This window comes from Heteronotia binoei, chromosome 1, assembly GCF_032191835.1.
Source record: "Heteronotia binoei isolate CCM8104 ecotype False Entrance Well chromosome 1, APGP_CSIRO_Hbin_v1, whole genome shotgun sequence".
Classification (NCBI taxonomy): Eukaryota; Metazoa; Chordata; class Lepidosauria; order Squamata; family Gekkonidae; genus Heteronotia; species Heteronotia binoei.
Window position 1 is genome coordinate 152,511,788 of NC_083223.1, and position 144,179 is coordinate 152,655,966.

At 42.8% G+C, this 144,179-nt stretch overlaps 1 protein-coding gene across 2 annotated transcripts; it reads left to right on the plus strand.

Annotated features, from left to right (window-relative positions):
- The first annotated feature begins 9,612 nt into the window (after positions 1-9,612).
- Positions 9,613-94,428, plus strand: FAM120B (family with sequence similarity 120 member B). 2 transcript variants are annotated; one of them, XM_060242632.1, is made up of 11 exons: positions 9,613-9,974; positions 15,189-16,244; positions 18,129-18,309; positions 28,795-28,890; positions 37,086-37,258; positions 41,611-41,703; positions 73,655-73,861; positions 77,358-77,466; positions 78,514-78,651; positions 93,277-93,337; positions 94,287-94,428. In XM_060242632.1, exons 2-11 carry the CDS (start codon positions 15,225-15,227, stop codon positions 94,297-94,299), a joined length of 2,091 nt encoding a protein of 696 aa, XP_060098615.1. In that variant the 5' UTR covers positions 9,613-9,974; positions 15,189-15,224; the 3' UTR covers positions 94,300-94,428. The 2 variants fall into 2 exon arrangements, with proteins under 2 accessions (XP_060098615.1, XP_060098625.1); XM_060242642.1 differs by lacking the exon at positions 41,611-41,703 and having other exon boundaries at positions 9,876-9,974.
- Positions 94,429-144,179: the final 49,751 nt, after the last annotated feature.

Below are 144,179 nucleotides of genomic sequence, written 5' to 3' on the forward strand. Positions count from 1 at the left end.
AATTTAGCCAAATCTTCCCCTATAAACATAGCTACAGGGGTGTGGTCATACAAGGCAACCTTCCACAATCCACTCCAGCCTTCATAGCTGATTGGTAGCTGGGCCACAGGGAGCATGATCCCTTCTGCTTCATGAAGACGCCTCACCCACCTCTCTTCTCCTGGGAGGAGGTACTTTGGATCAATTAGAGAGCAATGCACAGTGGTCAAGAGGGAACTGGTATCTCGCCAGGCAGCTACTTCTTGACCATCCACTAGGACCTTCTTCCTGTGACACTGGGGAATATACTCTGGATCAGATTCTGGAGGAGCAGCTTAGTTGGTTTCTGGCATCATGTGGTGCATGCTGGTCCCATCTTTAGGGCACTGCTTCCGGATATGGCCTAGTTGGTTGCAGGCAAAACACCGGGGCACTTTCCTCTCTTTTCGTGGTGACTTCAGGATTGGAGATAACATTCCGCTGCAATTGTGGCAGCTCTCCTTTCACCTCTGACGGCTTACTGGACTGAAGTGGGGACTTAGGAGACTTCCTCTTACCCCAGTCACGATGAGCACTGTACCTCTGCCCTCCGTAGGCTTCAGCCAGTCGTTCGGCCCACTGTCCGGCTTCCTGGAGAGTGGAAGGACTCTTGTCCATCAGGGGGCATCTAATATGCTCTGGCAGAAGAGTCAGGAACTGATTGATGCACATCAGGGCCTTGATGTCATCCATGGTCTTGGCCTTCGCAACCTCTACCCATAAGTCATAAGCTCTTCCCAGCCTATACATCAACTGTAGGTAGGGCTTTTTACCCTCCAGCCTGATCTCCCTAAAGCGCTTCCGGGCCCCTTCTTTGGTGAACCCCACTCTCTTATGCACTCTTTGTTTGAAGAGTTTGTAATTGGTCCTCTCTTCACCTACCATCTGGCCAGACATGGAAGCCAGGACTCCACACAGCTGTGGTCTCAGCTGCTCCATGTACTGTTTTTCAAGAACCTTATAGTCTATACAGACCTGTTCAAAGTTCTGCAGGAAAGTCTTGAGGTCATCCCCTTCCTTGTAGAGAGGATATTTTCTTCTATCCCCTTGGACAGCAGCATCTGGAGGAAGTGAAGGTGGTTCATTTCCCAACTTGGGCATTTCAAGCTCATGCACTATCCTCATTCTCTCCAGCTCTCTCTGGGCTACCTTGTCTCTCTCTTTCTCTTCTGCTTGAATTTTGGCCATCTGTAGCTGGTGTTCTCTCTCCGCCTGTCTCTCTTCCAGCTCCCTCTTGGCTGCATTCTCTCTCTCCTCTTTCTCAAGTTCCATCTGCTTAATTTGCAGCTGGAGACGCAAGACCTCTCCACTTGGGGTTGCCATTCCTCCATCTGATGCCTTCTCCTCAGACATCTGACCAGCAACTCCTGCTCAGCTCTTGCTTCTAAGCACAGGGGTGTCCTCCGGCTTCTGTCTCCCAAAACGGAGGAACATGCACTGCCTAACTCTAGCCTCTCTGTCCAGTTGACTCGATAGCTAGAAATAAATAAAACCCCTTTACCACACTGTTATTAGACCCTTTTTCTGGCACCTTAAAAAAATGTGGCTTCCTTAAGCCAGACAAAGGAGAGAGAAATTTTTTCCCCCAGAAAAATAGATCAATTATGCTGTGCTTCTCCAGGTCAAATCTGGCACATTCCACCACTAAAAGCCACCATGTCATGACCCAGATGGGGGTGCCACCTGATGCTGCCACCACTCTGGATTTATGGTCCCTTGGGAAGGACCAGAGTACCCTCCCAAGCCCAACCAAAAATGCCCTTTAGCCGAGAAACACAGGTGTGATGACCCAGCAGAGAACATTCAAAAGAGTAGGGACACAGCCAGGATTTTTAGGGTGCAGGCTTTTGAAAAATTCAGGGGGCACACAAATTTTTTTAAAGCCCCCTGACCTAAAAAGGTGGGGCCTGCAGGCTGAGTCTTCCTGCTTTCACAGCTGGCTGGCTGTGAGAAACATAAAGACCTATAACCTCTTGCTCTCCTGTTCTGTTTGGCTGAACAGGAGGGGAGAGAGAGAGGTGGTGCCAGCATGAAGACCCGCCACAGTAACCTCTTGCCCTTCCTTTCTGTTACATCAGGTTGGGGGTCTTGAGTTTAGAGTCTTCACAATTAGTCAGGGCAGGGGTCCCAGAGGTCCCCTAGTAGCTACAGGCCTGCCTGTGGGCCTTTGCACTTGTGTCTTGTCCAGGGCTTTTTTAGTAGAAAAGGCACAGCAAGGACTCATTGGCATATTAGGCCACACCCTCTGACATCACCATTGTTTCACATAGGGATTTTTTGTAGAAAAAGCCCAGCAGGAACTCATTTGCATATTTGGCCACGCCTCCTGTGTATTCCTGTTATTATTATTATTTTTTTAAAAAGCCCTGGTGGTGTCAACTGGGCACGAAGCAACTCTATGCATTTAGTTAGCAAGCCAGTACAACTTCCAGTTGGCTACCAGTCTGGATTGCAAACAAAGTATCTTCAGTTGTTTGGCACAATTGGCACTCCAATCCACACGAGACATTGTGAGTGTGCGTTGGGCCATGGGTGAGTTCTATTGCCTCACCAGAGTTAGGGTTGCCAACTTCCTGGATAAAAAAATCCTGCTCCCTTAATAGAGGCTTAACAAGATGTTGTTTATTGTTATTTATTTACATCATTTATAGTCTGCCTTTCTCACTGAAACTCAAAGTGGATTACATAGTGTACATCAAGTACAATCAACAGGATGGGATATCAAATAAAGAAAACAACAGGATTTGGACTACTGAAATCTGAAAATAAGCTGAAATCCAAAACAGAGCTGAAAAAAGGCTTAAACAAAATATAAGCATTTAAATGTAACACTTTAAATAGTGTAGTACTACAGCAGATGTTATTTATCTCTTTGCCATGGAAAGCTTCACCTCCCCCTTTCCACACATTACCTCTCAGGCACAGGGCAATTTTCCCCTCAATGTTGTTGGCAATCTTATCAGTGTTACATTTAAACCAAGCCTTACTTCCAACTAGGTGTACATAAGTCTGCAGTCTTAACTTCCAAGTAAAAGTGTTTAGGACAGGGATGTCAAACATATGGCCTGTGACATGGATTCAGCCCACGCAGGGCTCAAATCCATCCCCTGAGCAACTTTCTTCTCCTGCTTCCTTTTCCAGGACTGCTACTGCAGCCACACCATAGCTTGCTTCCCCCAACCCCCGGCTCTCTCAGTGGTTCTTTGCTTCCTACCTCTTGTTTCCCTTCCATCTCTCTCCCTCTCTTTCACATACACAAACACAAACCTCTGTGGCTGCTTCCTGCTTTCTGAGGGAGAGACACCTAAACAAGCTCCCCCCCACCACACACACAGCTTCTGCCTTCTTCTGTGAGGCTGCTCCTCCTGTTTGGGGGATAAAGAGAGAAGGAGGAAAGAGAGAGAGAGAGAAAGTTGGAGTCCCACGGCAAGACCAGCAACATTTTCACCAGGTATAAACTTTTGTGTGCAAGTACACTTCTTGGAAGGGACAGAGGGTTGGTGGATTCTTCTGACAAGCACAATGTGAAGAAATTATTTTGGCTTATTCTGAAAAGTTGTTGTGTTTTTTTAAAAAAAAGATTAGACTAATTTTCCACTAACCTTACACCGCTCTCACGTTCCTCTTCTCACTGAGGCTTCCTTCTGATTTCACACTATCTGTCCCGGGACTGCAAATAATGTTGGTGTTTTCATGCAGTAAACAGAAACCTCTAAAAACCAGTTTGTTTGCTGTGCAAAAATGCTGTTACTTGCAGCCCCAGGGCAGATAGTATGAAATCGGAAGGAAGCCCCGCTGAGAAGAGGAACAGAGCGACATAAGGTGAGTACGAAATCGGTCTTAGACTTCTCAGTCCCGAACTGAGCCACCTGGTGGGAAGGGCGGGATACAAATTACAAATAAATAAATAAATTTATTTCCTTTAAAAAAGACTGTAATTAAAACACTTGGATTGGTCCTTATATCTTGAAATGATTTCAGATTGTAAATGATAATAACACACATTGGTAATGAGACAGGAAACCAAGGTCTCAATTTAGTCCTGGAGGAGGCATTGTCTTGAGCTTTGTTATCAATTGTGATTCAGCAGTCTCTCTAATCTCTCTTTGAAATTCCTTTGTAAGAGCACTGCTACTCTTAGGTCAGCAACTGAATATTATGGTTTCTAATAGTAGACATGTCCATTGATTCTTTGCATCCTCCTGGACTGAATCCTCCTGGATGGGATTGAGACCTATGTTTCATGTCTCATTACTCATGCTGGTATCTCCATGCCTACTATCCCTCTGAATTCACATCTAATACAATCAAGCCAACTATTGCCATTCAACATCTGAAATAACCTTTATAAAGTTTATACCCCTGGTACCTCGTGTTACATTTTATGGCATGCATGGCCCAGTCCAACAAAGTAACATTTATGTCAGATCTGACCCTCATAACAAATGAGTTTGACACCTCTGTTTTAGGCTATTTGCCAACAATATTCAGGCCCAACAACATAGGATAAAATTGAACCAACAAGGAAGGCATGCAGCCTGATCCTACACTTGTTTCCATTTGGGAATAAATCCCATTTACTTTGTTGAAGCATGCACAGGCTTTTAGCTCTGGAATCTGCAAGGGCTGAACACCTGGACTGAGCCACAAAAATGTGCAAGTAAATAAGTTTATCTGATCATACGCAGAGTGTCTTTCCTCCAATACTGAGGAGAAATCCTAAGCATGTCTACTCAGATGTAAGTAACATTTTAATCAGTGAGGCTTCCTCTCAGGAAACTGTTCTCTGAATCACTTTCACTAATCTTCATGCATCCGAGTTAGTACCTGTAGATTAGGGTATCTGGCTAGCAACTGGGCACCAGATAGTAATCCATATCCTAAACTAAAATGAGTGAGGCAAAGGTCATTTAAAAAAAACCAAACTTGTTATTCAACCTTTGTCAATTATTTTATGGCAAATCATAATTGCTGTGAATTTTCTCATTTAAGAATTTAAAAAACACAGTAGAGAAAAATAAATGTCCTTGTTTCTACTCTGAATCATACTTCAAGGCAGCTTAGTAAGCAGTAAGAATGTCATTCTTAACTATGCTTACAGCATTAATATGCTTAAGCAATAATCTTATCCCACATATTCATTTCAGTGTATATAGTATAATCTGTTTCATGAATTTAACCTGTTGTCCCAAACTTCTCTATCCTGCATGCATTTATTCAAAAGTAAGTCCCACAAAATCCAGTATAGTTACTTTCAAAAAAGTGTACTTAGAAAGAGCTACATTTTGCTGTTTGTTTTCTACCTTTGCTCTTGAAAATTTGTCGAACCTCCAAACCTTTTTTAAAAAAAATCTTCTGAAACAAAATTTTAAAAGCCACTTCTTTGCAGAAGGTGATTATGGAAAGAAGGATTTGGGGATGAGGCGGATCACCTCTTTTGGAGCAGGCGCTCCTTTTTTCTGTGAGCATCTGCCTGGGGGAGAACAGATGTGGGCACCTGCGGTGACAGGCCGCATATGTTCCATCCTATTCACAGGCATTCAGACGTGGCTACAATGGTAAGCCTTTGTGTACGCAAAGTCACTAAATATATTAATCTGTGTTCCCCAGAGCATTGCTCTGTTTAATTTTTTCGCAAGCAATAACATTTGATCTAATCCTCCAATTGGCTCCCCATCGTGCTGCCTTCCCACCCCCCACGCCCAAATATGTGAAGTTATTCAGGCTTCCACCTGTTGCCTATGGGACTGAAGGAGGTTATGTGATCATCAGGCAGCTTCAAAGAGGAACGCATCCCTTAAGTGTGGTGCCTGTGAGAGCAATGACCCAAAGAAGGTATTTTTAAAACGTGGTTATCATATGTAATCCATTGTGGAAGAAAAAGCTTCCCAAAGAAGGCACCATGCCCTTCTTTACACAACTACCGCAAGGCCAGGAGGACAATGGTAAGGGAACAAAGCACAGCCATGGCTGCACCTTTTCTGCCTTTTGCAAATGATCACGAAAGTTCCCATGTGAGGCTTTGTTTATTAAACTCTAGTGCTTATTAGAAACACCGGTCAATAGGCCAAGCAGCCAAAAGGTAACATAAATCTCAGATGTAAGACTTCGATTTTGGGGACAATTTTGTTGCAGGACTCTTTTCTCTTATCATCGCTTCTTCTGTTTTGATTTGTTTTCAGTCACAATACATCCTTTAGTCCCATTGTAGCAGGCACAATGCCCATGGATATCAGTCTGTGAATGAAGACAGAAGCAGTTTAAACAAACCAGCCTCTTTCTTTCCTCTCTGCCCATTGTAATATGAATGAGTCTTCTGCATTCTGCTGCTAGGAAACCATCTTTTTAAAGCCCAGCTCCAAGAAAGGGACACAGAAAAAAGAACACCAATAAAAAAGCAAAAATAGAAGGGGAGCATGTTGGAAAGGTGGGGATTATTTAAACAAATATTTTTAAAGGCAAGTTTAAATTTGCAACGATTGGAAAGCTTGTTTGGCTTCAGAATATGATCCCTTGATATTGCTCTTTGTGAATAACTATAAACACAAGAATTTTTTTTAAAAGAAACTAGTTTCATACATTTTATGCATAAAATTATGTAGTATTTATAGGCCTTAAGCGAAGCGAAGTGTAATTGCACGCAATATTCCTTTTAAGTAGGGATGAAAAGACAAATCTTTCCAATGGGACTATAATCTAGTCACCCTGGTTTACGGAATCAAAACGAAGACAAAAAACCACTGGAAAACACTGATATGAAACGTATTGAGAAGAAAATTGTAAGGGAAAGAACAAGAAGCAGAGCAGGCTCGATAGCAAAACAAGAACCTCGTTTTGTTGTTGTACGCAAAAAGAGATGTTTATGCTAATCAACGTTACTCTCAGAGGAGGAGGTCTAAACTAAAATTCGTATGTGCTACACGTAGAATGCGTCCAAGGGCGGCTGTGTTTGCTTGTCTCTGCCTTGTGCAATTTATCTGTCGTATCTGCACTGTCGCCCCGCTCTGAGAGCTTGGAAGGCGCCGGGAAGGATGCTCCGCCAGCTGGTGGAATGATCACGTGACTAAGTCGGTACTTGCCTAGTCCGTGAAAAAAGTGAGGTCGTGAAACACCTCATGAGCAGACAGCGCACGCGCAATGTCACGTTCCGTCAGCGCCCCTCCCTTAAATAAAGAGATATTTTTAAAAAGCTTCCATACAGACTTTTCACTTCCGGTTCTAATTGCACTATTCAATGCGCGAAGGAACAAGGGTGGGAATATATATGACAGTGTAAAGCTTTAGATAAAATAGGAGGATTAGAGGCTTCTTTTAGCTGTAGTGTTTGAAATGAAAAATTCCACTCGAAAAAGTGTAGTAATGGATTTAAAATATCGCTATCCCACATTTCTGTATGCCAGACAATCCGATTCAAAACACCACAATTTCTCCAAGAAAAACAAAAACCATATTAATCTACTGCCAACGTTAGCTCATTCTCCACCCTCATTGTATTCCTATGATCCATCCTTCCTCCCAGGAATCAGGGTTTTCTTCCCGGCCCAGCTTTATCCTGGCGACAACCCTGTGAGGTAGGGAAGGTAGAGAGAGGGCTACTCGGAAAACTAGCGTTTGAATCCGAGTCTCCCTAATTCTAGTCTGATAGAGTAGCCATTGCGCCACACAAATTCTGTCACTGGCTTTTTGAATAAAATCCTGGGGATTTGAAGAAGGAAAACGTTGTAAAGGCTGCTAGTGAAACAAAGTAGGAGTCCAGAAGCACCTTTAAGACCAACAAAGTTTTATTCAGAATGCAAGCTTTCGTATGCCTGCATACTTCTTCAGATGAGGGGATGGAGTACTGTTAGTGAGTGAGAAGACACCAAAATCAAATCTCTTATTCAGTAGATGCCTTTTTTAAACTCACAATAAATATTACCAAGCCATTTTAGAAAAAATCCAGTTTCTTAGAATTTAAAACATTTGTTTCAAGTTTTACTTCCCCCAGTAGGGAACCCAAGCCTTTGACAACAAAGTTCTCCTCTTCCTCCAATTTATCGTTGCAAAAAAGAACAGCACAAAGTAGGATGGACTGAGAGATGGTCCATGCAGCTTCCCTGGAGATCAAATTGGGGATTTGAACCTAAAACTCCCTGATTCTAGTCCATCTGGCCCCTGAACCATGTGGACACTCTCTTCTTTCCGTTGGTGTGATTGGACAAAGAGGTAAATAAAAGTAGAATTTGTAGAAAGGAAAGGTCCCCTGTGCAAGCACCAGTTGTTTCTGACTCTGTAACCAGGCAGCTAAAAGACACAGGGAAAGAGGACATATTTGGGGTCAGAAAATGGAAAGGGCTTGTTGACTGTTAACAGTTCCGAGACCTGCCAGAACTGAAGTGAATGTAGCCAAAAACAACTGCATCAAAGAAAACAACCACTTATAACAAAAATTGCAAAATTTCTATATTAAAGATGTAAATGCGTCTTCAGATTCATTCATAAGCAATAACATAGATCAAGAACAAAGTCCCGTGCGGAAAGGTAATATTTCATACGATGACTCCAAGACAATTTCAAAGTCTTTGCAGAGTGGTCCTACTCCAAAACAAATCACAAACAGTGTCCTTCCTTGTCCACTTCAGAAGGAAAAAATTCTGCCTTCACGCAATCACCGACTTAAATTGCGTTCCGCTGCGTTGCTGCTTCTTCAAGAGCCAACTTGCAAAGTCCTCAGACTGTCTTCTCTTGCAAGCCCATCTTGAATACTTTGGCTAAGAGAAGACAGTCTGAGGTCTTTGCAAGTTGGCTCTTGAAGAAGCTGCTATGCAGCGGAACGCTATTTAAGTCGGTGATTGCGTGAAGGCAAAACTTTCTCGCCATTGATTTTTCTATCAGAACTGATGTGAAGGCTTGATTTCTTTTGCAGAAGTGCTGACCAAGATGAAGAAGACTGCAGCTTTATACCCTGCCCTTTTCTCTGAATCAGAGACTCAGAGCGGTCACCTTCCCACCCCCCAACAGACACCATGTGAAGTAGATGGGGCTGAGAGGGCTCTTACAGCAGCTGCTCTTTCCAGAACAACTGCAATAGCTATGGCTAACCCAAGGTCATTCCAGCAGCTGTAAGTGAGGAGTGGGGAATCAAACCTGGTTCTCACAGATAAGAGTCTGCACACTTAACAACTACACCAAACTCCAAGGGTTTATTGGAATATGCTTTGACAGTTTGGAGAAGTCTCCTTACTTTTAAAGGGAAAGCTGGTGAAATAGAAATTTCACACAGCTGAGTCTCCAAGGTGTGAGGGACCTGTTGAATTTCATTAAAGGCCTGGATTTAAGATCGCCTTGGGAAATACCTGGAGATTTGGGAGCAGTGCTAGGGAAGGGTTTGGGGAGAAGGACATCTGATGCCACAGAGTCCATCCTCTGAAACTGCTGTTTCCTTTAGGGAAACGGATCTCCCTAAAAATCAATTGTAATTAATTGCAGGAGAACACCAGGTTCCATCTGGAGGTTGGCAATCTTGAATAAACAACGTACCTTTGCTTTCTGCTGTTCCGGCTAGAGGCTCTGGTACTTTCCGAGCCCTGCTACAAAAAACTGAGGCTGCACCGCTGGGCCTTAAACACCTAGCTGTCAGTCAGATAGAGTGACGTTCAACAAGTAAAAACTCATAATTGCATCGCCATGTTCTATGCCTCAGTTAAATTAAAAGCGTTGCCTTTAGTGTCACCGTTATCTAGCTTCTTTTTTAAAATGTAAAAGCCATGGTTATTTTAAGCCTTTGCCACGAAATGGAGACCCTAATCTCGTTTTCTTTTTCGGGTTTTCGTATTCATTCCCATGCATTCATTGCTTGCCCCGCACATGAATATCATGAACTGCAGCTGGGAGCCGGAAGTTTAACTAGAAAACCAAGACGACCGTGCCTCCGTATGACGTTATGCCAAGCGAAACCGGAGCGGCCGTTCGAGCGGGTTAGTGATTGTATTGTACAGAGGGTGGCAGGGTGTCTTCTGGGCCTGGCGTAGCTCCTTAAGCAAACAGACGGCGAGCCACAGCCAGCAAGGCCAGGCTCAGTTTAATGCTGCTTCTCCCCTTCACGCTCTGCGCCGCATAGAGGAGGGAAGTGGGTCGCAAACAGTCTGAATCTGCCTAGTGGTAGAAGGCCCAATTTCTTCCCTACCAAAGCCGGAAGACGCTGAGGAGCGATCGCTTCTACTCCTTAAACGGGTTCTGTGTACCAGACGCCAGTCATAGGCTTGGCGACAAGCAGGGCTGCTTAACAGGCCTGGAAGTGGCCTTTCCCTTGAATGGACACGCTAAGTGAGCGGCAGCGGAAACTTTACATAGCAGAGGTGTAAATAACATCCCACTAAGCCTCTGTGGAAGGGTTAGGGCGTTTTTACTGCAGGTGGATTTACCTCATACTCAATTTTCTGGGTTATTGCTCCCCTCCCCCTCAATTTTCCCATTTCCCTGCAAATACTTTATTCCTCTTATTTCCCTACATGGCATTAAAATGTAAGGAGGTTGATAATACTGTAGATATTGGCTGATGATTTATTTTTCAGTCCTTCAACAGGCCATATGCAAATATATGATATGTCATTTCTGCGGAATGGAATACTGCCATTGGAGTGTTATTTGTTTAGGCTCTTTCTGTATTGCCTCATCAGAGCCATGCTTGAGGTGGCTTAGAATTAAAATGTGACAATATAAAGAAACCATTAAATAAAGCCTATGGGCATAAATAGCATTAACAGTTTCTATAAAACAGAAGCTGACCATGTAAAAGCTAGTAAAAAGAAGAGATTGGATTTATACCCCACCCTTCCAGGCCCATATCCACAGGGGATCTGTGGGGGCACTGCCCTCCAACTCCCAGGGGGCCCTCTGGGGTGCAGTCTGCTTCCCCCCTCCTTTTTTTTGCCATGGCTGAGCTGGCAAAGCAGCAGCAGCAGCAGCAACGAGCTGGGAGAGCTGAACAGGGCACAGTGCACTGCAGCAGCAAAAGCAGCAGGCCAAGAGGATGCAGGCAGATGAGCGGGAGGTGGAGGAAGTTGCATGGAATGGGCAGGGGGGGGGGAGACAGCTGGAGGTGCTGGCTGCAAAATGCCAGGGTGGGGAAGAGCGTGGAAGGAAACCCCCCCCCCCCGCTTGCATGCAAGGTGCAGTCCCTTCTTGATTCCAAAGTTTTAGGGTTAGCTGTTCCAACTTGGCCGCTTTCAGAGCCTCCAGCTTTTGCCCGTACTCCAGAAAGCTGAGAAGTGGCAAGCCCTGCTGTGGATGGGAAAGAGTGCCCCCAGGCCCCAACTTTTAAAAAAGTCCCCAACTTCTAAAATCCTGGCTACAGCCCTGCACCCTCCACTTGGAGTCTCAGAGCTGCTTACAATCTCCTTTCCTTTCCCCGCCCCACAACAGACACCCTGTAAGGTAGGTGGGGCTGAGAGAGCTCTGAGAGAACTACTCTTGAGAGAGTAGCTCTTTTAAAAATAGTGACTGACCCAAGGTCATTCAACAGGTGCATATGGAGGAGTGGGGAATCAAATCTGGTTCTCCCAGAAAAGAGTCCATGCACTTAACACTACACCAAACTCCAAATTAAAAGCCTGGGTAAAAATATGTGTTTTGGCCTGGTACCTAAAGAAAGTAAAGTAGGCACCAAGTAAGCCTCAAGGTAAAGGGCATTCCAGAGGCAGCTTTTATTTAGGTTATTCCAGACCACCAAGGAACTGGAACAAAAATGGGGCACCCATTGCCATTCTAAGAACACTTTCCTGGGAGTACGGCCCATTGAGTAGACTTCAGCAGGAGTTTTAAGTAGATCTGCTAAGGATGGCATTGTATTTCTTCTTATTCCACCATCTAAGCTCAAATTTATTGAATGGTACTGAAGTTTGATATGATAACTAATAGTGACTAACAAGTGGAGACCATCAAGAACCTTTCGGGAGTGGCTATTTCCCCCATCGTTGCTTGCTTCCCTCTCCCTCTATTACTCTCACACTCTTTTTTTCTCCTGCCACCCTTTTCTTACTGTCTCTCTCCTCCTTGCCTGCCTCTTGTTCTCTTTCTGCCCCCATCATTCTCCCAGCCATCCACCTGCTTCCTGCCCTCTCTGCAGCAGTGGTGGCAGCAGCTTTCCAGAAATCGCAACAGATCTCCCAAGCACAGAGATCAGTTCACCTTAGCAGTGCCAGCTCCAGGTTGGGAAATTCCTGGAGATTTGGTGGTCGAGCCTTGGGATGATGAGGTTTAGGGAGGGAAGCAACCTCAGCAGGGTAAAGTGCCATAGTGTTCACCCTCTAAAGCAGCAGTTTTCTTCAGGAAAACTGAACTCTGTCATCTGGAGATCAATTGTAATTACAGGTAATCTTCAGCCACTATCTGGAGGTTGGTAATGTTAGTTCTCTTGGAGGAAATGGATGCTTTGGAAGGTGAAGTCTGTTACATTATACCTGTCTGAGGTCCCACCCCTCCTAAAATGCCTTCCTCCCCAGACTCCATCCTTCAAACCTTCAGGAATTTCCCAACCTGGAGTTGACAACTCTTATCTCCTTGCCACCCAACACCCTACCTTTATCTGCCCTTCTGTCTTCAGTTTTCTGTAGTTCCCTGCTCCACTGCAGCCTTTATCAAGAAAAACCATGGTCTTTCTCCACAGTGGGAACCAAATCAGTTTACATTTGCTCTTTTGTATCCACACAATAACTTAGTGGAGTAGGTTGGTCTGAAAGTATGTGAGTGGTCCAAAATCACCCAGTGAGTTTCCATGGCAAGATGAGGATTCAGACACTTTTCCATATCTTTCTCTGAAGCACTAATGGTTACACCACACTGACTTTCACACAGTGATTGCTGTTGAACAAGTAGCTGGCATCCAGGCCTAGTGGAGTCTAACTTTGTGTTAGAAATTAGGAAAGTTTTTTTTTTATGTAAAGCTTGGGATCTTGGACAAAAAAGTAATCTTTGGGGGTTTTGCCCAAAATAGATTTTTTTTAAAGTTTTTTTTTTTAAAAAAAATATGCAAAATGATAATGAACAAAGTGGCATTTAACAAAAGACAGTAGAAAATTTGGTGGGACATACTGAAAACAGATTACTGTGTGTTAATAAATTATTGTCCTTAGACTCCCCACTTCAAAAGAATGATGCATGTTAATATCCAAATAAATCTGCAAATTCAGACTAAATATTCAAGATAGTTCACATTTTCTTCTTGTCTGTAGAAGGTAATTCTGTATTTAACTGCAAAGTCTAGTGTTGCTTCAATCTGTATTTCATTGTGTAGTGTAACTTGTTTTCTGCTTTTAAACAATTATTTTTATAGCTGTTTTTGTGATTTATAAAATCCAGGGCTTTAGTCATTTTGAGAAGTTCCAAAGAGGAAGGAATATACCTCTATACTGAGGGATGTGTCATTTGTAGTGTGCATATTGGGTCAGTTATTTGTGGACTAAACCAATTCTGTTCAAGGACTTCACATCTAGCAATAAGAACAAATGCAGAGCAAGCATTCCTTTGGTAAAAAGATAACGGTAGTCCCCTGTGCAAGCACCAGTTGTTTCCGACTCTGGGGTGACGTTGCTTTCACAACGTTTTCACGGCAGATTTTTTACAGGGTGGTTTGCCATTGCCTTCCCCAGTCATCTACACTTTCCCCCCAGCAAGCTGGGTACTCATTTTACCGACCTCAGAAGGATAAAAGGCTGAGTCGAGCCAGCTATCTGAACCAGCTTCCGCTGGGATCGAACTTAGGTCATGAGCAGAGGGCACCGATTGCAGTACTGCAGCTTTACCACTCTGCGCCATGGGGCCACATATTCCTTTGGTAGCTACCATTATAATAACCAGGAGTTGATTTTGTGTTTTGAAAAATCTGGGATTACTTTAAAATGTTGCTTGCTTGAAATATTAAGTACTCTGTTTCCCCATATTTTTTGAAAGTATAATTATTTTTCTCCATTACATTTAAGCAATAAATGTATCTGTGAAAATGTGTTGCACATCTCTGCAGAATTCACAAGACTTGTCATTATCTAATGCTGTAACCTGTTTTACAATAGACACTTTCCTGGCATATTTTCAAGTGACTATAATCTTGTCTTAAATAGCATTTTAGTCATCTCAAAAGAGAAACTATTTCTTAGGAGTTCTTTTCCAATCCTCCTCAAAATTTTCATTTTTCCTAAAGGCACAATTGAAAAGGATGTTATGAGGGGAATAATCCATTTTCCCTCCAGTTTTTCCCCTCCAAACCAGAGTTTCATATCTCGATGCTTAGCAATTGTATGCTTCAGACATTTTCCTGAAAGAAAGATGTTTCTGTTATGCATGAAATAAAAAATACAGGTTCCCCCCTTTCTTTCTTGTGGCCTATGTACTCTCCTCTCCATCCCTATTGTGTAAATAAAAATGGGGGGGAGATTCTTGGTGATGTTCCATGTTTATGAATTTAAAAGAGAGGAGGGAAAACTACATCTCCTCCCCAGCCATCCTTCACTTCCCCCTTACTGGCGTTGTGATCAAGCTGAGGTCTGATCTCATGTTGTGTTCAGGGATTTGGTTTGAGAGGTTAATGCTTTCTGCCAAGCATTGAGTGGCCTGCTTTCAGGATCACGTAAACTTTTTAAAAATTAAATGTTAGAAAAAATGGGTTTGTTTGTTTGTTTAAATTATTTGTAAAATAGCTCACTACATTGAACTCTCTTGCACAAAATGTGCAGTGGCAGAATATAAAGTTTCCAGCGAAGCAACTAAAAAACCCTCAATGTTTGACCAGATAACAGAATAATAATCTGTGGATGGGAATGGGGTAGTGGGCCTATGTCACTTGTTGCTAGTTACCTGCAATAATTTGCCCATGATTGCTTGCAAACCACTTTGCAACTGAGCTGCATTGGGGCGGGCATTGTGGTTCCTAAGGTACAATATATAGTGCCTTGTCAAACAGCAAAGTTTGACAAGGCACTATAGAAAACTTTAGTCTTCATAGAAAACTTTCAGACCATAGCATATATTTAAAAAAAATTCAAATTTGCTCCTACTGCACAAAACTTTTAAAAGTTGGAAAACAGTTTCAAAATCGGAAGGGGTGTGTTCAAGTCTGCTCCAAGTTCTCTTACCATCCTCTTCCTTACTGGTTCTCAGAATGGTTTATTATTTTGGGTTTATTTGTTTGTTTTTAGATTGCTGAAGGAACTAAGCTTACATAGAGATCAAGTATGGGTGTTAAAGGCTTGCAGTGGTTTGTGACCAGTGCCTGTCCAGATGCATATACAGTGGTAAATCTGAAAGAAATGGCAGAAAATCAGCGCAGCAGTTATCCTGGATCTTCTCCTGTTATTGTGGTGGATGCCATGTCTTGTCTTCGACAGTGGTACACACCAGAATCCTGGGTGTGTGGCGGCCAGTGGCGAGAATATCTTTCTAACCTGGATAAGTTTATAAATACCTTTATTGCAGCAGGTATCAAGCTGGTGTTCTACTTTGATGGAATGGTGGAACAGAAGAAACGAGAGGAATGGGTAAAACGGAGACTGAAAAATAACAAAGAAATAGCCAGGATCTTTCAGTTCATCAAGACTAATAAGCAGCAACCTGGCAGGCAAATGTTCTTTATTCCTTCTGGTTTGGCTACTTTTACACGCTTTGCCTTGAAGTCCCTTGGTCAAGAGGTTATATGTTCATTGCAAGAGGCAGATTATGAAGTGGCCACTTATGGACTCCAAAACAATTGCATGGGAATTCTTGGAGAAGATACAGACTATCTGATTTATGACACATCCCCATATTTTTCCATTAATAAATTGTGCTTGGATAAGCTGGAAACAGTTATGTTCTCAAGGCAAAATCTCTGCAGCAGGTTGGGCTTGCACGTAACTGACCTTCCACTGTTTGCCTGCCTCCTTGGAACAGATATTGTTCCAGAAAGTGCTGTGGAAGGTATCCAGAATCATTGTGTAGCTTCATTCTGTGCTAAAAGCTATAGGTCTGATAAAAGGACTAACACAATTCTGGCTGTAGCAAAGTATATTTCCACAATTCCACATTCATATAATAGTTTGATGGTTTTGGAAGAAATGTTACCTTTGGGATCAGACAAGTCTATACTTGTCAAAGGAATAGAGTCTTATCTTCTGCCTGGTCAGCAGTCTCCTTGGCTTCCCTGTAACTTTTCAGATTCTCCAGCAGCATCAGTCAAGCAAGTAATGCCTTTGTCTCTAGATCAGGAGATCTTTCAGGTAACTAATCTCTTAAAGTTTCTCTTCATATCATGTTCCATAGTCTCTTTGTAACATTGATCTTTTTGTCCTTTTCCTTCTAACTGCTTAAATAAGTCCTGAAATCCCAGAAAAATGTAACTGTGGTAGCATATAGTAGAATTGCAGACTCCAGGTTGAAATATTCTTTTAGCAGTAAGTGGTGATAATTCAGAGTTTGGTTAATACATTCTTGGAGATGTTTGCCTTAAACCTTCAGAGTTTTAGTACCTCTTGAAAGACTTGGAAACAGTAATAAGAATACAAGACCTGCTCAGTTCAGGGGAATTTGTTTCTGGTGAGAATGTTTAGGATTGCAGACTTTGGCCTAAGGATTTCTGTGTGATTTGAGCAGTTAAATTTTAAATGCCTTCAGCCCAAGATTTACAGTACAGCTTTGTGTAAGGTTGCTACCACCTGTCTGCACTATTTATGTTGATAACTTGAAAGCTCTATCTGTAATAGAAAATATACTATGGACAGGGATTGTCCACTGACAAACTGCAGTGGGTGCTGCCCTCAGTTTCAAAAAGCAACAGCAATTATATTTTTAAAAAGAATGAATGGGGTTAGCTTTTGATAGAATACACTGTTTATTATCCTGCCTTTGAAAATTGAAATTGCTATATATGTAATATAAAGGTACTATAGTGACCATTAGCCATTACTGTGAACCATTGCCTTTTTAATAATATGAACATAAAATGATTTTATTGTTACAATGCAGCTATAGTAAGCATCTTTGCTTTTTTTTGCTCCATTGACACAATGAATAGTTGGACTCTCCATAATTCACAAGGTTAATTATGGGTAGCTCTGTTGGCCTGAAGCGGCAGATCAAAGTTTGAGTCCAGTGGCACCTTTAAGATCAACAAAGTTTAATTCTAGGTATAAGCTTTTGTGTGCAGGCACACTTCTTCAGTGTCAGTCCTACTGTGCTGGTGTTGCTGCCGGCAGCTTGCCATGTTGGGTTGCCAGGACACTTCAGCAGGGGCATTTGGGTATCCTGGGTGCGGGCAGGTTGATGCCACTTCTGGTGCAACATTTATGTTTAGGGGTGGGGTTTCCCCCAGTGGCCAATTGGTCCATGGTGGGAGAAGCCCTTGTAACTGGGGGATCCCCTGCTTAGACATGGGGACTTGCAAACAGTACAGAGGGAAAAACCATCAAATATTTAAAAACGCTAATCACATTCTTCTTATGCTATTTACACAGAGTAATAAGTATTATTTAAATAGCACAACAAGTGTGTGATTAGTATTTTTAAATATTTGGTGGTTTTTCACTCTGCAGTGTTTGCAAATACTTTATTTACATATGCTAGGGATCCCCATATATTTTTGCCTCAGACCTGGGACGGCAACCCTATGCCATGATTGGCTGTCATTGCTGGAACAGTTGCTTGGCACTCTGAGAGTTTCATAATCATAGACACCAGCTAAGGAGCCCTCGCATACATCCTATGTGCAGCATTACCCAGATCTTTGAATCAAGGTCAATTGGATTTTGGAATTTCAGAGCCATGTTATTTGCTGCCTTCATAGAACCTTGCATAGCATATTCAGTGGACTTATTTCCAAGTAAGTATGCATAAGATTCTAGCCATGATTGCAGTGACTGTATGGGTAGACATGTACCTGATGATGCTTCCAGTTGAGACTGACCTATTGTGCCTTGGTTGTTAATTGTTTGTTATATGATTATTGTTCCCTATATTGCTTTAAGGCTTTTATCTTTGCATGTGAGGCCATTTGTGCTTTCCCTTTTTGCATTACATTGTCATTAGTCTCCTGAATCCCTTAGGAAAAACGGTGCTGTAAACAACAATAAGTAACTTAAACAATAACTTTGTTTCCCTGTGATTAGATAGCCAAAGAACAGCATGTGCGAGCTGAAAGCTATATGGCATATAATGTCCTGAGTAATGGAGAGGTTGAGTGCAGCAACACACTGGAAGATGAATATGATACTGAGCTCCTCGGACAGGCGCACATCTACTACCTTGCTCGTCAGCATATCTATTCTGTCCTGTTGGAGTCTGGAAAAGGTAAGGACTGTCCTGGAACTTCAGGCCAAATTAGGCAGTATGTTGGAAATATGATCTTAGATCTCTTGATCAGTTTAAGCTTCTAGAGATATCATGCTATCTCACACACATATTTTGATCAGGATCATGAGGCTGGTTGAGGAGGTGATCCTTTCCCCTATGAAAATCAGCCCCATGACAGTACTACTTGCCTGTCCTGGAAAATATCTTTTCTGTGGGGGAAATAGCTCTGCCTGGGAACCAGCTTGCATCAGACAGAAATACTTAAACGCTCACCCAGTCCCACAGTCCAAATTGGGATCTCTCACAAACTGCTGTTTATAGAAGTTTTAAAGAAAGTCTCTTTCTGATCACAGATCTCCAATGTCTTGATCAGTATGGTTGGGTTACATGTGGAATTACCCCGAGTTACAGCTCTCCTTAGGATGGCACTGATAGAAAGTGAAGTAGACTTGGAAGCAAAGAGCAATGATTGAACCATACATAGACTTTTCAGAAGGCCAATTGTGAATTGCAAAATTTCTAAATCCAGGTTTGGGTGTCTTCTATCTGTATGAAATTTAAGCCTTGATGCAGTTGGCAATCCACATATAATTAGTAAGGAGAAGACTATTAGAAATAATTAAAGTTAGAATTATGTGCATGTGTGTGTCCATGCATTTTTGAGCCTTTTAAGGCGATGACTGTTTTAAAGTGCCATAATAAAACATTCATGGAAACGGTTAATGATCAGAATGCGGGGGAAAATGTTTCTGCTTAGACTAGGTTAAAAAGATACAGCAACTTTGTGTTGTTTAAACAAAAAGATTTGTTTGATGCTGCAACAACAATTACCTATGTATACCAAATACCCAAAGTATTACCTAAAATTGTGTGTGTGTGTGGCTTGAAAGTTCTAAAAAAGTTTTATTTTTAGCTTCTAGTACTTCCAAATCTGTTGCTACTGTTCTGAATCTGAGAAATGCACCTATCAAAGGGAAGGGCTGATCTATGTAAGAATGTTTATCAGGAACCAGGAGTGAAAATGAAGTATATTATGAAAAGCAGCTAACTATAAGTAAGGCTGCAGTCTTATAGATCAGCAGTGTCAAACATGTGGCCAGGGGGCTCCTATCAGGCCCCTGAGCAACTGGCTCTTGTCTGCTTCCTTCTCCCTCTCTCTTGTCTCCTTTTGCATCTCAGCTTGCTTTGCAGGGCTTGCTCAATAGCACAGAGGCAAACCTCAATTTTCTCCATTGGTTGAGGCTCCTTACTCTCCTGGTCCCTCCTTCTTTTGCCCAGTTCCCTGGATGCCATGGGAGAAATACAAAGAAAGCACCTTTAAAACCAACAAGTGCTAATGTTTTAATTTTAAAAATATATATATCTTTATTTGTGTTTGTCTGTGTCCTTCAAAAAGTTTATATTTCTGCTACCTAATCTTATATAGGTATACACATGGTCCAGCCCGACATGACATCGCCCGGCCCAGCCCAACAAGATTTCATTTATGTCAGCTCCAACCCTCATAACAAATGAGTTTGACACCCCTGATTTTATTTATTTGTGTAATTTACAGAATTTATAGCTCACCTTTCCCCTGTGATGAACCCAAGACGAACCTGAAAATAAGCCAATTGAACTCGATGGAATTAACTTTGAAATAACTATCCATAGCAGTGTTTCCCATTTGCAGGGTCGTGACCTGGTACCGGGTCACAATAAAAGCCAAAGCTAGCCCCGCCCCATCTCTGTGTTCAGAGAGGAGCTGGGCTGCTTCTCCTTCCATCTCCCCCCTCCCAGTGTTTGGCATCCATTGGCACTTTAGACCCATGAAGTGTTCTTCAAGGTATAAGCTTTCATGTGCCTTGCAGTATGTTCTTTTGGGCAGATTTCCTCGGGAGACCTGGGCGGCAAAGAAGGGTGTGTGTGCTTTTTTCAGCCGGGAGGGGTGGGGAGTGGGCATTCCAGTAGCTGTTTTTTTACCAAACAACCCCTGGATAGAATTTTTGCTGCCTGGGGTCATCTGATGGTGAGGAGGGCTTTTTTTTCCTTTGCCCCCTCTCTTCTTTCTTTCCCTGCAAGTGATGCTCTGCCTGTATTCTTGGTGCTGGGGGGGAGGAAGCAACAGTGGGAGGGCTTCTAGTGCCCTGGCCCCACTGGTGGACATTCTGGTGCTTTTGGGGCATTGTATGAGGGACTTTTGTACTGGATAGTCCACTAGCCTGATCCAACTGTCGATGCGCTTAGAGACCAAGAGGGTGATGCTTAGCGACGCAAGAATGAAGGCTGTACACAGTAGTTGTAAAACCACTATATACATTTATTTACAACACCACTCACTCTCCTGACTGACAATATGCTCCGCTGCACTCCAACTCCTTTAACCCACAATCACCACAGTTGCTCTGTACATTTATACATGGGACAGCCAATCAGCAACTTGCTGTGACATGCTGACTCTGCTGGCTGATGCAATCCTTCTTTTCTTTTCCTTTCATTCTTTCCCGTTTTTTCCCTTTCTCTTTCTTTCTTTCCTTCCATTTTTGCTGGATGAAACTTTTCTGTTCATCATACTGTTGTTGCAGACATAGGATCTCTGCCAGTGAAAAGTTGGCACCCCCAGTTGTAGCCAGCTGGCCTTCTATGAGAACATACCAGTTGTAGCCAGCTGGCCTTCTATGAGATTTCTATGTGAGTGAGTGAGTGAGTGAGTGAGAATGAGAGGTGTAGGGCAGAAAGAGATTATTGGAGATTACTGCAGTATATCTTAACTGCGCTGGAAGAGACGGTATTATGAACTTGGCACCATTTTACTGGTCCTGCTTTTAACAGCTGTCTGACACCAAAATTAAACTCCTCCTGTAGGTATTAAAAAGGATGACAGTAGTTCACTGGCTAAGTATCTGCACAACAGGTTGCTTTTAAAGGCATGGGAAACACCGCCAGTAAAAAGCTGCAAGCCCCTCATAAATGTCCTTTTTGGGAGAACTGCAGAAAAGCTTGCATGAACTTCATATAACTTGAAATTAATTCATTAATTGCCATACAGTTCTCTGCTACCTTTTACAGCAAGTTCCCAGTGTTTCAACCAAAGAAAAGTCAGAAAGATAGCTTTCAAAAGATTTTCTTGAAACCAAGCAAACTTGGTTATAGCTTGATGCAGGGTTCTGTAGTAGCAGCTGAAGGAAGGGCCTTCTAAATGTCTCAGCATATTTTGAGGTACGGCAACTTCCAGGGCCCAGTGTGGGAGGTACACAGTGCTGGCATTCTTGATGGCAATGGCAACAGCACTCCCAACCGCATACACTGGCCAGTGCTGTTGAGTAAGGGATGTGAAGGTGGTGCAGGCAATTGAACATGGGCATTAGGAGTGCTTGCAAGCTGGAGAAAAATACACAAACAGATTAGTGCATGCAGGTGTGGGGGTGAAAAGAGAGGACCGCCCACTTTCCACCCCCATTTTGGCTCAGCATGAGAGTCAGATTTTTCTGAAAATGAATTTACTTACGAAGAAGAGGGAGGTTTGGGGGAGTGCCCTGGAAGTGACATCACAGGAAAAGGTGGCGTTTCGGTTCAATGTACTCCGGAAGTGACATCACTTGGTCCTTGACACCACAAGAAATGACATAATTTCTGTCTCCCGGCTCCACCCCCAAAGTCTCCTGGCTTCACCCCCAAATTTTAGTGGGCCATGAAGGAGAAGTGTAAAAATAACTGGGCCACAGGAAAGAAAAGTTTGGGAAACCCTGGAAGGGTGTATCCAAACATACCAAGAAATGGGTAATTGACAGGGTTACCGACTCTTGGATATTTAGGTGATAGGACCTGGGAGGAACCTTAACATGGCACAACATGTTGGAGGATGCACACTCCAAAGCAGCTGTTTCCTCAAGAGGAATGGATTTTTGTAGCCTGGAGATACAATGCTGGGAGATCTTCAGGCCCTACCTAGATGCTGGCAACTCTGTGTATCTGGTGTAAGTGTGTAGTCATATCTTTCTTAGTTGTATTGTGACCTCCCATACCAAATACTGTTTGCAGGGCTTTTTCATCTAAAGGTGAGTCTCCTTTGTGCTTACTGTATGTGGACATTCTCTATCCATCCAAGCTGCTCTTCTGCATCTTTCCAGCTTGTCCAGAGCATGACTTGCATATGCTTCCACCCTTTTCTTCTATATCCCTTTCCTGCTTTAAAGGTACAGTTTTCAAACATTTGTCCACAGTGGAGTTTTTTTTTTTGAAGAGGTAATATGTTTTTATGTTTTGTGCAAAGTTGTGCTTATAAACATCCTTGAAAAATGAATTATTTTTCTTGTAGTTGCTCTACATTTTTCTAAATGGCTATTGGTGCACTTGACATGGTATGGAAACATAATAAGATCGTAAGTCTTACTGATGAATGGGTGAAAAATGATTTCAGAATGAACCAAACCAGAGACACAGAAATGTCAATGTTTTGCTTCATATAGTGCCTATAATCTCACTAGCAAAGGGCAGTCTCTCAAGTGTCATTATTAATTGAGCAGTGATTTCTTTGAGGGAGAAGTTTTAACTGACGGCCAATTATTAAGGAGTACCATGTCCACCTGCCTAGGAACTATATAATGCCTGTGACTTTATTGACGTGAGACAGCCAGAAGGACTGAACTATTGGACATTCCCACCAACAGTGAATAGGAGAGTCAGTTAAACCACTTTGCCACCAGCAGGTAGAGGAGTATTGAGGGTTTATGCAGGCAAAATGTTGAGGGATGCGGTACCATCTTGACATCAGTTTATAGTTCTGTTGGAATGTGTTAATGGATTTAGTATGGAGAGCTTCAGATTCCCATATAGCATCCCACTGGATTGCGGTTAATGAGATGTTACACTCTTGGTGCCAGCGATTGCAAAACGAAGGTAGAGTAGTACAGACTTGTGATAGCAGGATATGATAAATTTTTGGAGATAAGCCCTTTGGGCTGTAAGGGGAAGTGAGAAAGCAAGCATTCAAATTCAGTTGGAGGATTTAATAAAGTTGCATGGAAGGAAGGAGTATTTAAAAGGTGACAGATTTGCATATTCTCAAACCAGGGGAGCTTCAAAGATGTTTTGGTTTCAAGCTGGGCCTTAGTTAGAAGGGTTTTTTTTAAAAAAAAAAAAGCTGGACGAGGAAGACCAAAGAGGCCTTTCTCCAAACTGGAAATGAGTTCAATAGAAGTTCTGGGAAGAACCATGGTTGGCCCATGAAAGGTGAGAGGGTGGACAGATCTGGGACCAGCATGGAGCGGACCTGGTCCCAAACTGGGAGTGGCATTTAGAAACGGATTAGTAATAAGCCAGTGGGGGCGATTTTTTTGTTTCAACCCTAAAAACTCAGTATTTGAAAGGTGTGATGTGGGCCTCTTCAATATAGGCCCACTGTGGGCACGGGTTGATGTACAGTAGTTTAGCCATGGAGGAAAGTACTGAAGCTTTGTAATATAAATGGAGATCTGGGAAGGCTAGGCCTCCTTTGTTCTTTTGATAGGGTAGAGCCCAGTTATCTACTGTCGGTCTTGGAAGAAATGGAATTTGGCTCCAAATTCTTATCTACAATAGGGGCACTTTACTTGACACCCAAAGCTCTCCTTAATATCAACGATGTTTCGACTTCTGATTTCTCTCTCGTGGAACTCATCAGGGCTGTCCCCTTTCCCCTTTGCTGTTTGCTATCTCCATCAAGCCACTAGCAAATTTCATTAGACAATTCCCTTCAATTCTTGGTTTCAACATTCACAACATTGATTACAAAATCAATCTATTTGCTGATGACATTGTTCTTTATTTGTGGGACCCTCTCTCATTGCTACAAGTTCTGAAACCTTTCTTCACAGAATTTAGTCTACTCCAGCCTATCCTTCAGTCTATTCAAGTCTTTGATCTATCCTATAAACTTCTTTTCAGCTACGGGTTCTTCCTTGCAAGCTTCTCATCTTTACTGTTGGGTTACTACTACTTGGTCTTATTTAGGGATCTCGGTCCCTCTAGACCAGCGGTCCTCAACCCTTTTGGTACCCAGGGACCAGTTTTATGGAAGACAATTTTTCCAGGGGGCAGGGGGCGATGGTTTCGGGATGATACAATTGTGCACTTTATTTCTATTAGTTTGGTGTGGTGGTTAAGTGTGCGGACTCTTATCTGGGAGAACTGGGTTTGATTCCCCACTCCTCCACTTGCAGCTGCTGGAATGGCCTTGAGTCAGCCATAGCTCTGGCAGGAGTAGTCCTTGAAAGGGCAGCTTCTGGGAGAGTTCTCTCAGCCCCACCCATCTCACAGGGTGTCTCTTGTGGGGAAGGAAGGCAATGGAGATTGTGAGCCACTCTTAGACTCTGAAATTTGGAGTGGAAGGCAGGATATAAATCCAACGTCTTTTTCTAATTCTTCTTCTTATTACTACATTGTAATATATAATGAAATAATTATACAACTCATGGCCCGGTTGCTAACAGGCCACAGACCGGTACTGGTCCGTGGCCTGGGGGTTGGGGACTCCTGCTCTAGACCTTAAAGATATTATTAAGGTAAAACTACACAGCAACCTATCACCAAATATCTTCCTCTCTTCAACTATGGACTTCACTCTCCTTATCCTGGATAGAATGTCTTAACACGATAAAATCCTTTATTTTTACTAAGTTTCTCTACTTGTTTCAAGCCCTCTCAATCGCCATTCCTATAGTTCTAATACGTAAATGGCAAACCTCTTAAATAAATTTATATGGAGTAACAACCCCCCCCGGAATCCATTTTGACACAGAGCTATTGTTGGAACTCAAACACTGTTCCAATCACTTTCTGCCACCATTTATTCATATCTTATAGTATATGTGTATAGACCAAGGTATTAAACTGTGTGTGTGACCTTCTTTCCCTTATACATACAGCCTACAGGGTTAATCAAAACAAGAAAATTTTTATTTATAGTATGAACAAAACACTGAGGAGAGTAAGGTATAAGTAACAACATTTGATTTCCACTGAACTTTTGAACTGAGGTCCTATTCCTACAACTGGGCTCCTGTAATTACAAATTTGGTATTTTCAGCCTGCTCTAAGCAGCTGTTCTGCACAATTACACTCAGTCAGAAATCCACCCACCCACCCACCCCAGTTCCCTAGTTGCAAACTTCTCTGCTATAATTCCTGTCATTTTCAAGTGTTATTTTCAAATCTCTCTCAACGTTTCATCAGATCTGATTGGTTTCTCTTGGAGAGAGGTGGAACCTAGCCTGTCCATCATACATAGCAAAAGTTATTTTTTATGTTATGTGAAGTAAGGAACAGTGTCTTCATGACACTGTAAGTAAGCCCATATGAGTTGGAGGTGGTATCAAAACCTCTACCCACCATATTTCATAATGTCCTAGCCAGAACTTAAACAAATTGGAACAAGGTCTGAGAGTTAGGGTTTCGCTATTAATAAGTTCCTGATTTATGTACCACCTTGAGGACACTTAATTGGATGGGAAGGTGAGATAATAATGCTTTAAGCAAAACTAATAAAATAGTGAAACACACCTCTTTGGACTGGGTGAAGCACATTCCTCCAGTTCTTAACCTGCTGGTGTAAACAGAATGTGGGTAAAACATGATTTTGCAGGTATGTCTGTCACATAGGCTGTGAAATAGGGGTCATTCCAGAGTGAAGAAGCCTACAATGACTTATCAAAAAATGTTTTTATGAACCTGAGTATAACAGGCCTTAATTTGTCAATGTGTTGAACTTCTGTATTCTTATGGAACTAGAGTTTGTGGCAATTAATGGTTTCATGTGATCGGTGTAACTCACTATTTTTCCTCAGCCTTATTCAAAGAGCCTACTGTTTTTAGAGCAAAATGAAATTAGGGGGTTGTTAGCCTTCTGCCTTTCTGTTTTGCAGTTACATGTTGGCAGGTGTCACTGTGCATCTTAAGCTTGTGCTGTTTGAATTGTAATTATTTATTTTTACTATTTATGTAATGAATTGATTTCAGTAAAAAGTAACATCCAGATGTTATCTTAGTTGAATATGCTCCTATTTTAAGGGCAGTTTCATACGTTTTGTAAATAAGAAAAATGTTGGTTAATATTATGTAGTTAGATTTTATGGATGTTCTGGTGGTGGAAGTGTTTCTTAATCCACCTTCCACTTCTCCCAGCTGTCACTATTATCTGTTAAAAAGGCATTGCCAGGAATTGTGGGAACTTTGCAGGAAAAAGCCACGAGTCCAGGGGGATGCAGTGAGAAGGAGATAGGGTTGCCAGCCCTGGGTTGGGAAACTCCTATAATCTATCTTATCCCATTTATTTATTTATTTGTGTTCATGTGTGTGTGTGTAGTTCTGTTGTATTTTAGGTATGTAAATCTGTACAAGACTTTGCAATAACTGAAAATCCATTGGGCAGTTAAAGTGCAGAGATGCAGCTTTCTAAATCCACTGATTTCGGTGGACTTAAAGGGTATAAATCTTTTTAGGATTGCATTGTAAATAGCCGCACTGTTCCCAGCTTTGCCTTCATTACACACATCTACACTGATTAAAAGCATTGGACTAGTATGTGGGAGATCTGGTTTTGAATCCTCACATGCCATGGAAGCTTGCTGGGTGACCTTGGACCAGCTATACCTCACAGGGTTGTGGTGAGGATAAAATGGAGGAGAGGAGAATATTTGGGTCCCAATTGGGGAGGAAGATGGGGTACAAATGAATTAAATAATAAATACGTTACCCTTGTACTTTTTGTGATGCTACTATTGTTGCAGAATTTGGGGCTACATGAGCCTGGGTTTTTCTGTTCTGCCAATTTGGTGTAGTGGTTAAGTGTGCTGACTCTTATCTGGGAGAACTGGGTTTGAGTCCCCGCTCCTCCACTTGCAGCTGTTGGAATAGCCTTGGGTTAGCCATAGCTATTGCAGGAGTTGTCCTTGAAAGGACAGCTTCTGGGAGAGCTCTCTCAGCCCCACCCACCTCACAGGGTGTCTGATGTGGGGGGGGGAGAAGATATAGGAGCAGGGGTCATTTTGTAGACAAATAGGTAGTGGAGCTCATCCAGGGATTGTTATGCAGCTGCACATACTATTCAATGGACAAGGAAGTAGAACTCTCAGAAGGAGGAGGAAATCTCAGAAAGGTTCAGGAGCTGTGCTCCTGTGAGCTCCCACTGAATCCGAGGCCTATATAGAAGATTGTAAACCTCCCTGAGTCTCTGATTCAGAGAGAAGGGAGGGGTATAAATCTGCAGTCGTCTTCTTCGCTACATAGGTTTTAAAATAGCTAACTGCTGTTCCTTGCTTCAGTTATCCCATATCTAATACTCCCTCTAAGCTGTGGAGTCCTGTGAGCAAAAATGGTATTTTGTGAGCTACTGGCATTAAAGTTATGAGCAAGCAATTTGGCTACTGCATAAATTAGTTTGTTCTGGGGCCATCCTTTCTGAGCTAAGACAAAAATGTGTGAACTGGAGGCTAAAAAACTGTGAGCTATCTCACACTAACTCAGTTTAGAGGGAACACTGCCCATATCCCATAAGTCTTTGCTTTCCTGTTGGCAACCTAAGCATAAAAGTAAAGCGGTGCCCTCCAAATGTAGCTTCTACTTGACTTCCTGACTTGATTGCCTCCATGTACCAGGCAAAGCCTAAAAATTCAAAGAAGGAACTATATTCTCTGAGAAATGTAGAAAAAAATAGCATATCTAAGTAAAAGTTCACTGCTGAGCAGGGAGTTCTTACCAGTTTGGTGTAGTGGTTAAGTGTGCGGACTCTTATCTGGGAGAGCCAGGTTTGATTCCCCACTCCTCCACTTGTACCTGCTAGCATGACCTTGGGTCAGCCATAGCTCTGGTAGGAGTTGTCCTTGAAAGGGCAGCTGCTGTGAGAGCCCTCTCCAGCCCCACCCACCTCACAGGGTGTCTGTTGTGGGGGAGGAAGGTAAAGGAGATTGTGAGCCGCTCTGAGACTCTTCGGAGTGGAGGGCGGGATATAAATCCAATATCTTCTTCTTCTTCTATGGTAAGGAGGAGGGGTCTGGTTTTCATCAGAGACCACCCCATTTCCAGAGTGGCATCTTGCAGTGAATCCTTTAGATGAGCAGAAGCTTATAAGTGGATGGTTCTTTCCGCCATTTGTTGCTGTTTCTCTAATACCCCCTCTTTTAAAAAAAAGGCTTGATGAGCAAACAAGGAACGTTCCTTTATTTTTATTTTGGAGTGTTTACCTAATGCTCTATTGGATTATGTTGTATATCTGTACTATAGTTTTCTTTCTTTGTCAATAAATAGTGTCTTAGCAGATAAATCCAGGTGGACAGCCTTGTTGGTCTGAAGCAGTAGAACAAACTAGTTTTTCTTGCGGGAGTGAATTCAATCTCAAGGTGGTTCCACACTGACTCCATGAACTGGGGGGGGGGACTTGGGGTGCAGCCCCCCCCCCACTACTCCCACAACTATCTTGTAAAATACCCGTTCTTTCATTTATTTAATCAAACCATTTCTGTCTTTTAGGTATCCATGGAGTTTATCCTATAGTAAAGGAGTGGTTTGTGTGTGCTGGGAATTCCCTCCAGCAACCAGATTTGGTCCAGCCCAGAGAACTCCCAGGTAAAATCATCTTGTACTGAAATGCATCTGACAGTGTTTGTTAAAAATATGCCATCTTTATTTTTATATTATTTAAGATGTTTTTATTTCACAGACCTAGATAGCTCTGAGTTGTTAACTTATATAAAGGCATTTAATTTTTGTTTATTTTGACGTATAGTTTGTCAATATGGGTTAAAAATCCATACATAGAGCATAATATGAATGCAAATACATCCAGGTCAGGGTACAGGTTCAACCATTTTCCAATAAAACTTCAAAAAAGATCTGGAGAAAATCTGTATATTTAGGGTTGCCAGATCCCTCTTGGTAACCAGTAAGGAATGGTGGGGGGAGGGGTGGGACTGACCAGGAGCGGGTGGAGGGGCCTAGGCAACATTTCCAGTGACATTTTTGCCCAGATACCAGTGACATAGCCTGGACCTACCACTCTCTCCTGGTATGTCCCTGCACTGGCCAGTTGATTGGCATCAGGGGTGAGGCCTAGTGGCAAGGGATGCCCACCTCTACTGGGAGGGGCATCCCTCATGTCTCCTCTCAGCTTTCACTTCTCCAGGCTGAACATCATGGAAAACCTTGTCAAAAGTCTTACTAAAATCCAGGTAAACAATGTCAATGGAATTCCCAAAATTTAGTACACTTGTCACTCAAAGAAGGAAACAAGACTGGTCTAGCAGTTGACAGGACCTGTTGGGGACAAATCTGTGCTGACTTTCCCAAATCACCAAATTGTCCTTCAAATACTCACAGATTGAACCTTTTAGAATTTTCCCTGGGACAGTGGTCAAACTGACTGGCTTGTAGTTTCTTGGGTCATCCTTCTTCATATTGCTCTTGATTTAAGAAATATATTACCTTGCTGTAAATGATCTGCATTCACAAAATCTGTGGAGCATCACCAGTATTAATCAGGCAGATGTTTAAACTCTGGAAAGGTAACTAGTTAAAAGCCCTTCATGTGATTGCCAGCTTTAATGTTTGTTAATGATTTGAAGTTAGTTGATCCCTACTGAGTCTTTATTGTGCTTGTCTCAGTTTGTCTTTAATATTTCCTCTCCTGCCTTATTTATTTGCTTTGGCTCTTCAGAGACAGAGATTTTACAATAATATTTGGAAACCTTGAAGGAGAACCAATAAATTGGTGCTCAGATCCTCTTCCTTGAGGGGAGAGGTTTGCAATTCACAGCACAGTAGGGCTGTCACTAATATTGGTAGTCCAGTTCGTCTGACAGCATAATCCCAAAGAATTACACTATTCTTAGCCCACTGACTTCTGGAGATTTAGATGGGTGTAAATCTTTTTAGGCTTGCACTGTAACTAATATTTAAATAATTAGAGACCACATAGTAATTTGGTAAACTATTAAGTGCATAAAGCAACCAGTACTTTGATGAGGGGAAGTTCTTCTCATAATTTCTACTTCTATAAGAGCAGTCCAGAACTGAAAATACATGAAATGTATTATTTAGGTAAATGTCTAGAGCAGGGTTTCCCGAACTTTTCTTTCCCATGGCCCAATTATTTTTACGCTTCTCCTTTGTGGCCCACTAAAATTTGGGGGTGGAGACAGGAATTATGTCATTTCCTGTGGTGTCACTTTCAGGTCAAGGGCCATTTGATATCACTTCTGGGGCACACTGAACCAAAACTCCACCTTTTCCTGTTATGTCACTTCCAGGACACTCCCCCAAATGTGCCTCTTCTTCTGAAGTAACTTTGTTTTCAGAAAAATCTCTCTAAAACTCATGCTGAGCCAAAATGGGGGTGGAAAGTGAGTGGTCTGCAACTTTTTCATACATTCCCAGGGTCCTCTCTTTCCACCCCCACACATCTGTTTGTGTGTTCTTCTCCAGCTTGCAAGCACTCCTAGTGCCCATGTTCAATTGCCTGCACCACCTACACACCCCTTCCTCAACAGCACTGGCCAGTGTAGGCGGTTGGGAGTGCTGTTGCCATTGCCATCAGGAATGCCAGCACTGTGTACCACACACACTGGGCCCTGGCTGCTGCTCTACCTCAAAATATGCTGACACATTTAGTAGGCCCTTCCTTCATGCTACTGAACCTTGCCACAAGCTACAACCAAGCTTGCTTGGTTTCAAGAAAATCTTTTGAAAGCTATTTTTCATACTTTTCCTTGACTGAAACACTGGGAAATTACTGTGAAAGGTAGCAGAGAATTGTACTGCAATTAATGAATTAATTTCAAGTTCTATGAAGTTCATACAAGCTCTTCTGCAGTTATCCCAAAAAGGATATTTATGAGGGGCTTGCAGCTTTTTACTGGTTGTGTTTCGCATGCCTTTAAAAGCAACTTGTTGTGCAGATATTTAGCCAGTGAACTTCTTTCATCCTTTTTAATATCTACAGGAGGAGTTTAATTTTCGTGTCAGGCAGCTGTTAAAAGCAGGATCAGTAAAATGGTGCCAGATTCATAGTACCATTACTTCCAGTGCTGTTGAGATATACAGCAGTAATCTCCAATAATCTCTCTCTGTCCCACACCTCTCACTCTCACTAACTCACACAGAAATCTCATAGAAAGGCCAGTTGGCTACAACTGGGGGTGCCAACTTTTCATTGGCAGAGCTCCTATGTCTGCAACAACCGTATGATGAACAGAAAAGTTTCATCCGGTAAAAATGGAAGGAAAGAAAGGAAAGGAAAGAAAAGACATGGAAAGAAAGAACATAAGAGAAGCCATGTTAGATCAGGCCAGTCGACCATCCAATCCAAAATTCTCCCACACAATGCCCAAAAAGCACCAGAATGTCCACCAATGGGGCCAGGGCACTAGAAGCCCTCCCACTGTTGCTTCCTCTCCCCCAGCACCAAGAATACAGACAAAGCATCACTTGCAGGGAAAGAAAGGGGGGGGGCAAAGAAAAAAAAGCCTTACCATCAGATGACCCCAGCCAGCAACAATTGTGCCCAGGGGTCATTTGGTTTAAAAAAAACAACAGCTACTGGAATGCTCACTCCCCACCCCTCCCAGCTGAAAAAAAACATCCTCCCCTTCTTTGCTGCCCAGGCCTCCTAGGGAAATGTCCCCAAAATAACATACTTCAAGACACATGAAAACTCATACCCTGAAGAACATTTCCTAGGTCTAAAGTGCTAGTGGACGCCAGCTTTTTTCTCAAACACTGGGAGGGAGGGGGAGAAGGAAGGAGAAGCAGCCCAGCTCCTCTCTGCACAACACAGAGATGAGGAAGGGAAGGAAGACAAATGGAGCTCAGGCTTTGCAGCCTGTGTCAGTCTTCAAGGCTAGCTTTTCTCTGCACAACAGAGAGATGGGGGAAGGAAGGAAGCAGAGCGGAGGTCATGCTTTGCTGGGGGCGGGGCTAGCTTTGGCTTTTCTTGCGACCCAGTACTGAGGCTTCCGTGGCCCGGTACCGGGTCGTGACCTTCAAATGGGAAACGCTGGTCTAGAGAACCTAGCAGAGGATGAATATTTATTTCCTGTTGTATTTGTCCTTGGGCAAAAGATCCTTTCCTTAATGAGTCTTGTTTGCTAAACAAACTCTTCTCTCATCCGCTGTTTGACACCTCAACACTCTCATCATTTATTGTAGCCAAGTGGCTCACACAAAGGAATGCAGCTTCTGCTTATAATAAAAGATATGTGCTACCAAATGCAGCTGACTCCTTAAAACTTAAAGACCACATCAAATGTTTTAAAGACCACTTAATTACAGCAGGAGTTTATCTTAGTACAGCTTGGTAGGTATTTTCAGTTCATACTTAGTATTATTCATCTTGACAGTTGATTGAAGAGAATGCAGCAAAGAAATTTCACCCTTTCCAAACTGGCAACAAGATACCTGAGATGAGAGGATAAGAGTGAATATAGAAATAATGCTTGCAACCCAGTAAGTTTTAGGATGCATCATGCCTTTGCCTACTTTAAAGTTCCAGGGATGTTGAACTCATTTGTTAGAAGAGCCAGATCTAACATAAAGGGCACTTTTGTGGGACCATGTGTGACATAAAATATAATGCCAGGTAGCGGAGATATAAACTTTGTAAAGGACACAGGCAAACAAAATTAAATATATTATTTTTTAACTTAAAATACAAACATACTGAAAACACTTGCAATATTTTGTTTAAAATGGAAAGGTGGGGGGAACAGTGGGATTTGGCAATGAAATTTTTGAAATAAACCATCAAGAAAAAGCACAAAGATCACAGCAGAAACTAAAAACATAAAATGCTTTCAGCCTGGGAAAACATGAAATGGCTGGGCATTGCAAGCTTCTACCCCCCACCCCTGGGGCTACTCAGATTGGCAATGGCTCTCCAGTGTAATATTCCCCTTTGGCTGTGGGTTCCCAGGTTAGAGTACTCACTAGGCACTAGTTCTCAGGTCTATTTAGCAGAGATGAAGCTGGTTCAAAGCATCAACCCTTTATTTGCAAGGACACAACTCCAGGAAGCTTCATCTGGCCATAGGAACACTGGGAAGTTAAACTGAGTTCCATTCCATTGAAACACATTGCAACACAGACAAAGTTGCAAGGAAAATGTTGAATAAATTTCCCATTAATGTCTCTGTGCCCAGAACCTTAATGGAACATAAGAACATAAGAGAAGCCATGTTGGATCAGGCCAATGGCCCATCCAGTCCAACACTGTGTCACACAGGCCAAATATATATATATATAAATATATATATATATCCATTTCGTGTTTTCTTTGCAGCTTTGCTTCTTGCTGCAGCCAGCAAAAACAAGACAGAAAGGGAGGGGAAGTTCAGCAGCCTTGGCACTTCAAAGGGTGAGGACAGGATGGGGGGAGGGGTAGAAAAGAGTCCCACGGGCCTGATTGAGGCCCTGGACAGGCCAGTTTTGGCCCATGGGCCAGACATTTGACACTCCTGCTTTAAACACTTTGTACTTACAGAATAAAGTAACAAATGGGTACCCTTGATTTGGGATCGGGACACTTGACACTGGCATAAAGAGCTATAATTTCTGTACTGTGGACCACTGTATAATACCAGCCCCAGGTTTGGAGCATCTCTTGGGCAACTCTTGGGTCCCCCTCTGAGTTGGTTCATCTCCTTTCTCACACATTAGCCTTCTCCTTCTTGGCCCAAGTCTTTATAGGTGAAAGGTGGTAGCTGTTTCTTCTGTTTGTTCTTGTCATTTCTCACTCACTCAAGGAGAATAGGCAAGCAGACAGCAATTACAAAGAGGAAGGCAAGGGTTGACAGTGGGATCATCATGGAGGCAGGAATTGCCTTGTGCTCTTCATTGCCAGAGGCCTCTGGCAATGAAGAACACAAAAGTGCATCAACCAGCAGTTTCTAACATTCGCAAATATCCTTGAATACCTCACCTGCTGGGGCTACTGTTTCAGAGGAAGATGCTGGTGCTCAAGCACATCTCTTTTTTCACATAGATCTGCTGCTTATTTTGAGATGGATGGAGACCCATAAGTGCTCTGTGTGCATATCGTACTGCAACCATGACCACTGATTGAGGGAAAGCCCTTTGAAAAAGGGATATATGCCGTAGGGAAGCACAAATCTTTTCAGCTGTACATATTAAGACTCGGAAGACAGTCCTGCAGCCAGCCCAATCAGAGAACTGGAGCAAAGTGACTTTTTATTAGGAGCTGCTGCTTGATCTCCCTTTCCCAGCCCAGTCTTCTCTATGGTTAGCAGCAGCAGGACCAGCCCAATGGTTTTTGGTGCCATAGGCAGCCCATGACTCACCCCCCCCCCCCCCGAAACAGATGTGTATGGAACTGGGGAGACAAGGAGCTTCCCTCCTCCCTCCCTGCAGGCTGAACACACATGCCCTTGCCTTTGACTTTGCTGCCAATCATGTGCTGCACCAGTGTGGTAGTGTTGGCACCAGTCATGTTGCCTGGGGCTCCCCCTTGCCGTGGCTGATACAGCCTGCTAAGAACCTGCCCTGAGCCTCTTTTGGCACCCTAGTGCACCTTAATAGATGGGGTGGCTCTAAGCAAGAGGAGAGCAACTTGGGGAGATTGAACAAGAGTGGGCAAGTTGGGCTGCTGCATGCTGCAACATGAGGCACAAAAGGGTCTTTATTTAAAGTGAATGGCCTGCCGAAATTTAGCATGTAGCAATATTTGAAGCACAAAGGGAAGAAATTAGATTGTGTTATTATGAGAGTCTTTGCAAGATTTGGATCGTGGCCCAAAATATGCATGAGAGGGAAGTGAAAGAGTCCAGCCTCAAACATCCTGTATCTTTGTTAAGCTTACAGTTAGGTGATAAACACTTCATATGCAAGCGGATTCTAACTTGGTCATATACTTCAGCCCTGTAATCCCGCGTCACTATAAGATATATGTTTTCTGCAATATAGAAGTGAGTACACCCCCTCACATTTTGTAAATATTTAAGTATGTCTTTTCATGTGACAACACTGAAGAAATGACGCTTGGCTACAATGTAAAGTAGTGAGTCTGCAACTTGTATAACATTGTAAATGTGCTGTCCCCTCAAAATTATGCAACACACAGCCATTAATGTCTAAACTGCTGGCAACAAAAGTGAGTACACCCCTAAGTGATAATGTCCAAATGGGGCCCAAGTAGCCATTTTCCCTCCCTGGTGTCATGTGAACTTGTTAGTGCTACAAGGTATCAGGTGTGAAGGGGGAGCAGATTATCACTCTCCCTCATATTGGTCACTGGAAGTTCCACATGGCACTTCATGGCAATGAACTCTCTGAGGATCTGAAAAAATGAATTGTTGCTCTACGTAAAGATGGCCTAGACTATAAGAAGATTGCCAAGACCCTGAAACTGAGCTTCAGCATGGTGGCCAAGACCATACAGCGGTTTAACAGGACAGGTTCCACTCAGAATAGGCCTCGCCATGATCGACCAAAGAAGTTGAGTGCTCGTGCTTAGCGTCATCCAGAGGCTGGCTTTGGGAAATAGACGTGTGAGTGCTGCCAGCATTGCTTCAGAGGTTGAAGGGGTGGGGGGTCAGCCTGTCAATGCTCAGACCATACGCCGCACACTGCATCAAATTGATCTGCAGGGCTGTCGTCCCAGAAAGAAGCCTTTTCTAAAGATGATGCACAAGAAAGCCCGCAAGCGGTTTGCTGCAGACAAGCAGACTAAGGACATGGATTTCTGGAACCATGTCCTGTGGTCCAATGAGACCAAGATAAACTTACTTGGTTCAGATGGTGTCAAGCATGTGTGGCTGCAACCAGGTGAGGAGTACAAAGACAAATGTGTCTTGCCTACAGTCAAGCATGATGGTGAGAATGTCATGGTCTGGGGCTGCATGAGTGCTGCCAGCACTGGGGAGCTACACTTCATTGGGGGAACCATGAATGCCAGCATGTACTGTGACATACTGAAGCAGAGCATGATCCCCTCCCTTCGGAGACTGGGCTGCAGGGCAGTATTCCAACATAATAATGACCCAAACACACCTCCAAAATGACCACTGCCTTGCTAAAGAAGCTGAGGGTAAAGGTGATGGACTGGCCAAACATGTCTCCACACCTAAACCCTATTGAGCATCTGTGGGGCATCCTGAAACGGAAGGTGGAGGTCCTCAAGGTCTCTAACATCCACCGGCTACGTGATGTCATCATGGAGGAGTGGAAAAGGACTCCAGTGGCAACCTGTGCAGCTCTGGTGAATTCTATGCCCAAGAGGGTTAAGGCAGTGCTGGAAAATAATGGTGGCCACACAAAATATTGACACTTTGGGCCCCATTTGGACATTATCACTTAGGGGTGTTCTCACTTTTGTTGCCAGCAGTTTAGACATTAATGGCTGTGTGTTGCATAATTTTGAGGGGACAGCACATTTACACTATTATACAAGCTGTAGACTCACTACTTTACATTGTAGCCAAGTGTCATTTCTTCAGTGTTGTCACGTGAAAAGATATACTTAAATATTTACAAAATGTGAGGGGATGTACTCACTTCTGTGACATACTGTATGTGTGTATATATGTATGTATGTGTTTGTGTGTGTGTGTGTATATATATATACACGCACACACACACAGGATAGTTGCTTGTGATCAGAGTGGTAGCATCTTTATTTCTTAAAACTGATACTGATATTCTCATCCATGTTTGCATTGCATTGTAGTTATTGTCAACTTAGAGATGAATGATGAAAACCTGGGAAAACCTGCCGTATCTTCTACAATAACTGAAATGGTGTGTTTCTTTTCTAGGTGGCACTCCAAGTCTAAGAACACTTTGGCTCAGTAGGGGACCAGAGGCTGAAAAGCTACGCTGTTGCACATTTTTGTCATGTTTTCAGCTTCAAGATGTAGCAGAGGAGCTCCAGGCTCTGGAAGCTTCCATTGCTGCTGTCTGTTCCTTGTTGATATACCTTGCGTTGCAGGTAAAGAACATGCTTATTTTGTAATCAACTTTCATTGTTCATATCAGCAGTGGATTAATATTAGCTATAAATATAACTCTTCATATAGTAAACCAACATTAACTACTTTCCTCCAAATGTTTATTGATGTTAAGTTTTTCACAAAGGAACAGCAAAAAAAAAAAAAAATCCACCTGTGGGTCACCTCTGGTGAAATTCTCCTGAATTTCAAACTTGCCTTGCCATGCAGAATGATAGAAGTTACTTATTTTAAAATTTCTATTAGGTGCCTGGAATTATTTGTACAGTATTCTGAATTGTGGCTATGGGAAACCATAACACATGATCTAGTGATAAAAGTAGCAATACTTACAGTAATCTTTAACATCTGTATAACATGGTCAATGTTCAAAGCACTTTAATGAAATCCTTACACCAGCCCTATAAGTAGGCCATGTCATTATCTCTGGAGTGAGGGGAGGTCACCCTGGCCTGTTCCTCCATTGTCCCATCCATCTAATGGCCCTGTTGAGGAGGCTTGGAGCAGTTTCAGAAGAAAGAGGGGAAGAGGTTGCCTCCTCCTCATTCCTCCCCCTCCTTTTCCTGACTCTCTCCACTGCCTGGACAGATGCCAAACTCCTCCCTATTGGCCCAGTTCTTGGGACCTTTTCAAAACTGTGCCAAGCTGTGCATGTCCTTGGGCCTCTCCAGGAGCTGTACCTGCCATCCCAACCAACTCCTCCAGCCCTGCTTCCACTGGAACCTCTCCCAGGTGCCACCAGCCAGCTGTTGAGGCATCATTGTCCCTTATAAATAGGATTAGCTGCTCAGCATCTATGCAAATGCACAGTGTTTTCTCCTCCATCCTGTGGCAGCTTCCAGATAAGTCCTGAGTTTCTGCACTCCCAGACACCCATGCTGCAGTTGTTGGTTTGAAGCTGAGTGTGTGGAGTTTGCCTAAGGCCAACTAGTGAATTCATAGCACTAGTGAGAGTTGAACTGGGGGTCTTTTGGATCACTGTTCATTCTCTTACTCAGCACACTGCACCAGCTTCTGAACAACTGGAGTGGGGGAGTGTGGTCCAGTGCACCCAAGAGTTTCTGCATAAGTAAAGAAGACAGGGACTGGACACAACTTTAGAATAATGTGCCTGCAGAGACTTTTGAGAACCAATATTGACAATCATGGGGCAGTCTTGGGTTGTACAGATCCCTCTTGGGCATGTATTTGCTGAGTTACTCTCTTCCCCTTGCTGAGCTTCCTTCAGGAAACTAAAACCAGACAGTGTGGCACCAGAATTACTGTCAGATTTCGAACCATTTAGGCAGGGGTTGTTTTGTAGAAAAATAGGTGGTGGAGCTCATCCAGGAATTGTTATGCAGCTGCAATACTATTCAATGGACAAGGAGGTGGAACTCTCAGAAGGAGGAGGTGGGACTCTCAGAAAGGTTCAGGAGCTGTGCTCCTGTGAGCTCCCACTGAATCTGAGGCCTACATTTGGGAATATCAGGCATAATTCTGTTCAGAGGATGCACTCGTGATATTAAATGACACAGGTGAAGCTATGCTGATCTATTGCTGCAAAAACAAAGATGAGTCTTCTATCACCTTAAAGATGAGCAAATGTTTATTCCAGTGTTCATTTTTATGGACTATTGACTGCTTCTTCAGAGGTATAACTGGTTCGGATCAGATCTTGATAAGTAAAGTTTTGAATGTGCATTCCTGGTGATTACTTGGTGATGAGGGAAATGCTCTCCGCCCCTACTGAGCGGCACTTTCATCTCTTCTTCATGTCCCCCAAGGTTGAGCCCTTGCACAAATTATACCATGCATATGGTAAACCCTTAATGCACTAAAGGCCTAAGTTCTCTTTAAAGATTGTTTCACTGTAACAGCGTAAATTAAGGGTAATTTTAATTGAAATGTAGATAACAGTCAAAGTAGTTTTCCAACTGTATAATTTCTCATAGCTTATAGAAAGACAGGTGGCTAAAGCACATTGCTATCATGTATTTATTCTCGCCTGTGTACCTTACATTACAGGTTAGACTGCAAATTTGTTTTCAGCTTTCTATGCATGTTTCTATTAATTGAGTCAAAACATTATGGAAGCAAATTTTTTGAAAGGTAAAATTTTCCCCTTAATGTTCAGGGCTATTTTGAACGAAACAACACAAACAGCAAAGAAATAATCCTTTGTATCACAAGGGTACAGTTCAGTGGCGATAGCATTTGATGGATTGCTCCTATAGTAAGTGAAGCAAATTACAATGAAGTAAGCATACAACCAGCACGAGATGGATTGACTCAATAAAGGAAGCCATGGCCCTCAGTTTGTAAGACCTGAGCAAGACTATTAATGATAGAACGTTTTGGAGGTCTTTAATTCATGGGGACTGCATAACTCAGAAATGACTTGATGGCACTTAACACACAGGCATGTGATCTATCCACTATTGCTGGAAACAACTAAATAGCTAGTTAAGCCAGGTTAAGGAACTCCGAAACCCCTGAGAGTAGATGTCCATACTGGGAATTCATATGGAAATTTGTGTTATTTTGTGGTGATAGGAGAATCTGCAGGCTACTACTCATATCTTTGTTATTGCTGTTGCATTATCACTAGCAATGAAATAGTTTGTAGATTACCTAAATAAACTCTTCCAAAGTAAGTGCAAGTTGTATGTAGCCCAGGGTAGGAAGAAAAAAAATGCATTGTTATGGAAGTGCTCAAGGCACTATGGTTACCTGTGGTACAGCTCATAGTAGAATCCTAAAAGGAAAGTGGGAATATTTGACCAAACTTTCAGTGGGAGACAGTAAAGGGTATGGAACAGGGAAGACTAGGAAAATTAGTTTGGGAAATATCACTATTGGGGTCAGTAAGGATTTTTCCTCTGCTGGAGAAGTCAGTCACTTAGATTTGGTGCAACTGTTTTATTTATTTCATTTAGTGGAAGAGAGTTGCTGGATCCAATCCACACTTTTTAGCCCAATGCCATTTTAATTGATTTTGTAGGAATTAAACGTATTGTAACAGGAAGTTGGTTGGAGGGACTGGCTGCTGCCTGCTGGTAGGTGGCTAAAGCACATTGCTATCATGTATTTATTCTCGCCTGTGTACCTTACATTACAGGTTAGACTGCAAATTTGTTTTCAGCTTTCTATGCATGTTTCTATTAATTGAGTCAAAACATTATGGAAGCAAATTTTTTGAAAGGTAAAATTTTCCCCTTAATGTTCAGGGCTATTTTGAACGAAACAACACAAACAGCAAAGAAATAATCCTTTGTATCACAAGGGTACAGTTCAGTGGCGATAGCATTTGATGGATTGCTCCTATAGTAAGTGAAGCAAATTACAATGAAGTAAGCATACAACCAGCACGAGATGGATTGACTCAATAAAGGAAGCCATGGCCCTCAGTTTGTAAGACCTGAGCAAGACTATTAATGATAGAACGTTTTGGAGGTCTTTAATTCATGGGGACTGCATAACTCAGAAATGACTTGATGGCACTTAACACACAGGCATGTGATCTATCCACTATTGCTGGAAACAACTAAATAGCTAGTTAAGCCAGGTTAAGGAACTCCGAAACCCCTGAGAGTAGATGTCCATACTGGGAATTCATATGGAAATTTGTGTTATTTTGTGGTGATAGGAGAATCTGCAGGCTACTACTCATATCTTTGTTATTGCTGTTGCATTATCACTAGCAATGAAATAGTTTGTAGATTACCTAAATAAACTCTTCCAAAGTAAGTGCAAGTTGTATGTAGCCCAGGGTAGGAAGAAAAAAAATGCATTGTTATGGAAGTGCTCAAGGCACTATGGTTACCTGTGGTACAGCTCATAGTAGAATCCTAAAAGGAAAGTGGGAATATTTGACCAAACTTTCAGTGGGAGACAGTAAAGGGTATGGAACAGGGAAGACTAGGAAAATTAGTTTGGGAAATATCACTATTGGGGTCAGTAAGGATTTTTCCTCTGCTGGAGAAGTCAGTCACTTAGATTTGGTGCAACTGTTTTATTTATTTCATTTAGTGGAAGAGAGTTGCTGGATCCAATCCACACTTTTTAGCCCAATGCCATTTTAATTGATTTTGTAGGAATTAAACGTATTGTAACAGGAAGTTGGTTGGAGGGACTGGCTGCTGCCTGCTGGTAGGAATCATCCTTGACTAGAAGTAAGGTGAAGGAGGTGGAGTTGTGACAGGCCCTTAAGGGATGGTTACAAGGAAAGACATATGAGTAAAGCCTTGGTGCAACAGTGGCATTCCTGTAATAAGGAATTTTGATAATGGAGAAAAGTATGCACTTTCCCCTCATAGCTCTGAGCTAAGTTTCTTTTTAAAATCTCTTTTAGGTGAACAGCCTTTCTGTTGAAGATCTGAATGCGTTTGTAGCTCAAACTCTATGCCTTGAGGGGAAGTCAGCTGCTCAGCTTGCAGACTTGCAGGTACGGACATGACATCTACTAACGTAATGCCCGTGGTGACCCTGAGAGGAACAATGTACAGCTGCCTGTTTGACCTTTTTCTCTTACTCAAAAATTTTCAGGAGGTTAGATGTGAGGTTTAAGATGCCAGATGATGAGACTGGTTTATTTGTACTTTTTATTTATTTAGGATATTTATATGCTGCCTCTTCAGAGTTCTGCTCAAGGCACCTTGCTATATATATATATATATATATATATATATATATATTTAAAAAGCCATAAGACATATAGAGCATTAAATCTGTCCATAAAACAGAACCCCTAATTAAAAGGCTGTGTAAAAATATGTGTTTTGGCCTGACCCCTAAAAGAAAGTAAAGTAGGTGTTAGCTGAAGCTGATAAAAGCATTAAGTGCCACAGAGAAGACCTGGGGTTCAAACTTGTAGGCCAGGATCCAGTAGCACCTTGAAACTACAAACCTATTCCTTCAGGCATAGGCAGCCCCCTCCAAAAAAGGCTGTCTTCACAGTCCCTGAACAGCTTCTCCACTGACCAACACCACCTCAGTCTTGTCTGGACTGAGCTTCTGTTTATTGGCTGTATTCCATTAGCTTCTCCATGCATCTGCTCAGGACTTCCACAGGCTTACCTGGTTTAGTTGTTAAGGAGAAATAGAACTGGGTGCCATCCACTTATTGGTGACACCTCACTCCAAATCCCCAGAGAGAAGTTATGTAGATATTAAATAATAAGTGTGATAAACACCAAGGAGCCAAACAGTTAGTCCCCCATACCTTTTGGAATTGGTTGATCAGGTAAAAATGTAATCACTGAAGCAGAGTGCCCCCCACCACATATAAATTAGGATTCTTACTCCAGTTTGCCAAGCCTCTGATTTGGAATGAGACCAATATTGAGGCCTTGTTAGGTAGCCATTTGTGAAGCTATATTTTGAGCTCAGACCTGGACAGACAAACTCTGTGTGTTCAACTGTTCACCATTTGCCTGCTCATGGGTGGTCCAGACAGCCTCATTTTCCTGTTGGCAAAGGCATCAGTTGCCTAGCCCCTTATCTCCCTCGCCTTTTGCCAGGAGCAGTAGGGCAGAAAGAAAACGTTAACTTGACCACAGATTCCTTCTTGTTCTCCTGAGTTGTCATTGTTCTGGTTGGGGTGGCTCAGACTTCTCCTTTGAGGCAGACCCATGATGACAAAATTTAACACCTCTGTCCTGTATATTTTCTGAGCTAATCTGCTGCATACATGATGGTTTTATTCCATGAAACTCTCCATAAAAAAAATTCAAACTCTTTCATTCAAGCCAAAAATAAATTAATATATAGTGACGTATACTATTTTCTCCATCATTTCGTGCTGGTGACTAAATCACAGCTCGAAATGAGGAGAATTAAAGCCAGCAGCCCCTCCCATTGATAAGCAGTACCCTGAGCTCTGCTCCTACAAGGTGCAGCACAAATTGTTCATTACAGGAAAAAGGAAAGGTGTCTGCAATAATAATCACCTTCCCTTTTTCCTCTCTATGCCCCAAAAGGGTGGAATACAGAAAAAGGAATGCCAAGCTCATCCCACAGATTTCTCTAGGTAAAAAGATGTCAACTGAGATGGCTCAGGTTGACACTGATGCACAGTGGATTATTCCTTTCACTAATCAGACTCCACCTGGTAACTAAAATCTCTGTCCTTTGTCTCCACACTAACAAAATAACATTTGCACTTAAAGGACATTTGTGTTGTTCTGGACTGGAACCTTTGTAAATAGGAAAGTTTCATGAATTTATCCACTGCTTCCATTACCTATTCTGGACCTTCACAAAACAAAGGAATCGGCTAACCACAGCATTTATTCCATAGCAGAAGTTCTATGCTCTTCACCTGGCAGAGGCTGCAACTCAAATAAACAGAATACAGGCTCTTCTACATTGGGCATTTCAGTTGGACACCCCCCCTCCCCATCCTGTTCATGCTCTTATGAATGAACACTGCTAGAAATGAAGTTTTAACACATTTACAGTGCAGTCCCATGCGCATTTACTCTAAGCCCCTCAGTGAGTATAGAATTGCACTGTTAATGTAGCACTTACTTCCTGGCTGGCAAGTTCCCTTAGCCACTATATGCAGTGGATACTAGTAGGGCCAAACTTCATTTTACATTTTTATGTGGGTTGTGTATGCGTTCCGCATTCTGAATTTGAGTCACATGTAAACTGCAAGTGCGTAGGATCCTGATTCAAATTAGGACCATGACATATGTGTTCCTAACCTGAAATAGCTTCAGTGGGGTACTATGTACTCCCTCTGTACACATGTAGCCCCCAGTGGGACCCCAGGTCTTTGCTAGATTGAGGAAATGGTGTGGGGAGGGTTAAGTCTTTTCTCCCCACATGCTAAGGTCCTGGTCCATAAGTACAGAAGAAGAGCCCTGTTGGATCAGACCAATGGCCCCTCCAGTCCAGTATCCTGTCTCACACAGTAGCCAGCCAGTTCCTCTGGAGGACCAGCAACAGAGCATAGAGGTTCCTAATCGCTACTCTACCTTTTTAATTTCTTAAATAATCACAGTTTCTGTAAGGAAGCAGCAGAACTGGCCTGCCACATTTGTAAGTCAGAACTTTGCTGCTTTCACTGAATATGCTAGCATGTATAAAGAATTCCTTAGCCAAATAACTTCTTGGAAGTATAAAGTATGAAGCTAAGTATGACTATATAACACATCACTTTTTGCAGACAGAATTTGGTGCTTTCATATGTTACCAAAAGAACCCAGATGCCATAATAAGGATTTACGGATAACTTGAATTCATGCCATTTTATAGGAACAAACACAGTATTTTTTTGCTATAGCATATGCTGTATTTACAGCTGTCTCTGCTTATAGAATGTTAGGTTGCCTTGAACAGATTCTAGTACTGTTTTAAATACTCTTGATCTTGATAGTAAGGTAAATGGGCCGCTTGCAAGTCACGTGCCTGTGCCATTTCCTATTGTTCACTGGTGCATTTGCACAGGAATTCAAAGCATGCTCTGTCTGCCCTCTGTGTCCTGTTGGTACCTGCCTTGTCCCCCCACAGCTAAACCAGCTTTTTTTCCATGCCTGGTGAATTCATCAAAGAATTGCAGTGTGGTTCAGGATTAGCATTACATCTGCATAATGTAAGAGAGAAAACAAATGCTGTAATTAAATCAGCATGTCTCCTGACAAAAAGGAAATGTTTTTCTTTTTGGCAAAGTAATGTATGCAACACAGAACAGAGGATTTTACATCTAGAACCTTTGAATACCTGGCTTTATGGCCTTCCACCATAAAGACATAAAACAAATAGAGCATGAACATGACATGTTGACATATTTTATAGGTGGGTTTATGAGTACTTTTATATAGATTTGGGAACTGTGCTGAAGCAACTTTTATTTTAATCAGTACTCTTATGGCTTGCATAAGAGCCCTGTGGTACAGAGTGTTAAAGCTGCAGTACTGCAGTCCTAAGCTCTGCTCACATGACCTGAGTTCGATCCCCAGTGGAAGCTGGGTTTTCAGGTAGCTGGCTCGAGGTTGACTCAGTCTTCCATCCTTCCAAGGTCAGTAAAATGAGTACCCAGCTTGCTGGGGGGAAAGTGTAGATGACTGGGGAAGGCAATGGCAAACCACCCCGTAAAAAGTCTGCTGTGAAAACGTTGTGAAAGCAACGTCACCCCAGAGTCAGAAACAACTGGTGCTTGCACAGGGGACCTTTTCTTTTTTCCTCTTGGCTTGCATGTTTTTGATACAGTCTCTGACGTAGGTCAGAATTAAGAATGTGGTTTTCTTGCAATTGGGCACTTTTGTGTTTATACTGAGGAGGCAAAAATTATTAAATTATCACCCGTATTCTGTCTAGGGCCTCCTTGTTTAATTTCTCTGGTGGGCAAAAGCCATTGTGTCCCACCTGGTGTCCAGAAATATGATTTAAGTGCTTATGTTTTCAAGAAGTGGTCTTTAAAATGTTGGGGTTTTATTGTATTGATAGAAAAATGAATATTATTCTTTTAAATCTCTTAAGAAAATGAATGGCAAGACCTAAAACAGCAGATTAAAGACTATCACAAAACATGGAGTTTTCTTAGCTCAGTTATGATTTTTACTTGCTGGCAAACTAAATCTAGACCTGGTATTGCAAGCCATAGTGAAATGGCTCAGGAGAGTCAACTGAAATTGAGTCCAGCAAAGACAGAGGCCCTGTGCCTTAGTCGCGGCGGCCTAGGTAGAGAGATCCCTTTGCCAGCCTTTGATGGGACACCACTGGTGCCAGCATCGAGGGTTAAGAGCTTAGGGGTGCTCCTGGAGCCTGCATTAACAATGAAGGCCCAGGTAGCAGCAACTGCCAAATCTGCATTTTTTCATCTTAGGTGGATAAGGCAGTTGGTTCCATACCTGGAGCGTAACGACTTGACAACAGTGATCCATGTGACGGTCACCTCGAGAATAGACTACTGTAACACCCTCTACATGGGGCTGCTCTTGACTCAACTCCGGACGCTGCAACTGGTGCAAAATGCAACAGCCAGGCTGTTGTTGGAGCTACCTGTACGGGAGCCCATCCAACCTGCACTGGAAACGTTTCATTGGTTGCCTGTGGCATTCTGGATTCATTTCAAGGTGCTGGTTATAACCTTTAAAGCCCTATATAGCCTGGGACCTGTCTACCTTCGGGACTGCCTTTCCCCATATGTGCCCCAGAGAGCACTACGTTCAGGGTCCCAAAATCGCCTTCAGATTCCTGGACTGAAAGAAATTCAAGTATCCACCACTAGAGCCAGAGCATTCTCAACAATAGCTCGCGCTCTGTGAAATGCCCTCCCCGAAAACATCAGGGCCCTGTGGGACCTTGCACAGTTCCACCAGCCTGTAAGACCGAACTATTTAAGCTTGCCTTCAATAGGTAAGGGGACGTAGCAAATGTCCCACAGCACTGACAGTCCCACCGGACAAATACAGATATTGAGAAACACCAACGTGTATCTTGTATTTTATGGTTAAAACTTGTAGAACTGATTTTATTGTATATATTTTTTAGTATTCTGTGTGGTTTTTAACTGTTGTTAGCTGCCCTGAGCCCATTAGGGGAGGGCGGGATATAAATGTGATAAAATAAAAATAAATAAATAAAAACAAGAAAGGGGCGGTGGGAATCCAGTCTCTACATGCCAGAACTTGGCAGGTTTTTTACACATTAGCTGAATCAAACATCATCTGTCACCACTGGCCAATGCAGTCTTTTAAATCAATTTTGAGAAACCACTGAATCAACTGCAGTATTAAAAAAATAAAAACCCAGACAGATACTGTAAAAATTATTCACATGAGGAAACAAACACAATACTTTTTTGTTGTTGATTAGGTCTTTTTTCCAGTGTCTAAATAGGTGTAGAAAAAAAGGCAAAGCTGAAAACAACCATAAATATATTTCATAAAAATACAAATAGAAATTGAGGGTCATTGCCAAAGCTATTCTGTGCATGTAGAAATAAACCATCAGAAACGGCAGATACTTCTTGAATCTCATGACAATTGTTGGGAGTTAAAAGTTCAAACTCCATTGATATACAGGCGAGACAATTCATACAGTTTAGTGACCATAGAATTTCCATGGAAACACAGACTTCCATAATGTAGCTTAGCATTTGACATTCTGAAAATCTCAGTTTCCTTTTTACTATTCTCTCCCAGTCCATTCCAAAAACAATATGAGTATGCATATTTTGAACTAAGCAAACATTCTGATATAGCTGAACATGCCTCAGTGCGAAATGTGAGTATTTTTGTTGTTCAGGGTGCACAGCTGTAATTTCCCCCTCCCTCAATTTCCATTTCTGTTATTGTTGGGCATCTCTAGTGTTTGATTTCGAAACAGCTGCAGGCGCATCTTAAATATTGTGGCTAGGATTGCTAGAATTCTGGAATAGGGTTGCCAAGGCCAATTCAAGAGATATCTGGGGATTTTGGGGGTGGAGCCAGGAGACATTTCAGTAGAGCCAGGAGATATTGGGGGTGGAGCCAGGAGCAAGGTTGTGACAAGCCTAATTGAACTCCAAAGGGAGTTCTGGCCATCTCATTTAAAGGGACTGCACACCTTTTAAATGCCTTCCCTCCACTTGGAATAATGAAGGACAGGGATGCCTTCTTTTGGGGCTCATAGAATTGGGTCCCCTGCTCCAATCCTTTTAAGAACATAAGAGAAACCATGTTGGATCAGGCCAATGGCCCATCCAGTCCAACACTCTGTGTCACACAGTGGCAAAAAATTTTATATATACACACACACTGTGGCTAATAGCCACTGATGGACCTCTGCTCCATATTTTTATCTACACCCCTCTTGAAGGTGGCTATGCTTGTGGCCGCCACCACCTCCTGTGGCAGTGAATTCCACATGTCAATCACCCTTTGGGTGAAGAAGTACTTCCTTTTATCCGTTTTAACCTGGCTGCTCAGCAATTTCATCGAATGCCCACGAGTTCTTGTATTGTGAGAAAGGGAGAAAAGTACTTCTTTCTCTACTTTCTCCATCCCATGCATTATCTTGTAAACCTCTATCATGTCACCCCACAGTCGACGTTTCTCCAGGCTAAAGAGTCCCAAGCGTTTCAACCTTTCTTCATAGGGAAAGTGTTCCAGCCCTTTAATCATTCTTGTTGCCCTTTTCTGGACTTTCTCCAATGCTATAATATCCTTTTTGAGGTGCGGCGACCAGAACTGCACACAGTACTCCAAATGAGACCGCACCATCGATTTATACAGGGGCATTATGATACTGGCTGATTTGTTTTCAATTCCCTTCCTAATAATTCCCAGCATGGCGTTGACCTTTTTTATTGCAAATGCACACTGTCTTGACATTTTCAGTGAGTTATCTACCACGACCCCGAGATCTCTCTCTTGGTCAGTCTCTGCCAATTCACACCCCATCAACTTGTATTGGTAGCTGGGATTCTTGGCCCCAATGTGCATTACTTTGCACTTGGCCACATTGAACCGCATCTGCCACGTTGACGCCCACTCGCCCAGCCTCAACAGATCCCTTTGGAGTTCCTCACAATCCTCTCTGGTTCTCACCACCCTGAACAATTTAGTGTCATCCGCAAACTTGGCCACTTCACTGCTCACGTCCAACTCTAAATCATTTATGAACAAGTTAAAGAGCATGGGACCCAGTACCGAGCCCTGCGGCACCCCACTGCTTACCGTCTTCCACTGTGAAGACTGCCCATTTATACTCACTCTCTGCTTCCTAATACTCAGCCAGTTTTTGATCCACAAGAGGACCTGTCCGTTTACTCCATGACTCTCAAGCTTTCTAAGGAGCCTTTGATGAGGAACTTTTATCAAAAGCTTTCTGGAAGTCAAGGTAAACAACATCTATCGAGTCTCCTTTGTCCACATGTTTGTTTACCCCCTCAAAGAACTGTAACAGGTTAGTGAGGCAAGATCTTCCCTTGCAGAACTCATGCTGAGTCTTCCTCAATAACCCGTGTTCATCAATGTGCCTACCCATTCTGTCCTTAATAATGGTTTCTACCAACTTTCCCGGTATTGAAGTCAGACTGACAGGCCTGTAATTTCCCGGATCTCCTCTGGAACCCTTTTTAAAAATGGGGGTGACATTTGCTTCCTTCCAGTCCTCAGGAACGGAGGCAGATTTCAATGAAAGATTACAGATTTTTGTTAGAAGATCCACAAGTTCAACTTTGAGTTCTTTCAGAACTCTCGGATGTATGCCATCCGGACCTGTAGACTTATTAGTTTTTAATTCGTCTATCAGTTGTAGGACCTCCTCTTTTGTCACCTCAATCTGACTCAGGTCTTTAAACACCCCTTCCAAAATTAGTGGTTCTGGGGCGGGCAAAAAGTTTTTTCTTCCACAGTGAAGACGGAGGCAAAAAATTCATTCAGCTTCTCAGCCATTTCCCTATCCTCCTTCAGTAATCCTTTTACCCCATGGTCATCCAAGGGCCCCACTGCTTCCCTGGCTGGTTTCCTACTTCTAATATATTTGAAGAAATTTTTATTGTTGGTCTTTAAGTTTTTTGCAATATGCTCCTCATAGTCCCTTTTTGCCTGCCTGATTACAGTCTTGCATTTGATTTGCCACATCCTGTGTTCCCTTTTACTAATCTCACTTGGACTGGTTTTCCACCGCTTAAAGGAGTCCTTCTTACCTTTTACAGCTTCCATTGCTTTGTTTGTTAACCATGCAGGCCTTTTCTTATGCCTGTTTGTGCCTTTCCTAACTTGTGGTATGTATTTTATCTGAGCTTCTAGGATTATTGTTTTAAATAGTGACCAAGCTTCCCCAAGGGTTTTGACCGTATTTACCTTTCCTTTCAGTTTCCTCCTCACATGCCTCCTCATCTCAGTGTATTTACCCCTTTTAAAATTAAACGTGGTTGTGGCGGTCTTTTTGGGCAACTCCCTATTTATACAAACGGTGAAATCGATAACATTATGGTCACTGCTCCCAAGCGGCGCAATCACTTTTACATCTCTCACCAAGTCTTGGGCATTACTTAGGACCAAATCCAGGATCGCCCCACCCCTGGTAGGTTCTGAGACCATCTGCTCCATAGCACAGTCATTGAGAGCATCAAGAAACTCAATCTCTTTCTCTCTACCAGAACACATATTGACCCAATCAATCTGCGGGTAGTTAAAATCACCTATTACGACACAGTTTTTACGTTTAGCCGCTATCTTTAAGCCTTCCATCAAATTATAATCATCTTCTCTCTTTTGATTTGGTGGGCAATAACAAACTCCCATAGTTAAATTTCCTTTTGGGCCCTCTATTTCAACCCAAAGCATTTCTAAAAGGGAATCTAGTTCTCTGACCTCAGTCTTACTGGACCGTATATCCTCTCTGACATACAGAGCAACCCCACCTCCAACCCTTCCCTCCCTATCCTTCCGATATAACTTATATCCAGGAATCACCGTGTCCCACTGATTCTCCTCATTCCACCAAGTTTCTGAGATTCCCACAATGTCTATGTTTTCTCCCAACACTAAACATTCCAATTCACCAATTTTACTGTGAACACTTCTAGTATTTGCATACAAACATCTGTAATTTCCCAAGCAAGCTAGGCCCGCCACCTTCCTCCTGCTGCTTCGAGACTCAGGCAGACAGTCCATACTGTTTTGTCACCATCACAGTGGACAACTCTGGTCCGTTACCCGGTAGAAAAATAGCAGCCAACCCTTCATCTCTTTGAGACGAGTCCTCCCGAACCAGAGACATTTCATCTCCTGTCGGCTTTCCCCCAAGATTTAGTTTAAAAACTGCTCTGCCACCTTTTTGATTTTAAGCGCCAGCAGCCTGGTTCCATCCGGGGACAAGTGGAGACCGTCTCTTTTGTACAGCTCCCTCTTGTTCCAGAAAGCATCCCAGTGCCTAACAAACTTAAACCCTTCCTCCTTACACCATCGTCTCATCCACACATTGAGACTTCTAATTTGTGCCTGTCTCTCCTGCCCTGCACGTGGAACAGGTAGCACTTCCGAGAAGGCTACCTTGGAGGTCCTGGCCTTAAGTCTCCCGCCTAGCAGCCTAAATTTTTCCTCCAGGACCTCAAGACTGCATTTCCCCACATCGTTGGTGCCAACATGCACCACAACCACAGGCTCGTCCCCAGCACTGTCTATCAGCCTATCTACTACACGGGTAATGTCCGCTACCTTCGCACCAGGCAGGCAGGTCACCATACGGTCAGTACGTGGTTTCGCCACCCAGCTGTCTACTTGCCTAAGGATCGAATCACCAACTACCAAAACTCCCTCTCTCCCCTTGCTCAGGGATGGCTCCTTGGCGCGAAAGGATTCCCGCTCACCAATCGAAGAAGAGGTCCCTTCTGAGGGCGCATTCCCCTTATCCTCAGCACGGTGCCCTGTTCCCTCTCGACCCTCACGCTCTCTGGCAGCAACGGGGCTGCTACGTTCAGAGCGGGGCTCATCTAAAACGCCCCCGAGTGTCTTCCCCTAGTGCCTAACTGACCATCTCTGCTTCTCCAGGGCAGTCACCTCAGCCTCAAGGGTACGAACCCATTCCCTGAGGACCAGGAGCTCCTTGCATCGAGCACACACCCAAGACTTCTGTCCTTTGGGCAGATAGTCGTACATGTGACACTCAGTGCAAAACACTGGAAAACCCCCACCCCCCTGCTGGCATTCTATCTTCATTATATATATATATATAAAAATATACAGTCCTCTTTAAATGCTGTCTGTTTAAGTGGCTCCCCTTCTGGAGGGTCAACTTACCTTACCTTAACTTACCTTATGGGAAGAACAAGGAAATCAGGGATCTGGGTTCCTGGTCCTTAGGGAGCCCCCAGGCGAAGAGCCACAGGCCAAGAGCCCTTTAGCTCTCGCCCTTCAGCTCTCGCCAAAGGCGCAGCTTAAAAGCTGGCAAGGCGCAGCTTAAAATGCAAAGAGGGTGGGGCAGAGTCACTCCTCAGCAATCAGCAGCAATCACTCTTAATCTCTTTCTCCGGTGGTCCATGGTAATGGGACGGTCCTAAACTGCTGGGAGTAGGCTCCTCCTCCGGAACAGGGTCGTTGATCGCTTGATCCGGCCTGGGGGAGGGGCCGCTCCCTTAGGAACTCCTCAGTCCAAACGGCCCTGTTGAGAGAACAGGACGTGTTCACTGTGCTTGGAGAGCACATTGATCAAAGTGACGGAGTTTTTTCTCTTTGAAGTCTCTGCTTTCTAATTTTCAGCCGCATCGGCGGCAGGCAGAGCGTTCTTAGCTGTCAGCGTTAAGGTTTCCTTAACAAAGTCGGCTCAAACTGCGGTTGCCGCGGAGAGAGAGGAAGCGAGGTCGCCCCTTTCCTATGCCTGTTGAGGCGGGGGCGGAGTGAGCGGCAGCCTAAAGGTCTGGTCCCACGCAGCGCTGGCTGGCGTATTGCAGATGACCAGGGCCCGCTCTCGTTCAGCAGAAGACTTTGGGCGCCCTCCAGTGCTGGTAAGCTGTGAGAGAGAGAGCGGGAAGCTTTTTTGTGAGGCGTATTCTGCCTTCTTTCTTGGGACGGGCTCTGCTGTGAGAAGGACGGCCCACCCGGGGATTTACAGCTGGCCTTTCCCGCCTTCCTGAACGGGGCGAGAAGGCCGTTGTTTTATCAGGCCTCTCCCTTTCAAGCGCGTGTCGCGTGGCCTGGGAGGGGGGGAGCGGGGTTGTTTTTTCCCGCGCAGTAGAGGCCGCCATTTCAGGCAGTTAGCCTGGTAATGGCAGTTCCCCCTTTTTTCCTTTTGTTCACTTTCGTTTCAGCCTCCTGTGGAGCTGAGATGGCTGATGAAAGGGAACAGGAGACAGGCTCAAACAGCGATTTCTCCATCCCAAAGTATTCTGGATCCACTGAAAAGGATCGTGAGGACTCTGACCCTGATTTATCTGGAGAAAATGCCAAACTAAATTTACTGACTTGGTTGAAAAAAGAACTTAGCAAGGAATTTGCCCCTTCCCAAGGCACTGCTATGCTTGCTCCCTATCAGAAGAGGAAGAGGCAAGCAGGTTTAGACATTGCCACAGCTCCTACGGTCTCTAAGAAAGCAAGATTGAGTAGGGGTTTGGACTCCCCAAGCGATAGCTCGCAGGAGGAAGAGGAGTCTACCTTCTCGGGGGACTTATCTGCAAAAGAGGAGGGAGAACTCTCTGAGGAGGAGGATGATACTCCCTCGGTGCAGTCTAGGGTTTTCCCTGTGGAGTAGTATTCTAAACTCCTTCCTAAGGTTCTTAGGGAACTGGATTTTGCGACCACTCCTAAAGAGAAAGCAGAGTTAGACCCGGACTTGCCTTCAGGTTCAGGGAAAATGATGCCCAAAGTGGGGGTGGCTCAGACTGGCGTGCCCTTGCCCGCCCCCTTTTTTAGTTTGATTAAGGCGGAGTGGGAGCATCCACATTTTTTTTCTAAACTGTATGGTTTGAGCCCAGAGGCTACGAAGCGTCTGAAATTGCCCCTAGTGGACGATCCTGTGAATAGTTTATTATCCACATCGGTTTTGCCTATGGATGCGGATGGGCTACCCAAGGATGCTTGTGATAGGCGAATGGAACAGGCACTGCGAAAAAACTTTGAAGCTTCTGCCTGGTCCATCCGGGCTTCTTCGGCGGACTCGCTGTTTGCACGCGCAGTGTATACATGGGCTTCTAATCTGGCATCCGCGGATAGTGATGCGCCAAAAGAGTTCAAGGATGAACTCAAGAAAATAGCCCTGGGCACAGCATTTATCGCAGATGCGACTCTGGACGCTATGCAGTTGTCCGCTAGGGCAGTGGCCTGCAGTGTAGCAGCGCGCAGGAACGTCTGGCTTCGAACCTGGGATGCTGATGCAGCTGCGCAGGCTAGACTGGCAGCTGTTCCGTTTAAGGGCGTTAGTCTCTTTGGGGATGAATTGGAACGCTTCTTGATTGAGGGGAAGGACAAGAAAAAGGTCTTGCCTTCTAAAAGGATTTTAAGTCTAAGAAACCCTTCCAGCCCTTTCGGGACTCTAAGAAATTCTCCCGGCCTGCGCCCTTTAAGCCCTTCCGAGGGAAGTGGCAGTCTCGCAGTAGGGATACCAAACCCTTCTCTAGCCGTAGTGACAAGGGAAATAAGAGTGACTCCAAAAAGGGAGGGTCACAATGACTATGCCACAAGGCCGGAACTGCTTCCTATCGGAGGGCGTCTACAGTTTTTTGCGGCTCAATGGAAGGCATCGGCTGCAGATCAATGGGTGATCGACACGGTGTCCAAGGGCTACGCATTGGAACTAGAAGTTTTCCCACCTCGGAGGTTTCATCCAGTCCTGAGGAAGCAGGATCCGATCAGGCACCAGGGGATGCTGGGCGCTATCCAGCATCTACTGGACATCAGGGCTATAGAAACGGTACCCTTGTCTCAGAGGGGTCTAGGGGTGTACTCCATCTTGTTCCTGGTTCCGAAGCAGAATGGCGATACCCGAGCTATTCTGGACTTAAAATGGGTCAACCGATTTGTCAAAACCAAAAAGTTCCGGATGGAGACGTTGCATTCCATTCTGCTGGCAGTGCAGGAGCGAGAGTTTCTAACGTCCATCGATCTGTCCGAGGCCTATTTACACGTGCCTATTCAACCAAGTCACAGGCGGTTTCTCAGGTTCGCTTACGATGGAAGGCACTTCCAGTACCGGGCTTTGCCGTTCAGACTCAAGTCTTCCCCGCGAGTGTTCACGAAGATCCTGGTGGCGTTGGTTGCTCAGTTACGGATGGGGGGCGTGGCTCTTCATCCATACCTGGACGATTTGTTGGTCAGGGCCTCTTCGTACCAGCAGAGCCTGGAGGACACCGAGCGGACTTTTCAGGTTCTGCAGGACCACGGGTTTGTGGTCAACAGGGCAAAGAGCAATCTTACTCCCACGCAAGAGATAGTGCATCTGGGTGTCCTGATCGATACTCGGAGGCGCAGAGTGTTCTTGTCGGAAGGACGACAGGTGAAACTCAGATCCTTGTTGGAGGAGGTGTTGGCACTGACTCAGGTTCCTGTGATGACTCTGGCAAAATTGCTAGGGGTTCTGGTATCTTGCCAGGATGTGCTGTCTTGGGCGCGTTTCCATTTGCGGCCCCTGCAACGCTTTCTGCTTCCTTATCAGAACATGATAGCTCGCAAGTTGCACAGGATGGTGATTCTCCCACCGGAGCTGAGGCGACGACTCCAGTGGTGGCTGGAACCTTTCCGCTTTCAACAAGGGGTCGCTATGAAGGAACCGCAGAGGATAGTGGTGACGACAGATTCCAGTCTCTCCGGCTGGGGAGCGCACTCTCAAGGGGTGATGTGTCAAGGTCAGTGGTCTCTGCTGGAGTCTCGACAGAGCATCAACTTTTGGAGCTGCGGGCGATTCGTCTGGGGTTGTTACGCTTTCAGAGTACACTTCAGGGGTGTCACGTGTTGGTGAAGACAGACAACGTGACAGCGAAAGCCTATGTCAACCGACAAGGCGGGACCAGAATCAGGAAACTGTGCAGCGAGGCCAACAGCCTGCTGAGTTGGGCAGAGAGGTATCTCTTGTCCATAAAGGCGGTGCATGTAGCCGGGAAAGACAACGGGCTGGCGGACTGGCTCAGCCGTCAACGGCTGGATCAGATGGAATGGTCTCTGGACACGAGAGTCTTCCAGGCTCTTCAACGCAGATACGGCAGAGTGGCTGTGGACTTGTTTGCAACCGCAGACAATTGTCAAGTGCAGCGGTTCTTTGCAAAACAGAGACACGATCAGGCGGAGGGCATAGACGCTCTCAACTGCGACTGGCCGGACGGCCTGCTGTACGCCTTTCCGCCACTGCAACTGATTCCTCGTTTGGTGAACAAGGTTCTTCAACAATCTGCGGAGCTGGTGCTGATTGCCCCCTTCTGGCCGAGATGGGGGTGGTTCCAGGATCTCTTGCGACTGTCGACGGAGAAGCCTTGGCGTCTTCCAGTATCCGAGACGCTACTGACGCAAGGGACAGTACTCCACCCTCAACCGGACATGTTGCAGTTAACTGCGTGGAGGTTGAGCGGTCACAGTTACTTAAGTTGGGGTTTGACTCAACAGTGATTGACACTATGCTGGCATCTAGGAAGGGTTCTACCACTCGGGTGTATAATAACACTTGGCGGGTGTTCTCCAGTTGGTGTGCAGAAAGGGGCTGGGATCCTTTGAAGTTACCTGTTCGGAAGCTGTTGCTGTTCCTGCAGGAGGGCTTGGATAAGGGGCTGGCCACTAATACCCTTCGTAGACAGGCGGCGGCTATTTCGGCGGTGCGTGGAACTCGAAAAGGGGGTTCCTTGACACTGCATCCACATGTTAAACGTTTTTTGAGGGGGTTTCTTTGTTAAATCCCCCTACAGCACATAGGTTCCCTACTTGGAAGTTAAATGTGGTGTTGAAGGCGTTGTGTCATGCGCCTTTTTAGTTTTAAACAATTTATTGGTAGCATATGGTTACAAAGCTTATCTATTTCTTAATTTTTTCTTTTTTCACATTAACCCATATGACATTTCCATCCCCCCTCCCTCCAATGTTGACTTCCCCGAGGTTATAAGTTCAAATCCATACTAAAGGCACTTCTGACTGCTCAAAGTTCCGTATATATATTCTTACAACTAAAAAAATGTCCAATATTTCTTTACTTTCCAAGTTTTCTCCATATATCCTTTAAATTTTCTCCACTCCCTTTTGAATATCTCTAAATCATAGTCTCTTAGTGTTCTGGTTAATTTGTCCATTTCACACCACGATAAAACTTTCATGGTCCATTCCCATTTCTCTGGTATTTTTTCTTGCTTCCAAAGCTGCGCGTACAAAGTCCTAGCAGCTGATAACAGGTACCAAATTAAAGTCCTGTCTTCTTTTGGGTATTTTTCTAATTGTAATCCAAGTAAAAACGTCTCTGCAATTTTCTTAAAATCATAGCCCAAAATTTTGGTGATTTCTTGTTGTATCATCTTCCAGAATTCTTTCGCTCTTTCACATGTCCACCACATATGGAAGAAAGAACCTTCATGTTTTTTACATTTCCAACATCTATCCGACATTTTCTTACTTATCTTAGCCAATTTTTTCGGAGTCATATACCACCTATACATCATTTTAAAACAGTTCTCCTTAATGCTTTGACAAGTTGATATCTTCATTGAGTTCTTCCAGAGGTGCTCCCATGTTTCCATTTGTATTTCTCTATTCACATTAATTGCCCATTTGACCATTTGAGACTTTACTACTTCTTCTTCTGTAGACCATTTCAATAATAACTTATATACTTTTGATATCAATTTTTCATTGTCACCTAACAGGACTCTTTCCAGTTCTGTTTGTTCTCGTCTAATCCCCTCTGATTTTATGTCATTTTCCATCAAACTTTTAATTTGTTGCATTTGAAACCAGTCATAATTGTTATTTAGCTCTTCTGAGGTTTTTAATTCAATTTTGTCTCCTTGAATCTTAAGCAGTTGGTTATATGACATTTCTCTTTTTTCTTCAGAATCAGCTGTTATTTTTATTACTTCTGCTGGCACTATCCATAATGGTTTTCTCTCGTCCCCGTATTTCTTGTATTTTATCCAAGTATTTAGTAATGTATTTCTGACATAGTGGTGAGAGAAAAAACCATCCATTTTATTCTTCCCATAGTACATGTATGCATGCCAGCCGAATCTATTTCCGTGAGCTTCTAACCACAAAGGTTTTTTGTCTAACAGCATTATCCAATCTTTTATCCATGTCAAACAAACTGCATCGTGGTATAGTCTTAGATCGGGAAGTTGAAAACCTCCTCTCTCTTTGGCATCCGTTAAGATCTTCATCTTTATCCTTGGTTTCTTTCCGGCCCAAATGAAATCAGAGATTTTCCTTTGCCATTTGTTGAATTGTTTTGCTTCTTTTACAATCGGGATGGTTTGAAACAAATACATTATCCTTGGCAAAATATTCATTTTGATTGCAGCTATCCTGCCCAGTAAGGACAAGTTGAGTTTATTCCATTTCATCAAATCTTTGTCCATCTTACACGTTACTACTAGGACTCTATGCACCCAATGGAGCGAAAGACAAATTCTTTAAAGACATAAATAGACAAATGGACGAAGAGACTTATGACCAGGTATTGATGATGGGCGATTTTAATGGGACAATACAAAACAACCTTGACAGATCAAGTCCAAAGAAGAATGATAAAGAAGGGAAGCTGCCCAATTCTTTCTTTGAGTTGATTAAACAGGAAAATCTAGAAGACATTTGGAGAAAGTTCAACCCTGAGGTAAGAGACTATACATTTTTCTCAGCAAGGCATAATTCTTTTTCCAGAATTGACATGTTGTGGGGTTCCCAAGGCTTGGGCCTCATAACAAAAAAAATTGAGATTCTTCCAAAGGTTTGGGCGGACCATAATCCAATATGCTGGTCAACAAAATTGCAAAGAAAATCAAGAAGATGGAGAATTAATGAGGATTTACTACAAAATAAAGACACTGTATCATTCTTAGAAAAGGAGACTGCAGCATTCTTCCAAATAAATGAAACGGATGATATGGAATATCCAACAGTATGGGACACTTATAAAGCAGTAATGAGGGGTATATTAATTACATTGAATAATAAAGACAAAAGAGCAAGAGAAGAAAGGCTGTCAGCACTGCAAAATGAAATAGATAAAAAAGAAAAGGACTTAAAAAAAAGACCAGGGAAGAAAAAATTAATAAAAGAAATTACGATATTACAATCCCAAGTTAAACATTTGCTGAATAAAGAACTAGAATGGAATTTAAAAAATTTGAAACAGAAATCGTTTGAAAGTGCAAACAAACCTGGTAAATACCTGGCCTGGCAATTAAAAAAAAGGAAAGAAAATAAGACTATAAATAAAATCATGGCAAATGGGAAAACAGTAGTGGATCAAGAAGGAATTAAAAGAGAATTCTTTAAATACTATGCAAATTTATTCAAGGGTGTGAATGTAAGTAAAGAAAAAGTGGAAGAGTATCTACGAAACATTCAGGTGGCACCTTTGACGGAACATATGAAAAAGATATTAAATGACCCAATAGAGAAAATTGAAATAGAAGCAGCAATAAAAGCAATGCAAGAGGGTAAAGCTCCAGGGCCAGATGGATTCACGTCAAAATTTTACAAATCTCTTAAGGATGAATTAACACCCAAACTGTTGAAGTTGTTAAACACGATAAGAGAAGAAGGGAAAATCCCAAAGACCTGGAGGGAAGCTGTAGTCTCTCTGATTCCTAAGGAAGATAAAGATAGCACAAACGTAAAAAATTATAGACCAATCTCATTGTTGAATAATGACTATAAGATCTATACAAGAATTTTAGCAGAGCGACTGAAACAATACCTGACCAACTTTATAAACAAAGACCAAGCGGGATTTCTTCCTAAAAGACAAATAAGGGACAATGTAAGAGCTGTTATTAATGTTGTGGAATACTATGAAAAGCACCCGGAAAAAGAAGTGGCCTTATTTTTTGTTGACGCAGAGAAAGCCTTCGACAACTTAAATTGGGACTTTATGTTTGCGGTAATGGAAAAAATTAATTTAGGGGAACAATTTATAAAAATGACAAGAGCAATATATACAGATCAGCATGCAAAATTGTGTATAAATGCAGACCTTACCAAAGAATTGAAAGTGAGTAAAGGAACAAGGCAAGGATGCCCGCTATCACCATTGTTGTTTATAATGACTCTTGAAATTTTGTTACAACAAATTCAAAAAGATGAAAAAATAGAAGGTCTAAAAATTAGAAGATTCTCTTATAAATATAAAGCTTTTGCAGATGATATAGTGTTCATAATGGAGAATCCGGTTCAAGTGTCACCACTGCTGTTAGCTAAGATAAAAGAGTACGGAGAACTAGCAGGATTATACATAAATAAGGAGAAATCGAAATTCCTCTGTAAAAACATGCAACCAAATAAAACAAACGAACTACAAAAGGTGACAGGTTGTGAAGTCACAACCAAAGTTAGGTACCTTGGAATAGAGATAACAATGAAGAACATTGATTTATACAAAAACAATTATGAAAAACTGTGTCATGCGCCTTTTGAGCCCATGGCCACCTGTAGTTTGAGAGACCTTACCCTTAAAACATTGTTTTTGGTGGGGATAACTTCGGCCCGCAGAGTATCTGAGTTGCAGGCCTTGTCCGTAGATAAGGACCTTTGTACCTTGCATAACGACAGGGTGGTGTTAAGACCTGATCCGACGTTTGTTCCTAAGGTAAATTCAGTGTTTCACCGCTCACAGGATGTGGTTTTGCCTTCGTTCTGTCCTAATCACAAACACGAGAGGGAGGAGGAGTGGCACCGGTTAGATGTGAGGCGGACCTTGAGTTTTTATATAGATAGAACCAAGGACTTTAGGAGATCGGAGTCTTTGTTTGTTTCCTTTAATTCCCCCTCGCGGGGAAAACCAGTTTCTGCTTCTACTCTGAGCAGGTGGTTGGGGCAGTGTATTTCGTCTGCATATACAGCGTCAGGGCTGGAGCCTCCAGGAGGCGTCACGGCGCATTCCCTACGGGGAGCGGCTACGTCTGCAGTATACAAGTCCTTCTCCTCTCTAGAAGGCATCTGTAGGGCAGCCACCTGGAGTTCTGTCCATTCCTTCACCAGGCATTATAGGGTGGATAGGTGGGCAGCGGCTGAAGCGGCCTTTGGTCGCAGGGTATTACAACAGGTCATACACTGATGGTAGAGGTCCCCGCCCAGGGTACATATTGCTTTTGTATGTCCCAGCAGTTTAGGACCGTCCCACTACCATGGACCACCAGAGAACGGAAGATTGGAAGCTCTTACCGTGAAGCTTCCTTCTCGGTGGTCCTGGAGTGGGACGGTCCATCCCACCCAGTGTATTATCTCCGTCAAGCGGAGGTTGGTTCTGTCTATTTACCATTACTTCTGCTGTTTGCAGTTATTAAAATGGAGTTGCATCAGTATGGTCTCCGTGTGGTTTGTTACCATGATGCAGAATTTTGTTTTATAGATCCAGGTCGATGGGGGAGCATGGCTGTTCTATGGACTGAGGAGTTCCTAAGGGAGCGGCCCCTCCCCCAGGCTGGATCAAGCGATCAACGACCCTGTTCCGGAGGAGGAGCCTACTCCCAGCAGTTTAGGACCGTCCCACTCCAGGACCACCGAGAAGGAAGCTTCATGGTAAGAGCTTCCAATCTTCCGTTCTCCTTTAGCCCACTCAACCAAACAAGACCAAACAAGACCAAACAAACAGCAGTTCCCCTGCTATCACACCTCAGAATTTTAGGCAGCCCCACAAGCTCAGAATGAAGTCTTCCAACACTCAGAAATTCCCAGCAACTTCTCCAGCTGCTCTGCCCTGTTCTGCTCTTCTCAGACCTCTGTGAGATGTCTTTGAAACTTGAAGGGTATTTTGGGGAGAGGCACCGGATGCCATGCTGCAAATGTAGTGCCTCTACCTAAAAAAACAGCCCCCCGAGAGCCCCAGATAGCTGTGTATCAATTCTCCATTATACCGTATGGGAATCGGTCTCCATAGGGAATATTGAAGTGCCCAGCAGACATTTCCCTCCCCTCTGCTTTCTGATGACCCTGAAGTGGGGGAAGAGCCTGCAAACCAAGGGATCTCCTGCCCCCATCTGGGGATTGAGCAACCAAAAAAAAAAAAAGAGCCATTCGGATAATGGAGCAGGGAAATAGGAAAACAGCCTCCGCGAACACCAGCCTCATAATTGTAAACAAATTCTGTGTTTCATTAATATTTCTGAAAATATAAATTCACAAATTTACAACATAATAATAGCATTACATAAGGAACAAAGGGCAGCCCCCAAAGTCACTCCGAAGGCAATAACTGTCGGATATTTTTCCAAAACGGGGTGTTGACAAAAATTCCAATTGAAAAAATCCTGTGAGGAAAACCATGCTCCGAAGAGTGATACTTGCAAAAGGCAGTCTTTCAAAGAGACCTATGCTCCATAAAATCCTTCTTCTGTGCAGCATGGCACAGATGGTAGATCGCAACGCGGCAGTACTTTATCCAGTGTTTTGTTTTTGCTTCTATGAGCTGTACACACAAATAAATTATTAAACATAAAAACAATCCTAAAATGATATCTTTTAAGCAGGTACCAAGAAAAGCATATACAAATGAACATACCTTTCAAAAAAATCATTACAATCTCATTCGATGCTGATGCTTACAGAAATTCTAGTAGGTTTGAATAAATCATTCTAAATCACTTTTGGTAGGCAATTCATTTAAATAGTTGCAGCTGCCTGCAACACATTACGTTCCTTAAATTTACAGCATTTAAATCTACAGTATTAACTCCCCAGAATGATGTCATGCAGCAGATACATTTATAGAACAGATTACAAAACAAATTCTTACATCACAAAAACATGCCAGATCCCAATCATTATTCAAACCCTTGGGAGCTAAGGTTTGCAATAAGAATATCCATATCATTTCACGTCTAAGCAACCATTTTGTCATGTCCACTCTTCCCTGCAATCTCATGGGAGATTTCTCCACTACAAAATATCTCAAACTATTTGGATTGTGCTGAAAATTTCTGAAATGTTCTGTGAGGGGAGCATCCATCACAAAGTTTTTAATTCTAGATTTATGTTCAAGCACACACATGCGGATAATCCGTGTTGTGCTCCCCAGGTATATTTTTGGACATGGTCCTTACTAACTACCGCCCAGTATCGAATTTATCATTCCTGGGTAATGTAGTGGAGAAAGTGGTGGCAACATAGCTCCAGACCATCTTGGAGGAAACTGACGTCCTGGACCCTTTCCAGTCCAGTTTTCGCCTGCCCATGGGACAGAGATGGTGTTGGTCACCTTGGTGGATGATCTCTGGAGGCATCTGGACCATGGCGGATCAGCGCTGCTGATACTTTTAGACCTCTCAGCAGCATTTGATAGTTGACTATGAGATGTTGGCCCACCACCTCGCCAATACAGGGATCCGGAGATTAGTCTTTCAGTGGCTAACCTCCTTTCTTCATGGTTGGGAACAGAGGGTGACTCTCACAGGGGAGTTGTCCCAGCAACACCCACTTGAATGTGATGTGCTGCAGGGGGCAATCCTTTCCTCAATGTTATTTAACAGCTGAAGTTAAACCCATCTAAGATGGAAATTCTGCATCTGGATTGTGGGGGGGGGGGGGGAGTGGGATCAGTCTCCCACCCTTCGATGGTATTCCATTAGTGCCATTGACAGAGGTGAAGAACTTGGGGGGTAGCCCTGGATGCCACCTTATCTATGGAGGCCCAGGTTGCCCCCACTGCAAGGACTGCCTTTTTCCATCTGAGGCAGGTCTGGCAGCTGGCACCCTATCTGGCACCCCATGATTTAGCCACAGTGATTCATGCAATGGTCATCTCCAGATTAGACTACTGAAACTCTCTCTATGTGGGCCCCTGACTCTACTCCAGAAACTCCAGCAGGTGCAGAATGCAGCAGCCTGGTTATTAGCATTAAGGCGTATATGGGTGCGAATGCAGCCGGTGCTGCGTGAACTGCATTGGCTCCCCATTGAGTACCAGATCTGTTTCAAGGTGCTGGTTCTTACCTTTAAGGCCCTATATGGCCTGGGTCCTGCATATCCTTGGGACCGCCTCTCCCCATACGAGCCCCGCCAGGCTTTGAGATCGTCTCTGCAACATCTTCTTGTGAACCCTGGTCCTAAGGACACCCGGTTGGCCTCAATGAGGGTCAGGGCCTTTTCAATCCGGGCCCCTACTTGGTGGAATGAGCTCCTGTTGTGCTGCAGGACTTACTTAAGTTTCGCAGTGCCTGTAAGACGGAGCTCTTCCTCCAAGCTTTTAATCTACTTGGGCATCCTCTGAAACCTTCCCCCAGCACTTTACTATCCATGTGCTTGAGCTGGGTCAAGGGACTGAGTCACAACCTGAAGTGGTGTCAATGACCTGAAGCTGTACTAAGTTGTACTAACTGCTGAATTATGGCCTCAGGCTTTACCATTGTCTGAATTATGGTCTTCTTATTTTAATCTGTATGTATTATATTTATGGGATTTTAAATTTGTTGTGTTTAATTTGATATGTTTTACTTATTGTTAGTGTAATGTTTTAATATTGTAAGCTGTTCTGAGTCCGCTTTGCGGGATAGGGCGGCGTATAAATTGCAAATTAAATTAAATTAAATTATTGTGGAGAATCAATCCATGGGTATCTGGGGCTCTGGGGGGCTGGGGTTTTTTTTGGTAGAAGCTCCAAATTTTTAGCATAGCATCTGGTAGCTCTCCTCAAAACCCCATGATGGACTCAGGCAGGTTAGTCTGGAAGCTGGGAACAGCCTTGCAAGGATTGACTGGGCTGCAGCTATGGTAATGGAAATGTAGCGAATTGAGAGATCACAGAATCATAGAGTTGGAAGGGACCTCTAGGGTCATCTAGTCCAACCCCCTGCACAATGCAGGAAACTCACAAACACCTCCCCCCTAAATTCACAAGATCTTCATTGCTGTCAGATGGTCATCTAGCCTCTGTTTAAAAACCTCCCAAGAAAGCCTGTTCCACTGAGGAATCGCTGTAAAGGTCAGGAAGTTTCCTAATGTTGAGCCGGAAACTCTTTTGATTTAATTTCAACCCATTGGTTCTGGTCCTACCTTCCAGGGCCACAGAAAACAATTCCATACCATTCTTGGAGGGAAGTAAAACGCCTCAGAGTTAGTAGGACCATAGGGTCCAAAGATTTTTTTTCAGGAGAGGGCGGACCACTGCCTCCTTCAGTGCCCCTGGGAACATCCCTAATGACTGGGATGTGTTAACAATCTCACACAAGGGAATTCCAACTTCCTCACCACTGGCTTTAATCAGCCATGATGGGCAGGGATCAAGAGGTCAAGTGGTCGGTTTCACAGCCACCAGGATCTTGTCAACCTCCTCCTGAGAGAGCAAGGAGAAGTGGTCCAAAGTCAGACCCAAAGACGGATGAGAGTCCTCTAGTTCACACATTGTATCAATTGTGGCTGGGAGGTTGCAAAAGCCTCACAGCCAATAACCAATTCTCTAGCATTTGGAATGCCCTGAGGCAAAGAGGTCAAAGATCGAATTAATCTAAATAATTGGGCTGGGCGCGATTTTGCAGATGCAATGGAGACTGCATAGAACTCCTTAGTAGCCTTCATGGCCATCTCATAGGTCTGAACAAAGGACCTGTAGGATGCTCTTGTAGCCTCGTTGTGAGCTCTTCACCACGCTCTCTCTAGCCGTCTTAGCTCCCGCTTCATTTGTCTCAGCTCCATGGAATACCAAGGAGATGAGTGATCACGAGGATGAAGACGGTGCCGGGGTGGGGGGGGCACCATGTCAATGACCTCGGAAAGACAGGCATGCCAGTCTTCCACTAGGCCATCTAAAGGGCTGCCAGGGTAAATTGGGTTTCGCAGGGCCTTTTGTAATGCCTTAGGGTCCGTCAGGCTCTGCGGGTGAGCATAACTGTGCTCACCATCTAAATAGGGAGGACCTGGCATGCATAGCCAGGCCTTCAAGGCAAAGTGGTCTGACCACGGCACCACATCTGTGGTGATATGGCCCACCATAATCCCTGAGGCAAAGATAAGATCCAGCGTGTGTCCTGCTTGATGTGTAGGAGCCGAAACAAATTAGGAGAGCCCTAACGCTGCCATGGATGACGTTAGGTCCTTAGCCTGCAGGGAGGTTACGTCCTCTGCATGGACATTGAAGTCTCCCAGGACTAAAAGCTTGGGATACCTCAATGCCCAGGTGGACATGGCCTCCATCAGGCCAGGCAGGACATTGACTGGGGCGTTAGGCAGGCAGTATACCAGCCAAATGGCCAAGTTCTCCTTGGCTTCCCACACTAGGCCCACACATTCAGTGCCAGCAATCTTTGTATCAGGGAATGCCCTGAGGGAATAAGAGTCCCAGATCAGCAATGCCACACCCCCTCCCACCCATCTGTCCAAGAGACTGGTGGAGGACCGAGAAACCTGGTGGGGTCAGCTGCCGCAAGGCAACTATTTCACCATCCCGCACCCAGGTCTTGGTCACACAAGCCAGGACTATCTCTTGTTCCACCAGGTAATCCCAGAGAACTGAGAACTTATTATTGATAGACCTAGCATTGCACAGCAGCAGTATTGGAGAGGGGTGATTGTTCGTATCCCCACAGCCTGCATTTCTTGGGATGGGACGAAGGCTAGAACAGGGCCAAGCATTATACCTATGGGCAGGCCTGTAGCTATGGAGGAGCGGGGGGGAGGCTGCTCTATTAACACCCCCCCCATTCCCTATGTAGGGCCTCTCCACGGGAGAGCCTCTAGGACAGCAGGGGGAGAAAGCAGGGGGAAAGCAGCAGAGAGACAGAAAGTGAGAAAATAAGAGAGCTACACCCACGCCCCCACCACCACCACCAATTTTTTCAGCTTCTGGGCCCCTCCACCCAAAATTTATGGCTACGGGCCTGTCTATGGGGACCAGTGGGGTGCCCAATGGACATTCAAACCACCACCGCCCACTTTCTGATAACTGTCCTTGAAGCAGAGGGAGGGCCTCCAAACCAGGGGATCCCCTGACCCCAGCTGGGGATTGGCAACCCTAGCATGTATTACCAGTAATGCAGGGGTGGCCAACGGTAGCTCTTCAGATCTTTTTTGCCTACAACTCCCATCAGCTCCAGCCATTGGCCATGCTGGAGAGCTACCGTTGGCCACCCCTGCAGTAGTGGATTAGAATAAAAAGAATCTGGACTCTGGCTTTAATGACCTAAAATGAGATATTTTGTTGTTGTTCATTTGCACAGTCGAGTCTGACTCTTTGTGACCCCATGGACAAAGTCACGCCAGGCCCTCCTGTCTTCCACCATCCTTCGAAGTCTGCTCAAATTCGTGTTTGTTACATCAGTAACACTGTCCAGCCATCTCATCTTTTGCAGTCCCCTTCTTCTTTTGTCTTCTGTCTTTCCTAGCATCAGGATCGTCTCCAGGTAGTGCTCCCTTCTCATTTGGTGGCCAAAGTATTTGAGCTTCAGCATCTGACCTTCCAGTGAGCAGTCTGGGTTTCCCTTAGGACTGACTGATTTGATCTTCTTGCAGTCCAAGGGACTCTCAAGAGTCTCCTCCAGCACCACATCTCAAAAGCATCTGTTCTTCTGCACTCGGCCTTCCTTATGGTCCAGCTCTCACAGCCATACATTACTACTGGGAATACCATCATTTTGACTATACGGACTTTTTTTGGCAGGGTGATGTCTCTACATTTTATTATACTGCCCAGGCTTGCCATAGCTGTCCTCCCAAGGAGTAAACGTCTTTTAATTTCACGGCTTCAGTCATCATCTGCAGTGATCTTGGATCCCAGAAACGTGAAGTCTGTCACTACTTCCATGTCATCCCCTTCTATTTGCCAAGGTGTGAGATATTACAGAAGAGGAATAACGAAACTCTAGTCTTATAGATTTATACAAAACTGGCTTTGTTTATAGAGCACTGGAACACAAACTTTCGTGATTCTCTGAGACTGTATGTACTTTTTTAATTTAGAAAGCGCCACTTAATTAAATGCAACCCAGTATAGAAATCAGTTGGTTAAGAAATGAACCAGTTAAGTTTATATATAAACAAACACTACATACAAATTATTTTTAGTTATGCAACAATGTTCCAGTGCAAAATAATAATTGTATTTCCACTGAGAACTGCTGAGAAGATGGTACAATAAAATAATTGCTGAAAATACTAGGTGCCACAATGAAATTTTTAGGTCCCATGGTAACTTAGTGCCTGGGATTTCTTTAGCCATGTGGTAATCTGTGTTACATGTTGGTTTACCTTCTTCTAACAGTTGCTGTACTTTTTGGGTCATTTCTATCTCTGATGCTTTAAGTTTGTAAGATTACAAAAGAAAAGGCAGTATGTGTGAAATTTATAACTTGCTTTATTATTGTGCTACACAAACTTTCTGATACCATGGAGCAGGCCAAAAAAGCCAACTCAATTGAAGTCAGAACAACAGTGCAATCACAGAGCAGTATGTAAATGGCTTGGTGGTGTTTTCAGTGCCAGACTATTGTACTGGGTCTTTCCCCTTTATGACCATTGCTATTTTGTTGTTGTAAAAGGCATCCAGACTTTTTTTTTTTTAAGAATTTCAACTGAAAACATCTAGGAATTTATAGAAAGATCTTTAAGGAGTTTATTGTAATAGAAACCTACCATTATGTGCGCGAAGTAGGCTGCTACAGTAAAAACACTTCAAAATTTATGAGTATATTTAGAATAAGATCTGGAGAGCTAAAATTCTTTGTTTCCCTGTTGCATTTAGTTTTTATTCTGTTAACTTAGTTCATGCTTTACTACATACCCCCATTTTTCATCCAAAAGCACATAATTATGTCCAGTAATACTAAATTAAAATTGTCTCAAAAATGACCTTCATTGAGTAAGGCTTCTAGGCATGTTATATCTAAACCAGCTTGCTCAATAAATTCTTAGAAGTTTATATGTTTTATAGAGGGTATCTAGTGTAGCATGGAATGGCATTCATTGAATTATTTGGGATCTAAACTGGAGTAGACTTTATGTATATTTTTTCTACTAGTTCTGGTATGTTTTCATTGTGTGACTTAATATGTAATCAGCAAAACCCTGTTCTAGCAAACATCTGCCGCCTCTATTTTCACAATAAAATCACTTTACAATGTATATTCATTGTGTCACTAAGAAAATTCTGTGTGTGTTTTTTTTAAAATTATAGCCCAAGGAGGCTAAGGAACAATTTCATTTTATCTTTTGTACTTAGGTTTGCATACCCAGTTACAAAACACATGCATGCCGCATTAACTGTGAAGGATAGGCATGTGTTATATTAGAGGCATGTCTTTTAAAAGCTCAGAAGAGGCCATGGGAATGTGGGCTTCCACTTCTGAGCGTTTTTTAAAAAAAATCAAATAGGCACAAGCTTAATTTTACAAGTCTGTGTACTTCATCGTCATTATCATTGTCATATCATTTATATTGCAATTTAAAGCGCTCAGAACACATCATTTCCTTATGCCAGCCCTTCACATTAGGTTAATATTATTCTCATATCGCAGACAAAGGGTTGAAACCATGAGAGACTGGTGTACCAAAGAGCACTTAGTGAGTTTTTTTTTTATGAATTGTCCTATCCTGGCCAGTAAAATCAGTTACATTAAAAACCCTGATGGTGTCGTTGAAGTGCTCTTATTCAGTTATTGGATCACATCAGGGTGGGGGGATCCCCCCAAGAGGGGGTGGAGAGGAAAAGGTGCCAGCATGGCAACCGTCACTGTCCTCATGCAAAGGCTTGGCGGAACATACTCTGCCTTACAGGCCCTGCGAAACTGTAAAAGATTCTGCAGGGCCCTGATGCCTTCTGGCAGAGTGTTCCACCAAGTTGGGGCCAGGACTGAAAAAGCCCTGGCCCTTGTTGAGGACAGCTGGACCTCTTTCGGGCCAGGGATCACCAGCAGATTTCGACTACTGGAGTGTAACGCCCTTCCAGGGACATAGTGGAGGAGGCGGTCTTGGCAGAGGTGAGATTTGAATTGTATGCTGCACACTGTCTTAGCTGTCTTCGTGGGGTACATGTGCATTTTGTACTTTGATTCTTGAATATAAACCATTCAAAGAGATTCATTCAAGTGATGCCCTATTTTCCTACCAACTTGTTTTCTAAATAAGCTTACAAAGAAAATTTATCTTTTTAAAATAGAATACAGTTGGTGAGATGCTCATTTCCATTGTTGGCTTGCCTCCTCCCCTGGCACAGTGGGTTGTATCCTACCACTCCACTGAGCTAGTAGCAGCATCTTCCTTCCAGCAGGATCTAACCTTAGTGCAACAAGCCATCCTCCAACACAAGTGGTAGTTCCACTCATGGAAGAGCCTCTTGTGTTGGTGGACAGTTCCTTGTGCTGGGGGAACATGCTGTTGTTAACTAAGTGGAATGATAAAAAAATAACCCAGTAAAAGAAGCTTCACCAAATACCACAGCATGATAGAATATTGAGAATCTGGGACTATAAACTGGGAGAGATCGCAATGCAGAGACATGTCAGTTGTTAGGAAGTGGTCATAAAGACATATACTGTTCTGATGTAGCAGATGGAACTCAAGAGTATGTAGCATATCCAGTATTTGTCCAGGATGATTCTGACCCATACTGTCCATCATCTGGTTCACATAGCAGGCTAGCTATGTGACTTAAACAGCTGTTACTTCCTTTTGCAGGAGAAAGGCCCCCATCTTTCCCCGGTATAGAAGTGAACTAGACATGCAGAAAACTGCTATGTGGGCATGCCCCCACATCCCTTTGAACTATAGAAGTAAATTTAATTGGTTTGGGTTTGATTAACAAACATGGTTCTGTTTGTAGTGAGTTTCTCATTCTGTTTTGATTTGCAGGTTCTTTTCAGTAGAACACAAAAATGTAAAGTGATATTGGTATCTTTATTTAGCTGCACTCTAGAGCCTTGGCTTACAGTAAATACCAGTTTTGTTCAACAGAAGTATCACTTTACACAAATTTGCTCCTGAAACACAGCAAATAAACCTTCCTGAGTATATAAACCCTAAACTGCTGAGCTGTTTACTGTTAAATATTTACTATGAAACTTTGGGGACATTTAAGAACTGGTTATTCTAGTTTTATGCTCTTGAGTGGATACTGCAGTTAGGCAAGCATTTTTCTTTTAAGCCACACTGCCTTTGCTTGACTAAACAGAAAGCTGGGGTCTTTTAAAAATTCATCTTAAATGTGTTTTCAAAATAAATGGCATTTTGCATTCCAGCCAGTCAAGGTGGGCAAAACCTTCATCTCCTACATAAAGCTGACTGATGCCAGCTAAAGTTACCACCTTGTCAAGGTGGCATCTAAACAATCTATTACCAAGCTACAGTTTCCCAGCATTACTACTGTCTTACTTAAGTGAACCGATGCCATCATAGGCAAAGAGTTTTAAGTTTAAATTATAAATTGTATATATGTTTTGATTTTATAAGTATAAGGTATTGTTGTTGCATTATGACTGTGAGCCGCCCAGAGTCCACCTGTGGAGTGGGTAGCATATAAATTTAAAGCTGCGTAATGATCTGAAGCTAGTTCTCTGTTATCCAAATCCATAGCTGTGTCAACCACACTGTGATGGTGACTACTGCCCTTAGATACCCAGGGTCACTCCTGGTGCATTCATTGCTATCATTGCGTGATTTGATTCAACATTCCCTATTTCAGGTTGGAGGTTTGCCACTCTTTACATTAATTACATTTATTTCTCATTTGCAAATGAAATAAGTTTTCAGTTCTGTGAACAATAAAAGATACCAGCACATGCACAACTTCTGTCCAATTGATTTAGATTAGATTATAATTTGTGATGTTATAATTTTTGAGGGAAGACTGAAAAAAAATCATGAATGTCATGTTCAAATGTTTTGAGAATGGTTCTGCATCTTGATGAACATACAGTTGGAGGATCAGTCACTTTTATTCTGATTTGTTGGCAGGTAGGGTGGGAACTGTTATAAAAGAGAGACCCCAGCATTTCTTATTCTCACTAACCTGCAAAAGAGCTTGTAAGGTCCCTTCGGAGGGGACAGGGTTCAGCAGGCCAAGCTGATTATAATGTGTTAAATATGATGAAATGGGGTTTTTTTATTACAGATTTTAACCAAATATGTTTATTTAGGAAATCAGTGAGTTAAGGTACAGTTGCCACCATTTGGTATGAGTGCCAGTTGCTTGACCTAGGCTGCAGTCACACAACTAAATAACGCACTTTAAACCCACTTTCAATGCACTTTCCAACTGGATTTTGCTAGTTCTCACAATAAAATCCAGTTGGAAAGAGCACTGCAAGTGGATCGGAAGTGTATTATTTAGTGTGTGTCACCACAGCCTTAGTCAGATATTTCATTCACACACAACCCCCTGCCACACAAGACTACCCCACAGGGGAAAAAATGAAACTATTGGCTGCATCTGTGTGGCACTGCAGAGGTCCTCCAAAATATATGGCAGAAGCAGAGGCTGATTTTCCACTCAGAGGCAAGTTAAAATGTGACTGTAAACCATTTATGCATTTAAAACTTGGGTTTTGTTACCATTGCCACTCCCGAAAGATTCTGTATATAAAGAACAAAGGTACTGTTTTAAAGATAAATTATGGAGTGCTTGTCTAGTCACAGACAGCCTATCTGAATTTGCCACATGGTACCCTCAAGTATTTTTTTCCCGTTAAACACACAAAACTCCCCAAAGCAGCAAGATTATTTTGGCTGTAAAAGAATCCCTGTATTTATACTGTTGGAGTGCCTGAAAAGTGAAATGTAAAATTAATCATCAGTAATTAAGTCATCCATCAAAGACAGAATGCACACATCTCACAGCAAGAGTTGCCAGGGGGGACAGAGCTTCAGCTTTCGTTGTGGCATGGGCAGAAGGTTTTGTTTCTGGCTTCATTGGAAAGCATTCAGGCCATAGTAGCTTGCTGGTTGGATCCCTCCATCTTTTTCTACTACTACCACTCTTTCCTCAGGAAGGTTACAGCAGCTGGCATAGCTCCTCACCACACACTGAGCATGTTGCACATGTCTGATATGGTTGGCAAGGTAAACTAGAACTTGGGCCATAGCCAGCAAGTGAAGGATCAGGGCTGTGAGGTGCTGTCACTGAATGAACACACCAGGCACTTATTTCTTTAGTTTTTTGAAACCGTCTTTAACCATTTTATTTATATATAACGAATACATGCAGCCATTGTGTTCAGATTCTCAGTACATCATAACCCTCCTCCCCTGCTATAAGTGTTTGAACACTGGAATTACTAACCAGAACTTCATTGTTCAAACAATACAATAATTTAAAATTATTTTATTAAATAATCTGTCCTTAAGTTTTGCTGTTCCATATTGCATGCTTGCCCTCCCCACTCCCAACAGCATTTCCTTCAGCTCTCCTTCCACCACTTCAAATGTATTTTTCTTTTCCTCCCTAGAAGAAATGCAGGGATAAAATGGATTGTTAGTATGTAGAGTAGCAGTGGTTTCCATCCCCGTGAAAGATGGAAGAAGTCAACAGGATAACTAAACCACATTTCTGATAAATTCTTCCTTTCAGCTTAGATTGGAGATATGGAACCACTACATTATTTCATTTCATATTATTCATTAACACTGCTGGTAGAACTAGATAAACAATTAAAAAAATTGCTGAACCTAATTTTTAAAATGTGCTTTAGGACTTTTTTACTGTCTCCTCTGGATTCCCGCCCCCCCAATGGCCAACAAAAATGTTTGCAATTGGGTGACACAAATGAAAATTAAAAACTTCTGCTGCTGCCTTTAAGTTTATGAAATTATGTTAAGCACCAATTAAGGCTGGTCTCTGTAATTTTATGTTTATTTTAACAGCTTGCCCAGATTGATTCAAGAGCAGTACAGCTTGGTTCTCTCTTTATCCGTGGCCTGTCTATGTTGATTATGAGCAATAGTGCTTGTGGCTTCCCCTTCAGAATGGATGTCTTAATGCCATGGAACCTATTTGATGGGAAACTCTTTCAAAAGAAATACCAGCAGGCTCACAGAGAATGGCCTTTACAGGAGCTTTTGGAAGGCAATGTGAGTACCAAGGCTTGGTTTTAAAGAAACATCCTTGTCCAAAAAACTAAATTTCTTTATCAATCTATCTTTATTTCATTTCTCTGGTGCTCTTACATGTCCTGCACATCTCCAGCAGTTTTCCTGCTCCCATGTTTTAGCAGCAATAAAATTGAACATAGTTACCAGTTGGTATTGTTTCCACTGCTCTAGTGATAAGTAAAAGTACAGATCACCTCCTTAATATATGAAGAGAAGTAGTCAAATAAATGTATAGTGAGACTTTCAGGACAAAATTGAAGACCTTTATTCTGTAGGGAGTTGATTTTGATTTGGGATTAATAAAGAATATTTGTTTAAAGTTCCGTTGGTGGTGGTGGTGGTGGTGTTTCTAGTCCAAGGTGTAGGCTGCATTCAGACATCTGTTTGTCCTTGGCAAGCATGAACACAGCTTGTTCTGTTCCTGTACAATCCCAGCTTCCCTTGGCCATGGAGCATGACTGAAAGGTTTTTTGGAGGTTTGAGGAGCTATCACAAGGGTGTCAAACTCATTTGTTATGAAGACCGAATCTGACATAAATGAGACCTTGTCAGGCTAGGCCATGTGTGTCATAAAATGTAATGCCAGGTAGTGGATATGTAAACTTTGATAAAGGACACAGACAAACATAATTAAATTTGACAAAAAAATTAAAACATGCATAAAAGATTAGCACTCTTGCAGTGTTTTGTTTACTTAACAGATAGCTGACACTTCTTGCTCTGAATTATTGCATCAAAATCTGTAGCAATCTTGAGTAGGCTATTTGGGTGTTGTTCAGGTATGTATCTGTTAAGTTGCAAACCTATTTTTGATTTATTGGCATTCATTAGAGAAATCTCATGGTCAATGCTTTGCGCCTAAGACCCAGGGGAAAACATAAAATGGCTGGGCATTGCAGGCTTTTGTACATAAGTTGCTTTGTGTCAGTCAGTGGAGAAAATAGAGGCTTTGCTCTGTAGCTCCTGTGCAGTTGAGCAAGCCTGGCAAAGCAAGCTGTGATGCAGAAAGAAGCAAGAGAGAGAGAAGGAAGTGGATGACAGACAGTGAGTTGCTCGTTGGCCTGATAGAAGCCCTCTGGGGGCCTGATCCAGCCCTGAGGCCACGTATTTGACACCTCTGAGCTATCACATTACAACTGGCTGTGATGTCTGAATGCAGGCACCTGGACAAATTGAAGAGTTTTCCTCCCTATAACCAGGGATTCTAAACCAGAGTTTAACTGCAATTTAGAATCATGGCTTGTGGAGAGAAAGCCAGTTCCTTTACCCAGGTGTCTGCATTTGGATGTCATTGGAAAGTATAGATCCAGGTGGGCAGCACTGTTGGCCTGAAGCAGAAGAACAACGTGGCGGGCAGCAAGGCTGCCTGGGATGCTATGCACCCTAGAGCTGGCCCTGATCAAAGTACTTCTCTAGGAGAGAGCCAGGACTTATGCAGCTCCAGCAGGAAATGATCAAAACCGCCATTGCCTTGGTAACTCTCTTAAAGTATCTTGTTTGGTTCTGCCCAGGTGAGTGCATGGGATATTTAATGTGACAGTGATATATTTTGTCAAGATAAAATCTGTGTTTGTTTCAAGTCTGCTAAAATAAGACAAAGAGGTTTTCAAGTTCTCTAGCATAATAAACATCATAAACCTGTACAGATCCAGTGGAATCTTCACCTTGACCAGTAAAAGGGCAGTTGTTAGCAGAAGAAAAAACTGGGAAATCGTGAAAAGGAGAGCAGACAAGATACTATTAGAGGAAAATAAAATAAAAAGAGCCAAGGAAAAAATCTTAAGTAAAGCCACTCTGAAAGAACATATCAACAACCAGTTGCCTGCCCCAGGCTGTTTAGATCTGAAGCACCTGAACTCTCAGAGAGCAAAAGAAAGAAATAATGGACTGGATGTCCTTATTATCCTAGCTCTAATTCTAAAGAACCTGTAAGCAGAAAAGTCTAACTCATCTATGGTGCCTAGATCCAGCTCCAGCTGAGATTCTCCATCCCCCCCCCCTGATTTTTTTGCTAATGTCTCCCTTCTGTTAAGAAATGCATTTTTGGGGTAGAGGACTGACCTGAGTAAAACCAATACTAGGAGGTTTTAAAATAATCATTTCTAGTCAGAAAACAGGCAGGGAGGGGGAAGTCAATAAAATGGCTTCCCAGCCTCACCTCATCTACCTCTTAAGAAATCCTGGTAGGTACAGCTAGAGACAGTCTCCCCACTCCCAAGCAGGGAACAGAGATTTGGAAGTATTAAAGACTAGAAGGACTTCAAGACGAAACTCCTGGAGACTTCAGGAAAAGTTTCCTTGACCCAGCCTGACCTGGTTAGTGGGTAGAGAAACAAGTATGATAAAAACTCCTTGCAGCAAGGAGGTCTCTTTTGTTCTGAGTCTGTCAAATAGAGGTCTGGAGGAGATGGCCATTGCCATGTGCTGGCCTGCACCTGAGGAAGCCTTCAATGTAATGCAGAGCCTGTAGAGATCTGTAGCTTTCCGAGCTAAAGAGCCTGCCTTATATTTAACAGCAGATAGGGCATGTATAGAGGGAGGGGCAGAGGAACTGCCTTTTACCCTTTTCTTTTGAATCCCTTGCTCAGTCTGGCACTGTGCTAAGAGTATGCTTGTAAACATTTTCTTTTCGATAAATTCTTTATAACTTTTGATCCTGGGGGTGATTCTCTGTACCACATTGACATCCACCATCTTGGACACACTATTTTAAAAGGAGTGCCAGGGGGGAAGGCAGTCAGTTGGCAAGTGGCTATTCCTCCAGGGGCACACAAGGCAGTAAACTATCCCCATGATGACCAGGTGCTGGGCAGTGGGAGACCCAGAAGCAAGGCCTCAGAATATGGAAATGGAGTTGGGAGTCCTGACTCTCCCAGCAGGCAGGCTACCAGAGAGAGAGAAAAGCCTCTCAAGGTGTTGGGAAAACCATGGAGGGAAGGGTGGAGCAGGGTCTGCAGGACGGAGCAGGACTTTTTGGCCACATCTTCCCTAACACTTTTTGGGGGCCCCATTGTTCCTGAGGGTCCCTTGATCCCCAAGAGTAGAATTTCAGAGGGCTCTGTGGCTTACTGCTGTTATACCCACAGGCTTTATATCAACAATAATACTCTGTGGTTATCTGATCAAGAAAACTTGATACCCAGAATTAAACTTTGTGGGGCTTGAAGGTGCCACTGGAAGCAAACTTTGTTCTGGTTTATTTTAAGTGAGTGTAAAGTAAGGCTATTGCATAGTTTTTTTGGTATGATGTCTCCACATTGATTTTTGCCTCTGGAAGAGTAGGAGAGTGCTGAGGAGGTGGAAATAAAAACAGAGAAGTAGTTCTGATCTGCATGTCTGGACTGTAGTTTGGATTCCAAACTATAATTAGTGCAATCCATGAGTTGGTATGAATTTAACATGTTAGGTATTTCATTGGGGCTGGTCTCCAAAAGAGACTGAATTTGCAACTGTTATCTTTGTCTGCTGTCTGCAGGAATCTTGGCTCTCAAAGTTTCAGAATTTGCTGTCTCTTATTTGCAAAGCATGCTCAGCAAAAGGTAGAAAAATCCAGAGCAGACAAAGGGAGAACAGTTTTGTGCCAGGTAGGTATCATGTTAGCTCTTCTAATAAATCCATTCTGTGGACATTATTTTGGAGTAAACAAAGTTGTAAAGGTGTAAATCATAATGCAATAAACAAAACTGATTAAAACACACAATGTATCAATTTTAAAACATTCAGACTTAAAACATGCAAGAGTTAAAATATCTAAGATCAGCAAGCCCAGAGTGAAATCTGTTAACAAAATTCAGCTTCAAGTGCTGGAATACCGCTGCCATAAATGCCTTCCTAAATGTAGCAAGGGAAGGCACTCTCCTCACCCACTTTGGCACACCATCATGAAGGACTAGGCCCACTGCAGAAAAGGCCCCTGATCTTGCTGTAGCTGTATGGAGGGAACCTTAAGAGGAAGCTGTGTGAGAATGTAACTGTCACAGGAGACTGTACTGGAATATGTGATTTCAATAGGTATGAGGACCCTAGTCCACAAAGGTCTAAAGTAATAACCAATTCTTTGAACTGAGCCTGGAAGCAAACTGGTAGCCAGTGTAGTTGGCATAACACTTGAGTTGCATGTTATGTGGCTGACCCCAGAGGGAACCTTACTGCTGTATTTTGTACCAATTGGAGTTTCCAAAATGCCTTCAAAGGTAGCCCAACCAAGATCACATAGTAGTAATCCAGTCTGGAGGTTTCATTAGTATGGATTAACAGAGCCTGATCAACAGTATCTTGGTAAGGAGCCAGTTTACAAGCTAGATGTCACTGAAAGAAGGCTTCCTAGCAATGGCAACAGCCTGTGATTTGCAGCGTCAGGTCCAGGAGCATCCCAAAGCTCTTAACTTATCTACCATGGAAAGCTTAACTCATCTAAGTCTGGTAAATTAACAACAAAACATTCTGCCTTCCCAACCAGAATCACTTCTTCCTTGTCTAAATTATGTTTCCATTACATTCAGTGCAGAATAACAATGGTTTCGTAATCTTTATAAAGTAATTTGTATCTAACCTGTTACTGTGAAACTGTCCAATGAGAATTTGAGATGGTTTTTGATTTTCAGATCAAGTAGAATAAATTATTTTTTCAGAGAGAAGAGAAAGAGGAGGAGCTTCTTGCTTTCAGGACCCAGGCAGGATTCCGCCTCATCACTATCACCTTCCAAACCAAGGATGCCCAAGGAGAGGCCCTCAGACACCTGCTTTTTCATCTGAATTCCAAACTCCTGGTAACTCCTTCCATGCACACATAACACATTTGATGGATGAATAATTATCTTCTCTCTCTATCTTCTCTCATAGATGAATAATGCTCTGCAGTCCCTGTAAATAATTTACTATAACCTTTGACTTTTTTCACATACAGGAGTTAGAGCCAATGACTCTTCTGCTATGTTGGATCCAATTTCATAAAATGTCCCTAGAACAGGGAAAGATTTTCTGTGGTGGTGGACAAGTCACTGAATCCAGTTTAGTAGAACATAAGAGAAGCCATGCTGGATCAGGCCAATGGTCCATCCTGTCCAACATTCTGTGTCACACAGTGGCCAAAAAAGAAAGGAGGTTCACAAGTGGGGCTAGAAGCCCTTCCACTTTGCGCCCCCTCAAGCACCAAGAATACAGAGCATCACTGCCCCAGACAGTTCCAATAATATGCTGTGGCTAATACCCACTAATAAACCTCTGCTCTATATTTTTATCCAAACCCCTCTTGAAGCTGGCTATGCTTGTAGTCGCCATCACCTCATGTGGCAGTGAATTCCACATGTTAATCACCCTTTGGGTGAAGAAGTACCTCCTTTTATCTGTTCTAACCTGACTGCTCAGCAATTTCATTGAATGCCTACGAGTTCTTGTGTTGTGGGAAAGGGAGAAAAGGACTTCTTTCTCTACTTTCTCCATCTCATACATAATCTTGTAAACCTCTATCATGTCACCCTACAGTCAACGTTTCTCCAAGCTAAAGAGCCCCAAGTGTTTTAACCTTTCTTCATAGGGAAAGTGTTCCAACCCTTTAATCATTCTAGTTGCCCTTTTCTGCACTTTTTCCAATGCTATAATATCCTTTTTGAGGTGCGGTGACCAGAATTGTGCACAGTATTCCAAATGAGACCGCACCATCAATTTATACAGGGGCATTATGATACTGGCTGATTTGTTTTCAATTCCCTTCCTAATAATTCCCAGCATGGTGTTGGCCTTTTTTATTGCAGTCACACAATGTCTCAATATTTTCAGTGAGTTATCTACAATGACCCCAAGATCTCTCTCTTGGTCGGTCTCTGCCAGTTCACACCCCATCAACTTGTATTTGTAGATGGGGTTTTTGGCCCCAATGTGCATTACTTTGCACTTGGCCACATTGAACCTCATCTGCCATGTTGACACCCACTCACCCAGTCTCAGCAGTTCCCTTTGGAGTGCCTCACAATCCTCTCTGGTTCTCACCACCCTGAACAATTTAGTGTCATCTGCAGACTTAGCCACTTCACTGCTGACTCTCAACTCCAAATCATTTATGAACAAGTTTTAAAGAGCATGGGACCCAGTACTGAGCCCTGTGGTACCCCACTGCTTACCGTCTTCCACTGCAAAGATTGCCCATTTATACTCACTCTCTGTTTCCTATTAATTAGCCAGTTTTTGATCCACAAGAGGACTTGTCCTTTTACTGCATGACTCTCGAGCTTACTAAGGAGCCTCTGATGAGAAACTTTATCAAAAGCTTTCTGAAAGTCAAGGTATACAACATCTATTGGGTCCCCTTTGTCCACATGTTCATTCACCCCCTCAAAGAACTGTAACAGGTTAGTGAGGCAAGATATTCCTTTACAGAACCCATGCTGAGTCTTCCTCAATAACTTGTGTTCATCAATGTGCCTACTCATTCTTGATAATGGTTTCTACCAACTTTCCCGGTATTGAAGTCAGACTGACTGGCCTGTAATTTCCCGGATCTCCTCTGGAACCCTTTTTAAAGATGGAGGTGACATTTGCTACCTTCCAGTCCTCAGGAACAGAGGCAGATTTCAATGAAAGATTACATATTTTTGTCAGGAGATCCACAAATTCACCTTTGAGCTCTTTCAGAACTCTTGGATGTATGCCATCCGGACCTGGTGACTTATTAGTTTTTAATTCGTCTATCAGTTGTAGGACCTCCTCTTTCATTACCTCAATCTGACTCAGGTCTTTCAACATCCCTTCCAAAATTAGCGGTTCTGGAGCGGGCAAACACTTCTCGTCTTCCACAGTGGAGGCAAAAAATGCATTCAGCTTCTCAGCCATTTCCCTATCTTTCTTCAGTAATCCTTTTACCCCTTGGTCATCCAAGGGCCCCACTGCCTCCCTGGCTGGTTTCCTGCTTCTAATATATTTGAAAAAAAAATTATTGTTGGTCTTTATGTTTTTTGCAATATGCTCCTCATGGTCCCTTTTAGCCTGCCTGATCACAGTCTTGCATTTGTTTTGCCACAGCCTGTGTTCCCTTTTATTAATCTCACTTGGACTAGCTTCCCACCGCTTAAAGGAGTCCTTCTTTCCTTTTACAGCTTCCATTACTTTGTTTGTTAACCATGCAGGCCTTTTTGTGCCTTTCCTAACTTGTGGTATATATTTTATCTGAGCTTCTAGGATTGTAGTTTTAAATAGCCTCCAAGCTTCCCCAAGGGTTTTGACGGTATTTACCTTTCCTTTCAGTTTCCTCTTCACATGCCTCCTCATCTCAGAGAATTTATCCCTTTTAAAGTTAAACGTGGTTGTGCTTGTCTTTTGGGGCAACTCCCTATTTATACAAATGGTGAAATCAATAACGTTATGGTCACTGCTCCCAAGCGGTGCGATCACTTTTACATCTCTCACCAAGTCTTTCGTATTACTTAGAACCAAATCCAGGATTGCCCCACCCCTGGTAGGTTCTGTGACCATCTGCTCCATAGCACAGTCATTGAGAGCATCTAGCAACTCAGTCTCTTTCTCTTGACCTGAACATATATTGACCCAATCAATCTGCAGGTAGTTAAAATCACCTATTACAACACAGTTTTTACGTTTAGCCACTATCTTTAATCCTTCCATCATATTATAATCGTCCTCTATCTTTTCATTTGGTGGGCGATAAACGAACTCCCATAGTTAAATTTCCTTTTGGGCCCTCTATTTCTAGAAGGGAATCGAATTCTTTGATCTGAGTCTTACTGGACTGTATAGCCTCTCTGACATACATAGCCACCCCACTTCCAACCCTTCCCTCCCTATCCTTCCGATATATATATAACTTATATCCAGGAATCACCATGTCCCACTGATTCTCCTCATTCCACCAAGTTTCTGAAATTCCCACAATGTCTGTTTTTCCCCAACACTAAAGAAGACAATCAATGCTCCACCCCAGTATTTGTTAGAGATATGATCTTAACCAATTGACTGCAATGAAAGGCAAGGCCTGGACAGATTCATCAGTCAAGGGTGCCTAGCTGCTTCCGTCTCAAGTAGCCTTGGCAGCCCTGATTGATGATCTTTTTCATGCAAATACTTCCATGCTCATTCTCTTGGACTTGCTTGCAGATTTTGATACCATCAACTATGCTATCCTTTTGGAGCATTTGACTGGATTATGAGTGAGGCCACTGTGTGGTTTGGTAGTTCTGTGTTCTTACCTAGCCAGTCTTTTTTGGAAGATATTACTGGGCGACTGCTGCTGTATCCTGTGGTATTTGTGCCATGAGATTCTATGGGGGCTGATCTTGTCCTCATGCTGTTTAACATCTACATGAAACCTCTGGAAGAGATCACCTGGCGGTATGGAGTAAGGTGTAACTGATATGTGGATGACTCTCAACTTTGTTTCTGTCTAATACAGTAGATGGAAAGACTACTATGCTCCATTGGAGCCTAAAGTCTCCTCCAAGGCATATTGCACATTTTATCAGCTTTATGCCAGTTATGGCCATTCCTGAAATGTGTGATTTGGCCCCAGTAATCCATGGTGAGATCATGCCTAACCATGGAGTACTGACATATGCTTTATGTGGTTGTGGTACTGCCTGTAGAGGCTGCCCAGAAACTTAGTCCAACCTGGAGTGGGCCTCATTGTTGTCAGGGAGGGATACAGAGATCATATCACCGTTATGCTGAAAGATCTGCACTGGCTACCTGTGCATTACTGGGCACAGTTGTTGCTATTCAAATTTATATCCCTCTCCCCTGAATGAGACTTGAGGTGGCTAACAGCATATAAAATATACCCAATAAAAACAATACAATAGACACAATAAATAAACTTTAAAAATATAAAACAATTAAATATCTATCCGCTATCGAGCACAGTTGAAAGTATGGATGGTAAAGACACTGCTGAAGCATACCAGCTGCCTGGTGGATCACAGTAATCCAAAAAGGAGCAGCTTCACAAGCCCTGTGGAACCTAGGGAGGTCCTGCAAAGCATGTACCTATTCAGGCAGCTGGTTCCACAGGTCAAGAGCTACTACTGAGAAGGCCCTTCCCTTGTTGACACAAGGCAGACAGCTCATGAGCCTTCAATAAAAGCCACGATGATGATTGGCGAAGACAGGGAGAAACATGCTGAGAGAGGCAGCCCTGAAGGTATGAAGGTGCCAGGCCATTTAGGGCTTAAAAGGTAAGTACTAGAACATTGAATTGTCACTAGAAACTTATTAGAAGCCAGTGCAGCTACCATAGAATAGGTGTTACATGTGCTGACCAGGAGACTCCTGTCATCAATATGGCAGCTACTTTCTGGACCACTTTCAGTTTCCAAAGTGTCTTCAAAGGTAGCTTGGCATGCAGCACATTACAGTAGTTCAGTCTGGAGGTGACAGTTGCATAAATTACGGTGGCAAGGTCTTCCCAAGATGGATAGGGAGCCAGTTGGGCCTGATGTAGATGGTAAAATGTAGTCTTTATCATGAAGAACATAAGAGAAGCCATGTTGGATCAGGCCAATGGCCCATCCAGTCCAACACTCTGTGTCACACAGTGGCCAAAAAAAATTTATATACACACACACACACACTGTGGCTAATAGCCACTGATGGACCTCTGCTCCATATTTTTATCTAAACTCTTGAAGGTGACCATGCTTGTGGACACGTTTGTCCATGGAGAGCTATGAATCAAGCAATGTTCCCAAATTCCTGAGTTGACTGTAGAAACTCTGATGTCTTAAATGGATGTAGCTTCAACCAACTCTCGCCTAACCATTTCAATGCTGCATCCAGGCAAAAGGTCAAAACTGGAATTCCAGCTACTGGTTGCTCCTTAAATAAGAGGTAGAGCTGGGTGTTATCTGCATATTAACAGCACTCCACTCCTTACCTCCTGACAGTCTCCACCAGAGGACGCATATAGATGTTAAATAACCCTGGGGAGAGAATTGACCCCTACAGAACTCCACAGGTTAGGGTCCATGGTGATGACCTCTTGGACCAACCCTGGAGGAATGAGGAGAACCAACTCAAGACCATACCCCTCACACCAAGGGGGGCTAGGTGATTTACAAGGACCAAATGGTCTACCAGGATCAGTAGTGTCATCCCACCTGCATCAAGGTGTAACCACACAGAGATTGTCAGCCAGGATGTCTCATTCCTGAATCTCAGCTGAAAGCCAGATTGGAAGAATCTAGAGCAGATGTCTCATCCAGGAATTCCTGGAGCTGTTCAGCCACTGATCACTCAATTAGCTTTTCAAGAAATGGAAGATTTGATACTGGGTGGTAAATGGCTAGGTCCCTCTCATCTAACAATGAGTCTCTGCATGCCGGCTCAGCTGCCTCAAGGTGCCTGGTGCAGCCCTTAAAGGGGCTGCATGAACAAGCCCAAGACAGCTGGGCTGGCACAGGGATGTCACTCGTTGCTGGCTTAGTTGCCTCAGGGTGTCTGGTGCAGTCTCTTTAAAGGGGCTGCATGAGTGAGCCAGAGACAGGTAGGCCAGCCTGGGGAATTTTCTCAGCTGCCTTGGGGTGCCAGGTGCAGCCCCTTTAAAGGGCTGCAAGAGCAAACCCAGGCTGAGACAGTTGGACAGCAGAACACATATCTCTCCCAGCTAGCCCAGCTGTTTTGGACTCCCTTGTGCAGCCTGTTGAAATGGGCTGCACCAGGGAACCTGAGGTGGGGGTGAAGTGTCCCCTCTCAGCTTTCTGTAGGAGCAAAAAGCAGAGCCATGTAAACCCCTGTTTTCTCCTCCCTATGGAAAGCCACAGGGAGCAGAGAGCAGCAATGAATGGCTCAGTCTTTTAAACCCTTTCCGCTGTTTAAACCTAATAGCTGAGCAGCAGAGAGCTCCCAGCCACTCAGCTGTTTCTCATGAAGAGCAGAAAGCAGGGGTGAACCACTGTATTCTGCTCTTCATAAGCCAGCACAAATTGCTGCAACATTTGTGATAGTTCATCCCAGTTCTTCAGTTCATGAATTTCAGTTCACAAACCACAGAGACCAAAATTCATGATGAGCTTTGATTCATCAGCCAGTTCATGCTTATCCTTAACACTAGTTCACAAAGCACCTCTGAATTCAGATTGATTTCTGCACACCAGATCAAATCCAACATACAGCCTGCTCTGTGTAGGGGGGTGAGTACAATCTGGGTGAGTCTTAATGGTGCCATGACAGTCATAAAGCACCAGACAAGTCAGCATCAGCGGGGACATTGAAGTCCTCCAAAACTTTCAGCTTGGGGAAACACAAAGTCCACTCTGCCATTGCCTCAGCCATATTCAGCAGGTAGTCAGCTGGTAAGCTAGGCAGACAGTAAACCAGCAAGACTCCCACCTTCTCCCTGGCACCCCATGCCAGGCCTACACATTCAGTACCAGTGATATTTAGTGCAGGAAGCTGCTCAAAGGAGAAAGAATCTTGAATGAGAACTGCCCCCCCCACTCTTCCATCTTCCTGTTCACAGTTGATGAAAGACCAAGTATCCTGGGAAAGTCAGCTGAGTGAGAGCCACCACTTCATCCTCATCTACCCAGATCTCAGTCAAGCATGCCAGATCAAAATTGCCTTTCCTAATAAATTATTTAAGGGAGGCAGTCGTATTGATAACCTGTCTGACATTACACAACAGAAAGCATGAAGTGGAGGACAAAAAAGTCTGGGTCTGCATACCATAATTTCTTAGGATGAGAAGGTGATTAGGACGGGACCCAAGTGTGTCCATATCTCAATCTCCTAAACCTAGCTCCTTCTAACTCCCTACTCTGGTTTCCCTCTCCACCTGTGAGAGGATCTAACCAGCTGTGCAGCAGATCAGTACAATCAACCAAACCCACAGTAGTTCAAGCCAAGCAGTGAACCTCCACCCTACCCACCCTTGTAGTTTATAACTCCCCCCACCCATCACCTGCCAGCTGTGATTTGCAGGAGCTGTTACCTCTGCTGAGATAGGGCTGCAGCTTCTGGACTCCATCTGGCATTTTTCCTATTGTTCTGGCAAGGCAGTCCTAAGCACCCTCAATTTGTCCTTAGTTATTACTCAGGTAATTAGCTCTAATTATCAGCCAGCTGTGGTCTGCAGGAGCTGTTGCTTCCACTTAAATAGAGCTGAAGTTCTGAGCGTTAGTACTTTTCAAGCTCCAAACAGCTTGGGGCCAGAGTACTTAAAAAACCTGTTTCTCCCATACTTCTAGCTTACCCGTTAAGGTGCTAGCACTACTCCAGGTGCCCCCCCCCCAACAGAAATAAGATGGGTGACACTGGAGACTAAATATGGGACCCTTTCTTCAATGGCCTCCTCCCTCTGGAATGCTGTATCTCAAAGCTGTCCTGGCACCTGCACTACAAGCTTTTAGGTACCAGATCAACAGCTTTCTGGGTACTTGGACTTTTCACTGAATTTTATCTCTTTGCCATGACCTCTCTCCAATTTTATTCTGTCTGCTTTTACACAGGTTTTATTATTTAAAATGTTTCTATGCTGCCTCTTGGGGCTTTTTTGAGGTCCCTCAAAAAGTAAAACAAGATAAAAACATAAAATCAAACCGTGAAAAAACATTCCAATTTAAAAAGAACACAGTATGAAGGTGCTGCTGGTTTACTGGTTTCTGTTTTAAATATTAATAGGAAAACGTATCACTACTATATTAAATTGCTGTTTTGATTTTAATTTTAATTTTGTTTCATATTGATTCATAATCTGCCCAGGCAGATTCTGCACTGCAGGGTATAAATATTTCAAATAACTGAATAAGGGTAGTAGCATCAGAAATACATAATCACATCATAGTAAACCATTAATTTCCATTCTAAACAGACTCTGCACAAGCATGTCAGATTTTTTTGTTTAAGGAGTTTTCTGCATTTATTGTGTGTCAGAGTCTTAAGGAATTTCACTGGCAAGTCAGTCTTATTGCCTGTTGTTTTAGATTCTAATTTGTTCCAAATTCAGAAAAGCTTGATTGAGTTTTTATGCTGGATCTTTATTTAATGTTTCTTGGACTTACTTGAAAGGGAGCTTACAATTGCAAGAAAGCCTTTTCCTCTTTCAAGCCTTGAATTCTATTCAGAGTTTCAATGAGACAATTAAAATATCACACTTAATTGTCTGTAATTTTCCTTCATTCCTCACCTCGCCACAAGAGTCTGGCAGCCCTACATTAGTCCTTTTATAACAATTGAGCTTGGAGCATCTGTTAATTTATCAGCTGAAACAACAAAAGTTTGCTTGGCCATTTTAAACAAATCTCTCTTTAACCAAGTATTCTATCTCTGCATGGGGCCAGTTCTTGGATAATTTAAAAGGATTGTAACTGCACAGATTATAGGAGCAAGCCAAGCCCAAGTGAAGCTAATGAGACGAGTCTGTGCTGCCTCCTCCCTTTCTGGGAACTCTAATGCAGGTCACATGGCTCATCCTCTCAAAATGGATCTGTCAGATTTTCCCTGACCCAACTTGATTTCCCCACAGCCACATAGCTAGGGTTGCCAGCTCCAGGTGAGGAAATACCTGGATATTTGGGGGGCGGAGCCTGAGGAAGGCAGGATTTGAGGAGAGGAGGGAATTCAGTGGGTATAATATCACACTGTCCACCTTCTAAAGCTGTCATTTTCTCCAGGTGAACTGATATGCGTTGCCTGGAGATCAGTTGCAATACTGGGAGTTCTGTAGGCATCACCTGAGGCTGGAACCCTACACATAGCAGCTGCAGGAACTCACTTCCCAAAGCATTGCACGCCCCAGATTGGATCAAGACTGCAGCACAAAGGAAGGAAGGGCCTCTGCTTTTCTTCCACAAGCTGTTTTCCTGAGCTGAAAAGGCCCCTGGGGACATTATTTACCCCCTTGGTTAGAGGAAGAAAGTGGTGGAGAAGGAGAAGAAAAGAAGAGATTGGAATTATACTCCACCCTTCACTACCCAAAGGAGTCCCAGAGCACTTTACAATTTCCTTTCCCTTCCTCTCCCCGCAACAGATACCCTGTGAGGTAGGTGGGGCTGAGAGAGCTCTCCCAGAACTGCTCTTGAGCAGAACAGCTCGGAGAGAGTTATGACTGACCCAGGGTCACTCAGCAGGTGCATGTGGAGTAGTGGGGAATTAAACCTGGTTCTCCCAGATAAGAGACCGCACACCTAACCATTGAACCAAACTGACTCTCACTACACCAATCCGGCAGGCAACTAGCTAAGAGGATTTAAAAGAAACACGATTCATTCCCATAATGCACCTTGTCCAAGAAAAAAGAAAGATGTGTATTTTCTACTCTCACAGTCTGGACCCTGCCTATTGTTGGTTACAGTTCCCAGTGATATAACACATTCTAGGACGGGGTGTCAAACTCATGTAGGCTTCCCAACCCTCCCGCCCTGGCGGGGGACCCCAGGATTTCCACCCTTTTCCCCCGCTCCCCCAAAAAATGGAAGCGGGGGGAGAGGGGGGAAACGGCGCTGAGCCGCCGGATCCTGGAGCCGGCGAGGCCGCCGCGCTGCTGCCGCCCCCTCCCCACCCACCGCAGTTTCTCCTCCGAGATGGGCCCAGGCTGAGCCCATCTCGGAGGAGCAGCCAAGAGGCGGCAGCAGCGCAGGACCCGGACTTGCGGCTCGCCACGCTCCCGGCCCGCCTCCACCCCCCCTCCGCTTCCATCCCAGAGGCGGAGCGGGCGAGGCCGCCGCGCCGCTGCTGCCTCTACTCTGCTCGCCGTGGCTGCTCCTCCAAGATGGGCTCAGGCTGAGCCCATCTCGGAGGAGCAGCCACGGCAAGCGGAGAAGAGGCCGCCGCTGCCGCCTCTACTCTGCTTGCCATGGCTGCTCCTCCAAGATGGGCTCAGGCTGAGCCCATCTCAGAGGAGCAGCCACGGCGAGCGGAGCAGAGGCGGCAGCTGCGGGGCGGCTCACCACGCTCCCCGGCGCCGTTTCCCCCCTCCCCCCTAGCTCCACCCCAGTGTCTCCTGGCTCCACTCCCAAAGTCTCCTGGCTCCACCCCCAAAGTCCCCAGATATTTCTGGGGTTGGATTTGGCAACCCTAAACTCATGAACGATGGATATGACACTTCGTTAGGCCAAGCCATGCATGCCATAAAATATAACATGAGGTACCAGAGATATAAACTTTATTAAGGTGATTTCAGATACGCAGTGGCAATAACAGGCTTGATTGGATTAGGTGTAATAAGCTTAGGAGCAGTAGGCATGGAGTTACCTGCATTGGTAATGAGACAGGAAACCTAGGCCTCAGTTTGATCCAGGAGGAGTCAATCCAGGAGGATGCAAAGAATAAATGGGCATAAGTCTGACATTAGAAAACACAATGTTCAAAAACCAGTGGGGGATTATTTAACCTTCCAGAACATTCAGTTGCTGACCTAAGAGTAGCCATTCTCTTACAAAGGAATTTCAAAGGGAGATTAGAAAGAGAAGCTGCTGAATTGTGACTGATAATGAAGCTCAATGCATCCTCCACAGGGGTGTCGAACTCAGTTGTTAGGAGGGGCAGATCTGACATAAAGGAGACTTTGTGGGACTGGGTTTTGTGGGTCATAAAATGTAATGCCAGGTAGCGAAGATATAAATTTTATAAAGGACACAGGTAAACACAATTAAAGATATTATTTTTTAACTTAAAATACAAACATGCTTAAAACACTTTTTATTTAAAATGGAAAGGTGGAGGAATAGCAGGATTTGGCAATGCAGTTTTTAAAATAAAACATCAAGAAAGCACAAGGATCACAGTAGAAACAAAATATAAAAAGCTTTCAGCCTATGCAAACATGCAATGGCTGGGCATTGCAAGCTTCTCTCTCTCCTCCCTCCGGTCTACTCAGATTGGCAATGGCTCTCCAGTGTAATATTTATTTAATTTTTTAATTTTAATTTCTGTTGATTTATACCCCACCCCTCCTGCAAATGACTTGGGGCGCCTTCCAACAAAATGCTTTAAAACATCAGAATAATAAATGCAATACAATACATTCAACAAAACACATCATAAAATCATATAACGTTAGATAAAAGGGCATCAGTACTCTACAGTCAACAGTGATGGCCATGTAACATAGCTCAGCATGGATGGTTTCTTGTTAGCAATATCACTAGTAGAGGAGCTAGATCTCTCTAGCCAGTAGCCTTGAGGTGTTAACTTTGGCTGCGGGTTCCCAGGTTAGAGTACTCAGTAAACACCAGTTCTTGGGTCCATGAAGCAGAGACAAATTGGCACAAAGCATCAACTCTTTATTTGCAAGGACACAATTCCAGGGAGCTTCAGCTGGCCATAGGAATGCTGGGAAGTTAAACTGAGCTCCACTCCATTGAAACACATTGCAGCACAGACAAAGTTGCAAGGAAAATGTGGAATGGATTTTCCATTAAGGTCTCTGTGCCCGGAACCTTAATGGAAAATCCACTCTGCATTTTCTTTGCAGCTTTGCTTCCTGCTTCAGCTGACAAAGACAAGGCAGAAAGAGAAAAGAAGTTTGGCAGCTTCAGAGCTTCAAAAGGTGAGGACAGGAGGGAGGCAGGGGTGAGAAAAGAGCCCCATAGGCCTAATTAAAGCCCTGGGCAAGCCAGTTCTGGCCTGTGGGCCGGACATTTGACAACCCTGCTCTAGGACTAAACTGAGACCTAAATTTCCTGTCTCATTACCAATACCTGCTATTGTCATTTGGAATCCAATCCAAGTGTTCTAATTCCTAATCAGAATCTTTTTGAAAGAAAAGAAAATCCCACTGATAAAACTAACCTTTAAAAAACCCCATTTTAGAATATGTCAAAATAATTTCCTTTTAATTCTCCTTTCCATTTATCCCAATATGCCCCTTCCTTTAACACATCTGTGTGTGTGAGAGAGACCAGACCAATTTCGCACTGGACCTTTTATTCTGGTTTAGTCCTGTCCCCAAACTGACATTCTACACCAGAATCAGAGATTCAGAGAAACCAACTCTACGGCTCTGTGATTCTATGATTTTAGTGTAAAATGTCAGCTTGGGGACAGGACTAAACCAGGATTAAAGGTCTAGTGCGAAACTGGTCCAAGTCTCAAAGAAAACAGCAGAGCACGGGCAATCACAATGTAAATTATGCTTGGCAGAAGAATCCTTCCACCCACCCTCTCTGAAGAACAATGAAAGCTTATACCAGAAATGAAAGGTTGCTGTTCTTAAAGGAGCCATGGGAAGAGTCAGGCTTTCCTCTTGTTATGCTGCACTGGCTTTCACTTTCACATTCCCTCCCCCTCACTTCCTTCTAAAGGAGGCAAGTTCAGCCAGTGGAGGGAAGGGAGGCATGGCTTGGTTCTCTCCTGCACCAAGCAGGAACTAGGAAGAAGGAACTAGGCAAAAGCTATCTGTAATGCAATGGCAGCAGCAGCCCTAGAGAAGTAAGAGGGAGTCGGTTGCTTGTGGGTGGATGGGAGCCCTTCAGGGGACAGAAATGATCCACAGACCCCATGTTTGACACCTCTGTTCTAGGATATGTCTAGGTCCTACCTGGAGATTGGCAATCCTAGATTCCCACCAGTTAGTCCTTAGACAGGGAATTCATTCTGATTCATATTTAATCTTATCTTCGACAAGAGAACATGACCAGCTGCTATATCTCTTTCTGCATTTCACAAATGCTGATCATCTTACATTTGAACATTTATTTGAGCTCAAACATAAGTGAATGTGCACTACAGCAGTGGCTGCTTCACACTTGCAGCTACGCACAAAATGAGAATTGCAGTATGCTCAGATTTATTGTATTTTTCAAGTATTTGTGGGTTGGATGAATGTTGGATAATATGAGTCTCAGAGTATAAATATTTATGACTTCATGACTGTAGCTTCCTTAAATCATAGAATCATAGAGTTGGAGGGGACCTCCAGGGTCATCTAGTCCAACCTCTGCACTATGCAAGAAATTCACAAATACCTCCCCCCACACACACCCAGTGACCCTTGCTGCATGTCCAGAAGATGGCAAAAATATTTCTGCCTCCATTTTCTCTCAATCAAACTAAATTCGAGACTTGTATTAACTAAGCTGTTTATTCATCTGTTTTCACACATTTCCTTTGTGCCATTTTTGAAACAGCAATTCAGATAGCAGCAGCAAAAGTGTGAGTTGTCTGTGCCTTACTATGTTCTCTATTACGAGGGATGTTGAACTCAGTTTATTGGAACTATAGATTTAAATACTTGCATCTCTAATCAAGGCAGATCAGTGAAACTAATTTAATTTAATGTAATTGAATTTTTAGATTTATACCCCGCCCTATTCCACAAGTGGGTTCAGGGCAGCTCACAACAAAACAACAAAGTTAAAATACCATAAAAACAGACATTACAAAACAGGAGCAGCACAGTAAACAGTCTTACAGACATAGGCAGTAAACAGCATGCGGCTGATGGCTAGTAGCATAACATAACACCATAATGATAAAATGCTGCAGGAAGTGATGACTTTCAAAGGATGTCCACTAGATTAATTAAGTCTGGCAGAAGAGCTCCATCTTACAGGCCCTGTGAAAACCTGATAAGTCCCACAGGGCTCGGATCTCCAGCGGGAGCTCATTCCACCAGGTAGGGGCCTGGTCCGAAAAGGCCCTGGCCCTTGTTGAAGCCAGCCGGGCATCCTTAGGACCAGGGACTATGAGAAGATGATTTTTTGCCTATTATCAGTTTGGTGTAGTGGGTAAGTGTGCAAACTCTTATCTGGGAGAACCGGGTTTGATTCCCCACTCCTCCACTTGCACCTGCTGGAATGGCCTTGGGTTAGCCATAGCTCTGGCAGAGGTTGTCCTTGAAAGGGCATCTGCTGTGAGAGCCCTCTCAGCCTCAACAGGGTGTTTGTTGTGGGGGGAGAAGATACAGGAGATTGTAAGTCACTCTGAGTCTCTGATTCAGGGAGAAGGGCGGGGTATAAATCTGCAATTCTTCTAATACAACCAATATAATAATACACATTTCTTTAGGTTCTAAAAAAGAAAAGTGTCCACACATTTGGCGGATTGCTAAAATGCAGAGTCTTAAAGCAGTTTCTACATGTAGGATGTTAGCTTTATTGTATGTTGTGTCTGTTCCTTCCTCTCTCTGTGGGCGCCTATGCATAAGCATCTTTTCATCAGATCATGGATCAGATGTTTGTTTATAACCATCTGTTGCTAATGACAAAATCCATGCTCATCCTTCCAATTTCCCATCCTACTCTTAGCATCATATCCCTGGGATATGTTGCGCCTTGTGATAAACCTTGTAGGATACATGTGAAACAAAAATAGCAAAGAAATCATAGTAGTGGCTGAAAGAGACATTCTGTGCTTTCAAAATATGTGGATAATTTCTGAAATACCATAATGGAGTAGTTTTACTTCCCCTGTTCTATGAACAATAAAAAACACACGCACACTTTTTCCCTCAGGTCCTGGATACAGGTCAAGACGCCGACCTCTAAAGGGACAACGATTTCAGCTTGCTCCTCGGTAAATATCTACTACAGAGATTAGTGGGAAGAAATATAAAATGAATTAATAAATTAAAAGTTGAAAAGAATAAAAATGTTTAAATATCTGAATTTTTAAAGGAAACATTCCCCCTCTCCTTTTAAAATGTTTCAGTTTATATCTAAAATTAGTAGTTTTCCTGTCAAACTAGATTATGCAATGCAGAGCTTTAGAGCTGTTTCCCTTGGACAAGGGATCTGGCTTGTCCAAGCTCTCATCAGACTACAAGGGCCGAATTATCTAGTATAGTTTTTGGCATTATGACCAATAGCAAGACCTAGATAAAAGAACTTGAGTTAAATTTAATGAGAACCCACTGATGCTGTGTTTTTAATCACCCTTTTCTTTATGAATATTGTTCCTATTACATACAACAAAAATATCTGTTGATAAAAGTGAACTGGTGAGTAGTTTTCTCCATTATATATGGAGACTGAATACTCTTCCAAATCCTTAGTAGCTTGATTTAAATTTGCAGACTTTGGGCGAAGAAACTTCATTCTTAATAATCCTCAAATGAAGCTACCCAATTAGATGACTTTAGGGTAATCCTTTTCTCTGTGAGGGGTAGGAAGGACAGCAAGAACAGATGAAGTATATATATTCCTTGAGTCTTTTCTCCTAACAAAGTATAGTTTGTTTTTTTAAATCTAAGAGCACTACGGATATCCAAATTAATTTTAGATGCCTTTTTCTGGTAGTGCATAGGCTAAGATCCTTGTGTAAGATGTAGATTACAAAGTATCAATACTGGCTGGCATTGGAAACCAAGGTCTGCTTGTACATGTTTGTAAATAATATTGAAGACAGGAAGGAAAATTTTGTTTGAAATAAATAATCACACAATAAGTAGTAGGCAGACATTCTCAAAGGCCCTGTGTGTTCATGGGTATTTATTTTAGTGTAATTGTAATTTTTTTCTTTTTAGATGGCCCAGATGACTTTCAATTTAAGTGGAACTAAACAGAAAGAGTAGAAGATGGCAAGATGTTTTGATAATGTATGGTATAAATCATCAAAATCAATTGACTTTTTTGTATTGCAGTATAGTAAACTGTTCTGAAATTAAAGGTGTGATATATCTTGTTCTGACCTTAAAAGTTGCACATATGCTCATGAGAGACTGCAGAACTGTGGATTAGAGGGGCTCCCTTAAGGCAAGTACAATTTATTGTTAATAATAATTAGTCAGACTGGGAAGAGATAACACAACACAAATGGTGTTGCACAGGATCAGTTTTGGTTTCATCACCATTCATTATGTTCACTAATGAAACATTGAAGGGTATTCTCAGCAGATTTCCAGATGGTACAAAAAAGAGGTTAATGACAAAGATTGTAGAGCATAGTTTTCACTTTCAAAATGACTTTGATCTCAAAATGATGACATTCAACACAGTCCAATTTAACCTTATTATATTGAAAACTTGAAATTTTCAGACAAAAACATGAGAAAACTGGCTTCATTATTTCCAGCCTTACTCTTAATCTGGTGCTTTTGAAGAAATCATAATGCTATAAATAACAAAACTAAAGTATTAGTTGGACAACTAGAATACCTACCGGTAATCAAATAGCAAAGGCTGTTGTCCATATAGACAATCTCGCATAACAGGACTGGCCACAGCCATGAAAACTTAAAAATAAATTGGGGATTTAAAAACCCAGGAAAGTTAACCACAGCTACCTGTAGGGATCACAAAAAGAGAAACACGCACACAAAATTTCAGGTGGCATTTTGGCTGTTTAGTAACCAAAAGCAGCATGCAAAAGCCTTGATATCAGGAGAATGAAATGGGGCAAGCCAGAGCCAGGGAGAATTAGGGTTTCCCTGTCCCTGTGACAGTTGCTGGGTCCGTCTGGTCAGATCATAAAAGGCCAGTAGAAGTCCCTGAGTACCCATGAAATGTGGTTCTAGAAAAAAATTGTTTCTGTGCAAAAATTGCATCTATTTATGTACATACTCCCTTTCTGTCGTAAACTCAAAATGGCTTTCATATCTGCAGACAGTACCAGAGACATTAAAAGCATTAAAAAGACAGTTTTTACAAAAGACAGTAGATAAGCATGACAAATTTCCCATAATTTTTAAAGTGTAGACTAGCAAGTACTGAGAAAGAAGCAGGGAGTGAATAATGCAGATCATGCTAAACATCAGCTGAACTGTCATATTATTGGGTGTATGAATAGATGTAAAAAAAAAAACATTTTACAGAAAAAGATACACATAATAAAAACCCTGAACAGATTGAGATTATGTGCTCCATACATGTCCATCTTTAAGGTGAAGAACAAATTAGAATTCTCCTTGAACAGAGAACCCCTTTAATTTCCTCCAGGGTATTAAGGGTCTTACCTTGAATCTAGAATTAGATATCAGTCATCTGGTGCCTTTGCAGAGTTGGTGAGTATTCCACAGTGAGGAAAATGAACCAGATAGAAACATTTTATCTGCGTTTTTTATTTTCCTTTTCTTTTTTTCCCTTTTATGATAGCCATTTGAAACACCAGGTGTTCTGAAAAACCAACTTGATGTTTAAAAGAGACAGGTAGCCACTGATGTTATCACCTACACTAGCCACTAGCTTTGTCCCTCAGGATAGTAATGAGCTGTCTGCAATGAAAGAATTTCCTGGATGCTCTGTGCCAATGTGGATCAGGGGTTTAGGAATGATATGGAACTCTTTCAGCTGGAGGAAGCAATGGAACTACCCAGAGAATTTTTTCCCTTTAGTGAACTCTAGATTGCAGTAACTCACAGCCAAACCCCACCAGCTATATGTGGTTCTGCTTACTGTACCTCATTCCTCGTCTGAAGAAGTGTGCATGCACACGAAAGCTTATGTTTTGAATAAAACTAAGTTGGTCTTAAAGGTGCAATTGACTCCTATTTTGTTCTACTGCTTCAGACCAACACGGCTATCTATTTGGATCTATCTACATGGAATGTACCACATTAAGCCACATGGAATGGAACTTCATCAACCTTACAAAGAAACTTGCACAGGTACAGACCGGTATTTCCTTTCTTATGAAATGCAAACACCTGGACATTATACCTAAGGGACTGAGAATTAAGAATCCTCTACAAACCACTTATCCTACAAACTATGCTGAAAAGTTACGCCTCACATTTTCTAGGAAACTACTGAAACATCTTAGTGTTCTGTACCACAAACAGAAGCTAATCAAGGACAAACTCTCTGAACTGGACATTTCAACAAGGAATCAACCTACCTGGCAAAATTTCCACACCAAAAAAGCCATCTACCACTCCCAACTGGAACTACTGAAACAACAAAAAAATTAGAAAACTCTCTATTCTGCAGACTGCTAAATGCAACTACAAGGACTCCTTCAAAAATATTGTTAACCTGTCACAACACAGACTCAGCCCTTCAGAAGAGTCAGTTCTTTCACGTGGACTTTCATTCTGCCCCACTAAATCCATACAGAAGATTCAGCTCTGTAGGGACCTGGAAACCTTTTTCCGCCATCTTCACCTAAAGGAATATTTCCAACACACACATGAACAGAACAAGGAAGAACATACCACATCTTCACAACATATCATCACACACTCCACTGGAGAACATTCACCATCCCTACAACCCAACAATGAACAGTATACTTGCCACATCATACCAACAAAACAACATTACAAGAAAAAAAACTCCACATGAACTCCACCCAAAGGTCGCAATGCCACACTGGATCACTATATTGAGTGCTTTTGCCAAAGGGTCCAAACTAATGTGATCAACAAACAACACCACGCACAGCAGAATCTCAACCATGCTGAAAGGAAGGCCATAGACAGGAACAATATGGATATTACAATTAAAGAAGCAGACAAAGGAGGAGCTGTTGTCATCATGAACACATCAGACTACATCAAGGAGGCTCAAAGACAACTCTCAAATACTTCATTTTACAAACCACTGGACTCAGACCCCACACAGGAATATAAAAAAGAACTAAACGAGATTACAAAGGAATTACCACTGAGTATTCAGGAACAGATCCTGTCAGACACATCACAGGAACCTTGACCAGGTACTTTTTATCTTCTACCCAAAATACACAAACCAGGCAACCCTTGACGTCCCATTGGGTCAGGGATAGGCACCATCACTGAGGGGGTATCTGGATATATGGACTCTATTCTAAGACACTATGCCACCAGTACTCCCAGTTATGTTCGTGATACTACAGATTTTCTGAGGAAAATACAATCTTTGAACAACCTTCCAGAGAACACTATCTTAGCCACCATGGATGTAGAATCTTTATATACCAACATCCCATACCAAGATGGATTACAAGATGTAAGTAATATAATCTCTGATAAAAACACAGCTGACTTTGCCACCAAGCTGTGCCATTTTGTTCTCACCCATAACTACTTCAGATTTGGCAATGAACTTTTCCTACAGATCAATGGTACAGCCATGGGCACCCACATGGCCCCACAATATGCTAACATCTTCATGGCTGACTTGGAGCAACGCTTCCTAGACTCCTACCCACTCCTACCTACCTTATACCTGCATTACATTGATGACATTTTTATGGTCTGGACACATGGTAAAGAAGCCCTTGATACATTTCATTAGGCATTCAATGACTTCCACCCCACCATCAACCTGACAATGACCCAGTCTATGCAAGAAATACATTTTTCTGGACACCACTGTTAAAATACACAATGGATGCCAAAAAAGACAATAACAGAACACCACTAGTGGTCACACACAACTCTCAACTGAAAACAGTTCAACGTATCATCAACAACTTACAACCTCTATTGAATAGTGACAACTCTCTTTCAAAAGTACTGGGGGGTAAACCTTTTCTTGCACACAGACAGCCCCCTAATCTCAAACAACTCCTCCCCCACAACAATACAACATCTCATCTGAGCATCGACACCGGTACCAGACACTTGCAATAAACCCAAGTGTCAACTTCGCTGCCACATATACCCAGACAACACAATCACTGGACCTAACAGCATTAACTACACCGTCTCAGGCTCATTCACTTGCTCATCTTCCAATATTATATATGCCATTAAATATATAATAGGGCAAACAGGCCAAACCCTCTGCCAAAGGATAAATGGACACAAATCTGACATTAGGAATTATAGAACTGAGAAACCTGTGGGGGAACACTTTAACCTTCCAAAGCATTCAATGGGTGACCTCAAAGTAGCTGTTTTACTGCAAAGGAACTTCAAGAACAGAATGGAGAGAGAAATTGCTGAATTACAAATTATTATGAAACTTGGAACAAACACCTACCCAGGACTGAGCAGGGATATTGGTTTTATCTCATTACAGATGCTAAACCCACTCAGAACTTCAAGAACAGAATGGAGAGGGGAATTGCTGAATTACAAACTATTATGAAACTTGGAACAAACACCTCCCCAGGACTGAACAGAGATGTTGTTTTGTTTTTTTATCTCATTACATATGCTAAACCCACTTTCACCAAGTAGGGCAATATATCCACAGTATTCCAATGTATTTCTCTTTTAGGATAGTGTATCAGAATAATGCTTTTGTATTGACATATGCAAACTAGAGATATTGGCTGTTTATCTCGTTATATATATTAAACCCATCTTCTACTATATTTTATTGTATTTTTTCCTAATGGCAAACTGGAATAATGTATAGATTTATGTTACATGTTAAAAGGTATATTAGTTGGACAGGAAAAACTTCTGGGAAAGAAATGCCTTCTTTTTGACCCAGGTTTATTCGCAATAGAATAATTAACAGGCATTTTCACATGTTACTGTTTTATGGTTTCCCACGCTAATTCAACCCAGATCAAAGGTTTTCTGAATTTGTTAATTTCACTATTCTGCTATTGGTTTTTAACTTTGTACCTACCACTTGGCATTCCAAACCCCACCAGCTATATGTGGTTCTGCTTCCTGTCCCTCATTCCTCGTCTGAAGAAGCGTGCATGCACACGAAAGCTTACGTTCTGAATAAAACCAAGTTGGTCTTAAAGATGCAATTGACTCCTATTTTGTTCTACTACTTCAGACCAACACGGTTGTCTATTTGGATCAGCCTGACCCTATGTATCTTTGCTGAGGTTCAAAGGGACACAGACTTACAGCCTTAGACCCTATCTGTGATGGCAGAGGAAAACAAATGACGTAACTTCAGACTTCCAGACAGAGCTGGTGCATGGGAGTAGGCAGGGTAGGCAGCTGCCTATGGCGCCACCCCGCCTGGGAGCGCCGCTGGGCGCTCCCTCTTTCCCCTGATGAACCGGCCCAGAGCTTGCATACTGCACTCCTGGTCCCCCCCCAGAGCCCCAGATACCAGCTGATCAATTCTACATTATTCCCTATGGGAATTGGTCTCCATAGGGAATAATGAGTGCCAAGCAGACTTTTCGCTCTCCCCCTCCCGCTCTCTGATGACCCTGAAGCGGAGGGAGTGCCTCCAAACCAGGGGATCCCCTGTCCCCACCTGGAGATTGGCAACCTTAATTAAAAACCAATCAGATGATCCTGAAATTCTCATTGAGCAATCTTTTGTCAAAATGTCACTGAAGATTTGCCCCTGGGCTCATTCATTAATTAGGAATAGGTTACATAATGAAGATAACGTTATAATCAATAATTTAATGTACATGCGGCTCTCCTATAAAAGGATTTTGGCCTTAATGTCTCCCCAGTATCATCAGCAGTGAGGGAATTAGATCAATTACAGAATTTCCAGATTCAGTCACTTGGGGAAAAGGGAATTTTCCAATCTCAAAACCTTTGAAAATTTAATTACTTATTATTCAATAATCAACTATAATAGACTTGCTGATTTAAGCAATCATAGAATTTAGACCATTTGAATATTTTCTAGTTAAAATTTTCCTGTTAACAAAACTGCACACTAGCCAAAGTATAAGAAGGTGCTTGTAGTACAAAAAATTACTATGGGTAACCATAGCCATTTGATTGCAAAAAAAAATGGATTTGACAAATAATGTTTCCAAAGTGAATGCTAAAAAGATCTAAGTAGAATTTTTCTACATGAAATATGGAGGTACATAGTAAGATATGGCTCTAAGAGGTTTACAATGTCTTCACATTGAAAATGTTACATCAGTGGTATCTCTTGCTGTAAAAACTGGCAAAAATCTATAAGAATCTATCTGATATGTTGGTACTGTAATCTACCTAGAGCTGATTTCCAGTACATATGGTGGACCTGTATTTGAGCTAAATATTGCTGGCAATCCTGTCTCGATGTAATGAAAGCTGGCTTTGGATCTGATTCCAATTTAGCTATTGAGACTCTGTTGTTTAACTATATACTAAAGGTTTTCAGGGCTTTGTTTGAACAGGAACATACAGGAACAGTTCCGGCTGGCTTGGTGTCAAATGAGTTCCTGCTGGCCTTTTTCTACCGAAAAAAGCCCTGAAGGTTTTCAATAATGTACTCTGTTGTTCTGCATCTTATCACAGCTGTTCTGTTGTTCTGCATCTTATCACAGTTGTAAGTTTAGCTTAGTGGGGCTTCCTCCCAAATAAACATGCATAGATTTAAGATGGCAGCCTACATAGACTTCTAAGTCTACTGAAGTCCATGGAGTGTGTAACTCTGATCAGGAGTAAGTACTGAATAAATCATGTTGCTTATGCTTTTTTGCTCCCTTTCCAGCTCTAAAATATTCAGCACTGTTGCTATTTTATTTTCATATTAGTCTACCTTAGTGTGGTCTGAGAGTTGCCAGCTCTGGCTTGGTGAGTTCTTAGTAGGATTTCCAGTCCCCAGTTGAGGGCAGAGGATCCCCTGGTTTGGAGGCCCTTATAGCAGCGCCCGCCTCACGGCCTCACTGGATCTCTATATTTTAGTCTTTTCGGGGTATTTTTACTTGTTTCTTTGATGGGACCACAGCAGCTTTGTTTGCTCTTCCCACAAAATATAGGCTCACGAGAACTTTAACTTAAACCACAGATTTATTGTAACAAAAAGTCTTAAACTGGGGATATGGGAGATATTTACATAGGCTAGTACGTTTGTTCTGTTGTTTCAGGCTTTACAATCACTTTTACTTTCTTGAGTCTTTCACAGTTACACGGTTCACAGTTTCCCTTCAACTCACTCTCCACCTCTAGCCAAGGTCTGGCCTCTTGGGATTGATGTGTCTAGTCTCACCCCTCGACTGAAGTCTCTCCTCTCAGCCCTTCTTGGTGTCTCAGACCCACATCCACTCCCTCAACCTCCTCACTAGATCTTCAGAGTGGTTCCTAGGTGTTTGTGACCGTTCCGGTCTTAACTGACTCACAAACACACAGCCCTCTTGGCTGGTTTTGTCCAGCTGGCAGTCTCTGGAAGACTTCCCCGTCTCCGTCTCCAGCTTCTTCACAGGATCAGCTGCCCTCTCAGCCCTTCTGGCCGGCACTAACTGACCCTCTCAGTCTCTGTCAGGTCCCCACTGACAGACTTCTCTGACAGGCCTCCACTCTGTCAGACATCAACTGACTGAACTCCTGCCTCAGCAGTTTCTCTCCTTCAACTCCCTTTTCCCTCCCTGAGAGCTCTCAGCACTTTGCCCCCACCCTCAGGTCACCTGACGCAGCCCTGTGCGTCTTCAGATTATGGTTAACCCATTGCTTTCCGTCACATGTCCCTCCCCCTTCTGAGACATTGCGCAAGGCGAAAGGTCTCAGCCTTTTGCTGAGCAATGGGACATGGGCACACTTGCTTGGGTTACACTACGTTATAACACTTTTGTCATAACATCAACCTCAAAACTATATACATTCTTCATCAGTTATACAGACTAATATCTTCTATAACATTACTATACAAACAGACTTCTCAAAATTTACATTCTTCTTGACAGTGCATCTACTATCACATTTTGCTTCCCGGGGATATGCTGGATGTCAAAGTTGTAATCTTGGAGCTGTAAACTCCATCTTATCAGTTTGCTGTTCGTATCTTTTACCTGGTTCAACCAATTCAGGGGAGAATGATCTGTACACAATGTAAACTTCCTTCCCCATAGGTATGGTTTCAATTTACCTACTGCCCACACAATCGCCAAACACTCTTTTTCAATTACTGAGAGGTGTTGCTCTCGGTCCAATAACTTTCTACTCAGATACAGAACTGGATGATATAGTCCTTCCTCTCCTTGCTGACTTAATGTTGCACCTACCCCAACATTAGATGCCTCAGTGAAGAGGGTAAACTCCTTTGAAAACTCTGGAGTTCTCAACACTGGTTCAGTGGTCAGAACCACTTTCAGATGTTCATACGCTTTTTGACACTCTGCATTCCAGTTTACTGGATCAGGGTTCTTCTTCTTGGTGCACTCACATAGAGGTGCTGCTATTGTGCTAAACTCAGGTATGAACCTTCTGTAGTATCCTACTACGCCCAAAAATGCTCGTATTTGTTTCTTGGTTTTGGGTCTGGGCCACTCATGTATGGCTTGCACCTTTCCCCAATCTGTTTTGATCTTACCTCCTCCTAGCACATGCCCTAAATACTTAACCTCGGCCATGGCTAGTTGACGCTTAGATGCTTTGATGGTGAGACCCGCATCTTTCACTCGTTGTAACACAATGGCCACATGCTGCAAATGTTCCTTCCATGTAGCACTGTAAATAGCAATATCGTCAATATATGCAAGAGCAAATTCTTTCAGTCCCACTATCTTATCAATTAATCTTTGGAACGTGGAGGGAGCGTTCCTTAACCCAAATGGTAATACAGTAAACTCAAAGAGTCCCTCTTTGGTTACAAAAGCTGTTTTCTACTGATCTTTAGGATCCATAGCTACCTGCCAATAACCTTTTGTCAAATCTAAGGTGGTGATAAAATTGGCAGCTCCAATTGTCTCGACCAACTCGTCTATGCGAGGCATTGGATACACATCCGGTACTGTGATCTTATTCAATCTTCTGTAGTCCACACAAAACCTCATGGTTTTGTCTGGTTTGGGTACTAGGACTACAGGTGAGGCCCATGGACTTTCTGATGGTACAATCAAACCCAATTTCAACATTTCTTCTACCTCCTGCTGTACATATTTGGCATTCGGGCCAGTCACTCTATACGGTTGGAGTGCCACAGGCCTCGAATCCCCTGTGTCAATCTTGTGACACGCTAGGTTTGTCTTACCTGGTACATCCGAAAAAATTGTTTTGTACCTTCCCAGTATTGTTTGTAACTGGCCTCTTTGTTCTCCATTAAGAGAAGGGGCGAACTGAACCTCCTTAATGGTTTCTTCCTGGGATATTTTCCCCCAACCCGACAATTCAGTTCCCGCACACTCTCCCTTCTTAGCAATTAAAACCAAATTACCCCTGTCAAAATAAGGTTTTAACGTGTTTACATGGAACACTTTACATTGTTCACCATCTTCACTTAAGTTCACTACATAGTTCACGTTGGAGACCTTATGGGCGATGGTATAAGGTCCCTCCTAGGCCACATCTAACTTGTTCTTCTTCCTGGGCTTCAACACCAGCACTCTGTCTCCTGGCTTGAACTCTCTGTCTCTGGACTTGGAGTCGTACCACTGCTTCTGCCGTCGTTGCGATCTTCTCATGTTGTCTGCAGTCTCCGTCATCTGCTTGGCAATTCTTCCGGCGGTGCATTGTTCTTGCTTCTGCTGAATGAGCCGCTGCAATTCTGTTTCATCAGTTGTGATGCATAGCTGGTCTGTGGATGGGGAAGCCATACTGCTCAAAACTTGTACAGTTGGTTTCCTAGCTTGGACAACAGTTCCATTAGTTGTCTTGGGAGAGGATGACAAAGGAGCACACCTGCCAACTGACGACTCTGATCGAAAAGGCTCGCTGGTCTGGACGGTTTCTTGCTCTGTTGCTTGGCTGTGTCCTCTGCTCACTGGTTGGGCCACCTCAAAGGGTTCCAAAGAGCCAAACATGCTCTCCCCTTCTTTTTCTGTCATCTCCCCAGTTCTCTGCCATAGTTCCTTCAGGCTGTCATCTTGTTGCTGCTCTCTGAGGAATTCTGCAGCAGGGATGGTCTGCAACATTGTTTCCTGTTCTTCTGCTGGTTGCTGTACACACACCTCAGGTGCTGCCTCTGGCGTGCTTCTTGTAACAATGTTGACAGGATTAGCTTGCTGTCTCTTTAACTCAGAGGCTAAATCATTGCCCAATAAAAGCGATGTTCCTATGTCACTCAGGACTCCCACAATCCAATCACCTTGGAACTCTCTATACTTGATAGGAACTTCTGCCAGGGCCACTTCAAATGTAGGTCCTTTAATGCCTTTTATGGTGTAAGATTTCCCAGGCAAATACTGATGACTTTTTACTAATTCTGGCTGTACTAGGGAAACCTGCGCCCCTGTGTCCCTATAAGCCTTGACTTCCTTGCCATTTACTGTCACAGTCTCAGTATATTCCTCACTCAAGCTTTCCTGTACCTTCCACACTTTCAGAACACTAGTGAGTCTTTCTGGTGGTGTGTTCTCTGGAAGTGAGGGGTTTGTTTCCACTTCTTTCTGTTGACCTTGCACCATTTTAACTGTCTTAGTTGGTGGGGTCTTCTTTCCTTTTTCTGGGCAAGTTCTGGCATAGTGCCCTATTGCCCCACATTGGAAACAAGCAGCCTGGGTCTTCCTGTATGGAGGTGGACTGTACCGCTTTGCAGGGTTGTTGTTACCCGCCCCAGACTTCTCTGGAGAGTTCCAGACTCGGGGTTTTTTTGTTGGAGCAGTCCACATTGATCTCCCTAGATCTGATTCAATCTCATCTAGAATCACAGCTGCTTCTTCTACTGTTTTCAATTTCTTGTCTCTCAGTACCCACCTATACTGAGAGGGGACTTGGTTATAAAACTGTTCCAAGCCCACTAAGTTTTTCAGGTCTTCTAAAGTGGAAACTTTACTCCCTTCTACCCATCTGTTCAGGGCTCTGTCTAACCGACAACCTAGTTGAGAGTATGTTTCCCCAGGCTTTCTTCTGATTTCTCTAAATTTTTTCCTGCTTTGCTCTGCTGTTAAGCCAAAGCGGACTCTGACCCTTTCCTTGTACAATTGATAGTCAGAAGTTTCCTCATCCCTCAGTTCAGAGTAGATTTCACTCAACTCTCCACAGATCTGAGGTCTCAAATAAATCATTCTGTCCTCATCAGCAACCCTTAAATCTTTACAGGTTCTTTCAAAATTAAACAAAAAAGCTTCTACATCATCCCCTTTTTGGTACTTGGGGAATTTCTTTTGTTCTACTGTGAGGCGCCTCTCATTTCTAGTATCACGTTGAAATTCTGGCTTTCCCTGAATCTCCTGGAGTTTCAAACTGTACATTTTTTCCTCATGTTCTCTCTCTCTATTTTCTCTCTCTGATTCCAGCCTAGCCATCTGTATTTCTCTCTCTCTTTGTTCTCTCTCTGATTCCAGCCTTGCCATTTCCATTTCTTTTTCTCTATTTTCTGCTTGAATCTTGGCCATCTGAATTTTTTTTTCTGCCTCTATTCTGGCCAATTCTACCTGTAATTTCATAGCCTCTATGCTCTGACTAGGATTCTCCTCAGGAATCTCTTCTTGTGTCTGCCCATCCCCCGTGGCTGTGGTAGTTCTCTTAGGAGGAGCCATTTCTGACAGGAATTTTCCACAAAACTGTCTTAATTCCTTTACTGTAGTGTCCCTCTACTTTCTGTGTCTCTTAGTGACACTTATTTTGGGGTTTTTCTTCGAAATCCCGATGCTGGCAACCAAATATAGCAGCGCCCGCCTCACTGGATCTCTATATTTTAGTCTCTTTGGGGTATTTTTACTTGTTTCTTTGATGGGACCACAGCAGCTTTGTTTGCTCTTCCCACAAAATATAGGCTCACGAGAACTTTAACTTAAACCACAGATTTATTGTAACAAAAAGTCTTAAACTGGGGATATGGGAGATATTTACATAGGCTAGTACGTTTGTTCTGTTGTTTCAGGCTTTACAATCACTTTTACTTTCTTGAGTCTTTCACAGTTACACGGTTCACAGTTTCCCTTCAACTCACTCTCCACCTCTAGCCAAGGTCTGGCCTCTTGGGATTGATGTGTCTAGTCTCACCCCTCGACTGGAGTCTCTCCTCTCAGCCCTTCTTGGTGTCTCAGACCCACATCCACTCCCTCAACCTCCTCACTAGATCTTCAGAGTGGTTCCTAGGTGTTTGTGACCATTCCGGTCTTAACTGACTCACACACACACAGCCCTCTTGGCTGGTTTTGTCCAGCTGGCAGTCTCTGGAAGACTTCCCCGTCTCCGTCTCCAGCTTCTTCACAGGATCAGCCGCCCTCTCAGCCCTTCTGGCCGGCACTAACTGACCCTCTCAGTCTCTGTCAGGTCCCCACTGACAGACTTCTCTGACAGGCCTCCACTCTGTCAGACATCAACTTGACTGAATCCTGCCTCAGCAGTTTCTCTCCTTCAACTCCCTTTTCCCTCCCTGAGAGCTCTCAGCACTTTGCCCCCACCCTCAGGTCACCTGACGCAACCCTGTGCGTCTTCAGATTATGGTTAACCCCTAGCTTTCCGTCACAGCCCTCCACCCACTTCAGGGTCATCAGAAAGCGGGGGTGGGAAAGGAAATATTTGCTAGGCACTCCATTATATCCTATGGAGACTGATTCTCAGAGAGTATAAAGGAGAATTGATCTGTGGGTATTTGGTGCTCTGGGGGGGGGCTGTTTTTTGAGGTAGAGGCACCACATTTTCAGCATAACATCTAGTGCCTCTCCCCAAAGTACCCTCCAAGTTTCAAAAAGATTGGACTGGGGGTCCAATTCTATGAGCCCCAAAAGAAGGTGCCATTGTACTTCATTATTTCCAATTGAGAGAAGGCATTTAAAAGGTGTGTGGTCCCTTTAAATGTGATGTCCAGAACTCCCTTTGGAGTTCAGTTATGCTTGTCACACCCCTGCTCCTGGCTCCATCCCAGTGTCTCCTGGCTCCACCCATTTAAAAGGTGTGTGGTCCCTTTAAATGTGATGTCCAGAACTCCCTTCAGAGTTCATTTGTGCTTGCCACACCCTTGCTCACAGCTCCACCCCATAGTCCCCACATGTTTCTTATGTTAGACCTGGAAACCTTATTTCTAGAGATTTGAGTGTTGTGCCTCTGGAGGGCAGAGTCTGGTGAGGATAAGGAGCTCAGCAAGGATGTAATTTCATAGAGTTCATCATCTGAAGCTGCCATTTCCTCCAGGGGAGCTGATCTCTGTAGTCAGGAGATCAGTTGTCATTCCAGGAAAACTGCAGGCCCCACCTGAAGGTTGGCATCCTTAGCTGGGCATAGGTATTCTAAGGCCTAGCCCCATGGACCTGAATGCATGAGCTGATGTTGTTGCACCTCTGTTTGCAAATGAGAATGAGAACATCTGCGTAATTGCTATGTGGATACTTAAATACAGCTAGGGAGACATGTTAATACAACTTAAATGCTGCAGAAGCCTTGTTACAGACTTGGGTATCATATAAGGTGTGCTATGTCAGTTTATGTCTGCAAATGACAACTGAGTGAAGGAACATTACTGTGGAAATGTCAATCCCAAATCATAAACTTATGTGTCAAAGCTTTGAAGAAGCATGCAATTTTGTGTAATTTTTCAAACTTTGATCCAGTCACCAAGGAGCTGAGAGAAGCAATGCTTATGGAAAATCTTGCTTTGTGAAAAATCAGCACATACTATAACATGATCAGACCGTGATTAGAGATCTTACCAACAAAGTGATGGTGACTGCTTAAAAACCAGTCTTGGGAAAGGCTGGCTTAGAAATACTGAAATCCCTTCTGTAGTCCTGGAAAGCACAGCTGGCCCACAGCCTTTATCTTAAAAAGCAAAGGATCATTCCCATTTTGTGGCAACACTCCCTCTTATGGGGCCTACCAATAGCAATTTGCAACAATGGAGGAACAAAGCTGCCATTTGACCTAGAATACAATTTTCAACTAATTAATAAAGTGACCATTAGTGCCCGAGGGGATAATAACAGGAGTAAGAGCAAATCACTGTGCTAACTAATGCTTGCTAAGAGGGTGCAAAGGAGACAAGGTCATTGTATTGCAAATGTCTTGAGGCTCTATTCTTTTTTCCCCTCCCACTAATACTCTTAAAGTGCTCCCACTCAACACTTGCTCCTTCTAGGACCCTTGCAAAACACGTAAGAATTAGCCCTTCAAAGATCAATCAGGATCTAATTGTTGCTAACAAAGTGCCACCTGGTGAGAAATGTTACAATATACCTTCATTACAAAGCATTCAGTCTTTTGGCCTTACAACTACAGTAAAGGGGGGGGGGGGTGTTGCCCCTGCTGTTTTCGGGCACCTGCAATGTTGGTAAATGGCTTCAAGGCAAGGCAAAATGTGTTCTTCCCAGTTCATGGGCTGAGTTGGCTCTTGCCTTTCCAGTATGTAAGATCAGTTTACATTGCCCAAAACTGCAGTAATGTGGTTTCTTCCAAGAGTTTTCCAGTGATATAAGTCTCTTCAGGCTGGGCATGATGCTGCCAGTTTGCAATGTTCGATCTGGTTCTCTACTCAATTTTTATTTCACAAATAAGAATTGCAATAATACAACAGTAAAAATCACAAATGTGTTGTCAAACAATATAATTAGCAAATATTGGGGGGCGGGGACCAAAACTCCCTCTACACAGGATTTCTCCCATGGAAAGTAGGAAGTCCCCATATTTAAAGGGAACACCCACATGACATTGTGCTCATTCTGAGCATGCTCCATGGCATTCCTGAGGATTTTCCTTTGAATCCTGAGAAATGTAACTCCTGATTCCAGGTACATGCTCCCAGGAGACTTTTGGGAATGGAGTTTAGGGGGAAAGATGTCACTACCCTGAGTGACACTCAGACTTTTTCCAGTCTCCGTAGGAAATACAGTTGAGCAATGTCTTCTTTGCCCCCACATTTTGCCCCTGCTGCTGCATGGATGGGGAGTGCGGCCAGGAGTTTTCCAGCTAGTTCAGTTGCCATGGCCAGCATGGATGAAGCCTAAATTACAATAAGTAAATATAGCAATCAAACAATAAATGTGAGATTCCTCTCAGCCCCACCCACCTCACAGGGTGTCTGTTATGGGGAAGGAAGATAAAGGAGATTGTGAGCCACTCTGAGATTCAGAGTGGAGGGTGGGATACAAATCCAATGTTGTCGTCTTCTTCTTGAAAAAAAATATGAAATGCAGCTCCCTATATCTCTTCTCCCATAAGAAATATATGCACTGAGCAAAATTATAGAAAGGACATCTAGGATTGTTAGGGCCCCTCCGGCCACCGGGGAGGTAGGGTTGCCAGCTCCAGGTTGGGAAACTCCTGGAGATTTGGGGATGTAGACAGGGACTCCAGTGGGGTACAATGCCACATCCTCAAATCTCCAGGAGTTGCATCTACACATACTCTCTTTCCCACACTACTTGCTACTTCCACCATCCTCACCTACTTTTCCCCTTTCCCTCATTACACAGGCATGACACCCCTTCCTCCAGGGACACTGAAACCTCACTTTTCCTTTCCCATTATATTAACCAGGCCTGCAGTTATAGTACAGTTGCAACTTTCAGGGTTGGGGGGGGGGGAGCTGGAGATCTTTTTGAGTTACAACTGATCAGTCTATAGCAAATTCCCCAACCTGGAGCAAGCAACCCTAACTCCCCTTTTATGGTTTGATAACTGGTTAAAAATTGGAGCAGATGGAGTTACTGGAATGAATCTGATTATAATTTTAAAGGAGAATATAAACAGAACTGTTGGCAAGGCAAAAAAAAGACAGAGTTGGTGTGATCACTCATAAAACACATAGACAGGGGCCATTCAGTAGACAATTGCTTTAAATTGGCTGCAACTTGGTGGCACTTAAAACAATGCCATAGAGTCTAACTTCCAAAGCATCCATTTTCTCCAGGAGAACTGATCTTTGTAGTCTGGTGATGAACTATAATTCTGGGGGATCCCCAGGTCCCATCTAGAGGCTGGCATCCCACATGTCCTCTTATCTCATAAATGTTAGATTTACTCAGAAGACTTTGGTGAGGTACCTTGTCAAACGCTTTTTGGAAGTCCAAAAGGAAAGGGACTGTGGCCCAGTGCTTAGTATGCAAAAGGTTACAGGTTCAGTCCCCAGCATGTCCAGTTAAAAGAACCAGACGGTGTGTGTGTGTAAAGTGCCACCAAGTTGCAGCCAATTTAAAGCAACCCCATGCGGTTTTCAAAACAAGAGATGGTCAGAGGTAGTTGGCTATTGCCTTCCTCTGCATAGTGACCCTGGACTTCTTTGCTGGTCTCCCATCCAAATACTAACCAGAGCTAACCCTGCTTTCTCATGAAGAGGAGTACAACACCCCTTTAAGGTTATAATAGCTGAACACAGGAAAACAGGATTGTGACTGTCAGTCTTGGAGCTGAGAGATTTAGTATTTCTGCTTAGTCCTGAAGCTCATTTGATGAGTGAATCATAGGGGTGCCAACATCCAGGTGGGGCCTGGAGATCTGCTTTTATAGCTGATCTCCAGCTGGCAGAGATCAGCTCCTCTGGAAAAAATGCCTCCTTTGAAGGGTGGACTCTATGGCATTGTGCCATGCTGAAGTCCCTCCCCTCCCCAAACTCTCCTGGATCCACCCCCCCCCCCGAGTTTCCAGGTATTTTCCAACACAGACCTGGCAACCCTACTGAGTCAACCACTATTCCTCAGCCTAAATAAATTACCTCGCATAGTTGTTGTGGGGTTAAAGTGGAACAATCCTATGTATACAAGGCTGGACATTTTTTCTCATGGACCTCCCAAATACCTACAACAGAACAAATGGAATTCTCTTAGAGTTACCAGCTCCAACTCAAGAAATATCTGGGGACTTTGGGGGTGGAGCCAGGAGCAAGGATTAAACAGTTTGGTTTATTTATTTATTTATTTTACTACATTTGTATCCCACCCTCTCCTGACAGGCTCAGGGTGGCTAGCAATAGTTAAAACAACATAACAAGCATGATTGAACTGCAAAGAGAGTTCTGGCAATCACATTTAAAGGGACAATGCTCCTTTTAAATGCCTTCCCTCCATTTGGAAATAATTAAGGATAGGGGCACCTTCTTTTGGGGCTGATAGAATGGACCCCCTGGTCCAATTTTTTTGAAACTTGGGGGTTTTTTGATAGGCACTGGATGCTATGCTGAAAATTTGGTGTCTCTACCTCAAAAAAACAGCCTCCCCTGAGAACAATTCTCCATTATACCCTCTGGGAATTGGTCTCCATAGGAAATAACGGAGTGTCCAGCAGACACTTCCCTCCTCTCCCCCACTGCTTTCTGATACCCCTGAAGCAGGGGGAGGGTCTCCAAATCAGGGGAGCCCCTGTCCCCAACTGGGGATTGGCAACCCTAAAATTGCACTATTGCCTTTCTTACATGTGGTCTATCCACATGTAATCCTCAGGACACTTCATGTAGCTAGTCCACTAGCTCCAAATCCTTCCCCACCAATTATTTGCCTAATTTTTCAGGAGAGACGGACAAAAACCTCATATAACTCCACAAGTACTTCAGAATGTTCACAAGCAGCCTGGAATTATTTAACATGTGAACACTATACCCCACAGACATTGAGGTAGCTTTTTAAGCCCACTGCATTTTTTGCAAAATCTAAACATCTTTCTGAAATGTTAAAACTTCAGTAATGCATATTACACTAAGAGCCCTTAGATTTTTATTTTCCCCAGTTCTCCACATCAAAAATGTAACTGTAACTGCCTATATTATATGTACTAGCAGTTAAGTGGTAGCTCTGAGTAACTCAAAAATAAAACAAGTAGTTCAATAATTCGTCCAGAAAACTATTTCAGGCATATCTCAATTAAAAACAGCATCCTTACTAACCACTATTTAATTTTTTTTTGTAGATGGAAAACAGATATTGGGATTTCTATTATCGGTGTTTGTAGAATCATGGGAACTTTTACTAGATTGTATGGATAAAAGGAGACCAGTCTTCTAGTTCATATTTTAGAAAGCTGAGGCAATTGTGAAATTTTATTATCATGAAGTCAGGCCTAAGTCATGTAGCTGCCCTTACCAATGTGGAGTGGCTACCACATTCTGTTCTTATGCTCTTAAGTGAGCTCTGCACATTTCACCTGATGGGATTCCAAAAATCCCACTCCTTAACTTGATCTTAACCTATCTGTGGCTAACTTCCAGCATTCAGTCCACTAAACTCTTAGTTGTTCTTTCTGGGCCACTTTCCATGCTTCTTTAGAGCATCAGTTTCTTTGTCCTTCCTTTACCTCCTGCTGCTGTTGAGCAGCTGCATATATTGATTTATGTATTTGATGTCTGTCCTCTCCTTCTTCCACAGTGTTCAGATGGCATACATAATGACTGGAGCAGTTTACTTCAGACCTTTTTTAAAAACAAAATCAAACCTTCATCACATGTTCTGTGCCTTTAGAAAATTTCTGTACAATCAAAAGTCCATTTGAAATGGTAAAAGTTCTATTCATTGATAGATCTTGCTGTTACATGGTTTCTGAACTGGGGGAGTAAGTTCTTTATTCATACCCTCATACACAAAAAAAAATTAAAAACCTGTTGGAATCAGAGTGCAAATGCTTTGAGAATTCATGGTCTAGTGGCACTTTCCCTCTGTCTCTGTGCTTACAGTCAACTGTTACATATTAGAAAATTGATAATAATAAGTGGTTTGATCCTGTTGGGATTGGTGGGAGGTTTTGTGGCTTATCTCTTAATTCTAACCATGGCCCGTTGTACCTGTCCGGTTTTATGCTTAATTACACAATTGTTCAGATGTACATTCCTGCAGTGCTTTGCTAGGGGTGTCCCCTTTCCCATCATTTCATATTATTTTCTACACAAAAACTAGCTTACAAAATTTTGCTGGATTGGGAGTGCAGGTACATGCTGGCTTCTCTAAGGTTCCTGCCTTGCTTGTTTTGCCTGCCTCATCACAGTGTCAAATGTGTTCACTTGCAAAACATTTATACATCCTGCACTGCCACTTGGGATCTTTACATCAGCCTGTAAATTCTTAATATGGACCAACATGATGAATGCCACAGACTTTGCAGATTCAAAAGCAGCACATCTACTCTGCTACAGATGATTTTGAAAAGCATGGCCATGGCGACTTGGCTGTGACCATATGAAGTGCTCAACTGGATAGCAAATGCTTATTGTGAATAAGATAAATGATTTTTGAGCCCTTGTCTGTCATCATCAACCTTGGGCCGACTATCTGAATCCAGCTTCCGCTGGAATCGAACTCAGGTCATGAGCAGAGAGTTCAGACCACAGTACTGCAGTACTGCTGCTTTACCACTCTGTGCCACGGGGCTGCTTTTTCTTTCTTTTTTTTTTGAGTATCCAGCTTGCTGGGGGGAAAGTGTAAAAGACTGGGGAAGGCAATGGCAAACCACCCCATAAAAAGTCTGCTGTGAAAATGTTGTGAAAGCAACATCATCTCAAGAGTCGGAAACAACTGGTGCTTGCACAGGGGACCTTCCCTTTCCTGTCATCATCCCTGACAGAAGCTGCCTTAGAAACTAATAAAATTTGCTTTAAACATCAATTTATGATCACCTAGTACTTTAACTTAATGATGATGCTTTAAAAAGATGCCTTTTTGCCAACCAATGTTAATGAACCATTCACCTCTTGTATGATAAATAAACATATGTGTTGCAAAACCTCCATGAAGGTGCTTTTTAAGAAAAGTGGCATGTAACTTAACAGTTTGATTTAAAAAAACCCCATGCTTCTCATTGGGATATTTCCCTTCTTGTTACCTCTCACAATATGGATTCTACACTATGGCAATAAAAAAGAGAGCTGAAGTGATTCAAGCCCCATGAGAGTTGTGGAAGATCCAGGTTTAAAAGACACTTTGACCTTTTTTTGCATTGAGCATTGCCTCAGTCCTTATTGTTAGAAAGATTCACTGGGGAAGAGGCCTGACTGCTAGCCTTGGATACAAACTGGAAGGAAACCCCATTCTTGTTTGTTTCTCAGTCAAACTGGAAGGAGTGAGTCAGGCAGATGTATTTGTAGCCTGCACATTTCATTTACTAATTGTGTTAGGTAATTTGTAGCAGTGTAGAAATCTGTTACTATATAGCAAGGGTTTTTTTCTGTATAGATCAGTGTCTTTTGCAAGTGTGGGTGATGAACTGTAGACTGGCTGCTGTGGTAGTAAAAAGGCAAACCAACCAATCAAATGCCTAATATTATAGGGGAGACAGATCACAAGGATTCTGTCCCCAGTGCTATCTTTTCTAGCCAATGCCATAGAATCCTCTCTGACTGTGGGGACCTTCCAGTCCCTCCAATAATCTGCTTTGGATTTATGGTTTTTATGAATACTTAAGGCAGGAGCTTCTGGTTTAACAGTGAAGCGTTTTACCAGCTGCCCCCTTTCAGGCTGCCAACATCAGCCAAACACTGGGTGCTTTCACATGGCAACTGTTTGCAAGTGGATTTTGCTGTTCTTACAAAGTAAAAATCCAGTTGCAAAGCATTATTTAATGTGTGTGGACACACCCATGGTCAGTTTTGTTGGGTGTTTATCATCTGCAGAGTAAGATGAGAATTGTGTGGTAGACAGGTATTTTTATTCAGTGTTCACCCATGTCTATCTTACAATGTTAGTCATGGGATTAATGAATTCATCCCAAGGCAGCCCTACATTGGCCCATTACTAGGCAGTGTGAAAGCGCCTTAGGTCTGTTCTCCTACTGACATATAGAAGATGGATGGAGGTAGAAATCTCATTAGCATTAGACAGAAGTGCCTGTGAAAATCTCCCACGCATTATTGGGAGAAAGGCACTGCATACCTATTAGAGCACATCAGAGAGCTGTTATGTGTGAATATTTTAGTTACTCTTTACAAATTTTCTTCTGCTGCCTACAGCTGTGTAGGGAGGAGGGAAAACATGCCTCTGGTTGGCAATCTCTTCTCCCATTCAGTGTTCTTTTGGAATTAGAAGGCTCAGACACAATGAGTCTCAGTGAGAAAGGTGAGCTATAAATAAAGTAAATAAATACATTTTTTTTAAATGTGGTTCTCTGAGTTCCCAGAATTTCTGCCCCATTTTCATTGCAGCCTCCCTGAACTTTCAGCATCATGAACATTTACTGCATGCTCCTGTTTCCCAGTACTTCTAGGACTGGGTTTTTTATAATTCTTTTTCTCCTTTATATCTTCTCCCACAAATGAAGTTATAAAGGTTAGTGCCCCACAATTATAATTTAATAATATGCAGAATTTTGTGTGGGTTTAGTAAATCCTTCAACGCATTTCTGGTTGCTTCTTACAATTATTATGAGAACAGATTCACATTGAGGCTATTTTGATACACATTATGAGAAAATTCCAGCAACCTATCAAAGATAGAACAATATTAATTTCCAAGTAAGCAGGGTAAAAAAAAAATCTACTTCCAGTTTCCAATTTTCATATGTGTGGTTGTTAAAAAATATTTATGCAGAAATCTGAAATATTTACATATATATATATATATATATATAGAAAAAGGAGTCATAATCACTAAAGCTGTAGAGATCAGGACACCTAGGACTTGGCAATCCCTGTTAATTAGTGTTCTTGGGAAAACCTGCCTGTGATGAAAATAAAGCCCCTGTCGCTAAAACCCACTGCATTTCCTTTTGTGCAGCTGAATGTTGTTAACAATGTTGCACTCTGGTTAAGTAAAAATCTAAAACTGCACTGAAGTGTTAGTAATTGGTTCTTGAGCAGATTCCCTAATGCTATTCACTTTTCCCTGCTAATCTTCCTGTGTGAGCTATAACAATGCAGCACCAAGTGAGAAGGAAATGTCAGGTTATGTTTCAGGGCCAGCCTCCTGCCCACCCTCCATCTGTGCTGATGTCAGTGCTTATTGGAACATATGCTGCCTGTTGCTCACTGGCCATCTGTTAGCTGAGCTGATGAAGTGTTCCGGTTACTGTGGCAACGGAACCCTTGATTGCTAGTGGCACCACAAACATTTTCTGCTCGGGTTTCACTTTTATCCCTGCTTAGGAATGGCAGAAAAGGGAAGGGGCAGTGAGTGTTACCAGGCCCAGCCTGTTCACAGCCACCACCTCTTTCAGATCCTAGATTAAAATAGTTGCTAAGATAAGAAATTTCAGTTTTAGTAAGGCCCACTGTGAATAGCTAATAAGTTGGTTTCCAAAAGTAAAGTGTGTGTTTTGTTTTTAAAAATCCTGATAGTAGGACAACAGTTATCATTACCTGGGATAAGGTACAATAATTTCATATTGCCAATTCCATACAATCATCCTCCATTAGGCACCAAGCTTTATATCTATTCCACTAATCAAGGTGTTCATTTTAACTTGAACTCTGATTGTTCTATAATATTCTGGGAAGTCCTCATATGTCATTCAGTGTTGTACTTTGGGTTTCACTGTTTTGATATCTTGACACCCGTAAACTCTGTACTATCTCATTGTTGTGCTATGTAATTTTTTTTTTAAAATCATAAATTGTTTTATTGGGGGGAATCATATTGGAAATTCACCAGATCAGCAATTCCATCCATGGAAACAGTTTTTGTTTTAAAATGATCATTCCAGGTTCAGTTCATGCATGCATAAGTGAGCTATACAAGATAAAAAGTCCTCATGCTGTTGCCTGTGGTGTGCACATGGTGCTCCTGCACCCTCTGTACACTTCAAAAGAGAGGACAAGTGTTTGAAAATGGAGGGAACTATTTTCAGAGGAGCTCGTTTTCTCTTGGTGAGCAGGTGAGCAGAACTGACAGTGCCCATCATCTCTTCAATGGGGAGAATCCTACACATTGCTCTTGCCCTACACAAGCATGCTAGCTTGTTTAAGACCTAGTGAATCTATGGCAATCCTTGTTAAGACAAACCAATTGCTTTGGAAGGTGCCTTCATACCTCCGTTCAATGCCAGCTCTTTGTAGGACATGAACACCTAAATCTATTTGTTGTTTGTGTTTGGTTAAGACCAACTAACTAAAAATGCCAACACCTTTATACCAAATAGGACTTAATTGTTCTAAAATCTTTACATCTTTGAGCTTTTAATCATTTTCAACTTTAAATTTGAACTTTTAAAAGATGCTTACAGTTATACCTGATAATGGCTGTTTTCAAATGGGATGCTATGAAACACTTATAAACCAGGGCATATGGGGGTCATTCTTAACATTACAGTGTGCTTAACCCTTCCTCTGTCCACTCAGAGCTGTCTCTCAGAGCCCCTCCTCTCATTTCTGGTTTCAGAGTACACTTAGGAAAAAACTGAAGGAGGACAGGCCTGGGGTAAGCAGAAGGCAGATAATTATCCTGGATACTGCTTGAAATTGCTCATACATCCCCCACTTTATATGTATTACAGCAACCTTTATTTGAAATTACAATTCCTTTGCTTCATGTGCCATCAAAATGACCTCAGCCTAAGATGCTGAAAGAATGGCATACACTAATTTTACCTCAGAAGTCCTTTTTGTGTACCACAATCAGATGTATGTTAGATGACTGTGTAGGATGTTTTTTTTTTTTTCCAGGCTGTGATCACACACTAAATAGTGTGCTTTCAATCCACTTTCAAGGTGCTTTCCAACTGGATTTTGCCAGTTCACACAGTAAAATCCAATTGGAAAGTGTACTGAAAGTGTATTATTTAGTGTGTATGATCACAGCTTCAGTGTTGGCACTGATTGTAGAATTCTCTCCCAGGAAAAGTTTACTTCACTTCTTCCTCACTGTCATTTACTTGTGAAGCAAAAGTGATATGTTTTTGACTTGGGTTGTTGATTTCTGCCTCTGTTTGTGGGTTTGTTGTCTTTTGTACTGCTGTAGTGCTTTTTATTATTATTATGCTTATGTTTAAATTGCTGTTATGTATTCTGGTTAACTTCTTGGGAGATTAAAAATCCAAAGGTATACAACATTAAAAAGCTGTATATAAAATTATAAATGTAATTTAATAAATAAAGACACTACAATAACACTACAGTGACATGGGCATTGATTTAATATATTTTCATCTATTTTATTCATTTATTTATATCCCACTTTTATCCCCAATGATAACCCACAGATTAAATAGTTGTCACAACATTTTATGTATTTAACACGGCTGTGATCACACACACACACACACACACTAAATAATGCACTTTCAATCCACTTTCAAGGCACTTTCCAACTGGATTTTGCCAGTTCACACAGTAAAATCCAGTTGGAGAATGCATTGAAAGTGCCCTATTTGTGTAATTGCAGCATGGTGGTAGAGATGGATTGAGACTGATAATTTACCTAGGATATTTGCCATTTTACCATTTTAAACAAATACCTGTTAATTGTCATTTACTTGTTAGGTATCATGGCAATTCCCATCATGGGTCTGGCATTTACTGATATAAAAAATGACTATCAGAGGCTGCAATACACTTTCAATCCATTTTCACTGCACTTTCCAACTGGATTTTACTTCATGAACTGGCAAAACACAGTTGAAAAGTGAATTGAAAATAGATTGAAAGCTATCATTGACAGAAAGATTCTTAAGATTAAATATGGATCAGAATGTAGTTCTTAGATATTCAGTACAACAACATGAAACCAGAGAGAAATGTCTGATTGATGAGCCTTGCCTACTGACCCAGGTGATCACCCAGACTTACTAGAAGATACTTTCTATTTACTCCCTGTTGGTGCTCCTCAGAGCTCTGTTCACAGTCCTTTCCCCTTATGCACTCCTGCCCTTTGTTTGACCTCATCTATTCTGATGATCTTTTCTGCTACCACTTTATACTGATCACTCTCCACATGCTGTGTTCACACACCAGGTGCTCAATTTTTTTTCTAGTCCTTCTTCACCTTCCCCCATTAAGGAGACACCATTTGCTGCTAGACATACCTCATTCTCCCCCTATACAATTTTGCAACTCAGAACTAACCTACCCAGCTGCAGTAACCTCTGAATGTAAAGTATAAAGCATTCTTACAGATACCACATTTTAACACATGTGCCTCTCTCTCTCCCTTGCTATCATAAAAACCCAAGCACTCAGTATGGTTGTGAAGTTAGCTCCTCAAGTTTTATGTCAGAATATTCCCTAATGAAATGAACTGAGACTGTTGTGCAAATGGTGAACAAATCTTTATTTGAAGCCTTATGTTATACCTTGGGGGATGTGGAATGGTATAGTACAGCCTAATCTCATCAGATTTCAGAACCTAACCAGGGTTACGGGGAAGAGGCCCACCAAGGAAGACTTTGCCAAGGAAGGAGATGGCAAACCACCTCTGCTTAATCACTTGCCTTGAAAACCCTATGGGGTCACTATAAATCAGCTGGGACATGATGACACTTTACACACACACACAAATTTAACCTCAGAAAACACAAAGTAGGCTTCAAAATATTATTAGGGCATTTTTTGAGCAGGAACGCACAGGAACACAATTCCGGCTGGCTTGGTGTCAGGAGGTGTGGCCTAATATGCAAATGAGTTCCTGCTGGGCTTTTTCTACAAAAAAGCTCTGGATATTATATATTATTAAAACAACTTTATAATAAAAGTGCCAATTTACTATTTCTGAAGCTGCTGAAGATGTTGTGATATGGCTTAATCTGGCTTTGTTGTGTCAGGATTTGGGGCATATATAATGTTACACCTCGTTGCAATCACATCATGACAAGCGAGGAAGATAAAACTTGACAAGTTGCTGCATAGTTCCCCCAAAAATTGTATTCTGAAGCGGACAAATTTCTTTTCTGTCATTCAGATTTTCACCAAGTCTATTGTTTCTTCCATGTTCATTCCAGCATGAAGATATATAGGTTGTGTTAACACAAATAAGTCTAATGTATACTTTCTCAAATCCCGTTTCACATAGTATACCAAGATTTTCTCCTAAAGTATATTTAAACTGTCAAACCAGGGCCTCTTTATTGGTTGCATACAAATTAATCCAATTGAACATTGGGCCAGTAATTTAATCTATAAATTAACTACAAGGAAAATTGGGAAAATATTTTTAAAATGATCTGATAGGGCATGAAACTCAGAATATACAAAGCGACCAAACAAATAACTGAAGAACATGATATAAGTTAAGCCTCAAAACAAGTAAAGACAGCTATGAACAGTTTTCTCCCTCTCTATCACATAGATACCCCCAAAATGTAATAAATGGACACCCTCTCTCATAAACACAAAATCCTCCTCTCTTATCAGGGTTGTCAGGTCCAACTCAGGAAACATCTGGGAATGTTGAGGTTAGACCGAGGAGCATGGTTGTGACAAGCATGATTGAACTCCAAAGGGAGTTCTGCATGTCACATTTAAAAGGACTACTCTCCTTTTAAATGCCTTCCCTTCATTGGAAATAATGGGGGATGGGGGCAACTTCTTTTGGGGCTCATGGAATTGGGCTCCCTGGTCCAATATTTTTAAAACTTGGAGAGTGTTTTAAGGAGAGGCACCAGAAGCTATGCTGCAGATGTGGTGCCTCTACCTCTAAAAACAGACCCCCCTCAGAGTCCCAGATACCCACAGATTGATTCTCCATTATCGCCTACAGGGACCAGTCTCCATAGGGTATAACGGAGCCCCAGCAGACATTCAAACCCTCCCCCCCCACACACACTTTGTGATAACCTTGAAGCACGGGGAAGGGTCTCCATACCAGGGAATCCCTTGCCCACAACTGGGGACTGGCAACCCTGTCTCTTATGCACATGTGATAATAATACATGGGAGCACAAAGAAAGAGAACACTTTGCAGAAATGTTCTGGTCCTTGAAATGTGCAGACTTGTGTCACAGAACATGAGAGTATTCTGTCAGCAATTTTATCTATATTTTATTTTTTATTTATTTCTTATATTTTATATTCCACCTTTCCCAAACAGACTCATTTATTAAAATGAGGTATTATTAACACTAAATTGACTATTTCCAGAGATTGCATATATGTGGTAACCAACTTGAGTGGGGGGCATAGTTCCCTCTAAGTTGCACTAGAGGGTGCAGGCACACAAATTTTTAAAACGCTGCTCACAGATTTCTGCTTCTTCCGACAGATACTGCTTCAGCCCATTGGAAACAATAGAGGATGGGGGCACCTCCTTCTGGGGCCCATAGAGAAGGACCCCCTGGTCCAATCTTGGGGAGGCTTTTTATGAAAGGCACCAGCAACCATGTTGATCTATCTCAAGAGTGGCATCTAGTGAAGAGCTCAGCTAGAACTGGATCCAAGCATGCCAGATAGATGCCTGGTTGTTTCCTCCTTCCACTGGCCTCAAAAGGCCATAGCCAAGGTGAGCTGAAACACTGGTTTGCCCTACTTAGAAATGTGGCAGCCCCAATCAGTAAGAAATGTGAGTTGTGACCCTCTTTGGTCATTATTCTGCAGTCATTGTCCTAAACACTATATTCCAAAATGGAAGAAATTGCTACAGATCTGCTGGGTCCTAAATTTTAAAATCTCACTATAGATTGCATGTGAATGTGAAATGTGGCTTAGATTCAGCACAGAGCTTCCATGGGAATGCCACTTTCTCAATTCAACCTTCTTGTGGCAACTCTAAATGCTCCCCAAAATCCTGCTCCCCCAGAAACAAGATTTCTGGGGTTGCTTTGGGCTGTTGTGGGAGCAGGAACTGAAAAAGGTTGCACTCTGTAGGTCAGAACTCTTTGAGCTCATGAAACATGCACATAAAATATCTATAAAATTTAATCCCCATATACTTCTTATTGATAATATGTTGTGCTTTTGATCCTGAAGTTTTCAAAAATGTGACAAGGACATTAGAGGAAATATTTGTGAATCAGATGACAGCTCTTTTAATTGCAGAGGTCTACTCCGCAACTAGTAAATTAAGCAAAATGGCATCTAATAAAATACCCAGAAGGTTTAACCTTAAATTTAGGTATTCTAAAACAATTAGACTTGATGAGAATGAGAATATGAGTAGATGGAGCCTATCTGGGGGAATTTCCCCCCCTCTGCTATTCAGTGCCATCTGGTCAGTTCCAAAGAGAAGCAGGGGTGGGGGGGAGGGAGAACGCTATTCACAACTCATCTCCTGCACAGATGCTTTGCCATTATCCTGATGTGAACTCCATCAGCACTATTACTCCAGACATACCTGAAACAATGCACACATTATTTAGCTGTGTGCCCAAAAGCTCCGCGCTGCAGACTTATATGGATGGCATGCTGAATATTACATGTTTTTGTACTCACAATGTACAACTTTCACATTGTTTGGGGGGTGGAATCAGACTTTGGGCTGAAAGTTAATCATTTCTTAGTGGTCCTGATTGTACTTCAAGACCATTGTATTCTTGAGCTGGGCTGTATCTCTGACATCCTTAAAAACAGAAACATGGCGCAATGTTCTTGTTATGAAAGTCCTTTAGGGTGTATTTTAAAGCTAACAAAATGGAAGCTCTGGTTTCTTGGCCTAATTCTTTACTTGGGCTACAAGAGCTAATAGGTTCTTGTATTCTATGCACTTTATAATTCTTTTCAGTTTCAGTTTCCTCATGTCAGATTTTTGTATGGTATGGCAGAAATTATAGAATGGCAAGCAGTGCCTTTTGATTACTTTAAAGTGTATTCACATGTCACAAGTAAATCAGTTTGTCAGTGATTTAACAAACCTGGAATCCATGGCCTTGCATGCAATGTCTCTCTTCTGCTTGCACATGTAGCCCAGATTGCAGACTTCCTATTTAGTAGTAATTCCATTTTTGACACAAACCCCAACAATAACAACTGAGCGTGGTTGTAGTGGTATTAACAGTGATGTAGACCATTAGGAAAAAGCATGGGTAATTTATAGGATCACCAGGTCCAATTCAAAAAATATCTGGGGACTTTGGAGGTGGAGCCAAGAGACTTTGGGGGTGAAGCCAGGAGCCATTAGGGGTGGAGCCAAGAGCAAAAACAAGCATAATTGAACTCCAAAGGGAGTTCTGGTCATCACATTTAAAGGGACAATGTTCCTTTTAAATGCCTTCCCTCCATTGGAAATAATGTAGGATAGGGGCATCTTCTTTTGGGGCTAATAGAATTGGACCCCCGGTCCAATATTTTTGAAACTTGGTGAGTGATTTGAGGAGAAGCATAGGATGCTATGCTACAAATCTGGGGACTCTACCTAAAAAAAACAGCCCACCCCCTGAGTCCCAGATACCAGTGGATCAATCATCTATTATACCCTATGGCAGTGGTGTCAAACTCATTTGTTATGAGGGCTGGATCTGACATAAATGAGACCTTGTTGGGCCAGGCTGGGCCATGTCAGGCCAGGCCATGTGTGTACCTATTTAAGATTAGGTAGCAGAGATATAAACTTTTTAAAGGACACAGACAAACACAACTAACGTTTTTAAAACTTTTTTTTTACCTACCTTTTACCTATTTATGTTAATGTATGGAATGTTGTTAGCCGCCCTGAGCCGCCTAGGCGGGGAGGGCGGGATATAAATAAAATCTATTATTATTATTATAAAAAAAACTTAAAATAAAACATGTTTAAAATGTTAGCGCTTGTTGGTCTTAAAGGTACTTTCTTTGTATTTCTCCTGTGGGATCCAAAGAACTGGGCAAAGGAAGCTCCGGCTCTTTGCTTCCCTCTCCAGGGGATCAGGATAGGGAGGAGCCTCAACCAATGGAGAAAACTGAGGTTTTGCTCTGTGGCCCCTGTGCCATTGAACAAGCCTTACAAAGCAAGTTAAGATGCAGAAGGAAGCAAGGGAGTGGGAGAAGGAAGCAGACAACAGCCAGTTGCTCGGGGGCCTGATAGGAGACCTCCAGGGACCTGATTTGGCCCCCGGGCCGCATGTTTGACACCTTTTCCCTATGGGAATTAGTCTCCATAGGGAATAATGGCGTGCCTGGCAGACATTTCCCTCCCCCCCACTTTCTGATGACCATGAAGCAGAGGAGGGCCTCCAAAGCGGGGGATCCCCTGCCCCCACCTAGGACAAAGCTCTCTGTGCATGTGGACTATGAGGTTTTCTAAAATAAGTACCATGTGGCATCCCCTGAAAAGCAGAAACTGTGTAGATATTGAGGACAAGTTATGCAGTTATTCCTGAAACCAGGTTAGCTGACACCACATGGGAAGTACTTGTGCCCAAGTCCCATTCAAATGAACAGGAGCACTTTATGGACATGGCAGAGTACTTTTGGATAGTGAGACTCCTTCAGGTAGTGAAGGGTGGGGTATAAATACAATCTCCTCCTCCTTCTTTCCTGGCTTTCACTCTTTTCAAAGGGTTGTGTTCATTCAAGAGGACAGTACTGGAAGGCTGCTTTGCTCTCTATAGGGTATCACTTCTTTCAGAGGATCCCATTCACACAATAAATATTGGTCTCCACATTGATAGCCCTGACTTCCCTCAAGCATGAACATAATATAATGCATGATGTGGCTAATAGCACTTCCCTTACCTGTGGCAGCAGACTCCCTCCCCCCAGCTAACTGCAATTGCAAATCTCACTACCAGTCATATCTGTCATGGTGTCATTCATGTGTTATACTTTCCACATGAATGCCCTGCTGATGCAAGAGGTAGGAGAGAAAATTTAGCCTGTGCCCTCTTCATTACAGAGTTATGTACAGCTTTTACTACCCTTTCAAAACTCCACTTTCCCCAGGCTCCACCCTCAAAATCTCCAGGTATTTCTCAACTCAAAGCTGACAATTCCCACTCTTAACCTTTTCCAGAACTCATAGACAGAACTCATAAGAACATAAGAGAAGCCATGTTGTATCAGGCCAATGGCCCATCCAGTCCAACACTCTGTATCACACAGTGGCCAATTTTTATATTGTGTATATATATATATATATATATATATATATATATATATATATATATATATATATATATATATATTGTGTATATACACACACACTGTGGCTAATAGCCACTGATGGACTCTTGCTCCATATTTTTATCCAACCCCCTCTTGAAACTGGCTATGCTTGTAGCTGTCACCACATCCTGTGGCAGTGAATTCCACATGTTAATCACCCTTTGGGTGAAGAAGTACTTCCTTTTATCCGTTTTAACCTGACTGCTCAGCAATTTCATTGAATGCCCACGAGTTCTTGTACTCTGAGAAACAGAGAAAAGGATTTCTTTCACTACTTTCTCCATCCCGTGCATAATCTTGTAAACCTCTATCATGTCACCCCGCAGTCGACGTTTCTCCAAGCTAAAGAGCCCCAAGCATTTTAACCTTTCTTCATAGGGAAAGTGTTCCAAACCTTTAATCATTCTAGTTGCCCTTTTCTGCACTTTTTCCAGTGCTATAATATCCTTTTGAGGTGCAGTGACCAGAATAGCACACAGTACTCCAAATGAGACCACACTATCGATTTATACAGGGGCATTATGATACTGGCTGATTTGTTTTCAATTCCCTTCCTAATAATTCCCAGCATGGCATTGGCCTTTTTTATTGCAATCGCACACTGTCTCGACATTTTCAGTGAGTTATCTACCAAGACCCCAAGATCTCTCTCTTGGTCAGTATCTGCCAGTTCACAACCCATCAACTTGTATTTGTAGCTGGAATTCTTGGCCCCAATGTGCATTACTTTGCACTTAGCCACATTGAACCTCATCTGCCACACTGATGCCCACTCACCCAGCCTCAACAGATCCCTTTGGAGTGCCTCACAATCCTCTCTGGTTTTCACCACCCTGAACAATTTAGTGTCATCTGCAAATTTGGCCACTTCACTGCTTACTCCCAACTCCAGATCATTAATGAACAAGTTAAAGAGCATGGGACCCAGTACTGAGCCTTGCGGCACCCCACTGCTTACCGTCGTCCACTGCGAAGACTGCCCATTTATACTCACTCTCCGCTTCCTATTAATTAGCCAGTTTTTGATTCACAAGAGGACCTGTCCTTTTACTCCATGACTCTCGAGCTTACTAAGAAGCCTTTGATAAGGAACTTTATCAAAAGCTTTCTGGAAGTCAAGGTAAACAACATCTATTGGGTCCCCTTTGTCCGCATGCTTGTTCACCCACTCAAAGAAATGTAACAGGTTAGTGAGGCAAGATCTTCCCTTACAGAAACCATGCTGAGTCTTCCTCAATAACTTGTGTTCATCAGTGTGCCTACTCATTCTGTCCTTGATAATGGTTTCTACCAACTTTCCTGGTATTGAAGTCAGACTGACTGGCCTGTAATTTCCCAGATCTCTTCTGGAACCCTTTATAAAGATGGGATGACATTTGCTACCTTCCAGTCTTCAGGAACAGAGGCAGATTTCAATGAAAGATTACATATTTTTGTCATGAGATCCACAAGTTCAACTTAGAGTTCTTTCAAAAGTCCTGGATGTATGCCATCCGGACCTGGTGACTTATTAGTTTTTAATTTGTCTATCAGTTGTAGGACCTCCTCTCTTGTCACCTCAATCTGACTCAGGTCTTTCAACACCCCTTCCAAAATTAGCGGTTCTGGAGCAGGCAAACACTTCTCGTCTTCCACAGTGAAGACGGAGGCAAAAGAAGCATTCAGCTTCTCAGTCATTTCCCTATCCTCCTTCAGTAATCCTTTGACCCCTTGGTCATCCAAGGGCCCCACTGCCTCCCTGGCTGGTTTCCTGCTTCTAATATATTTGAAGAAATTTTTATTGTTGGTCTTTATGTTTTTTGCAATATGCTCCTCATGGTCCCTTTTTGCCTGCCTAATCACAGTCTTGCATTTGATTTGCCACAGCCTGTATTCCCTTTTATTAATCTCACTTGGACTAGCTTTCCACCACTTAAAGGAGTCCTTCTTACCTTTTACAGCTTCCATTACTTTGTTTGTTAACCATGCAGGCCTTTTCTTATACCTGTTTGTGCCTTTCCTAACTTGTGGTATATATTTTATCTGAGCTTCTAGGATTGTAGTTTTAAATAGCCTCCAAGCTTCCCAAAGGGTTTTGACTGTATTTACCTTTCCTTTCAATTTCCTCTTCACATGCCTCCTCATCTCAGAGAATTTACCCCTTTTAAAGTTAAACGTGGTTGTGCTTGTCTTTTGGGGCAACTCCCTATTTATACAAATGGTGAAATCAATAACATTATGGTCACTGCTCCCAAGCGGTGCGATCACTTTTACATCTCTCACCAAGTCTTGGGCATTACTTAGGACCAAATCCAGGATTGCCCCACCCCTGGTAGGTTCTGTGACCATCTGCTCCATAGCACAGTCATTGAGAGCATCTAGAAACTCAATCTCTTTCTCTCGACCTGAACACATATTGACCCAATCAATCTGCGGGTAGTTAAAATCACCTATTACAAAACAGTTTTTACGTTTAGCCACTATCTTTAACCTTCCATCATATTATAATCATCCTCTATCTTTTGATTTGGTGGGCGATAACAAACTCCCATAGTTAAATTTCCTTTGGGGCCCTCTATTTCGACCCAAAGCATTTCTAGAAGGGAATCGAATTCTTGAGCTCAGTCTTACTGGACTGTATACCCTCTCAAACATACAGAGCCACCCCACCTCCACCCCTTCCCTCCGTATCCTTCTGATATAACTTATATCCAGGAATCACCGTGTCCCACTGATTCTCCTCATTGCACCAAGTTTCTGAAATTCCCACAATGTTTATGTTTTCCCCCAACACTAAACATTCCAACTCGCCAATTTTACTTCGAACACTTCTAGTATTTGTATAGAAACATCTATAATTTCCCAGGCAAGTTAGGCCAGCAACCTTCCTCCTGTTGCCTCGAGACTTTGGCAGGCAGCCCATACTGTTTGTCACTATCTCAATGGACAACTCTGATCCATTACCCGGTAGAAAAGTAACAGCTAACCCTTCATCTCTTTGAGATGAGTCCTCTCGAACCAGAGACATTTCATCTCCTGTCGGCTTTCCCCCAAGATTTAGTTTAAAAACTGCTCTGCCACCTTTTTAATTTTAAGCGCCAGCAGCTTGGTTCCATCTGGGGACAAGTGGAGACCATCTCTTTTGTACAGCTCCCGCTTGTTCCAGAAAGCATCCCAGTGCTTAACAAACTTAAACCCTTTCTCCCTACACCATTGTCTCGTCCACACATTGAGACTTCTAATTTGTGCCTGTTTCTCCAGCCCTGCACATGGAACAGGTAGCACTTCTGAGAAGGCTACCTTGGAGGTCCTGGCCTTAAGTCTCCTGCCTAGCAGCCTAAATTTTTCCTCCAGGACCTCACGATTGCATTTCCCCACATCGTTGGTGCCAACGTGCACCACGACCACTGGCTCCTCCCCAGCATTGTCTATCATCCTATCTACAACACACGTAATGTCCGCTACCTTCGCACCAGGCAGGCAAGTCACCATACGGTCAGTACGCGGTTTTGCCACCCAGCTGTCTGCTTGTCTAAGGATCAAATCACCAACAACTAACCCCCCCCTTTCTCCCTTCCCAGGGATGGTTCCTTGACGCAAAAGGATACCCGCTCACCAACCGAAGAAGAGGTCCCTACTGAGGGCGCATTCCCCTTATCCTCAGCCCAGTGCCCTGTTCCTTCTCGACTCTCATGCTCCCTGGCAGCAACGGGGCTGCCACGTTCAGAGTGGGGCTCATCTAATACGTCCCCGAGAGTTTTCCCCAAGTGCCTAACTGACTGTCTCTGCTTCTCCAGGTCAGTCACCTCAGCCTCAAGGGTATGAACTCGTTCCCTGAGGACCAGGAGCTCCTTGCATCGAGCACACACCCAACACTTTTGTCCTGTGGGCAGATAGTCATACATGTGACACTCCGTGCAAAACACTGGAAAGCCCCCCTCCTGGCATTTTACCTCCTTGATACCTTTTTTCAAAAATATACAGTCCCCTTTTAAATCCTGTTTGCTTATGTGGCTCTCCTTCTGGAGGGTCTACTTACCTTATTGGGAACACAAGGAATCTGGGTTCCTGGTCCTTACAGGGCCCCCAGGCTAAGAGCCACAGGTCAAGAGCCCTTTAGCTCTCGCCCTTTGGCTCGCACCTCTGGCAAGGTGCAGCTTAATAATGCAAAGAGGGTGGGGCCTCAGTCTGCCCCAGGAACACAGCCACTCCTAATCAATCAGCAACAATCACCTTCAGCCCACTCAAACCAAACAAACAGCAGTTCCCCAGCTACCACAAACTCAGAATTTTCAGTAATCACACAGTCACACAAACTCAGAAATTCTCAGCAACTCCCCCAGCTGTTTAGAAAGCCAAACCTCACCCTTCTTATCTGCTCTCTCTCAGAGCTCCCTGAAATGTGCTCAGTCTCTGGCAAGGCGCAGCTTAAACTCTTAGCCCAGCCATTCAGCAAATCCATGCAGTTGCCTAAGGCACAAGATTTTGATGACATCCAAAAGGCAAATTAAGCCTTCTGTACTGGCTTGAAGGAAAGTTTGACATTGTGGCCTATAGGAGCTCCTTATCTGGTCTTCTATAGCTCTCTCGCCTTGACTTCGCGAACGAAGATTTAAGAAAGGTGCAGTAGTCCACATCTGCTGCAGGCTCGCTGGTGGCTGACAAGATCAATGCGGGACAGGCAGGTCCGGCCACAGTGGCTGCAGGGAAAGTCTGATTTGGGGTTGGTGCTGTAGCAGTACGATTCTTCCTCAATCTCCTTTTGTCCTCAAGACCAGCTATGCGTGCGTTCTCAAAGGAAGAGACAGCCTGGTGGATGGTGTGCCTCCATGCTTTGCGATCTGAGGCTAGGTCAGACCACTGGTGATGGTTAATGCAACAGGTACCAAGGGATTTCTTCAAGGAGTCCTTGAACCTCTTCTTTGGTGCTCCTCTATTTCGATAGCCAGTGGAAAGTTCGCCATACAGGGCAATCTTGGGAAGGCAGTGGTTTTCCATCCTAGAAATATGCCCTGCCCAGCACAGCTGTGTCTTCAACAACAATGCCTCGATGCTTGTAACCTCCGCCCGCTTGAGGACTTCAGTGTTGGTCACAAAGTCACTCCAGTGGATGTTGAGGATGGTGCGAAGGCAGCGCTGATGAAAGCGCTCAAGGAGTCGCAGGTGATGACGGTATAATACCCACGATTCGGAGCCATAGATGAGGGTTGTCATCACAACCGCTTTGTAAACATTGATCTTTGTGCCTTTTTTCAGATGCTTGTTGCTCCACACTCTTTTATGCAGTCGGCCAAATGCACGGTTTGCCTTTGCCAGTCTATTGTCAATCTCCTTGTCGATCTTGGCGTCTGAGGAGATGATGCACCCCAGGTAGCTGAACTGCTGGACTGTCTTCTGTAGCTACCATGGTGGAATATGAAGGACTTTGAAGAGCTTGCCTATTTTTATTTTTACATTGTTCAGTCTGAATGTCCAGTAAGTAAAAAGTTTGTTCTAGACTTCTCAGGGGGGCGGGGGGAGAGCACCAAAATCATACTTTTTGTAGGGTGCAAAAAGCCTTGAGCTGGCCTGCTCACAGTAGAGTTGCCGGTTCCCAGTTGGGGGGCAGGGGGTCCCCTTGTTCGGAGGTCCTCCTCCTGCTTCAGGGTTATCATAAAGTGTGGCGGGGGGTTAAATGTCTGCTGGACACTCCATTATACCCTATGGAGACTGGTCCCCATAGGGTATAATAGAAAGTTGATCTGTTGGTATCTGGGACTCAGGCTGTATTTTGAGGTAGAGGCACCAAATTGTCAGCATAGCATCTGGTGCCTCACCTAAAAAAAAACTCAAAAAGATTGGACCAGGGTGTCCAATTCTATGAGCCCCAAAAGAAGGTGCACCATCCTCTATTATTTCCAATGGAGGGAAGGCATTTAAAAGAAATATGGTCCATTTAAATGTGATGGCCAGAACTCTTTTCAGAGTTCAATCTTGCTTGTCACAACTTTGCTCTTGGCTCCACCCCCAAAGTCTCCCAGCTTCAGCCTCGAAGTCCCCAGATATTTCCTGGGTTGGACCTGGCAACTCTAGAAGGGAGAGGTAAGAAAGATCCAAGGCTTTTTTTGTAGCAGGAACTACTTTGCATATTAGGCCACACACCCCTGATGCAGCCAATCTTCCAAGAGCTTACTGTAGGCCCTATAAGAAGAGCCTTGTAAGCTCTTGGAGGATTGGCTACATCAGCATTGTGTGGCCTAATATGCAAAGGAGTTCCTGCTACAAAATGAGCCATGGAAAGATCCATCTCTGCCAGTGCCTTCCATTGCATAGGATCCAGCCCATTGTTTATTTCTTGAAAAACAAAAGTTGCAATCTGTATCAGCAAGCCCCATTGAACTCAAGGGGTTGGACTAAGTACCATGTGAATGCAAACCCAAAGAACACAAACACAAACTCTGCTTATGCAAGCAGTAGCACTACATATACTGCAATTTCTGTTGATCCTTTTCCTCAGATAATGACTGGCACAATGTCTTGTGCAAGAAGCAATTAAAGTTGGATCCAATAGGTATGACTTATTATACACTGCCAGCATGGTGTTCTTAAAAGTTTTTCATTTTCACACACAGATGTCTCCTACTGTTTCTAACCTAATGATATTTACTTCAATCCAAAAATGGATAAATGGTCTTGGTTTTGATCTTTAAATACTTCATTGTTATTTACTTGTGTATATCTTCCTCTAGAAAATTCAGGTCAGTTTATATGGGGTTCACTGCAGTCTCTCATCCATATTGTGAATTTCTTAATTTTGAAAACACTACTACACTCCATTTTCAACCACTCACTGGACACAGATCAACTTAAAATCTGCCCCCCCCCCCCATTTTTTATTTTTTTATACATTTTATTTTGCCTTTCTTTCTTCATTAGCTAGTAGTATATCCTCCATGGTATGGATTCGGAATGAAATACAGATACCGCTTCCCCTAAAAAAAATGTTGGCATCATGCTTTTCAAAACCATGTACTGGCAACAACTGTTTTCTTTTATGACTCTCTTGGAATATCATACAAAACAATTGGAGATTCAAGGCTCATTTTCTCAAAAAGGTAATCACTTACCTTGTTGAAGGGGTATGGTTTCAAATTCCCCCACAAAACCCACAGCATATTATAACACAAAGCTGCTACTGACTCTTCAGGAGCTGAAGCCTTTAAAAGAGAGCAGGATACCTTTCCTTGGGGGCGCTAGCTCAGATTGCAGTGAGCCAATCTTTTGATAAAAGGCCCCAGACTCCAGAGAACATGGGCTGTGCTGTCATCGAGATGCTTTTCAAAGAGGCATCTGTGCTTAGCATATGGCAACTATTTATTATAGCTGTTGCATTGAGAAACAACAATTCCCATGACAATTGTTTCTCGTATATCAAGATGCTTCCATCTCTGTTTCCCACAACATTCTGCTTGTCTGGGATGCATGTGCCAACTTTACCACAGCCCTAGCAGACAGTTGTCTACATTTTGTCATTACTGAGAGTAAACAGAGATGACTTGAGTGGGGAGGTGACCTGCTAATTTAGTCTGGCTTTAATAAGAAACTGTGAATAGGGTATTTGAATAATTGGTCTGCAATATTTACCAACCTCCCTTTTGCTGCCACCACCCTTTTCTCCAAAGCAGGCATTGTTTATGAATGTTCATGCTTATTATTTGGCCAGAATGTGGTGCAGAGGCATAATACCAGAGGAAAGCTTTCATGCGTCAAGAGTTTTTGGCAATTTCTCTTTGTAGTGATTTTTTTTCTGAAAATATTCCACTGTGTCTAGAATGCACAGACATATACAAAACAAAAAATCCCCAGGTAAGAATGGGGCATCTGCATGCATTTATGGTGCAAATGCATATTGTGATGGGGCATCTGCATGCATTTATGGTGCAAATGCATATTGTGATGTCCATTCAATCCACAGAGAAGCCTGGAGTTGCATCTGATCCAGATGCTTCCAGGGTTACTAGCTGAGTACAAGAAAACTCAACTAGAGCTAGCCTATTTTTTGCTCACAGTGATGCTGACAAGACCAAACTATTAGAAGGTACTTCCTTATTGTCTGATAATGATGGGTTGTCCTCTGGTGTTTAGACAGATTATGAGCAAATGAAGAAGAATAGGGTATGGCACATCTCAGAGAGGCCTGAGAGCAGCAGCACAGAGCAGCTCTGACAAGCTGAGACAGCTGGAGAAGTTGCTGAGAATTTCTGAGTTTTGAAAGACTTCATTCTGAGGCTTGTGTGACTGCTGAAAAGGCTGAGTTGTGATAGCTGGGGAACTGCTGTATGTTTGGGTGAGTGGGCTAAAGGTGAAAGTGATTGAGAGTGATTGTTGATGATTGCTTAGGAGTGGTCTGCTCCACCCTCTTTGCATTTTAAGCTGCACCTTGCCAAAGGCGCGAGCCGAAGGGCGAGAGCTAAAGGGCTCTTGGCCTAGGGGCTTCCTAAGGACCAGGACCCCAGATCCCTGATTTTCGACTATATATATATATATATATATATATATATATATATATATATATATATATATATATATATATATATAAATAATGAAGGTAGAATGCCAGCAGGAAGGTGGGGGCTTTCCAGTGTTTTGCACTGAGTGTCACATGTACGACTATCTGCCCACAGGCAGAGGTCTTGGGTGTGTGCTCGATGTAAGGAGCTCCTGGTTCTCAGGGAACGAGTTTGTACCCTTGAGGCCGAGGTGACTGCCCTGGAGAAGCAGAGACGGTCAGTTAGGCAATTGGGGAAGACTCCCGGGGGCATATTAGATGAGCCCCACTCTGAACGTGGCAGCCCCGTTGCTGCCAGAGAGCGTGAGGGTCGAGAGGCAGCTAGGTGGGAGACTTAAGGCCAGGACCTCCAAGGTGGCCTTCTTGGAAGTGCTACCTGTTCCACGTGCAGGGCAGGAGAGACAGGCGCAAATTAGAAGTCTCAATGTGTAGATGAGACGATGGTGTAAGGAGGAAGGGTTTAAGTTTGTTAGGCACTGGGATGCTTTCTGGAACAAGCGGGAGCTGTACAAAAGAGACGGTCTCCACTTGTCTCCGGATGGAACCAGGCTGCTGGCGCTTAAAATCAAAAAGGTGGTAGAGCAGTTTTTAAACTAAATCTTGGGGGAAAGCCGACAGGAGATGGAATGTCTCTGGTTTGGGAGGAATCGTCTCAAAGAGATGAAGGGTTGGCTTCTATTTTTCTACCGGGTAACGGATCAGAGTTGTCCACTGTGATGGTGACAAACAGTATGGACTGTCTGCCAGAGTCTCAAGGTGGCAGGAGGGAGGTGGCGGGCCTAGCTTACCTGGGAAATTATAAATGTTTGTATGCAAATGCTAGAAGTGTTCAAAGTAAAATTGGTGAATGGGAATGTTTAGTGTTGGGAGAAAACATAGACATTGTGGGAATCTCAGAAACTTGGTGGAATGAGGAGAATCAGTGGGACACGGTGATTCCTGGATATAAGTTATATCGGAAGGATACGGAGGGAAGGGTTGGAGGTGGGGTGGCTCTGTATGTCAGAGAGGATATACAGTCCAGTAAGACTGAGGTCAGAGAATTAAATTCCCTTTTAGCAATGCTTTGGGTTGAAATAGAGGGCCCAAAAGGAAATTTAATTATGGGAGTTTGTTATCGCCCACCAAATCAAAAGAGAGAGGATGATTATAATATGGTGGAAGGATTAAAGATAGCGGCTAAACGTAAAAACTGTGTAGTAATAGGTGATTTTAACTACCCGCAGATTGATTGGGTCAATATGTGTTCTGGTCGAGAGAAAGAGATTGAGTTTCTTGATGCTCTCAATGACTGTGCTATGGAGCAGATGGTCTCAGAACCTACCAGGGGTGGGGCGATCCTGGATCTGGTCCTAAGTAATGCCCAAGACTTGGTGAGAGATGTAAAAGTGATTGCGCCGCTTGGGAACAGTGACCATAATGTTATTGATTTCACTGTTTGTATAAATAGGGAGTTGCCCCAAAAGACAAACACAACCACATTTAACTTTAAAAGGGGTAAATTCTCTTAGATGAGGAGGCATGTGAGGAGGAAACTGAAAGGAAAGGTAAATACAGTCAAAACCCTTGCGGAAGCTTGTAGACTATTTAAAACTATAATCCTAGAAGCTCAGATAAAATACATACCACAAGTTAGGAAAGGCACAAACAGGTATAAGAAGAGGCCATCATGGTTAACAAACAAAGTAATGGAAGCTATAAAAGGTAAGAAGGACTCCTTTAAGTGGTGGAAAACCAGTCCAAGTGAGATTAATAAAAGGGAACACAGGCAGTGGCAAATCAAATGCAAGACTGTGATCAGGTAAGCAAAAAGGGACTATGAGGAGCATATTGCAAAAAACATAAAGACCAACAATAAAAATTTCTTCAAATATATTAGAAGTAGGAAACCAGCCAAGGAAGCAGTGGGGCCCTTGGATGACCATGGGGGTAAAAGGATTACTGAAGGAGGATGGGGAAATGGCTGAGAAGCTGAATGCATTTTTTGCCTCTGTCTTCACCGTGGAAGATGAGAAGTGTTTGCCCACCCCAGAACCACTAATATTGGAAGGGGTGTTGAAAGACCTGAGTCAGATTGAGGTGACAAAAGAGGAGGTCCTACAACTAATAGACAAATTAAAAACTAATAAGTCACCGGGTCCGGATGGCATATATCCGAGAGTTCTGAAAGAACTCAAAGTTGAACTTGTGGATCTTCTAACAAAAATCTGTAATCTTTCATTTAAATCTGCCTCTGTTTCTGAGGACTGGAAGGTAGCAAATGTCACCCCCATCTTTAAAAAGGGTTCCAGAGGAGACCCGGGAAATTACAGGCCAGTCAGTCTGACTTCAATACCGGGGAAGTTGGTAGAAACCATTATCAAGGACAGAATGAGTAGGCACATTGATGAACACGGGTTATTGAGGAAGACTCAGCATGGGTTCTGTAGGGGAAGATCTTACCTCACTAACCTGTTACATTTTTTTGAAGGGGTGAACAAACATGTGGACAAAGGAGACCCGATAGTTGTTGTTTACCTTGACTTCCAGAAAGCTTTTGATAAAGTTGCTCATCAAAGGCTCCTTAGAAAGCTTGAGAGTCATGGAGTAAAAGGACAGGTCCTCTTGTGGCTGAGTAATAGGAAGCAGAGAGTAAAACTGGCTGAGTAATAGGAAGCAGAGAGTGAGTATAAATGGGCAGTCTTCGCAGTGGAGGACGGTAAGCAGTGGGGTGCCGCAGGGCTCGGTACTGGGTCCCATGCTCTTTAACTTGTTCATAAATGATTTAGAGTTGGGAGTGAGCAGTGAAGTGGCCAAATTTGCGGATGACCCTAAATTGTTCAGGGTGGTGAGAACCAGAAAGGATTGTGAGGAACTCCAAAGGGATCTGTTGAGGCTGGGTGAGTGGGCGTCAACGTGGCAGATGCGGTTCAATGTGGCCAAGTGCAAAGTAATGCACATTGGGGCCAAGAATCCCAGCTACAAATACAAGTTGATGGGGTGTGAACTGGCAGAGACTGACCATGAGAGAGATCTTGGGGTCGTGGTAGATAATTCACTGAAAATGTCAAGACAGTGTGCGTTTGCAATAAAAAAGGCCAACGCCATGCTGGGAATTATTAGGAAGGGAATTGAAAACAAATCAGCCAGTATCATAATGCCCCTGTATAAATCGATGGTGCGGTCTCATTTGGAGTACTGTGTGCAGTTCTGGTCGCCGCACCTCAAAAAGGATATTATAGCATTGGAGAAAGTTCAGAAAAGGGCAACTAGAATGATTAAAGGGCTGGAACACCTTCCCTATGAAGAAAGGTTGAAACGCTTAGGGCTCTTTAGCTTGGAGAAACGTCGACTGAGGGGTGACATGATAGAGGTTTACAAGATAATGCATGGGATGGAGAAAGTAGAGAAAGAAGTACTTTTCTCCCTTTCTCACAATACAAGAACTCGTGGGCATTCGATGAAATTGCTGAGCAGACAGGTTAAAACGGATAAAAGGAAGTACTTCTTCACCCAAAGGGTGATTAACATGTGGAATTAACTGCCACAGGAGCTGGTGGCGGCCACAAGCATGGCCACCTTCAAGAGGGGGTTAGATAAAAATATGGAGCAGAGGTCCATCAGTGGCTATTAGCCACAATGTGTGTGTGTGTATATATATTTGGCCGCTGTGTGACACAGAATGTTGGACTGGATGGGCCTTTGGCCTGATCTAACATGGCTTCTCTTATGTTCTTAAGAAACTAAGGATGTATGGATTGCATGCATCCTCCCTTATAAAGAACTGTTATAATGACTATATTCCCAGGGGTCTATGTATTAAGAAACCATGTGGTATCTTCAAAGATGAAAAAGAATTGAAGTTGAAATGGATTTCAGATCTGAACAAGTGTTCTATGGATTAGATGTTGCTTTTGATTGAAAGAATTAACAAAAAAACTGAACATTTGGATTCTTGGATTAAGGATACTTTTGATAAATTAAGTACTTGCATTGATATAAACTCACTTGAGTTAAAAGTAAAAACATTGGATAATGACATTAATTACTATTTACAGAATTCTAATTTCTGCTTAAGACAATAGCCATAGAAGCAGTACTAGATAGACAGAGACTTTTTACAGAGATGAAGGACATTTTAATCAAGAAATTTAAGAGGGATAAATGCTATGAAAACACAGCATGATATATCCATGGCTAACTAAAAGGATTATTAAGGTCTATTTTTCAGAACCTCCTGTTTTAATGGGTGACAGTAATTTTAACCAACAGGAATAAAGCCACATTTCTTTGATTTTGGGACATATTTTGGGTACTGTCATAAGGAATAAAAAAGAAAATATTTGTCTCTTTGTATCACAGTGAACGAAAGACTGTTAATTACGTGTGCTGGCAAGTGACAAATTTTCATTCATTCCTCCTCTTAAACTCCCCAATTACATCCTCTGCTGTTCCAGAAGCATCCCTTGTGGGAGGGGGAGGCACAACATTTCCATTCCATGAAGGTCTACTTGTGGAGCTTTGGATCCAGCCCACAGTGGTTTTGAGAGTGTTCAGCTTTGTATACACCTTTGTGTACAGCTTGGCTCCAAATGTGGTCCATTTGCACAAGAGTGAGGGAGACTGATCTCACCCCACTCTCCATCTTCACTGCAGTGCTGCATGGCGTATTGTCCAGGAGACTCTCCTGATCCTCAGCACTGGCTTATGTGGGATGCAGGGGAAGGGAGAAGCAAGGAAAATTCGGAAACTCCTGTTTGAAAGGGTTTGAATCCACCCATTGTCTCACTAATGCAACTATTTTCTGATAACGAAAGGAAATATTCCTGAATCCATTTTATAAATGGAGACCATGAGACTGAGAAAGATTGACTTACCAGGCCTTCTAGTGAGTTCATGCAGAGGCCAGATTTGAATCATGGGCTTTCTTATTCATATCCGAGTCCCTTTGCCCCTAGAATCATAGAGTTGGAAGGGACCTCCAGGGTTATCTAGTCCAACCCCCTGCACAATGCAGGAAACTCACAAATACCTCCCCTTAAATTCACAGGATCTTCATTGCTGTCAGATGGCCATCTAGCCTCTGTTTAAAAACCTCCAAGAAAGGAGAGCCCACCACCTCCTGAGCAAGCCTGTTCCAGAGGAACTGCTCTAATGGTCCAGAAGTTCCTCCTAATGTTGAGTCAGAAACTCTTCTGATTTAATTTCAACCCATTGGTTCTGGTCCTACCTTCTGGGGCCACAGAAAACAATTCCACACCATCCTCTAGATGACAGCCCTTCAAGTACTTGAAGATGGTGATCATGTCACCTCTCAGCCACCTCCTCTCCAGGCTAAGCATCCCCAACTCCTTCAACCTTTCTTCATAGAACTTGGTCTCCAGACCCCTCACCATCTTGGTCGCTCTCCTCTGGGCCCATTCCAGCTTGTCTATATCCTTCTTAAATTGTGGTGCCCAAAACTAAACACAATACTCCAGGTGAGGTCTTACCAGAGCAGAGTAAAGCGATACCATCACTTATGTGATCTGGAAACTATACTTCTGTTGATATAGCCCAAAACTGATTTTGCGTTTTTAGCCATCACATCACACTGTTGACTCATGTTCAGTGCATGATCCACTAAGACCCCTAGATCCTTTTTGCACATACTACTACTAAGACAAGTCTCCCCCATCCTATAACCATGCACAAACCCTACACAGACTCTCAACCAGATTCAGCTACTGAGGAAGGCTGAAGCTTTACTAAAAGACTTCTCTTAGTTCATGTTTATCCCTAGTATGTCTAGGGTTACCAACCTGAAGGTGGGGCCTGAAGTTCTCTGAGGTTATAGACCTGTTCACTAGATTATACAGACCTATTCACCTGATCTCCAGATTATAGAGACCCATTAACTTGGAGGAAATGGCAACTTCAGTGTAACATCTGGTGCCTCTCCTCAAAAAGCTCACCAAGTTTCAAAAGGTTTGGACCAGGGGGTCCAATTCTATGAGCCCCTAAAGGTGTCGCTATTCTCCATTATTTCCAATGGAAGGAAGGCATTTAAAAGGAGTGTGGTCCCTTTAAAATGTGATGGCCAGAACTCCCTTCAGAGTTCAATTGTGCTTGTCACAACCTTGCTCCTGGCCCCACTCCCAAAGTCTCCTGGCTCCACCCCCAAAGTCCCCAGATATTTCTTGAGTTGGACCTGGCAACCTTAGCTGTCTCCAGTAACACTAATCAGTCTCCAAATATGTCAGCCCCTTCCTAAGAGGAAACTGTTCTCTTTTCTACTCTCATCCGTGACAATATTTGTTGAGTATAATTTTATCTCACCCTCATCTGAGGAAATTACAACAACATGCATGGTTTTCCACTCCCTGTTTTATCCTCATAACAACACTGTGAGGGCAGTTAGGCTGAGGAAGAGCAGTTGGCCCCAGATCACTAGGCAAGCATCATAGCAGAGTAGAGATCTGAACCCAGGTCTTCTAGATCTTGTCTGATGCTCATTATCTCACACTGATTATGTGAGATAGATTATCAGTGCCTAATATGAGAGAAGAAAGGACATGTCTGCCATAGGGCAAGGTATGTTGCCAATATCATGCCAGCATCATCATATATATCTTCTCCTGATGTTTGGTCTTATATTTTAGAATGCTCAGGATACCAAGTCTGGGTCTACCAGTCTCTTAATGTGACAAACATTAAATCCATTCCACTTCAAGGAAGGGAGGGAATTGCATGTGAATTGTATGGCTCAGGAGATTGGTTGAGAAACAGGATTAAAAGGCTGAAATCCATACCAAAATAGATATTTTGTGTTTCAATAGGGTCCTACTTTTCATGCTTAAAATTGGAGCTTGGAAACCTAAGAGCTGTTCCACTTGGCACAACACATATAGTTTTTGCTGGAATCAGCAGCAAAGCTTCTCTGCAAGGCAGGATGAATATGTAATCAGTAGAAATAATGAAGCTATAGACAGTCAGATGCAAACGACTGCTTGATCTCAGAATGCACATGGCACTTTGTTTTGCTGGCACATCACTGAAGTCTATTAAGATAAATTATGAGAAGTGTTTTGAGGCCTTTCAAATAAAATGGTGAAGCTTTTGATTCCTTATTTACACATGACAATGTATATAGATGGAAGATTTTCAACCCTTGAATTAGTTCCTGAGGAAAACAAAAAACAAAATAGACCCCCAAAAAGAGGTTGGAGTGGAGTTGTTTGGCTTTGTTTGGGGTTTTTTTTAAATCCCAAAGCAAAGAATTTTCTGATTAATTTATTCAAAGAACTTAATTGATGTATCGCAACACGGAAGCCTAATTTACATGGCATTAGGAAATGTAATTGCAGTTCTCCACATTGACAAGCAGCCAGCTGAGCGAATCATCTACCATGTTGGCTAGGGGTAGAGGTCATTTTTGTGAAATCGTCACATGTGCTATTCTTTTAACTTTACCCCATACTGTTATTTTTAATAGCATGTGCTATTAAAGCTGGGTTTTAAATGGAAATCTGACTGATTAGATAGCACACTTTCATGAATTGGTAATTTGTGTCTCAGAGGGAAACTGCAAACTACCAGACACAGGTATATGAAGGGGACATTTATTTTCTTTCTTGATTTGCAACATTTCTGTGTCATCTATCAACACGCATTCTCAAGGTGCTTTATAAAATGAAGCAACAATTGAAGACATCACCAAAAATATAAAGGAAGTCCTCTGGAGAGTCTTTCTCCTTGCTCAGGAGATTGGTTGAGAAACAGGATTAAAAGGCTGAAATCCACACCAAAATAGATATCTGCTACCACCTATTGGATTGTAGATCAGTAGAACTCATGGGGAGAGACACATAAAGGATACCGAGTAACCACTGCCTGATTCCATGACGACCTGACATCCATAAAGGGTGGTACTTGGACTAGGGTCTCATTGGAAAATCTTACAATTTGGGAGGAAACATATTGAAAGATATAGCCTGCAACCACATGTTCGGCGTTTTAAAGATTAAAATTAGAATTAGGCTAGAAATAAACTGGTAACTTGTTTTTAAAAAAGTGGTGGAATTATGTTAATAACAGTTTACTCATTTCAAGTATTGGATGGCTACATTATGTACCAGCTGAAGTTTCTGAACCATCTTCAAGGGAATTCTCATCTAGCACATTAGAAGTTATCATGGCATGTGTGACTGTAGCCAGGCCTTTATCTTCTAATAAACAGATTAAAAGGAAATAGATTTCTCTCACTGAGAAGCTTCTTGAGAAAGATGTTAGCTGTCACTGTTCTTTCCACTATAAATATGACCAGACATCATTCTGTGATAGATGCCATGATCTTCAAAATATCATATCATCTGCATAATCTCTAGCATATCTATTTAAGAAAGATCCTGTAGAAAACTTTCAGTAATGGAAGAAGGGGTGATTTTCATTAATTTCCCATCTTTTGTTACAAATTTGATTTTCCTGTCATGGTGTTTCTGTACCTTCCATGTCCCCCAGCCCCAGGAGCAATATTTGGGGATCATTTTGGGTTGGAGCGGGGGGGAAGAGGTCATATTCTGATGGAAGACCCTTCCATCAGCAGAGGTTTACAGTGGGGTGCAAGCCCAGAAACTCTGGCAAACCATCACCAGTCATAAGAATAGGTTAAATGGACTATTTGTCTTACTTAGCAAAAAGTGGCATCAGTGCCTGACATTTTTATGCATGATTCTGAAATAAACTTAAGATGGATATTTTCATTTATTATTGTTGTGTTTTCCAGTGTCCTCCATAGTTGGGCATGTTCAGGCAATGGTGTGTGTTGATGACAACTATATTTGTGGTTAGCCACAGTAGGAGTTCAGAAAGTAGCCTAGGTACAGTCCACTACTCCCCACCCCCCACAAAGACACCACTGCACTCACTACTGTAAGCCACCCAAAGTTACTCAAAGGTTAACACTCAGTTCCCCATTTGACCATAACAGATGTTCATGCAGGAGCATCCTGCACATCTGGACAGCAAGAATCAAAAGGCGAAAGGCTGTGCTTTAGTGCCTAATGCTAGAGCCTGTTTAATTTATTAGGCCTTTGTGCATCTTTGTGTCCCTGAACGTGGACCAGTTTCCATGCTCAGAAACAGCATGGGTGCAGTCTTCCTGGACCACTTCAGAATGGAAGATGGCATGTTTGGATGATCTTGCATCAGGAGTCAAAGCACATTTGTACTACAGAGACCCAATGCAGTGCAACAGCTACAGTGTTACCTATGGAGGTGAGAAGCACTGGTTCAAATCATTGCAATAATCAACTATAGAGCTCATGTACATCAAGGGTACATTTATTGCGAGGTAAAAATGCAATTTGGGGCTTTTGGGGAAAAAAGGAAAGGTGGAATAGCAATGTAATCCATACAGGAAATGGAATATTTGGAATCAGAATGTGGCTTCCACCATACATTCACAAACAAAACTAACAAAACAAACCCTGCCTTCTTCCACACATTTTGGTGCATCTTTTTGGTACAAACCTGAAGAGGAATTCAAGTAGTAAATCTCTTTCCCTACCCTCTTTTCACACTTTGAGGTGTTAAAACAGAATGCAAATTAAGACAGGCCAGTCCTTGGTCTCTGACTAAACATTTGTGGTGCTGACTACCATTGCTGGAATGCGTGAGGGCCAACATTCTTGTGCTGATGACTATTCTCTCCTTCAGGGCCCCACCAATGGAGCTGGGCACTTCTGGGGCTTTGAAATACTCCCACTCTTCCCTCCTATCACTCACATGGCAAGTCAATTGCTGGAAGTGGAAAGAAAGACTGCAAAGGCAACATAGAACTGAATGTCAAACCACCAAATAATATAATAGTTTTCTCCAAGCTAGGGCTTGTTAGAGCTTAGGCCTAGAATGTGGGAAGTGGAACAGAATAGTAGAACAGGTGTTCTACACGAATACAATTCCAAACTGTGACTCTACTGACTTTAGACAGAAGGCAACCCCCATATAAATCAATCTTTATTCCTCAATTTGCTGTGTTATTGACCAATAGCATCTCAGTCTTGTCTGGACTGAGCTTCAGTTTATTGGCCCTGGTTCAGCCTCAGATAGTCCACTGATAAAAAGGAGGAATAGAACAGTGTGTCACTGGCAAACTGATTATTTCAGATCTCCAGATGTCCTCCCAATAGATTCAATGCATGATAAAAAGCACCAGGGATAAGATCAAATAGCTCATGCTCAACATCACCTTCCAGAACAGCAATGGAGCTACCAGAATGGGATCCCAACTCAGACCAATGCTTCAGAAGTTACTTGTTGACATCCTAACACAGCTGAGTAATCCAACAGCAACTGCAACTTTTATTTAAAACTTACCTATGCCACCTTCCCAACCAAATATTATTGTCATTAT

Excerpts from the sequence above, each read along its gene's own strand:
- FAM120B (XM_060242632.1), top strand. The coding sequence starts at position 15,225 with ATGGGTGTTAAAGGCTTGCAGTGGTTTGTGACCAGTGCCTGTCCAGAT. Across the intron at positions 16,245-18,128 it reads TAGATCAGGAGATCTTTCAG|ATAGCCAAAGAACAGCATGT; the intron begins GTAACTAATCTC and ends CCCTGTGATTAG. Across the intron at positions 73,862-77,357 it reads AGGAGCTTTTGGAAGGCAAT|GAATCTTGGCTCTCAAAGTT; the intron begins GTGAGTACCAAG and ends TGCTGTCTGCAG.